Source organism: Alosa pseudoharengus, unplaced genomic scaffold (assembly GCF_046254945.1).
Source record: "Alosa pseudoharengus isolate Yale_2024_CS ecotype anadromous, Long Island Sound unplaced genomic scaffold, YU_APseudo_1.1 YU_APseudo_1.1_scf_7, whole genome shotgun sequence".
NCBI classification, from domain to species: Eukaryota; Metazoa; Chordata; class Actinopteri; order Clupeiformes; family Clupeidae; genus Alosa; species Alosa pseudoharengus.
In genome coordinates, this window is record NW_027468859.1 from 35,154,891 (window position 1) to 35,279,890 (window position 125,000).

General features: G+C 44.4%; 5 protein-coding genes and 1 long non-coding RNA gene across 7 annotated transcripts in view; 3 read left to right on the top strand and 3 right to left on the bottom strand.

Annotated features, from left to right (window-relative positions):
* The window catches only part of tab2 (TGF-beta activated kinase 1 (MAP3K7) binding protein 2), a 58,139-nt gene extending 44,757 nt beyond the window's left edge, over positions 1 to 13,382 (top strand). The window contains exons 4-8 of one of the 2 annotated variants that reach the window (XM_076273404.1): positions 768 to 928; positions 5,837 to 5,930; positions 8,072 to 8,152; positions 8,651 to 8,755; positions 10,647 to 13,382. In XM_076273404.1, the coding sequence (XP_076129519.1) occupies positions 768 to 928; positions 5,837 to 5,930; positions 8,072 to 8,152; positions 8,651 to 8,755; positions 10,647 to 10,786 (581 nt within the window). In that variant the 3' untranslated portion in view covers positions 10,787 to 13,382. The remainder of the gene's footprint in view (positions 1 to 767; positions 929 to 5,836; positions 5,931 to 8,071; positions 8,153 to 8,650; positions 8,756 to 10,646) is intronic. The other variant, XM_076273405.1, reaches the window with a different exon arrangement.
* Positions 13,383 to 13,720: 338 nt separating this feature from the next.
* Positions 13,721 to 22,457, bottom strand: LOC143109335 (uncharacterized). Its single transcript, XM_076271987.1, has 6 exons — positions 22,371 to 22,457; positions 19,949 to 20,982; positions 17,151 to 17,290; positions 16,636 to 16,870; positions 16,304 to 16,410; positions 13,721 to 15,285 (listed from the first exon to the last, which is right to left on the bottom strand). Exons 2-6 carry the CDS (start codon positions 20,356 to 20,358, stop codon positions 14,240 to 14,242), a joined length of 1,938 nt encoding a protein of 645 aa, XP_076128102.1. The 5' UTR covers positions 20,359 to 20,982; positions 22,371 to 22,457; the 3' UTR covers positions 13,721 to 14,239.
* Positions 22,458 to 31,593: 9,136 nt separating this feature from the next.
* scara5 (scavenger receptor class A, member 5 (putative)) lies at positions 31,594 to 82,917 on the bottom strand. The gene is made up of 9 exons (XM_076272318.1): positions 82,571 to 82,917; positions 79,532 to 79,644; positions 75,994 to 76,122; positions 52,029 to 52,706; positions 49,063 to 49,143; positions 48,288 to 48,395; positions 43,700 to 43,768; positions 37,375 to 37,563; positions 31,594 to 33,853 (listed from the first exon to the last, which is right to left on the bottom strand). Exons 2-9 carry the CDS (start codon positions 79,641 to 79,643, stop codon positions 33,720 to 33,722), a joined length of 1,500 nt encoding a protein of 499 aa, XP_076128433.1. The 5' UTR covers position 79,644; positions 82,571 to 82,917; the 3' UTR covers positions 31,594 to 33,719.
* An 808-nt stretch (positions 82,918 to 83,725) lies between these two features.
* LOC143109965 (sterile alpha motif domain-containing protein 12-like) lies at positions 83,726 to 90,110 on the top strand. Its single transcript, XM_076272766.1, has 4 exons — positions 83,726 to 83,800; positions 85,289 to 85,430; positions 85,780 to 85,917; positions 87,266 to 90,110. Exons 2-4 carry the CDS (start codon positions 85,310 to 85,312, stop codon positions 87,280 to 87,282), a joined length of 276 nt encoding a protein of 91 aa, XP_076128881.1. The 5' UTR covers positions 83,726 to 83,800; positions 85,289 to 85,309; the 3' UTR covers positions 87,283 to 90,110.
* A 9,706-nt stretch (positions 90,111 to 99,816) lies between these two features.
* LOC143110107 (uncharacterized) lies at positions 99,817 to 102,391 on the bottom strand. Its single transcript, XR_012984064.1, has 2 exons — positions 102,243 to 102,391; positions 99,817 to 100,760 (listed from the first exon to the last, which is right to left on the bottom strand). It is a non-coding gene; the product is annotated as an uncharacterized LOC143110107 (long non-coding RNA).
* An 11,263-nt stretch (positions 102,392 to 113,654) lies between these two features.
* LOC143109333 (exostosin-1) overlaps positions 113,655 to 125,000 on the top strand; it is a 246,452-nt gene continuing 235,106 nt past the window's right edge. Inside the window, exons 1-2 of the mRNA XM_076271986.1 lie at positions 113,655 to 114,824; positions 115,302 to 116,428. Coding sequence (XP_076128101.1) covers positions 115,452 to 116,428 — 977 coding nt within the window. The 5' untranslated portion in view covers positions 113,655 to 114,824; positions 115,302 to 115,451. The remainder of the gene's footprint in view (positions 114,825 to 115,301; positions 116,429 to 125,000) is intronic.

Genomic DNA, 125,000 nt, shown 5'->3' on the forward strand with positions numbered 1-125,000 from the left:
TGTAATACTGACTTGTGTGTGTGTGTGTGTGTGTGTGTGTGTGTGTGTTTGTGTGAGTGAGCTGATGAGTAAGTTGTGAGCTTAGTGGGTCAGAGGGGAGTGAGTGCCGTGATGGATTCCAGAGTGTCAGCGGTGAGGGGGGGCTAAGGATGCTGGATGAAGGACTTTAGGGGGCAAGACAGGCAAGAGAAAAGAGATAGAGAGGCAAGACAGGCAGTCTGAGGCACCCAAGGGTGACGTAAGGGCAGGGGAAGGCTCTTTAAGGAGAGGGGTCATTTCAAATGCGCTGGACTGGATTGAGAAATGGGATGGGGTTCCCAACTCTGCCGTGTGTGTGTGTGTGTGTGTGTGTGTGTGTGTGTGTGTGTGTGTGAATACTGGATAAGTAAATGTGAAACAAATACAGGCATACATTACATATATACAGTTACAGAATAATTGATCATTATTTCTAACACTTCTGATACTTGTTTACGGAGCGCATGATCATTCTCAATTCTCATTCTCAATTCTCAGTCATGCAGTCTTTTTTTTTTTCTTTTTTCAAAAATGCTTGTATAGAACAGTGAAGTAGCAGCCAACACCATTTGTCTTACAGTTCTTCTCAAATCACACCTGCCATTTTGTAAGCCTCCCTAACCAAACAACAGTCTTTTCAGCAAGCTCAACTTAAGTCCTAGTCAAACTCGTTGAGTCTTATTCAAAGCCTTAAACGTACAGTCCTCCTAAATCCCATAAACCCCCTGCTCTGCTCCGCTGTGCTCTAGCCCTGCTCGTCCACCAGAAGGCGCGGATGGAACGGCTGTGGCGCGAGCTGGAGCTGAAGAAGAAGAAGCTAGAGAAACTAAAAGACGAAGTCAACGAGATGGAGAATGACCTGACCAAGAGAAGACTCCAGAGATCCAATTCTGTCTCTCAAATTCCCTCGGTGAGTTACATTTTTCACTACCGTTTCAAAAGTTTGGGCTCACCAAGACAATTTCATGTTTTCCATGAAAACACACTTTCATCAAATTGCAAAATGAATAGAAAATATAGTCAAGACATTGACAAGGTTAAAAAATAATTATTTTTATTTGAAATAATAATTTTGTCCTTCAAACTTTGTCAAAAAATTCTCTATTTGCAGCAATTACAGCCTTGCAGACATTTGGCATTCTAGCTGTCAATTTGTTGAGGTACCATTTAATGAAGGTGCCAGTTAAAGACCTGTGAGGTAGTGATGTTACGGTTGATACCGAGGCTCCGAAGCGTGTGTCGAGAACGTCAAGCCATTCCGAGCAAAGCCCCGTATCGAGGCTTGAGTTGTATTGGTAATTTGACGTCAGACGTGACGTTCGAAGCCTCGTTTGGCTTCACTGCTTCGTAGCCTACTCGTGGGTAGTCAGTCGTTGGTTGGTTGTAGGCCTATATTTCATTCACTGCTCTGTTCATCAAAAATACTACCAGTTACCAAAGCACTTTCACTGCCCTCTGTTCTTCAAACACACTCAGTTACAAAAGCACTTTGCTCTCTTCTGTGTCATTTTACCCAATGTTAGCCTACAATTTAATATAGATTTTTTTTCTCTGAAAGAAGTCTGATTGTAGGATATGACACTGGTTTAGGCGTTAGACTAGAAATCGTGCGACCTGGGTCGCAAATCACCTTCTACTTCATTTGTTACAAAGAGAGAAAATATTTCACAAATATTGCATATTTGTGTCTGCAAAAAGTTGCTCTTTGGGACACTGGGCAAGGCATTAGGTTAGGGATCTCGCAACCTGGGTTCGATCCTTATCTCGTTTCATGAATTTTCACAGATCGCCAAGCTACTACTTTGTTAGGCTACAAAGAGAGGAAATATTTCAACATGGGAATCGCTTGTATTCCCCAATGCCTGTACTTATGAATGTATCACGCATTTGCGGACCAAATGGCGCTTTTTGTATTGCTTTTGTGTTAGGAATTTTTATGTGTTGTATTTTTATTGACCAGTAGGTGTCCTAGGGTGCATTCGAAAGCCTTCGAGAAATGAACCACTTTTCAATAGGGGTGTAAATATTAATCGATTCGTATCGATGCATCGATTATGCAGCAGGCGATTCAATGCATCGATTCGTCAGCAAGAGTATCGATTAATGTGTTTATTTTGCCGCCTGTTTGTTTGCCTATCTATTTTCAGCATCAGCTCCGACCTTTCTTTTTCTGTCTATGGCTCCGATGTAAGCGCACTACCTACTCCTAAGCTGCGGGTGTTTTTTTTTTATTTATTTGCAAAGACAGGAGGCTGTATAACGAAGGCTTTAGATACCTCCTACATTCCGAACTTTTGTTGATTTATTTGAAACTTCATAGATATCATGTAAAAATATTGAGTATTGAATCGTATCGAATCGTATCGTGGGGAATTCTGAAGTATCAAAAATAATCAAATAATTGCCTTAAGAAATCGATATTGTATCGAATCGTCATGAAGACTCCGATTTACACCCCTACTTTTCAACACATTTGGCTGGAAAGCTTCAAGATTTCAAGAAGCTTCCTCTTGCCATCACTACTGTGAGGCGTCTATTTCTCAAACTAGAGACAGTAATGTACTTGTCCTCTTGCTTACAGTAGTTGTGCACCGGGGACCACTTCTCTTTCTATTCCGTTTGTGCTGTTCTCTGAAGGGAGTAGTACACACTGTTGTAGGAAATCGTCAGTTTCTTGGCAATTTCTCGTCAATTTCTCACATGGAATAGCCTTCATTTCTCAGAACAAGAATAGACTGTATAAGTATATAGTATAAGTATTGTATAAGTACAGCCGTGGCCCACTGGTTAGCACTCTGGACTTGCAACCGGAGGGTTGCCGGTTCGAGCCCAGACCAGTGGGCTGCGGCTGAAGTGCCCTTGAGCAAGGCACCCTTACCCCTCACTGCTCCCCGAGCGCCGCCGTTGTAGCAGGCAGCTCACTGCGCCGGGATTAGTGTGTGCTTCACCTCACTGTGTGTTCACTGTGTGCTGTTTGTGTTTCACTAATTCACCGATTGGGTTAAATGCAGAGACCAAATTTCCCTCACGGGATCAAAAAAGTATATATACTTATAAGTGTATATACACTCTTTTGATCCCTGCATTTATCCCAATCCATGAATTAGTGAAACACACTCAGCACACAGTAAGGTGAAGCACACACTAATCCCGGCGCAGTAAGCTGCCTGCAACAACAGCGGCGCTCGGGGAGCAGTGAGGTGTTAGGTGCCTTGCTCAAGGGCACTTCAGCCGCGCCTACTGGTCGGCAACCCTCCGGTTATAAGTCCAAAGCGCTAACCAGTAGGCCACGGCTGCCTGTCAAGTTCCAGAAGAAAGTTCTCTTTTTCTGGCCATTTTGAGAGTATAATCGAACCCACAAATGCTGATGCTCCAGATACTCAACTAGCTCAAAGGAAGGCCAGTTGTATAGCTTCTCTAATCAGCACAACAGTTTTCAGCTGTGCTAACATAATTGCACAAGAGTTTTCTAATCCCCTAATTCTAATTAGCCTATTTCACAAGATAGAAAATCAACTTCCTGTGGAAGAGCACTGTCCCATAGACAGCAAAAGAAAAGTCCACAGGAAAGACAGAATCAGGAAGACGTTTTACCCTGCCAATTAAGGTATCATTAACATCAATGAGGCCGGACACCTGGACACTGAAATTGGTCTATTAGCCTTTTAACATTTACATGTATTCATTTAGCAGATGCTTTTATCCAAAGCAACTTACGTCAATTATATTAATGTACCCGGAGCAACTTGGTTCATGGCATTTGAGTAGGATGAGATTAAAATATTGTTATTATTATAATCGAAAGAACATTATGCAGGTTAGAAGAATTGATTTGGGTCATATCAGCACATTGCTAGATATGTATAACATCTAGATAGATGGACAGTTTGTTCAACATCTGCACATCCTAGATATGTTTCATGTGTATTGATATAGGTGTCATTTTACAGTTGTGTAATTTTGCCATGATGGCCATGTATTCATTGCAAGTATAGGCTATTAGAGTAACAATCATTAGGAGTCTCATGGAACATGGGGACAGATGACAGGGCATTGTGACATGTGTACCATGTGATCCTCTCATTGGCCAGATGTGGTGAGGGCCCTCTTTTGGAAGGAACTGTGAATGTGGTTTTGAGAGAGGCCAGATCTGATGATCACAATGCTCTCTCTCATTTTGAAATCCGCCCACAACTAGACAAAAACATCACTGACATTTGCTATTTTGTTTTGGAATCTAGACCACTGTTTGAAGCGCCACAATCCATCAGATTTAGGATTGGTGACAAATGGTCCATATTCTGTGCGATGCATCAATTGTCCCCACTCCTATATTTGAACATATTCGCCATGTTTTCCATAGTATATTGTATAGCTTTGTATTTGCATCTGCCGATGTGAGACAGTGTGTGTGTGATTACACAGATATGTGGTATCCAGATGCATTAGTGAAGGCCAGGGTTACTTTGACGTGATCTGGTTCGTAAGCGTCCATCTTTGGGCCCAGTCTCAGTGCACACACTACTTGGGGAACAGGGCCTGGCTTATTTATTTTCCAAAGGAAGCCCTGATTCTTCAGAGAGTCGTGTTATGAGAAAACAGAGCCTCTTCCCTTCCTTCGGCCGCACTTTCCCCCTCCTCCTGGCTCCCCCTGCCTTGTTTGCATTGCCGCTCGCAGCTGTGAGTTTGTTGAAATATTACCCCCCCCCCCCCCCCCCCCCTCCCTGAAATTGTGGGAGTGCTCTAGATTTCTGTTGGATCAGCTGTTTTTAGCTGCCCGCCCGTCTTGTTTTGTCAGCGGGAGGAAAACGAGCAGTTTTGAGGGCGAGCGGTGAGGTCTCCCTTTGAGCTGGGAAGACAGAGCGGGAAGGAGAGAGGGAGGGAGAGAGAGGGAGAGATGGAGAGATGGAGGGAGAGGGAGAGATGGAGGGAGAGGGAGAGAGAGAGAGGGAGGGAGAGAGAGGGAGAGATGGAGGGAGAGGGAGAGATGGAGCGAACGCAAGAGAAGACAGCTAAACAGAAGATAGGGCGTGTAACAGTTTGGCTGATGTATTGCGAGTCAGTTTGTTATGGATGAGCAAGGAAACATCATGGCTGCCAAAGCAGGCTTAGGACGGATACAGCAACAAGCTTCTTGCACGTTGATTCGTATTATTCTTTTCAGTTAGTAAGACCGAGACCGCTTTGGAGGGGCATAAATCCAGGAGCAGAGGAGTTGGAGTTTGCTTAGCCTCAGGGTAACTCACACCCTCCGAGTCCATTAAAACTGACCGGTTAGACTAACAGGCTGCTGCACCGCTGGTCTGTCTCTGACTGACTCCACGCACTCACAGAATGTGTCTAGAAGGTGTTCTGCTGCTGTATTCATTCACACATCATTCATCAAATGTGCTTGATGGTTTATGCCCCATTTCACTCAAGAGGATTCTGAAGCAGTCACATCCATCTTTTACCTCTTGCTTTTCTTTCTCTTCCAGTCTTTCATTCTCTCTGCATTTCTTTCTCAGATGTGGCCCTGTATCTCTCTCCCTCTCTCTCTCTCTTCTCTCCCTCTCTCTCCCCGTCTCTCTCCCTCTCTCTCTCCCTCTCTCTCCCCCCCTCTCCCCCTCTCTCTCCCCCTCTCTCTCTCTCTCTCTCTCTCCCCCTCTCCCCTCTCTCTCTCCCCCCCCCTCTCTCTCTCTCTCTCTCTCTCTCCACCCATCTCCCTCTCTCTCTCCCTCTCTCTCTCTCTTCTCTCTCTCTCCCCCCCTCTCTCTCCCTCTCTCTCTCTCTCTCTTTGCCCCTGACCCTCATGTTGTTGTCTGCTCCTCTCCTCCAGATTGAGGAAATGCAGCAGTTGCGGTGCAAGAACAGGATACTGCAGATTGACATTGACTGCCTAACCAAAGAGATCGATCTCCTTCAAACACGAGGTGAGCACTCACTCACTCCCCCCTGCCCACATCCCCGCGTGCCCGTGAGATGGACACGTGGTGCATGTACAGTATGCGTGCATTTACCCAGCAGCATGTTAAAGATGATCAGGGTTCCCGCGGGTCATGACATTTCTGGAATATCATGGAATTTTGATGAAGTCTATTCCAGACATGGAAAGTCAGGGACTTCTATCATATTTAGGGCAAAGTCATGGAATTGTACATTTGACTTAAGAGTGGGAACCCTGGATGATGTCACTCTGTTTATCCATGCCATGGCCTATTGAAGTTCTTTTGTATTGTTCTTTTGAAATATGATGGATTGACATGCAGAATTTACACAAAGTAACGATGCTTGTGGAGATACTCAGTGAATTTGAGTGTTCTGTAACTTGTCTGGAAGTCTCCACTGTTAAGCACTAGATTCTACTGCAGGACATAATTGTCTGTTTCGTTGTGCCATCAAATGCAAGGATCAGTAGATTTAGTAGCCCCTTGCCATCCCAATTTTTCAGAATGCATATTTGAAGTCTGTGGGTTCTCAGAAAATGCAAGGAGTTCTGATCTCCCGATCTTCTGTTTTGTCCCTCTTGCTTTATAATCCAATCCGGTACGGTTTCGGATTTGGATGACCCACTAGTATCATGACCATTTATATGGCTCTGATCATGTCTAGTGTCTTGCTTCCTGTTGGCAAAGTCCCAGAACTGTTGGCAAACATTTCAACTATCCACGGTATTAGTTCCTCACTGCCTGGTTTCAAATGGCGCAAATGGCCTGAGGTTGTGCTTCATGAATGTGAACTGGAGATAGTATTATATCCCGAGAGGTACGCGATGTCATAGAAGCAATAATGCACCTGAGGCCCATGATGTGGAGATAAGAGGTGTTACATATATTACCATTTATATGCTAATTATGTCCTCCTGTTAAGGGTTTGTATAAGGCAATTCCACGGAAAATGGACTTTTGTCACATCCATAACGCCAGTGAAATGCCTTGGCATTTGTATGATGTGCATGATAACATTCATTTTTTGTGCATTTTTTCTCATGTACATTCTTCAGCCAAAAATAGCAAATGCTCAAATTTCATGTAATCATTCACATCATACCATACCATCACATTTTATTGGCGTTATGGATGTAAACGTAATTTTCCCTGGAATTGCCCTTTCTACGAAACTGTGGTCCAGTCTCTGAATTATAGAAACCTGGAAAGCAGGCTCATCACCTTTAGCTCGTTTTATGTTCCGGGTATACGCCCACATAATAGTCATTGCCGTTTAGGCTGTGACAGGCCCAAGCAATATTTACATCAACAGTTCTTTTTTTCTAGACGATTTATAATTGAAAGACCAAAAGAGGAACTAACCCCCCCCCCCCCCCCCCCCCTGCTGTTGACTACCAGCAGTTTCCTGAATTGCATCCTGTCGCTGGTTGGTTTGCGAAGGGATTTATTGGGCCCCAGGTACCTCTGCGCGTGCGACCAGCATCTCGAATGTGTGAGCAGGCCAACACAGAGGAAGTGGACTGCGCTGCAGACGAGTGAAGCGCTTTTTTAGCGGGCCAAGACAGAGGAAGTGGAGTGAAGCGCTTTTTTATTGATGACTCGTGCACATCCTGTGAAGTCATCACCTGCCCCGTCCTGTCCTACATTTACACTTGATTCGTGTTTCGTGTCGTGTGTGTGTGTGTGTTTGTGTGTGTGTGTGTGTGTGTGTGTGTGTGTGTGTATGTGTGTGTGTGTTTCTGTTTGTGTGTGTTTGTGTGTGTGTAGATTTGCTGCATCTGTAAGAATTAGCAAGCCGAGTATGTGTCAGAGGTGACTGGGCAAAACTGTTTTTGTGAAGTGGGCGTGATAAAAACAGTGAATCCTAAATGTGTCAGAGGTGACAGTCAGTGCTTGACTGGGTCAGGTCTGTGAATATATGAATATATTTGCTGTGTCCGATAAAAAATTGCGGAATTGTGTTCCTTCATGACTATGCCAGCCTTCATGTGTGTGTATGTGTGTAAGGGGTGTCTTTATACGGTAAGCTCTGTGTCAGACGAATGTTTCACAGATGTGTCTGTATGAGTACATTGCCAGAAGGAGCTGTGTGTAATCTGGTCTCTTTTTGGTCATGTCGTTCGCAGGACCATACTTCAACCCCAGTGCAATTCAGAACTTCTATGACAGCCTTGAATGCTTCGGTCCGGTCCCTCCAAAACCCAAAGGTACTTTATCTGTTGGTCAGTTCTAGAAAAGGTGGCGTGTTCCCTGCATGGACGGTCTGACCCACTCACTGCAGCTTCTCCTCTGTCTTCCCATCTCTTCCTCCATTGTTTACATTCACACGTATTCATTTACATTTCATGTCAATTATATTCCAGGGGCCAGTCTCCCCAGAGCAACCCAGGGTTAAGTGCCTTGCTCAAGGGCACATCGTTGGAAGCCCGCGAATTGAACCCACAACCTTTCAGGCTACTGCATGCTAGCCCAGGTCCTTAGCCACTACGCCCCCACTGCCCATTGTAGAGCGCACTCTTCTAGTAGTGATGAGTGAACCTTGGGAATTAACAGTAGTAATGTAGGACTTTTAAATGCACGTCCTGTAGTCTAGCTGTATATAGGTGTACAGTATGAACTTTATAATTCCTTTATGCTGTCCATCCTTCTCTTCTCTCCTCTCCTCTGCCATTCATGCTATCGCTTCTTCTCTGGGACCCCCTCAGGGTCAGAGTACCCTGGCTCACTGGACAGGAGAGGACGAAAAATAAACGTCTCCTCCAAGTTAAAGATGGACGCCTCTGCTGCTCTTCCTCCTCCTGTCCCTCTGGGTTGGTTCATCTGTCTCTCTGTTGTCTGTCTGTCTCTCCGTTAAGTTTCTCTGCTAGATTTGGTCATCTGAACCTCCTCTGCCACCTTTTATTTCATTTCATTTATTCTGCTGGGTCATGTCTGTCCATCAACACAAACCTTTTCAGAGAGAATTCTATCATCATGTGTTTTTATTATTATTATTATTATTATTATTATTATTATTATTATATCCATATCCAAAATGGTATTGGGTACATGATGTATATTAATTTAAAGGAAAATGTACATATTTGATACACGGTGTAATCAGCTGGTGTTCATTGTTGTCTGTCCGGTGTGTCTCTGTACAAGAGGAAGTAATGCTGAACCACACAAGTGCATATTCCACCAAAATATATTTCCTCGGCTACAAAATGTCAGCAATGATGCAGGCTATCCATTTTGTTTCAGTATCTAGCTTGAAAGTTGCAAATGTGTTCCATTTGATGAATTTAAATAATTACATTTAATATGTATTACATGTTACACATTATTATGCCTGTTTGGATGTTTTTTATTATAGGCCTAAATACTGTAAATTCTCTAGAATATATGTGAGAGGGGCTATATTGATCTCGACAAAATTACATTGGCTTGTCATGGAATCAAAAAAAGCATTATTTTTCCAAGCTCAAAATCACATACCCCGATTAACAATATTACCGTCCAATTGAAGGGATGTGACTGGTGAATTTTTTAAACATGTCTGACAAGCTGCAATTATCTGTCAATTAATTTAATTGCTTTGAAAAACAGACTTTCCAAAGTTCCATTGGAAAAGCTCTCCAGACAAACACTGCCCAGAGCAGAAGCCACAGCTAGATTGCCATCTCACACTGATATTATCTGGCACTATTCAGCAGCTCTGCCCAGCTCTGCCCACTTAGTGTCTTGGCCCTTTTTTGTGCAAAAAAATTGCTCGTGCTGTATGTTGCCACTGTTTTGCCCTCAAACTACAGCCCTAAATTCTATTCAACGACAGGTTCACTATGTAGCGCAGAGAACGTGGGACAAGTTACAGTTAGGAACAAAATGATTCCTACCCCTGGCAAATATTGATTTAATGTTGATTTTTCTCTTGACCATTAGGTTCGTTCTGACCGAAAATGACACTGACACATGCCAACACGTTGTACGACAATCTGCTAGAAACATGAAATCAGAAAAAGAAGCCTTTATATCTTTTTTATAAAAAAAAATTGTCAGGGAATATGAATAATTTTGTTCCAAACTGTATGTGTGTCAGGTTGACAAAGCCTAATCCAATGGATGGCTGCCAACATTTATTCTCATGTCCTTTTTAGGCAATTAGTTGCTGCCTGTACCTGTTCGTGAGAGTAGACTGCTCGTGTGACCCACATGCTCCCTGTATATGAAGCGCCGTCTTGGCAACGCTTTATCTAGAATTTTCTATCACTCTGAGTTTCAGGAGCACTCGGCGTTGTTTTTCATTTTGGAGAGAGGATTATAAACGTATCGTGGGGAAACTATGCCTCTGATAGCTAATTTGATGTAAGGCCTGAGAGGGTAAGCCGCACAGCTGGTAGAGCTGCGGTGTGTTTGAACATGCTGATTTATGTGAGCGTGTGTAAATCTGTCTTCTGAATTAATTCTCTGTATGTAAATAACACGCCCTTTTCTGCCCCTCTCCCTCTCTCTCCGTCTTTCTCTCTGTCTTCCCATGTCTGTCATCACCCTTTCATTTTACCCCTACCCCTGCACCTTTCTCTTCGTTTTTGGCTCCCTCACTTTCTGCACACCATCTTTGTCTCTGCCTTTCTCTCTTTGTCTCTGTCTATCCTTCTCTCTGCATCCCTTCCTCTCTTCCTCTCCCCATATGGCCCCCTTTCCCTCGTTCCCCCTTCCCAGACTCCCCCAGTAAGAGTGTGAAGGCGGTAGCCGACTCGGAGGAGGACGAAGGCACCCAGTGGAGCTGCACGGCCTGCACCTTCCTCAACCACCCCGCCCTCCTCCGCTGTGAACAGTGCGAGTTCCCGCGCCACTTCTGAGCCACATCGGACGCCACACACCGACCGACGCCGACGCCCCCGCACAGCATCAACACACACACACACACACACACACACACTCCGCTACAGTGGGAGAATGGACGACTCCTCTTCCTTCATTCTTCTAGTCATATTGAGAAAACACGGACAGGGTTACCAGTTTTGTTTGTTGTTTTTGTTGTTGTTGTTGTTGTTGTTTTTGTTGTTGGTGTTGTTGTTGTTGTTGTTGTTGTTGTTGTTGTTTTTGTTGTTGGTGTTGTTGTTGTTGGTGTTGTTGTTGTTTTTGTTGTTGTTGTTGTTGTTGTTGTTGTTGTTGTTGTTGTTGTTCGTTGGTGTCCTGTTTTTTTTTTTTTTTTCTCCAAGGTTTGTCGAATGCTTAATCATTGAAGGCTTGACTGGATAGAGTTGTGTCTCTTAAACAAACCAAACAAACAAAAGAAGCAAAACAGTTTAAAAAAAAACACAAACGCAAGCCAGCAGCGCCGGCGGTACCTCTTCTTGGAGTGTGTGTGTATTTACGTGTGTGCCACACACACACACACACACACACACACACACACACACACACACACACCACTGCCCCACCCAGCTCCGAGGGACATTCCTCTGTCAAAGGGAGACCCTCCTTCCTCCCTTCTTCAGTATTATCAGAGTACTGTGCCTCGGAGTGAAAGCACACACACACACACACACACATACACACACACACACACACACACACATACACATAAACACTGCCCGTACGCACACACAGGGAAGGCTGTGTGGATGCCAGTGATTGGGGTTCTTCTCCTTAACGGCAGGGAGAGGAATCAGGATCTGGACTCGAGTGTGTGAGCATGATGGGGAATCTACACACACAGGCTCCTTCTGGGCCAGACTGATGGCCACATCTGGGTCGCTGTGTGCAGGGGCTGATGGGAAGATTAGGCGGAGTTTCTGCCACTGATTGGGGGTGAAAAAAGGAAGCAAACGATTCTCTGTTCTTCTCCTTTTTCTTTGAGAGTACTCCTCACCAAAACTGGCGCCTCTGCAAATTGTAGCGAAAAAACCAACCAAAAAAGAGAAAAAACTAAACTGCATGCTTTACATGTACAGTAAATGGAGGAGAAAACTATTCCCCTGAACTTATAACTGTACATAGTTTTAGAATGTGCTTTTAAACAATGAAAAAGATGCCTCCTTCTCACACTATGAATCTCTTATATTTCTTGTAAGTATAGCTCTATAGACTTACTATAGAATAACTTTTCCTCTTTTCTCCCCTCCCTCTCCCTCATTTCTTCTTGAACATGAATAAGCACGGTTTCCCCATTTTTGTAAGCTTTTGAACTTGATTTCTGTGAGGAGGGAAGCAGTGCCTATGGGAAGCGGATTTGATTTTTTTTTTCCAGGACGTGTTCATGAAGCTGTGGGCCGCTCGCCTCTCCTTACTGGCATACAAAGCTGCTGACGGTCCTACGTACGATCTGCGCATGCAGCGGAAGTCGGAAGATGGAATTATTTGTTTTCTTTTGTTGTTTTTTTTCCTCGTCTCTGAAGATGCAAGAGAACTTTGGACTGTTAACAAGGACAAAAACAAGCCCACAAAAAAGGATTGACTAACCATCTTATCTGACAACTGGAATGTAGGTTTAATATTTGGGGATTTTTACACCTCTGTGCCAAGAGAAGTGTGCATTTTTACCAATGCACCCATAAACATTTTATAGAAAAAGAAACTATATATTCTCCAGAGTAAAGTTTGAGGGCTTGGACTATTTTTTTGGGAGGGTGGGGGTTGGGGTGATGTTACCTGGGTGTATGTGCGCAGCTTGATCTAAAAAAGATGAGTGTTCAGCAAAGTGTCACGGTGGTGGTTAGATTGGGTTTACAAGTAAACTACGAAATCAATCGATTACAGTCAACCAAAGCTCCAGGATGCGGCTGTGCATCCGGCAGCCCCGTTGTTCAAGTGCCTAGCACCTGTGATCACCTACATGTGCCTAAAGCCAGAAGGACTTGACCTCGGCTAAGACTACACAAGCCTGAACAGACAGTGCCACAAGTGATTCTTTCCCCCTCCACCCAAAGTATGTTGGTCCTAACTATTGATTTGAGAATTCAGTGTTTACTGTTTTATTGATTTTTACCTTAATATTTGAAGTTTCTTTTTTTTTTTTTTTCCTCAGATTTGTGAAAAAAAAAATTCTCACGTGTTGCAATTTGCTGCCTCACCCTGCTGGATTTGAGTGCTTTGTGTCTGAGTAATCTAAGCAGTCACCAGTCAAACGTGTCATTTTTAAAAAGAGCTAAAGCAGAAACACCAAAAGGCGTTACATGGATGAAATTGGTGGAAGGGTAGAGAGTTAAACTGATACAATTTCTCTGAAGCACTTATGTGATACTTTGACCTGTTTTAAAAATAAAAAAGGAAATCCAGTATCTGCTTCAGCCATAGCCCATTGAGACGAGTCTGTTCATACGTGTTTTATTAATTAAAAGCAAAAAAGAGAGACTAATTTGGATATCTAAAAGTTGTTTTTGATTTTAGCTGGGAAAACTGTCTTTGTAACAGATAAGTTATTTGTAAAAATAAAAAAAATCTATTCTGAAATTCTGTATTATTTCCCACCTAATTTATGATTTTGCTTTGATTTTTCTCTAACAGCAATGAATGCAATATGAACCACCTGAAGTAGAGTGCAGTCTTTTGAAGAGCTAACCACTAGGTGGCAGAGGAGATGAGGGTAGATATTGAGGTTTCAGGTTCTACCGGTAACTTATCGTTGATGAGTAAGTAAGTACATATGTAGCATTTCCCTTATGACTTGGAAAATTCTTTCTTGGCATGACTGCAAAGAAGTTATCAAGGAAATAACATTTGGCATAATGAGGAACTGAGAACATGTTGTCCTTTTTCAAAAGTTGAAAAGAAAACAAGTGACGCAGAACAAAAAGTATTAGAGGTATATCTCAACACCTACATGTTTATTGTCAGTGAATTTCATATTCCACAACAATAATTTTATATTTGGGCTCATTCCCCACATCGGGGCTACAGAACTAAAAACAACAATGTTGTTGCTTTGACATGGCAGTTTGTTAATGCTTTTACATACATGACAGGGTTTGCTGCCCTTACTGCTCCTTTTCCCGAAGCAAGACAGGATCTTCACCCAGCCTTTACTAGGTTGGATCAAGAGTTAAATTTTTCACAGAGAGTAGTGCATGGCACATTCACAATGAAAACACATTCTGTGTGGACGGTCTACATAGAGAAAAAGAAACAAGTTTAAAAAAAGCAGGCTTTTGGAAATGAGAGTGAGTGAGTGAGTTCAAAAGTCAGTTGTCGGTAAGAGCACTTTCAGGGCAGTTTAGAAATTGTAAACAGCACATAGATAAACCTGAGAAAGGAACATCCGTCTGAGAGTCCATATGTGAAGGAGGGAAAGAAGTTTGACGAAAATAATCTCAGTAGCTGGGTCTGAATTTCTGGATCAGTCCCACTAGTGTGGTCGTGTCCTGGACGTCTGGGTTGTGGCTCATGACCTGGTCAACTGCGTTCTGTTGGAAATTGGTGCTCAGCTGTGCCCTGATCGCATTTCTCCTTTCACTGTTTGCACCTCCACTCACTGTTTGGGTGGGGTCAGACGAAGGCAGTGACCAAGTACCCCTGTTGGGCCTTTCGTGTTGTGGTTCCTCCCTGGACAGGCGCAAAAAAGGGCCGTGGCTGTGGGCCCGCATGCTGCTGTAGTGGCCGTGTGGAATCGCTTGATACGAACACTGACCGTGGCCGAAAGGCGAGCCCAGGTGAGCGTGAGCACCGCCTGTCCCTTGAGACTGAGGCATCATGGGAGTATAGTGGCACTCGGGCGCTTGAGGCTGCGCCTTCACGCAGCTGTAGCAGCACTCGGGCGCATGAACGCCCTGACCATTGTGAAAATGATCGTGGTGCTCAGGGGTCATCCTCGGGCCGCCGGATGAGTAGAAGTCTCCGCTGCCGTTACTGGAGCCGGCCACTCCGCTGCTGAAGGCCAGAGACCGCCCGCGCTGAGTGTCAAACTGCTGCTGATGATGATGATGATGATGATGATGATGGGGCAACTCCTGGATGGTCATCCTCGTCATGGAGTTGTCCAGAGAGCAGAAGCCGTGGTCACTGTCGGAGCTGAGACCGCCGTAGGCGGGCAGGGAGCTGCGCATGTGCGCCGGGCTTCCTCCACCTCGGGGGCTGTTGGACCGCAGCACCGGCGAGTTCCGGTCCTCCTGACCCATGCAAGGCACCGCACTGGGATAGTAGCCGGTGTGGGAGTAGGCGGCCAGCCCTGTGTCGCTGAGAGATGACGAGTAAGGGTGGAGGGTGGAGGTGGCGTTGATGGAGGCCCGGTGCAGTGCCTGCTCCTGCTCCATGGCTGACTTGCTCTTTGCTCTCAGCTCGTCTGCCACAGACAGCTGTGATTGGTCAGCGCGCTCTGGGTGGTAGTACTTGCACTTCACTCCATAAGTGCACTTCTTCCCTGGAGAAAGCAGACAGAATAGAGAGAGGGGGTTAAGAGGGAGAGGGTGTGCAGAGGGAGGAGAAGACATGGGACACTTGTTTATGCAACCTGAACTAGACGTGCACTCACAGCACACACAGCAGCACCAGATGTACCTTAGTATCTCTTCAGAAACTGTCAACAGTGAGGAGGTGCGTTTGTTTGAGCATACCCCCCCCCCCTTCACTCACTTCCTCTTCTAATGGACCATAAACACACTTAGCAAGGCAAACAAATTAGTCCTAAACTCGCAACCAGCACTGGCTCCCCCATTTTCTTCCTGTTTCCAGTCAGGACCCCCCCCCCCACCACCACCACCACCACCACCACCCCTACCTACATTGCACTTACACTAACACAGAAGGTACTTTATGCCTGACAATGGACAGATGTAAAATCAGCCGTGTGTTTGCTTTAAAGTTCAATTATCTACAGGCCTGATCAGACGTGGGGAGGGGTTGATTAGGAGTCAGGGGGCCTTTTTGTAGCGGCAGCCCCTGTGCCAGGTCCCAACGTTCTGGCAACGTCGAGACCCAAACAGATGCCCTGCCAAAAAAAAATCACAGGCCGCTCACTTGCTACACATCATCGCCAGCCGCAAATCCACCTCAGCTGTTTGGAGTGGAGCCGCGTTCAGCTGAGGAGCTCTGCGGTGAGCTTGGAGCATCTTTACCATCTCCACATTCCGCCTCCCCCTTTTAATGATATAGTATTATTTTGGATGATTTGATCTCTTAGTTGGAGAACAATGGAAGGCATTAAACTGGCCTTTTAAGAACAGGTAGTGATTGTCCGTCACTTTGTCATGTTACTTGTGAGTAGTTCAGAATGGCCTGATGGTTGATAAGTAGACTATTTACTAGGCCTACATGACACATCATAATCTCTGCTGTCCTCTGTATGGGCAGTTTTCAGGATAACCTCCTACTTGAGATTAATCTGTTAGTGTCCGATCTCTTATTCTCTCATCTGTTAGCCTACAAGATTTGCTGCTCACCATATGGACAAGGCTGTTGCTTGTTCTCAGGAACTGTTGGTCTTTTCCTTAAAAAGTTGTCAAGAGTTGGACCATTCCTTCCAAGGGGATCCTCAGGAGGCATGAACCTAAAATGAGGAGTGAAACTGTTACACTCCGGTTTCAGCACTGTAGATAGATGTAGTGTCTTCAGGCCCGGTGATGTGGGTTATATAACCTCACAATCTCCAAGACAATTGCTATTGCTATCAATGGATGTAGGCCATTAAATCATGGCCTACCAGTACCAATTAAATCATGGATAGCTAGCCGTCTTTCAAAAATGATTCAGTATGAAGTATTTCCGAACATACGTGTCATTTGCAAACGTGTACATCAACAAGCGATCCTCAATGAACTGCTTCCACTGTGGCTTTTCAATCTGCAGATCTCTGTAATTATCGTTGGACACAATGATGCCGTCTGATTCGTATGCCAGGTTGACAATGTAGCGGTCATCATAGCACACGATCCGCTTGCCATTCACACAGCGTGATGGCGTGAACACCAGGATCTTTTTCCGTTCCAGTTCAGTTAGGATATGTTGATCTGAAATTGTTAAGCACACATTAGTATGATCAGTCATTACAGTAGGCTACATGGAGAGAGAAACCACACTTCTGATTACAGTAACTTTGATACAGTCACAAACACACGGAATGCAAAAGTGAGGGGGTAGGCTAAAAATAAACTGGCAATCAATCCATTATTGTGGTTTTCACAGACTGAGCATTGGAACAAGTGATTATATAGTTCAAAACAACAGCCATATCCCCATCTAGTGGATAGTTAATTTCACGACATGACAGGGTGTTGTGGGTTGACATACTTGTAATAGGTGTCTCAGGTCGCGGCTGTTCCTTCCTCCACATCGGCACGAACACGGTAATGTCCCGCATGCCTCGATCCCAAAACCACTTCACGGCCAACTGCACTCCGCGGCATGAAAACACCTGTTTGTTTCCATGGCTGAAATAAAAGAACATTGTACTTCAACTTCATGATAATCTATGGTCCACGAATATGGCCATTTCACGGAACACCACAGTCAAGATAATATTCAGTTCCTTGTTTAAGCATGAAGAGTCAGTGCTATTATTGTTTCTTCGAAGTTGATTGTCATTCTGAGCAAATTATGCTATGCAAACATCCTTTTTAGGACCGTTGATGGCTTATTTATTGTAGGCTATTGACTGATTGCATATTGTTGGTTTTCTAATAAGCATTGGAAGTGAACTATAAGAATGACGTTTTACTGTAAAAACAAGATTATAGTAGCCTATTTGCTGACACTCAAAGCGGTGCTCTTTGGCTGAGGTTTTATATCGAGTGTAGGCTAGTATATAAAAATAACATTAACATCGTGCTATTACGTTTTATGCTAATTCTCTTGATTTTATACTAGGCCTACACAGACAATTATTTCATAAATGTATTGTGTGTGCGTGCATTTTTTTGTGTGTGTGTGTCATTGTTCAATGGTCTTCTCAGCTGGATGGTGAGAGTTTAATTTGCTTATGATCTATCGTAACCCAAATGCGGGGCTTTCCCTGCCCACCCTTCACCAACAGGATGTGGTTGTCAGTTTGCATGTGTAGCTTGCAATGCAGCACAACCTGTGATGGAACTCCGGCGTCAAACCAGTGCGACGGCCCCACAGATAAACAATACCAACTCTCGTCACGGGGATATAGAGGTAATTAGTAAAAGACAAATATTTGGAGAGAGTTGACTATGGAACCCTGGAGGTGTCACTGTAAGATATTTTTTGGTGTATATCCAGAAAACGTGCTAATTTTACCAAACCGTGCGCACGTTTTACTAAATAGTGGGCTCATTTGACTAAATTGTGCTCTCATTTTAGTTTTTGTAAAATGAGCTCACAATTTAGTATTATGTGCGCACGATTTAGTAAACTTTGCACACATTATAGTAACATTTGTGCACAATTTACTAAATTGAGCGCACAATCTAATGAAATGAAACCTCAATTTAGTAAAACAAGAGCACTATGTAGTAAAACGAGCACACAATATATGAAATTGTGCACACAATCTAGTAAAATGAGACCACAATTTACTAAAATGAGCGCACATTCTCTCAAAAAAAAAATATTGCAATGACACCTCCTGGGCTCCATAGTTGTCTGGTCAGTCACATGTTAATATTTCAGAAGGGACTTTTCTGGTGCTTCCCTTGTGGCACATGACACTCACACAGAGCCACTGAGATTTTCATTTAACAGGTGAACACGTCATGATGACGGGTCGTTTTACTGTGAGGTTGCACAATAATCTACCCTACAAATGATGCTTTCTTTCCATGACTACTCTTTAAAGTAGGCCTATATACAACAATATATCTTTGGTCAATGTGGAATGATCTCATGACAAGAGTAAACCCATGAATAGCCTGCTACAGTGATCCACATAGTGACCGGTAATGCTGTGGAGAATATGGTGGATGTCAAGATTTATTTACAGTACATGGACACAGCATTCGAATGCCTTAGCAGCCCATACTCAGGAAAAACACTGGGACTGAGGGAGAGAAACCGAGAGATGTCTACATCTGTTGCTGCATCGGTATATCTTTGCATGGGTTGGCAGTTGGGTTTGGTACTAAGGCCTTACAAATTCAAATGGGTTTAGAGCAGTGTCATGTCAGGTCATGGTAAAAGAGCAGTGCCCAAATCATGATTATGTGCTCTTTGTTGTAGTCTGCATGCCTTTACATGTCTCTGAGCACTTGCCACACTTTTCCCCCGAAAATGAACAAATAATTTCTGACTTTCACTTCACTTTGTTGTCTTAAAGAGGAACTGCTCTTATCTGACACCACTGAGTTTTGGTTCTTTGTGTGTTGGTATGGCAACCTCGCCTCTCACAACAAGCAGAGTAGCAGTGCTTGTTTCCCACTGAACTTGTAACTCACTCTGTGCTATGTTGACTTGTTGGTCTGTGCCTTTGCATGACAAGAGTAATTTGTACCATCTCTATCTCTCTGTCTCTCTGTCTCTCTCTCTCTTTTTCTCTTTCCACTGCTGCTACTGTGTGCTGTAAATAGGAGTTTCTCTAATTCTGTCATCTTGCTTGTGTCACTCAAATGAGGATCCTAATCCTGCCATCACTGCTAATTTTAAAGCGTGGGAACAGTCTGACCATGGTTACAGCTCCAGTGACCTCTCTGTGCGTCACTTAACCAGTGCTCTTGTCTTCTCTTCAGCATCAGCCCATCAACAGCACCAGCTATTGTACTTTTCACCTGCTTACAGCCCCTTAGTTTCCTCCCTGCTCTAGTTTCTCAGCCCATAATGTAGGGCACAGTGCTCTCTTGTTTCTTCTCGGCACCAACTAGACGAAGAATGGGGGGGGGGGGTGGGGGCTGAGTTTTGGTAGCTGAGGTGGTCACTAAGTGAAGGAGAGGTCACCCAACCTCTATAACTAACACCAGCACCTCTCTTGCCTTAAGCCATGAGTTTCTCAACTGACTTAATTTAAAATCCATTTCCCTTTAAAGTTGTCAAAGCAAATCCCTTCGACTGTAGTTTCGGTAGCTTCTCCGCAACTCAAAATGTATGTGTACATTTAGCCAGCTGATCTCTGTGTTTTGAACAGTAGCACTCACCTCATGGCCACGTTGCTTCCATCGATGACCACTGGCCTGAGGTTACTGACGTGGTTCCGGTCCACTGGCGTGGGGCTCCGTGCCGGTGACACCGTCCGAGGTGAGCTGCACCCTCTGGCCACCAACTGGGGGCTGCTGCTGGAAGCTCTGGAGGTCTTGCCGGTGCGGGCGGGCGGCGCGTCAGTGTGTCCGTTGGCGTGTCCGTTGGTGTGTCCGTTGGCGGTGGTGGCGCTATACGCTTGGCTGGTGCTGTTGCTCTTGGGGCATGTCTTGATGAGCTCCTCTAGGATGTCGTTGGTCTGGGCATCCTGGCGTAGGCTGTGCAGCACCCTCATGATGTCCGTGTGGGAGTAGCCCAGCTTTAGAAAGCGCTCCACCTTGATTTGCTGTCTGTCCGTGGCAGTCTGCATGGTCGTGTCTGTGTGTATGTGCGCGTGTGTGTGTGTGTTTTCTGTCTGTCTGTCTCTCTGTTTACCTAGCAGGATGTTTTGTCTCAGTCTCAGTCTCACACTCTGTGTGTGTGTGTGTGTGTGTGTGTGTGTGTGTGTGTGTGTGTGTGTGTGTGTGTGTGTGTATGTGTGTGCAGTGTACCTGAGTTAAGGTCACTCTACAGTGGTCCTGTAGTAGAGGGTCACTGGTCCATGTGTGTACTGAGTGGCAGCTCCTGCTCTGATGTGAACGTGGTTCCTATGACCGCAGCTTCTGCCTCCACTCAGTGTCTCTCTTTCTCTCTCTCACTCTTTCTCTGCCCCTCACTCACTCTCTCTCTCTCTCTCTCTCTCTCTCTCTCTCTCTCTCTCTCTCTCGCTGGGGAATCCTCTGGGTTGTCCGCACCCCTCCTCTAACTCATGACTGTTTCCATGACCGAGCTGTTAGTTTTGGAATAGTTGACGCGGAGGCCGGTGAGTCTGTGGTCTTGAGGGAGCGAGGGTGTGGTTTTCGGAGGGTGGGGGGGGGGGGGGGAGAGGGTGGTGGTGCTGCTTGTGGAGGTGGAGGAAGAGGAGGAGGGATGTTGTCAATATGGTCCTCAGTCACTGTAAACACAGGAAGCGCATGGCTGAAGTGACAGGGAGTTTTTTTTTGGGCTGTGGTGCACCGCGTCGATAGAGATCTGCACAGTGCACCACTGCATGGGGACTGCACACAGAGAAACACACCTATCTACGTCACGCCCTAGTTAGCAAAAAGCCCCCTCGCTCAGCCAAGGTGAGTTGTTTGCATGTGTGTTGAGTGTGTGTTGAGTGTGTGGGTTGTGGGTGGGTGTTAGACATGGAATGCTGTAAGTCACTCTAAAATGAAAAGCATGTATGATATTTGGCATACTCCCTATTTTGAACACTTGCGAAAGACATGCATTCACTTTCAATTACATCACAGAATTGAGGAAACGTCAGGGACTTCTTTCATAAAATTCTGGTTTGACCACTTACAGAAACCGAAGTTCAGCAAGGCCGGGCAGGTTAGCTAGCTACGAAGCTGTTTTTAATATCTTCCTTCAAGGTGTTTTTCTAACTGAGTCTTCCTTGTGGCTATATTTAGTGCTGCACAGAAATAACCTGCCACTTGTTATGGGCCTGCCCTGCTGGTTGACTTTAGCCTTCTAGCATTCTCGGGCAAGGTGTACACCCAGAGACAAGTGCTCAGTTAATCTAGTGTAAACCCCACCTTTAGTGAGTGTGGAGGGGGGGGGGGGGTTGCTTAATGTTTTCCTGTTTAGTTTCACACTCTGGAACTTATTCACCATATCCTCCTATAAAACAACATGACTGAACTTTGAGAAGGAACACTGCCCTTTATTTGTAGACATTATGCGTCACAGCAGATAATCGAGCGGTAGTTTTGGAATATGTATCGCCGCCAATCTTCCAGAGACACTTTTAGAACAGGTCAGGGCAAGCCACTGATTGGTCTGTGTGTACCCTGCACCTCACCACATCCTGTTCTTGCGGTGCGACCCTTTGCTTTTTGTTAACAGCGCATTCAGTGACCCCTCCACCCCCCACCTCAAGCCTCTGGTGGTGAGGTTCTCTGTCTGTCTGTCCTGTTTGACCTCTCTGTCTGACTGGCAGCTGTCATTCACTCTTTCCTGCGGCTCCTCATAAAATGGTTTTAAAGTTATAGAGGAATTCAAGTCTAAATCTCTCTCTGTGTGGTGCTTCTTCTCTCTCTCTCTCTCTCTCTCTGTGTGAGAGAGAGAGAGAGGTGTCTGCAAGAGTTTTTTGCCGTTGTACCCAAGCCTTGCTGAGTAAACTGAAACCCTGATCGTCAGAAACCCTGTGCCACAAACGTCTCGCACAACGTTCTACATAAAACACTCGTAAAAAAACAACAACCAGCCCAAACAGACCCCAAACCCAGCGGTTGTGTGAGTGTGTGTGTGTGTGTGTGTGTGTGTGTGTGTGTGTGTGCAGAGGGTACTCACAGTGGTGTGTATGCATGCAGATGCGCTTCCCGTGGCTGCCTGTGCAGGCTTGTCTGGCTGGTGAAGCCTCGTCCCTCTCTCTCTCACACACACACACACACTGAGCTCTCTTCAGCGCCACTCCACTGTTATCTCCCCAAACGAGGAAGTGGCTGCATTTTTCTTTTTTTTTCTTTTGAGCTCTACCGGCAAGGAAGCAATAAAGAGAAAGAAAGAAAGAAAGAATGAGGCAGTGGAGGGAGGGAGAAAGACAGAATGATCACTACATGCTACAGGAAGGATAGAAGCTGGTCTATGCAGAAGAACAGGGTCTTTTCTCCACTGAAACACTACTTCCTCGTGCAACTTGCGAATTTGCCCCAGGTGGTCTAGATTGGGGCTTGGGAGGACTGTACTTTCAATTTGGAGGAGTTGCTTGTCTACCCACCCACCCATTGCTGTTTGCCATGTTTAGCTCTTCTACATCATTACCACATTTTGATTCACTGCTGGGTCAGAGTCAACACCATGGAGAGCCTCTGGGTTGTGAAGATCTGACTGATTGAGAGTGGTGGTGGGGGGGGGGGGGTGCATGTCCCAGAGACCCTTGGTGCAGATTCCATTTCAAAATGCTTGCTGTTGGTTTGTGTAGTTAGTACGATGCCATACATGAAGAAAAAAATATATATTTTTGCCATGACGAGATTAAACATCTCCGTTGAGATTAAAGTCGACCTGATATTTCAACTTTATTCCTGAAATTTCAAGTTTAATGTCAACATGTCGACTCTCTCATCGTGGCAAAGTTTTTTTTGGCCCTAATACTCCATCATTCCGTTGAGTTTATATGCAAATCACGAATAAGTGTGTGTGTGTGTGTGTGTGTGTGTGTGTGATAGATAGATAGATAGAGAGACAGAGAGAGAGAGAGAGAGAGAGAGAGAGAGAGAGAGAGAGAGAGAGAGAGAGAGAGAGAGAGAGAGAGAGAGAGAGATTATATGTATGCATACTACATAACATGAATAACATTGTTACTGTGTCAGTTTGTGGAAAACCAGTAATGAACAGGGAAATGGCTCCGGCACAAAAGCAGATGGAGGCTATCATTACAGGAAGCAGGATCAGGGACAATCCCTGCCTCAATCCAGGAACAATAATCCTGACCTGACAAATAACCCTTTATGCAACTTTTAAAACAACAGCAGGAAAGGAACTAGGACATATGGGAGCGTTTGTTATGCTATAATATATGCTATATTTTATTTTGACCTTTATTTGATTGTATGTCACTGACAACTAACAAGTTGCTAGTTTATATTTAAATGTTTCAAATGTTAAAAGTGAATGGCCCTGTGCAATCACTTTGTCAAGTCAGATAATCTTGATTAGTTTTGTGTATGAGGTGCTTGACTCTTAGGTCCTCTCAAAAAGCCAAGACTTCAAACAACTAGCACTAGACAGCAGGAAGTCTTCTAGGCCTCATCCAGTTTTGCAGGTGCCATACACAGTTTTGGTTTCTCAAAATTGGAAATTTGAGACTTACAGTAATGATGCATTCCAAAGACATGTTGTGTAGCTTGCTTGGACATTATGGTATTGCAGATCTCTTCCTTTGCTATTGGTGCTACTGTAATTATATATAGTTGTCTTTCCTTGTTTTAAAACATTTTAAAAACCTGAAACAAATGCTTGTTTTAAAACATTTCAAAAACCTGAAACAAATGCTGTAGATGTGTGACATGCACACTTAAATTGGTAAACATGATCAGTAACTGCTGGTTCAGAATTGCCCTGAATTAGCCGTTCAGGAAGAGTTTTATAGTATTCATTTCAAGTTTAGCAGAATTACGTTTGAAGGTCTGATGTTTTACATTGTGCGTACAGTTCTCATATTTGTTCTAGATCTGTACTTCCTTGTGATTTAGTGTCCAAACCCCTTCTCTCAGTTCCTCAAATGTTTCCTTACGCAACACCAATGTGAATTGAAAACAACTGAAAAAATATGAAACAATCTTGTGAATCTTAAAGCACACTGCAATAAAAAAGGGACAGGCATGCATGAAACCGGAATGTAAAAGTGACATATGACCTCTCCACTCTCCCCCATACTAAGAATTGAATAATTTCATAATGTCGTGTTAATGTTATGACTTTGTTATGGTGTTGACACTGAAGGCTTGTGAAGGCTGTTTCATCTGTAGGCTGTGCAGTGTGTTTCTCTTCTCCTCTCTGCTGCATTTGACTCATCAGGTGCACTGTGGCAGATGACAGGAGGGGTTTCCCAATAGAGAAGTAACAAGTTTCCATTTAACAAGTCTGCAATGGAGAGACACAGTCAGTAAATTCAAATCGAAGAGGCTCTTTTTTCCCCCACTCGGCTCAAAACAAAACAGTGGCAGACACATAGTGGCAGTAATGCGATATAGTTTCAGCTCTTTGATCTCCACCATTCGCCGCTCGCCCCCTTAAACTTGCATGTACACCCTCATATTTTTGTTCCCACTTTCTTGTGATTTGATGTCGAGCAGAGATGAATTTACCGGCACTAGAGATGTGAGCAAAACAAGTGATGCTTTGAGCCTCTTTGGTATAGATGGCTCTGAAATGGTACTGCAAGTCTGCACTTGCAGGGTGGCTTGAGGTTCTTCCAGGTAAATTCAAGTGAACTGCCCATGCATTGTTTTCCCGAAATTGTGCTGCCATATTCGGCTGTGTATGAGCACACTCCAAATCCTGGCAAAGCCTTTTCAAGACGGTGTTATTAAAATGTTTTCACACCTTGTGAAGTTGGGTTTGTTATTGCTGTGGACAGAAAACAATACATACTGTAACTCACCCTGTGGCTCCTTTTGGAAACACACTGACAAACAACATTTTTAATTGGACATTAGGCTGTTGGCAGTTGGCATTTGTATTTTGTACAGCATTCATGTTTCAATGATTTCACTTTGTTTGTTTCTCTCTCTCTCTCTCTCTCTCTGTCTGTGTGTGTGCGTGTGTGTGTGTGCATGTGTGTGTGTGTGTGTGTGTGTGTGTGTGTTCATGTGTTTGTGCAGAAAGAGAGAGAGACAGAGAAAAACAAGAAGATGGATAGAAAAAAAAAATTGAAAGTAAAAAGGTTTGATAAATAACCTGTGAGGTTTTGTGAACTTCCTCTTTCAAGCCTTATCAACAGTTATCAGGAAATTGTGTTTGGTGTATGATGATTGCGCAGACAAGGCTCGCTGCCATAAAACAAGACTGTTTCCATTGCGTCCTCCAAAAACTATTTTCACCAAAACAACACATACAGGTGCATTGAGCTATGTGTGGTCTGGAAGGATGAGCACTGATTAAAATATGTCAGCATTTTTCAGTAAATGGAGCAAAACCAAAATCCAAATATTATGCAATATTAGAATAATTGCGTATTTGTGTGTAGTGAAGATGTGGGTCCATATGCTGTTAATAATATGGAAAGAGTTGTGGCAGTAATTAGAGTTATAGGACTATGTCAGTGAGTGTTCAGGATTTTGGCGGTGGCTAGAGTTAAGGGTCATGGCAGTGGTTGCTTGCCAGGGTGAAGCAGATTAAAAATTGATAAGGGTCATATAACAACAACCCATTACATTTATATAGCACCGAAAGAGCTTTACAGTGAAGAGGCAAGCTCACTGACCAACACCAGTATGGTTGCACTCAGTCTGAGGTTGGATCCTATAACTGAGACAGGCACATGTAAACCTTTTCAACACCAAATGGCAAAGCACTTGTCAGAGAGTGGACATGCATGTAGATGAAACTGGCTGTGATATATTCCGTGTCAAATCAGATAAGGTTGCACCGTCTCAGATTTTGTTCAAACCTTGTCTACATCATGAATGGGTCCCAAAACCAAAGCCTGTAAAATATTTCTGTTCAAATTGTATGTCTTCATATTATGTTCATCTTCAGTTTTACAGCCTGAAAAACACATTATCTGGGAAGCAATGTTTGGGCATTAATATCACGAAAAGTACTATTCATATTATATTAAATGAATGGGCATACAGTGTAGAGCAGAGCAGAGTAAAGTAAAGCAGAGTGTAAAGCAATCACGTGAAAAACTCAAGGGTGAAAAAATGTAGGAAAACATTGAAATGGAAAAAAAAAATATTTTATAGGTCTAAGTTCTGGGACCTGAACAGTATGTACAGTATACCAGTGGTTCTCAAACTTTTTGTCATTCCCCACTTTGGAGGTGGGGAAATTTCAAGCCCCACTTGACCCTATTAACCCGGCAAAATGGTAACGGTCAAATATCTTTTTTTTTTTTTTTTTTTTTTGCATTTTGGTTCCAAGTTACATTTCCCATCTCGGTCCGCTGGATTGGATGTTGGCCTGTTTATGACATAACAGTGTGGCTTGTCAATCTTCCTTGTCAAAAAGAAAGGCATAATTAAAGATAGGCACAACTTTTTATTTTATTATTTCCTCCTGTTCCTCGCGCCCCACCTGTCATGTCTCTATTTCCCACTAGTAGGAGCCCCCCCCCCCCACACACACACACTTTGAGAACCACTGCTGTAGACAAACTTTGAGCAAAAGCTGAGACAGTGCAGCAATCATTTTTTTTGGATCCTGTCTGATTTGACACGGAATGACCCAATAGAAAGCCTAACAAGTCCAGTGAGGCATAATTGTACAGTATTGCCCCAGTGCTCACCACTGGTACTGTTGTATAACAGTAATGAATTAAGTTCATCCTTAAATCAGTATTTGTGTTCCTACAACTTTCAGATACGTGTTTGGAACAATGCAGGTCAAGTTTTATATTATGTTCACTGGGGACTCCTGGTGGTCATTGAGGTAAAGTGCAGCTTTGACTGAAGTTTTGAAGAGATTTGGAACAGGTTTGTCTGGTTTACTAAATGTCAGTTGTCACATTTGTGAGTCATAGAACAGCCCTAGATCATAGAATTGGCTAAACATTAGAATCTATTTCATTACATCATATCTTATGCCAACAGCCAGACCAATGAATACCGTTCTCTGATCTGATGGACATTGTGTTGTTGGAGCTGCCGTCTTCCGGATGAGACATTAAACTGAGGTCCTGACCTACTGTGGTCACTAAAGATCCCATGGCACGTATTGCACAGAGAAGGGGATTCCCCGGTGAACTGGCTAAATTCCCAACCTGGCTCTTTCAATTCTTTAACTGATTCATTCATTCATTCATTCATTCATTGGTTATGGTTTGTGAGGTTCCCACTTCACTCTAAAGCGGTTTGGGCGCCTTGATAAAGCACTATATAAATGCAAATTGTTGTTGTTGTTGATGTGTCAGTTATATATGGCAGTTAAAGTTTATGTTACTAAGTATCTCCTTCTGGTTATACTGTAGCTGTCACTTTCTCTCGTCTCTCGTCAGACGTCTGCTTTCACTCAATATGGGTTAGCTGGGGATATGTATATATCAGTGTTTCCCACATAATTGAATTCTATTTGTGGTGGTAGGTTTGCAGAATTAACTTGAATGCAACAGTTTTTAGCAAATTAGCGCAGCGTGGTTATGATGCTAACCAGATTTAAGCACAATTTAGTTAGTACAACCTGGAAAATCATTGTGTGGTGGTCAATGTTGATATTGTGGTGGGCCGCCACAAATAAGTCAATGTATGGGAAACACTGTATATATATATATATATATATATATATATATATATATTGGTAGGCTATATATTATTCATATGGGTCTATTAGTACATATCATACTTCCACTGAATATGGGTCAGCACTGGGTCAGATTTGCTCAGGTATTAGTGATAATAACGACAAGCTCTATAAATCAGGGGTGACACTGCAGTGATATACGGGATACGCTAGCTGCACACTAGCAAATGAGGAACAAGTCAGGCACTTCTCTTATAGCAAATCAGTCCGTCTCATCCTGTGTAAATGACACAGAGCGCTCTGCATGCTCGCTATATGTAGTTACTATTTTAGGAAATCCAAAGGCGTTAACTTCATGAATACTGTGTCAAACAGCCACAGGAGATGCACATGCAGTAGTAGTAGTAGGCCTTTATTGTCACATACCTCACAAGTACCCACAGAGAGAAGATATTCTGCACCCTGGGATGTGGAGTGGACACTGAGGCATGTTGTGATCTATGTGGTCAGTAGAGGGCGCCAAAGCTGCACAACTAACCTTATGGCTTCACAATCTGGACCACAATCTCAAAGGTTCGCTCATAGTGAATTAAGAATCAAATTCTGGGATGCACAGTGGCCAACTTTATAAATCTCCCCACATCTGTGGTGTCTCAAGAGACCCGCCCACTCGACATGTTCTGCATTGGCAGGACTCCGCCCACTCGACATGTTCTGCATTGGCAGGACTCCGCCCACTCGACATGTTCTGCATTGGCAGGACGCAGTGATGGACAGGCGTGTCCGTATGTAATAAAAGAGCCATGATGCTCACAGACATGTGCTGTCTTCTCTTCCTCCTCTCCTTTTCTTCCTCCTCTCCCTCCTTCCCTCTCTCCTCTCCCTCTATCCTGGTGGTGCCACCAGACCCTGCAGGTTGAAGGGAAGCCCAGTACATCAGCACCATCAGGCTCCACCACCACGATATTTTATCTAGCGGTGTCCAAGTTGCCATGGTCGTTTTCAACACGTCTGATTGAGGGCATTAAGTAGTGCAATAATTTCAGTTAAGAAGGCCTAACCACAGGCCTGCTCTGGCCAAGTCAAATGATCAAGTTCCACCAATGCAAAGAGTTTCAATCAATTCTAATCAACATGAGGCAGCTGTCAGCCTGCAGTCCAAGATGAGAGTGCTCCGACAGGGGGTTTTCTCACAGGGTGTCGGACGTGTGTTTGCCTCCAATCCCACAGTGCACACTTTTATGTGGAAAAGATCCAAAAGCATTCATCCCCCAGGCTTGTCCACTGCCAGGTGTGGACTCTGTGTGGTCCCACTGTCCCACAGCTATCAAGACCAAAAGCAGCCCAGTGAAGCTGCTCTCAGGCCAGCCTGTTCCTCTTTCAGGACTTGGCTACAGCCCACGGCCCAGAGGTGAGACTGATCTCAAGAATTTACAGATTTGACACACATTTGGAGCGAAAGCCTCCATTTCATTCATTACTTACCGTCATGACTTTGGGCAGCTGTGCCTGTGTGTGTGCGTGTGTGTCTGTGTGTGTGTCTGTCTGTGTGTCTGTCTGTGTGTCTATGTGTCTCTCTCTGTGTGTGTGTGTGTGTGTGTGTGTGGCATGCATGCATGCATGAGCCTGTGGATGGTGCACATGTGTGCACAGAATGTGGTTGTGTTTTTGTGTGCATGTTAAATATTTGCGGGCTGGCACTCGTTTGTGTGTCTTTCTTAAATGATGTCAGCACAGTGAAGGCGTACTGATTAATGTCCGCTAGACCCTCTCTCCAGATGGTTCCAGTTACGGCAAACCACCCTGCAATGACACTGTGACATAATCCCATAGTAACTAACTAATAGTTGGGATGATTGTTACTAATAGTTGGGATGATTGTTACTAAGAGGGAGGAAGTGAATGAATAAGAGTGTTTGAGGGAGAGAGAGAGAGAAGAGAGGAGAGAGAGAGAGAGAGAATTGCAGACATTTAGCCTGACCACAGAAAGGGATGTTTCTCTCAATGTTTGTCTTGTTAACTCAGGCAGTTGTCACTGGCTCGTTGGTTGTTATAGGTAGTTTAGATTGAGAATAAACTCTTTGGTCAAGAAAGCCACGGCTGATCATAAAGGGAGTGCAGTGAAATGTCATCAGCTTTATTTATGTTTGAAGTTACCATGGCTGTGGTTGTCTTCATAGTACATTCCTACAACATGCGTCCACAGACAGGCTCAAGCAAGCCCATGTTTATCTGAAGGCACAGGCAACCAAAAATAAGTCATTCAGCTTCCATATCATACTAGATATATGTGTCTTGTAGCCAGTCAACACATGTTATTTCTGCCAACATCTGACATCTGGCTTGTGTAGCTGTTGCCACTGTGTTAGGTCTGCTGTAACAAAAGCAGCTACCTCCAACATGTAATTAGCAAATCCGTTAGTGCAATGACCACTCCGCATCATAAACACACACACACACACACATTATTGTCCTCTGGTGGCTTGTCTGTCTGCTGCTCATTTGACTGGAGAAAAACAAGTTCAGGGGATCCACCCCCAGACGTTACCCCAATTTCACACAAGTGCTCAGATAAGTGGAATCAATGCGGTCCACTGTGTCGCTTCCTAAAACATCAGACTCAAAATGCCCTTTGGATTTCAAACTGACTGGCCAGCGGAATTCAAGAGGAAAGGTTTTGAAGTTACTGCCAAAGACGAGACATTTTATCATTGTTTTTTTTTTCTTTTTTAAAGTCTGAAAAAATGTATCTGAATGTATCTAGCCATTGTACTCCCTTTCCTCTACAGTACAACTGTGTTATTATCACGCGAAAGGATAGAAGCTGGAGGACTGTTCCAGAAAGTCTTTCCTGCCCTCTGCTATAACAATTTACAAGAACTCCCCTTTGTACTGGGAGAGCAGAATCATATTCTAGAGACAACGCATAGTTTACAATCAATTGCACGGAGACATCATATCTTAAATGTGTTGTACTTTTGACTTGTGAGTATGCCTGTGATTTATGACATGTTACTATTATTAATTGCTGCTGTAACAGCATAATTTGCCTTTGGGGATGAATAAAGTAATCTATCAATCTAGAAAAAGAGACAACAGGGTGAGGATCTAACAGCCTGGTTGTTCTATCAGTAGTAGCCCACTTGCCGATTAGACCAGTATGTGGAAACACGCTGTATATTCACCATTGGTTTGCGCGCTGCTGGACTTAGTTTCCTGAGATCACCTGGAGAGGTTCTGCCTCCACTCCCAAAGGGCACGTGAGCTGCAGAGCCCTCGCTTTAGCGCCCTGATTGGAGACGACAGTCCGTGGGCTTTGATTCCCTTTGTTCTCCTCGCTTTTTTTGAGGCCTGCTGCACGTTCAGATGGTCAGTTGATTCTGTTGGAATCATTCCCATATCCGCTGGGCATGTGGGAACCATCACAGGTAATTGTTCTCCAGCTGTCAGCTGAGAGAGGCGGCATTTGAGGTCTGCTTCTTTTTATAGAGTTCTTTTTAGTTTCCTAATGTCTGTTTTATAAAGTACATCAGGGGTCTTTGGTTACCTTGCTTTCTGTTCGGCAGTGTCATGACACTCAGCTTCATCAACAAGTAATGGAGGCCTTATGTTTAAACAAAAAAAATCCTTTATTTTCTCCAACAATATATAACAACAAATCAAATCAAATACTGTAACTGGTATTGCCTCTGAGATTGAAGTAGCTTTACAGACACATAAAATATGCTTTTCTATGATGTTTATAGTTCATATACATTCATATACAAGTAAATATGTATTTTGTGTCTTTGCATCTGAAAAAGAAATACAACTGACAGCTTTGACAAACAAAAAAATAAAACCGGGAATAATGCTGGTAAACATTTCTTCGAGCTCTGGAAGGAGCGTCATTGTGGAGGAGACCTCCCTACAGGAGAACATCCAAGCCTCTCAGTGCTACTCATTGCAGAGCTGAGGCTGCTGCTTGACCACCAGAGCACGAGCTCATGTCTAATTCATACAGCACGACAGGCTCCACGCAGCCCCCCCCCCCCCCCCCTGCTAACGCTAACACTAGCTCAGTGGCTCAAGAGGCCTAGACCAGTGGGCCCTGGCTGTGTGTGCTTGGCGTGTGTACAGCATGATATTGGTCATAATGATGAACTAGGCGTCTATATAAAGAAATGGCAGCGTTTTAGAGAACCATTAGGCCCCTGGTGGAGTGGCCCATTTCCAAGGCGGGAAGTTGTACGATGGTCAGTTTGTGATGCAGTAACACATCTAAATACTGTAGGGAGGGTCAGTTCGGACTAGTGTGTGAGCTGTGGTGAAACCATTAAAAGCATGTCTGTGCTGCCAACAGCTAACTACAACAAAAGTTAAACAATATTGTAGATGTACATAAAATAAACTGCTCAAGTGCTATGGTATGTTACTTATGATGAAGTAAGACTACATAATGACACTGATCACACATATAAAACATAAATGCATTGTTGGAAAATGTAATAAGCAATGGCACTTTTCAGTCCAGCTGTAAATGATAGCAATCATGTCCTTGAGAAAGAGAGAGAGAGAGGAAGGGAGGGAGACAACATTAATACTGAGTAGAGATTCATTGTGTGTTGTCTTTGGCTGCTTTGAAATACTGTTTGATTAAGCTCCATTGCAGCGTTGAAATACTGGGCTTAAAGAATGCCCTTGAGGGATGTATGGTGCAGGCCACACAGACAATCTAGCTGTGGCTGTGGAGCATTAGTCACATTTGTGTTTGCAGTAATAAAACTACATTAGCTTTTAAATGGTATCTGTTACTCTGCCAGAGGCTTTATTCCACATAGTAGTGGTCGATTCAAGTACGGAAATTGCCTTGTCAGTCAAGAGTATTGGGGGGGGGGGGGGGGGGATGGGTGGTGAGATCCCAACTTCACGTAATTTATATAAAACCCCTGCTTTCATTACATCTTGTTACCAATTTAGTGTGTCAGTCTACCTTGGGCAGTAAATTGGTGCATTTGTGGTCAGACATGGGGGTTTCCAAACATAAACCAAGCCGAGGGAAGTGGCATGTTTGGCAAAGCTCGACAGTACGTGACCTGGTTTAGAGGAGGGCAGAGGCACCGGGAAAGCATTACGCTACCATTATAAAATTGTACATAAAAAGACCCATAAGTATCGTGATGTTAAAATTCACCAGTCAGAGAAATGCACGCACACACACACACACACACACACACACTCTCTCACAGACACACACACAAACACACACACACACACAGTTTAATCAGCTCTCTGAAGCTCACATCCATTAGACATGCACGGCCCTTGTTCCCACTCTCGCCTGCTTCCATCCCCAGCCGGGTCACCGCATGTTACTGCCCATTGTTTTGGTCGGATCTTCTTGGCAAGAGACTCAGGTTTTTTTGTTGTTTATTTTTTTTTGGTTGTGCCAGCCAATGGCGACACCAACTCTGTCCAAAGACAAGAGCCGACCCAGAGGCCCCCCCCCCAGCGGGGCCCATTGTCGAAGCATGCTTTTCTCAAAACTGTCAAATCGATTCACGCGGCGCGGACCAGGAAGTGCGGTGTCTTTGATGCGCCTCACCCAGGCGGTCAAGTCACGCTCCTGCCGCATAACAAGTCACGCTCCTGCCGCATCACAAGTTAGTTCATTTTGGCCTTTCCAAACACGTAGGAGGGGGAGCACGGCGAGGTGAGGGTGTGGGGGTGTGGGGGGTGGGGGGGTGGGGGTTGCTTTTAGGTGTTACATGTCACCCCCGCATCTTCCACATGGCCACAGTTGGTCCTGCCCCATCCGGAGAACTTGCACTGGTGAATGGTGTCCTCAGTGCCAACGCAGGCCACATCGTCCATCCAAATGAGACCGGTGCCTGCGGGACAGGGAGGGGAGAGCACAGCACAGGGTTAGAGAATGAGAGCCACCTTTCAGCAGCTTAAGCAGAGCGTACCGCACTCGACCACATGCTTTACATAATCATATCTCATTTTTCCACTTCCCGCCTGCCATCGCAATTTTACACGTCATGAAAGGGACATGATTAAAAAGAGGCTATTTATTTTAGTGATCTACTATAACACATATAACATTGTTGGTTGAATACCATACAAACACAACTGCGTTGGACATTATTCATCTCTTGTAACAGTAATAGGTAGGATTTTATTTTGATGCTGAAATACAGAGTGAATATGTGTGAGCATGTCACAGTGCCAGAGGAGTGGTTGAAAGGTTAAAAGTGTTTATTAGTGTGTCTCTCTCGTTTCTCCCCTGGAAAGCCCTAATATGAGTCAGATATCTGGCATAGACATGAAACACTTCAATGACTCCCCAAACAACCCTCTCTCTCTTTCTCTTGCACTCCCTTCTTTCCCTCTCTCCCAACCCTCTCTCTCTCTCTACCCTTGTCCTTCCTCTGACATTTGTGCAGGCACCATACAGGGCAGCCAAGTACCACCCAAGAGGACCTCTGGCAGAGGGGTTCCCACTGAAAGTGTCTTTACTGCCTTTATTAATTATCTAACACATTAGATTCTAACAAAACCACCCATCTCTCCATCTCTCTCTCTTCCTCTCTCTCTCTCTCACACACACACACACACACACACACACACACACACACACACACACACACACACAGACCTTGTTTTGAGCAAGGCCAGAAATGATTTCCAGGCACGACGAAACGATCCCAGCTCTTGACAGCTTAATGAATTGGTTGTGTTCGGTCCACTGTACAAAGCACTGTCCAAATCCTCTTTTAAGGTGCCACCATTCTTTTATGAGGCAGAATAAATCAGTGGTTTTACTTTGCCATCTTTTTATAACTCGTTATCTTTCGCAAGCATTCGAAGGATGTAAGCACTCTACTCTAAAGTTATGACTTGGGGTGTGAAGGTTGAAGCTGTCTTCTTAAAAATTCAATTTTCGTGCTTTTTGAGAGGCTGGTTAAGAGACTGGTTAGGAGGTTGCCTTTCATAAGGATTCAAAAGGAGGTCACTATACTCTCCCTCAGTCCAAGAGCACACATTTAGGTAAAGGGAAAGTTTCATTGGCTCTGATGGATTTTCCTTCTATGGATTTTCTAACGCCAGGGTTCCAAAGTTCAGTGACCTATATTAAAGAGTCACAGCTTAAGGCTGACAAATACAAAAAATGTCTAGGGGTCAAAACATGCCAGATATCATATAATGTACAGTATTGTTTTTTTTTTTAGAGTGTTTGTGTGTAGAACACTTTAGACTGTAATTCATCTCATAATGTGAACATTGCCAAAACACTCTCACAGCGTTCCAAAGTCCAAAGTGAAAACAACCCTATCAAGAGAGCACGTCAGAACATGAAGAGGACTTCATATCAATCCTGCGTATATGTACAAATATTCCCCATGGCTGATTACAAAACATCCTGAGAGGCCTTTCCAGGCTGTTAAGGCTTACTCATGCTCCACCAGGCGTCCATGTACAGTACGCAAGCATCTCTCACAAGCTAAGAGCTTAAAACGAATGTGTTGAAAACAACACAACTTGTGTTGTTTTCAACACATCTCTATGTCCAGATAGGGACAACAACGTTTGTGTTGTTTCCTTTTTTTATTTGTTACACAATATGTGTTGAAAATAACACAGCTTGCGTTGAAAACAACACAACTTGCATTGTTTTTAACACATCTCTGTGTCCAGATAGGGACAACACATTAGTTTTAGGAGTGTGAGAGCTTGCAGATGTGCAGCGGCGTTCAACCCCACCACCACCACCACCACCACCACCCAGTAGGGCTATTAGCGGTCCGCTGCGGGTCCAAGCGTCCACGCACAGATTTGAAGAAAGACCACAGAGAGCTGACCAGACCAGTCCCGAGGCCAACCCTCTGCACAAGTATGAGTCATCCCCGCGTGGAAGGAGGTCAAGTTGGAGAGCCGCGTGCCCTGGGGCTACTTTGGGGCTCCAATACGGGATCAACCGTGGATCTTTTGAGGAACACTCTGTTTTGCATGCTGCCTCATGCAAATGTGTTTTAAAGCACAATAAGTATGCAATGACTTTTAATATAGCAGTCCAACAGCTGCAGGATATTAATATATCCCATATTTTCTGTGACGAATACATTTTTTTCTTTTATAGACAACATGTTTACCAAAACCCATTCACAGGATTACGTGTTGCTTGTAATAACAATTTTTCAAAGATATTTGCGCATTATCATCCATGATTAATATCACAAATCACGGCGCACTGACACTCATGAGGACTGCATGTGTGGAGTTGAGGTCTGACTCAAAGCAGCTCGCGGACAAACATCTTCACAGCAGCGCGGAAAATGGCAGTGTCGGTGTCACGTGTTCAAAGCACAGATGTTTACTTGAGTCTGATACGAGATTAATGACATTTTCATTTTTTAAAAGTATGTTGATACATTTTCAGTTTTTCATATTTACTTCATATTTGTTGAGGCTCAAAACAATTGATGTGTTTTAGTGATGACATTGTTTTAAACAAAACACCATTCTTTAAACAAAACACCAATGGGCTTCATACGTGATTTCAGAGCAAAACAAATAACTGCTTATTTTAGCTCAGCTCTCTCAATACTAAACTCTCCCAAGAATTTGGTGGTCAGTTTAGCAAACTGCAAAGGACACTTTGACAGATACTATAATAAATCATTATATATAGTCTTTTCTAAACAAGACATAATGTAAAGAATTTCTGTAGCTGAAAGTAGGCTAAGTTATGGTGGTGGACAACCAGATTCATGTTACCATAGAGACTGTTTTGATGGCATCTGGCCTCCCTGGGCCATCCCTATAAACTCATATTCATCTCCAAAAGTGATCCAACACAGCGGGCTGTAAAATACCTCCTAAAAGCACAATGGAGAAAACAAATGGTCTCAAGCATGTCCAAGGTCCATAAATGCGGACTGATCACTCTATTGGATCTGACCTTTAGAGCTGGTCATTATGGGATGCAGATGGAGATGAAAGGACAGACCTGCCTCTCCTGGTTACATTACCACAGAACCAGGAGCAGTGTTGACATATTATTATTATTATTATTATTATTATTATTATTATTATTATTAAACATTATTATTTGTTCAGTAAACAGATACATATAGAACTGGTTTCCTTCTATTACTAGATACAGTAACTACTCCAGTTGATATGTGTCCATGCTCTCTGTAAGATGATGGAACTGTGTCAAACTGACCTCATCAGTTTATACTGACAGTGATAAATATTATGGGGGAAAAAAACTTGGAAGATCATTTGGGAGGACAACTCGAGAATACCAACGCAATCCCCCAGACAAACAACGCAAAGACAATATAAGTGATGAAATATGTCACTAACATGATGTATCAGGGAATCAGCATTTGAACAGACTCACCCTGGCCGAAGCGTCCGGTCTTGTGGACCTCTTTGGCTCCGCGGAAGCCCAGCATCCTGCACACCACGTCTCCGTCCTTCTTATCCCAGACGTCGTCGCACACGGTGCCCCAGCGTCGCTCGTGGAACACCTCCACCCGGCCCTCGTGAAGACCCGAGCCGTTCACCAGCCTGACCAGCGTCGCCTCCACTGCATCACACACACACATGCACACACACACACACACACACACACACACACACACACACACACACACATGCACACACACACGCACACACACACACACATGCACACACACACGCACACACACACACACACACACACACACAAAAACACACACACACACAAAAACACACACACACACACATGCACACACACACACACACACACACACACACACACACACATGCACACACACACGCACACACACACACAAAAACACACACACACAAAAAAGCACACACACACACACACACACAAATTAGTCAAGCTGTGAACACTTTCATCCAAGTGACTTATCGTGAAAGCCCATCCCGGGACCAATGTAGCAGTTGTGAAATAAGCATCCAAAGTTGTCCAGTTTGAGACGTCAGCTCATACCTCATAGGCCGAGTATGCGAGACGCTGAGCCTTTTACAAAGGCGTTTATAGCTTTGCTAATGTGTCCAAGTGAAAGAAGATTTCAAAGTTTGGATGGACTGGGCCTTTTCCCTAAAGAGCTTAAAAAGCATGGAGCTGGAGAGCTAAATGGGAAATAAATGTGTTGGAGTGGAAGCTAATTACTGGTAGAAGCTAAAAAGCATTTAGTGTCCGAGGAGCTGGATGGACTGTCCTATGGCAGGTGTCTTCTAATTACATCTGAACAAGTAACAGGTGACAGTAAAAATAAATAATCAGAGAAATTTCCCAACAGCAAGTACTGTGATGGGGTCATCACTGCAATCATTTCAAGATGTGCCTTTTACTCTGTGCCCTAAATGATAAATTATTTAATAAGTCCAATCTCTCTCTCACTCCCTTAGTTCATCTTGTGCTCTCTCTCTCTCTCCCTCTCTCTCTCTCTTCTCATTCCCGCAACACAGCATAAGTGAGCAACAACATGTGATATCTATTTAGTCAGGGAGTTGAGGCTTCCATCTTCCATGATCTACCTGCTTGCTGACGTCTTGGGGAGTTGTCTGTCAGAGATTAACATCCGTCATTGGCCCTCACGTGTGTCAGATAAGAGGGAGGTGTCAATAATGATGGCTACCTTTTAGCTGGACAGCACTCCCATCACTAGATGGCTTCGGTCCGTGCCATATGGCGATATTAATTCGCCGCTGTGATAGATGTAAATCTCCAAGACGGGCCTCGGAAGAGTGCAGGAACATCCTGCAAATGCATTGCAGATGCTGGCCCACGCTTGGCCTGAGGAAGGCGTCCAATCGGGAACTGATTAGAAACACATGTCCTAATACAGACAAACAGGGACGTTTCCAGCCTGCTCTCTCTCTCTCGCTCTCCCTCTCTCGCTCTCTCTCTCCCTCTCTCCCTCCCTCCCTTTCTTTCTCCCTCTCGTCAGAGTTTATCCCAGTTACAGCCTAGAGAAAGAAATTCTGTGCTGTGAAAAGGGGGCTCAGGAGTGGGTCTGGGTTGTTTGTGCATGTGTTCGTGTGTACGCGTGTGGGTTTGTGTGTACGCGCGTGCTTGTGCATGTCAATTAGTGTTTATGTCTACAATGTTAAGACTGTGAGTGTGGAAGTGCTTGTATGTTCCTGTGTGTGTGTGTGTTTGTGTGTGTGTGTGTGTGTGTGTGTGTGTGTGTGTGTGTGTGTGTGTGTGTGTGTGTGTGTGTGTGTGTGGGCATGTGTATGCATGCGTGTGTTTCATCATCTTGCACGGTCAAGGACAGGACCAAAATTGTACAGCTGACGGCTACAAGCCTCTGTGACTAACGGGTTGCATTTGTGCAGGGCTTAGACTGTTCGTGCAGAATCACTGACATGAAATATTTCCTTTAGGAAATTCGCCTTCACAAACTGCACATGGAATCAAGCCTGGCTGCTTTACCTATTTCTGAAGCATGTACAAGGTTACGGATATTATGGTTATGTGGATATTACCTTTAGCTGGGCTAAAAAAAAACAGGTCAACACAATGCACTGGGACATGCTAAAGAGCGTGCGGATGTGGTTTAGTGCTAGGCCTATACCCCAACGCTCACTAATGTTCTTTCCTGTGACCAGTCAAACAAATCAGCCATTTGATATGGATGTGAAAAACGACTTTAGAAAAAGAAGGGAAATGAGATTTTGTAAGTAAATACTTGACAAAGACCGACTGGCCAAGAACTTCACGTTCGGCTAATGTAACGGCTTAAAGCACAATGTACTCATATCCCACAAACCAGTTTATCAACTGCCAACCTAGCCTCCAAGGGAGGTTGTCATTCGTACAGCATCACGCTCCTAATGGACTACTTAACTCTTTCACTCTACCGACTACCTCCATTTTCTCTGCAAAACGATATGGTTTACATTAAGGCCGCATGGTTGAATGTCCATGTCAAAGAGCGGAGCACGGAGTGTGTTATGTGTCTCCTGGTATCTCTGGCCCCTGTGGGTCACTCCCACGGGGACCTGCGTGTGTGTGTGTGTGTGTGTGTGTGTGTGTGAGGTTTTGGCTCCTTAAGATGTATATCAGTGGCCTGGGCGTGCCAGTACTCCATTAGTGGACATCACAGGGGCCCAGGTGCGGCGCTACGTCCCTCTGCGTGCACGTATTAGTACTGGACCGCGTTCGCATCGGACGCATCTGGACTGTTACAAGGACGGCTTGAGCGGGGGAGTGCTGGCGTCACTGTCGTGTTTGTGTGGTCTGTCCCCCCCCCCCGCCTCATTCGTACTACGTACTGTTCCCACGGCAGCAAATCAAATGCAAACACACCTCCCCCTAACCCCATGTGGCCAAGGGCATGATGGGTAACACGGCCAGGAGGAAATGCCTCACGTCTACGGGAAGTCACTCTATACTCCCCTTGTCACGTACGCGTGTAATATCCAAATCCAGAGAGCACGTTCTGTGTTTCCTCAGAGGTGTCTGTATTAGCTTGGTTCACATGACGTTGTGCGGAGTGGATGTTGAGCAATCCGCCAGGACATCTAGTTGATGTTGATAATCTAGGACAAAGTGCTTTGCACTCACACACTGAGATTTAATGCGTCAACTCTTATCTAGACGTAGTGTTGCTGATAATATCAATAGTTAATAAGCACATCCAATGCACTAGTGAAGCTGACAGACGCACTTTGTCAAAAGGAGGTTTCTTACCAGGAGATGAATAGATCAAGAATATTGGAAGTCCTGAGCTTGTTGGAATGGTGAGTTAACCCTGTTTTTGTGGAGTGCTAACCCAAGAAAACATGTTTTTGCGGGTGAAGACCTCTTAAAGCCAGCAAATTCCTGCGTGCAACTTAACCGAATCCGACTAATTGTCCAGACAAAGTAATGAAAAGCAGAAATCGAAACATGTTCCAAAACCCCCAGTGATGTCACCTCTCCTGTTTCACAACTCCCAACGTGTGAGATTTCCTTAAGAGCGAGGGCCAACTCTCTTCCTCCCGTGGGAGACGGCTCGGTAAACCAGCGCTGTCAATACCTTGCAAAACACTCCCTCAACTCATCTCAAGGTTTGGCAGACAGATCGAGGTGAACTGGCCCACATTGCTCAGAGTCAGCAAAAGCAAGAGCGGTCCTAGTCCTAGAGGACCAAGAGTCCCCTGTGTTCCTGTTTGGGGTTCAAGTGTGAATACTAACAGCATGTGCATCTGTCTCAAAGGCAGACCAGTAAATGCACACCCACAGCTTACGGTAACACAGGCACTTTGGTAAACTGAAGCACATGACTGCACTGGGGACTCATGTCGAGCTGGTTGTACAACAGTCTTTCTCTTTTTTTTCCTGGAGAGATTTTTTTTTCATGACCCTTTGAAAGTGCTTTAACTCCAAACCAGACGTCCATCCCCTATTCCTCGCCTTCACACATGAGAGTGTGTGAGAACTGTGTGAGGAGTGTGTGAGATGGGGTGTGGAAACACACAGGTCAGGCCTCGTGCCCCACTCTGACCCCACGATTACACACTGGTTCAGATTGAAGGCAACGAGCCCTTGGGGAGAGACGTGTGGAGGTATCAGAGTTGGTGGGCATGTTTGTGGACACTACCCACAGAGACCTGCATGGACACGGCACCGCACATCTGACCACACTGTATGTGCCATCCCCCATGTCCGCCACACCAGTTGGGTGAGAGAGAGAGAGATAGGCATATTTGTCATGCCAATAAAGCACTTTTGAATAGAGAGAGAGAGAGAGAGAGAGAGATAGGCAGATTTGTCATGCCAATAAAGCACTTTTGAATAGAGAGAGAGAGCGAGAGAGAGAGAGAGAGAGAGAGAGATAGGCAGATTTGTCATGCCAATAAAGCACTTTTGAATAGAGAGAGAGAGGGAGGGAGAGAGAGAGAGAGAGGGAGAGAGAGGGAGGAAAAGAGAGAGGGAGAGAGAGAGAGAGATCCCTGTGTGATGTAATCAATGTCAGACTGAGACAAAGACAGAGACAATGATGAATGGACTAAGCAGACAGCAGTGGTGACAGAGCAAGCCGGCCTACATCAAGGCGGTTGGACCGCGAAATCCCTGCGTGGAATCCCACAAACCTCATTCGTTTACATGAACCTCTTCTTCACACTTATGGAACCAATTTCACATGAGAGAGAGAGAGATAGAGAGAGAGAGAGAGAGAGAGAGAGAGAGAGAAAACTCCACAGCAAAACAAAATAAAATGAAAAAAGGCCCCACCCTCCTCAATCCTCTTAATTGAGTGGGCCTCTAAGTCACAGCCCACGGCCTCTCTCCCCGTGTACCTAAGTAAAGGGCGAAATCCGTTTCAGATGTTTGGAGCTGTCACTTTGACAGAACCCCATTCCAACTCTCATCAGGCCCAAAATGAGCTCTAATGATGTCATCGAGAAAAAATAATATTTCCCGCTCGGGGGGAAAAAACTGCGGTTTTGGGTTTGTTTTCTTTCCTTGCCTGAGAGTACATTGTGGTTTTATTGAAATGGCGTACCTGCCAGAGGGTAGAGGAGGGTGGCACAGAACCCTTTGATTTCACAAAAGGAACACTAACTGCACAAACACTGAGCGGAGAGAGCTCAGGGATTGCATTTGCGGAAAGTGATGATCTCAAACTTTAATCAGTGTTCTATGCGACCACTAAGCCTTCCCCATTAGACGCTGAGAACTCTGAGAAAACCTCAAAGCTTCCAACATGGCCATTGCAGCACATGAATGAGGAGCTGTGCGAGACCGAGGCCAAAGCCGAGGCCGAGGACAGGGGAAAGGTGCCTGGTGCGCTGTCGAACCTGAAACGTGTGTTTGGAGTCGGTCATGTTTTTACAAAGGGCCTCGAGGCGCAGCTTTTACTTGGTCGTAAAGTCACTAGACTGAAATGTACAGGTGATTTGCCTCTTGTTTTGCTTTTGAAATTTACTGGGGTGCTGGACGGAACCACTCACATCGTGGCCAAGATGAACAAATTCCAAAATGCAATAGCTCATCCAGGAGGAAACTAATGGTGTTTTTTTACATGTAAATGTTTTGGAGGTATTCGTAGACACGACTCTGAAAGAACACATGACACAGCAGACTTATGAGTGTAGTGAGACCTACATTCAGAATTTTTAGCATCAGAATCAGCATTTGCATTCCATCCACTTTTTGGGAACTTTTAAAAGAAGAGACACATTATACAACAAGAACGGTTAGAGAACCTTCTCAGTTGATTTGTTTAACATTTTGTTCAGAACCTATAGACCCTTTCAATCTCTTCCTAGAGGGTTTCCACTTAAAAATTTTCAAAACCAACACAGCCACTTTGAAATGAAAATGAATCAAACTACTGCATAATGTTCTACAAAGGGCTAACATTAAAACTTGTATTCTCAAGTTGTGTTTGTCCACAAGTTACAATTACCTCAATGTTGTTAACTGTGCCACCGGAAATGCCCCAGGAACACACATCGATGAATATCATTCAATGTCATGTATGCTGTGGCATTCAAATGTACTTACAGTGGAGCTCTCACAAACATGCAGCATCGGCAGTGGTAGTGTAGTGGTTAAGGAGCTGGGACAATGTGATCCCTTGTAATATAGCTGACATATGTAAGTCACTTTGGTCAAGAAGTGTCTGCTAAATGTAATGTAATGTACTGTAATGGAATGTAATGATGAAATGGAATGTAATGATGAAATGGAATGTAATGATGTAATGGAATGGTACCTGTTCTCTCCCCTGCTCTGTCGCCTCGGTCTCCTTTGTCCCCCTTGGGCCCCCGCTCTCCCCTCTGACCTGTGAGGGAAGAAAAAACACCGTCAGCACGGTGGGCGACGACAGACGGCGGAGAACTGGCATGCACAATTGGACGGAACAACACGAGGACCAGCAGCACCACCCCACACACCTTGACATACCGCACCCTTGGGGACCAGCAGCACCACCCCACACACCTTGACATACCGCACCCTTGGGGACCAGCAGCACCCCCCCACACACCTTGACATACCGCACCCTTGGGGAGCAGCAGCAGCACCACACACCTTGACATACCGCACCCTTGGGGACCAGCAGCACCACCCCACACACCTTGACATACCGCACCCTTGGGGACCAGCAGCAGCACCTCCCCCACACACCTTGACATACCGCACCCTTGGGGACCAGCAGCAGCACCCCCCACACACCTTGACATACCGCACCCTTGGGGACCAGCAGCACCCCCCCACACACCTTGACATACCGCACCCTTGGGGAGCAGCAGCAGCACCTCCCACACACCTTGACATACCGCACCCTTGGGGACCTAGGGGAACGTAGGGGAAGGTGCAAGGGTGTGGGGTGGAGAATTAAAGGCCACCCTCTGTCAGTGGGGGTCTGTGGTTTTTAACCAGTTGCCAATGATGGTATAGCGACAGCAGAGAAACAGAGGTGGGTCTAATCACTGGCTTTACAGGGTATAATAGCTCTAAAATGAAGCCCTTCCTCTGGAGAGAACAAAGTGAGAGAGACCAGACTACTGTAGATCCTATTATTATGCATTAACCTACAGCTTTATATACCATTCATGCTCTCTAATCTGCAAGATGTGCAGACTTGAACCAGATTGGCCACACTCAAGAAAATAGTATTTTCCTGTTTAAACTGGTACTTCTGGTTTCAAAGCAGGACAATTCTATATATTCTGAGCACATTAGCAGAGTAAAGTTAGAAGTTGTGAAGCTTACTGTATATGTCTGAAATCTGATATTAATAACTATAGTGTGTTTCTCTGTCACAGCAGAGACTTGCAGACTTTTATGTTTATTTACTGTTGCTCAGCTTACTGTTTGAAGTGGGTCCTCCATCTGAATGCTGTTTAGTGCATTTTGCGAAGCAACATTCGCAAATGTCAGTTTCAATGCACTAATTCAAGACTTTACTGAAACTCTAGGGAATATGGTGTCTTAAGAAAGCACAGGCTTACAATAACTACTGTTACGCTCTTTTGCATATCCATGATGTCATTAAACAGAGTTCAGCTCATGAAATCCGATAGTGGCCTGTTCTACTTATTTGCCTGAAAGTCATCTCTACGTAAGACTTCCCACAGAATGGTCAGTGATCTTTATATAGCAGTGACCCAGCATAATAGTACGGTACATTAGCCTTGTAAACACAGCCTTAATGAAAATGTCTTGTTTATTGGAAATCCCCTTTACGTGAAGGTCATGGAGAATATAGTTCAGGGCTGGGGTGTCTGTGGGGTCCTACAATGTGAAAAGTGGGCCTGAACAAAACTGCGTTCATAGTTTTGTTGAACCTTTTATTTTTTAACTTCTCTCTGCACTGTGTCCTGTTTTTACTTACGTTTTACACAGCGGCCCAACTCCTTTGAAAACAGGCTTGTACATATTATGTATTTCAGATGTTATATTGAATCACTTGTCGACAGTGATGACTATCTTCTATTGTTTGTGGATGAGGTCATAGCTCATCCTTAATGGATGAGAGAATTCATAACTTTCTCATTTCTGGTAACTTGGCCTACAAGAAAAACTTCCATTGTGTTTGGCTGCAAAAAAAAAAAAAAAGAAGGTAAAAACCTTTCAAATAAAGGGTACATCTATTAATTCTGTGAAATGGCGTGTCTGGGTTTATTCTGAGGAATGCACACCACCACCCAGCCTGTGGGAACAGCAGCAGTAGCTCTGCCAGCCTGGACCACCTCCCAGCAGACCCACGCCCTGCCAGCCCACCTCCGTCACACCCTGACAGACAGCTCTAAACCACATCAGTGGCCTCCGCGCCACCTCCGAGGCCTTCACATCTGCTACTGTGCTAAGGCTGCAGTACATAAAGGGATTTCGCCCCTGTTGAGAAAACAAGGAAGTCATTATTGTGCGTTAGCGGTGTTTTACCGCGTCCTCCCTCTTCCAGAATCACAGGACAGTATCCAGGGACAGTGGCACCCAAACGTGACCACTAAATGGCGGTCTGGTCGGTTTCTTGGGCTGACCACATCCGCAGGCACAAAAGCGACTTGCACCAGCTGGCCATGGCGTCCAGGCTCTGAACCGAGAGCAGGAGCAGGGAGTGGACGAGCTATTCGGAGGTGCTAGTTACAAGCCTCTCAAGGTCTCAAGTTCCCCTCATTGGTCTCCCTAGCAACGCTCTCTCTCTCTCTTTTTTACAGCAGAGCAGCGTGTCTTTGATGTTTTTGTTGTCCTATTTGCTTAACCCCCCCCCCCCCCCCACCCCGCCCCAATCTCCATTTCAGTGTGTTTAGGGTCCAGGGCTGGACAACTGCGAGTCTGGGCAGTCTCTCCGTGCATATTATTGTTTTTGGCTCGGTGGAGTTTGGAGGGTTGGACGCGGGACAGTTGGGCCTAACCAAACAGATCCCCAACAGCTGCTTGTTTAGCAAACTCAAGGTCTGTGAAAACAGAATGGGTCTATTGTTGAGGGTCATGTCCTATAATGCTCCTATGTGTGTGTGTGTGTGTGTGTGTGTGTGTGTGTATGTGTGTGTGTGTGTGTGAGTAAGTGTGAGGGAGAGATATGGAGAGAGAGAGAGAGAGAGAAAAAGAGGAAGAAAGAAAGAAGGCAAGAAAGAGAGAACGAGAGTCTGGGGTATTGGGAGTATTGGATGACAAAAACTAGACTTGTGTTCCAATAAACACCCTGCCTGAATTCCCGAGCCTCCCATGTGCCGTTGGAATGGGGCTGTGTTGTTGTTGTTGTTGTGTGTGGGGTGGGCTTGAGGCTCAGGGGGTCAGCCAGAAGGATGGAGGTCTGTGGCCGGGAAGGGTCACTGTGAGTATGTCCAAAGAAGCAAAACAAACTAGGGCTATTGCACACCGGGGATGAGGCGCAAAATCACTGAGAAATCGTACGTTATGAGTCATCCAAGTCTGTTGAGGAAATGTCAGTTAACCTTTACAGTGCTGGTTGACAAACAGACTTTGTCAGCGATTTTTTCGAAGTGAATAAAATAGATGTTACACATTCACAGGGCCAATATCTGCATGCTATGTGTATGATACTCACAACTCACAAGTGAGTTAAATTCCTAACATGTGTAAAGGCCTTGGACATTAGTCACAGGGAGTCGGAGAATGGGAGAGAGGGAGAGAGAGAGGCAGTGATGGAGAGAGAGAGAGAGGGAGAGAGAGAGAGAGAGGGAGAGAGTGATAGAGAGAGCTATGAGAGGGAGAGAGAGAGGCAGTGATGGAGAGAGCTATGAGAGAGAGAGAGAGAGAGTGATGGAGAGAGCTATGACAGAGAAGGAGAGAGAGAGGCAGTGATGGAGAGAGCTATGAGAGGGAGAGAGAGAGAGATGGAGAGAGCTATGAGAGAGAGGGAGAGAGAGAGGCAGTGATGGAGAGAGCTATGAGAGGGAGAGAGAGAGAGAGTGATGGAGAGAGCTATGAGAGGGAGAGAGAGAGAGAGGCAGTGATGGAGAGAGCTATGAGAGAGAGAGGGAGAGAGAGAGTGATGGAGAGAGCTATGAGAGAGAGGGAGAGAGTGATGGAGAGAGCTATGAGAGAGAGGGAGAGAGAGATGGAGAGAGCTATGAGAGAGAGGGAGAGAGAGAGGCAGTGATGGAGAGAGCTATGAGAGGGAGAGAGAGAGAGAGTGATGGAGAGAGCTATGAGAGGGAGAGAGAGAGAGAGGCAGTGATGGAGAGAGCTATGAGAGAGAGAGGGAGAGAGAGAGTGATGGAGAGAGCTATGAGAGAGAGGGAGAGAGTGATGGAGAGAGCTGGGAGCGAGTTGATGTGGGCTGCAAAACAGAGAGCGTGGAGCAGAAGACAGCATGGTGGGAGGAAGAGATGGAGCGAGAGCGAGGGACTCCTGGACGCCATTTGTCTGTCAGACGGCGGGGTCCCCTGGCGTCTGGTCCGGCGGGGGGGGGGGGGGGGGGTGCTTCTAGTCGGTTCACTCACAGCGCGCCCACGACGGCTCCCGAATCGGAGAGGGGGCAGCTGCCTGGGACGCCTCTGGAGCTTCGGGTGAGCGACGGCCGCACACGGCTCGGGTGGCTCAGGGGCCGCGTCCCCCGGTGACAAAAGGGTTTGTCTTGGGTGTGTGTGTGTGTGTGTGTGTGTGTGTGTGTGTGTGTGTGTGTGTGTGTGTGTGTGTCTCTGTGTGTGTGTGTGTGTGTGTGTGTGTGTGTGTGTGTGTGTCTCTGTGTGTGTGTGTGTGTCTCTGTGTGTGTGTGTGTGTGTGTGTGTGTGTGTGTCTCTGTGTGTGTGTGTGTGTGTGTGTGTGTGTGTCTCTGTGTGTGTGTGTCTCTGTGTGTGTGTGTGTGGGGGGGGGTTAATCAGACGTACCTTTGGGCCCCTCCAGCCCCATATCTCCTTTCTGGCCGTCGACGCCGTCCAGGCCGCCGGCTCCCTTCAGCCCCCGGGGACCCTGGACGCCCTTTTCTCCCTCAACGCCTGACAAGAAACACACACACGCACGCCATGGGGATTTGCCTTCCAACAGCCCCTTTCTAACAAATGGCGAAGGGGAAGGAAATCTGGCATCAATTTACCACAATGAAAACATTTTCTACCTTATCAGGAATTTGGGAGTGGAGTACTGTTCTCATGCAAATGCACTGTCAGATGCCCCCCCCCCCCCCCCCACTCTGACCCCCCCCCCCCAAAACATGAAACAGTTGAGACAGTGGGAGTTTCTCTGCTTCCCAGCTTTGTCATCAGCAGATAAAACGCCCTCGCGGGATGCTATATACACGACAGGTCAAGTGTGCTAAAGTTAACCCATACATTTAGTGCACAGTGCCCATAAGCAGATGTGTGTGTGTGTGTGTCTGATCTACAGATCCTTATGGCAGGGCAGTGAGCGGTCAAGTGTAATAAAGGTGGGAGAGGCTCCTCGGGAGCAGAAGGCCCATGCAGTGTGAGTCAGTTATCTGGACCCTGCGTTGTACTGGGAGGCTAAGTGTTTGGATTATATGCACCACATGTAGCCTGTGCAGAATCAGTCATTGTAACAAATGAAAACATGGTATTGTGATGCTTGGATGCAAATGGACATCCATGGACGGAAAGGACAAGCATATATCAAATGGAATTAAAGTAAAGGGGAAAAAAAGCAAACCTCTTAGTCCACTCAGGCCAGGTGGACCGACTGGGCCCAGAGCGCCGTCGTCACCTTTATCTCCTTTTGGTCCTTTTGGGCCTGAGGACAGTGACAGGACAAGGAAGAGATCCATACCATACCATAACATCAGAACCATTTCAGTTTATTGTAAAAAAAAATGAAATGAAATGAAATGCTTAAGAAATGTTTCTATATGTCTGTACATCTAGATCTAGATGTGGACAAAAAGCAGAGACTTTTACATGTCTGCTTTCAATAGAATACAATAGAATCTTATAATAGTATTTCATGCCATTTCATGCCAAGTCATTTATAATAGAGCGTTGGATGAATGACTTAGCATTGGAAATTTGAAGGCACTCTGTCATGCAAAGCTAAAGTGTTCCTAGACCTCATTTGATCTTGGCAAAACATTTTAACAATGTTAGTCTCTTACATTTCCTGAGATATGTTGTTTTGAAGTGAGTCTGGGCAACATTTACTGAGAATGAGTCTGACTGTCAGCTTCAATCAAATCACTGTGAGACTCATCTCCCACACAGTCCGTTTACCTCAGCGTAGGATGCTCTATTCAAGTTTGATGCCGTTGACTCATTTTGCAACAAAGAACAAATGTTGATTCAGTACTCACAAGCAAGACAGGGGCCTGTTTTATGTGACAGCTAGTTTAGAAATAAATAAAAGAGGATAGTTTGTGAGTCAATCAAAGCTTATTGCATGGATGAAATGAACTGTGCAATGTAAACATCTGTGGCTATCCTGGAAGTGTGACGTGCGGGGTGCCTCGAGTTCTGGAACTGAGGCACAGCTCAGCTGACGCCTCCCTTAAAAGCGAATAAAATGTCTTTTCTCTGAGTTTTCTTTATGGGTGAATGTATTTTATAGCCTTCCCCACAGGGGAGTACATGTACATTCAGATGACTTCCCATAGCTAATAACCTGCTCTTAACGGGTCACCACTTCAAAGCTCCGAGACTTTGCGAAGCGCCCTTTAAAGTGGAGAGAGAGCTTGTTGCAGGTCCTGTCGGTGGAGTGCAGACCCATGTCCTGAGAACCGTGCGGTGTCCATTAAAGACTCGCGGAATGTACAGCAGGGCTGGGGTCAAGACTGAAGGTTGAGTGGAAAGAGTAGTCCATCTGGGGGGCCCAGAGCTTTAAGCAGCTGGGGTTAATTGGTGGTTTGTTTTAGTGGAATCAGGGGTTATGGTCTGACCCTCTCCTCTGGCCCCTAGGGTCATTCATTAATTACACTGGAACTTTTCTGAGAAAGAAAAATAATAAACAAACCCAGTTAGCCAGCTAAAACTGAGTGGGTCTTTCCCATGTATGCAAAAACTGGACCAATGACTTGTGTTTCAAGTACCAGCTCTTGCGGGCCTGTTAGAATTGGCAAGGGATCTTAAAAGTTAATACTATTTCCTTCCTTGAAGAGAGCGGTTTTTGTGAAATGAGGAAACACTGTCGTGTGTTCCCTTCTGATGTCAGGCCAGGAGCCAGCTAGTTGAGGTGGGAACGGAAGTTGGCAATACAGCCATGGCCTTTCCAGAACATTCTAGGCTTGTTGTTTTATTGTTTTCTATCAACGTAGGATCACATGAGCAAGGTTAATACTTCCTTGAGAGGATGTGGTAGATCTAATACTTTGATTTAGTTTCCTGGCTGATTTGCTACTGACTGGAAATCAGAAATAGACACAGGCTTTTGCTGCGCAACACTTCTAGGTACATATGTACTCTGTTACTGTAAAAGTTCCATGATCACAAGTTTCCAGCATTAAGCCCTCCAAATATGACACACACACACACACACACACACACGCACACACAAACACACACACACACACACACACACCCACACACACACACACACACACACACACACACACACACACACACACACACGCAAACAAACACACATCCATGTGAATAATTTAACATTTCAGTAATTGCACTCGTTTCTTTTTTTGCTTTGTTGGCTGGTGCCAGAAACACGAATGGAAACTAAACACAAGCAGCAAGGCGCTGAGACACGGAAAGACACAATGCCAGCCGGCCGCCGCCGCAGCGCACAGCGATCGCGAGTGTGAGGTGCACAGCTTTCCTGGCTCCACCGGCCCTTAATGACATACAAATGTGTGTTTCGCACTGGAACTAATGACAGAGGGCTCCGAGTTCTCAAAGGCGAGCTTCTCGAGGCTGCTCAAAACAATCGTTTCCAGGCCGGACTCAGCCTCATCCCACCCATATATAAAGCAGATATTGAATACGATGCATAATTAGACATGGCTCCTTTTATATCCTCTCTTACGTTTTTGCCCTAACCACAAGCTGGCTGCCAGCATTCTCATCATGACGTAACTCGCTATTTTGAAGACATTTTGTGTGCATGTGTCAGATTTTGTTACTTAAAATACATTTGTGGTACATAACTGTTGGGCCAATCAAATATTCCACTTAAAGTAAGTACTTTGTGTGCAATCTGTCGCTATGGTAAACTATTAAATCTGCATAGTATAGGTATTGTACTATAATGTATGCCTTGTTAGTTGTCATGGCTACATTGTTTATATGTATAGTAGAAGAGGGTCATGTAAATCTGTAATGCCATTTGTGTTATGTATCTTACAGCTATTACTGAATGCAGGCTCTTAAGTTTTATCACAAACTACTATAAAAGTATACTTTAATCTTTTGGTACGGTATGTCCTCAATACTAATTTCAAGTCTTAAATTGTTGAGAGTCACCGTAATGTGATATACAGATGTTTTATTTCTCTCAACCACAATTGGAAGGCACTATTTGCTTTCTCATCATCCTCATTTCCTAGTGCGCTTGAGTCCTGACGTTTCTGTTGGAGTTCTGGCAAATATCTGCAAATAACATTATTCAGGAGAAACAAGAGGTAGAGACTAGCTTGTTGATGATCACTGTCTACTGTGTGTTTGAGGCTCTCTGAGACATACCTTCTATGAACGTGATGTTCTTAAGAGCGACCGAGTGCTCCCAGTCCTTGAGCCTCAGGTCCTCCGTGATGACGTTGAGGATCTCCAGCTCGTTCCTCATCTGGTCCTCCAGATGCACCTGCATGACCTTCATGGTCAGCGTGTCGTGCGTCACGTTGCTGATCTGCACCTGCAGGTCCTGGATCTTGGTGCGGTGGACGCTGACCTCGCCGGAGAACGTGTGGTTCACGGCGCCCACCATCCAGCCGATGTCCTCCACGCGCTCCCGCAGCTGGTCCATGCGCAGCGACGTCTCGCGCAGCAGGGCGTCCTGGGCCTGCAGCGAGCTGGCGGCGTGGGCCAGCTGAGCGTCCACGCTTCCGCCGACGCTTCCGTTCCTCGGACCCGACGCGACATCCAGTCGGCGTCCGAGCCGCTCCACGGAGTCGTCCGTCTGGGCCGAGCGCTCCTGCAGGCTGCGGACGTCCCGCTCCAGGCCACGCACCGTGCGGCTCAGCTGCTCCAGCGCCTCCGAGTGGTTCTGGAAGAGGCCCTCCAGCTTCCAGATGTTCTCCAGCAGGTCGCCCTGCGAGGAGAGCTGGCCCAGGGACTCCTGGAGGTCTCGGGAGTGCTCGCCCAGCCTGGTCATGTTCTCCATCAGGGCCTCTTGCTTCTCCGAGGACACCTGAGACCTGGAGACTGGGGGGTGAGAGAGGAGAACGAGAAGCTTAACGGACCATTTCATCTGGGGGTCACACATTGGACCAGAACGTCCGTGTTCTGGCGAACGTAGTCTTTGAAAACACTCATTTGCTATTTTCTGTGCGTTCCAAATCAAGGGCTAATTACCACCATTAGAGTAAATTGATTGTTATACAAAACAAAAGCTCACAGCAGATGTGAAATGTTTAAGCATAAGCAGTGCCAATAGTATGATCATTGTTCCACATGTGAATAGTTTGTTTCTCTTGCTTGTTTGTTTGCTATCACTTTTACAGTTTATGTGTGCATTCACTAAAGGTTCAAATACATCAGGGCCTTCATGTCCTGTTCGACTATTATCCGTCCAGTCTTGTAAACCGAGTCTGCAGAGTTCAGAGTTAAGAATTTCAGGAAAAGGGTCAGAACAATATGACTGAAGTGTGTTCAACAACTGATGTCCCACATGAACTAACTAAAACAAATCCAATACTAAAGCTTAAAACAGAGAAGTATATGTAATCAGAGAGGAAAGGACACTCTGATCCACAGAGAATAGAATGTTAATATTTTTTATTTTTTTCTAATGTTTTTTTTTTTTGCTGTGTTTTCTTCTGCTATGTATGGTTATAATTAAATCCAGTGGTAAAATCACTTAACCAAACTTCTTCCAGTCTCACTGGGAGTTTGGTCTGGGTATACTTTACACATCTTTGTCATTCCTGAAGTTAAATAAAAGTGGAATAAGTGAAACAGGCTAAGTGAGGTAGGCCTCAGAGTGAAGTTATTCAAATGTGGCTTAAAAGTTAAGAAAAGCCTGGAAGATGTTTTGTTGCTCTGTCAAGGTTTATCCCACTATCTGTACTTGGTTTGTGAACAGCTGAGGATAACACAAAATCCCCCTTTCAGCCTGAGTAAGATAGAGAGGGGTGTAGGATTTATAGCCTACTCTGTTGGAACTGGAGTCGCTTGGTTATGGGACAAAATTGGCCCAAGAGATATTTTGAAACCAAATACTGCTCTGTCCCTACAATGACGCAATTGGATCTTATAATTTCAAGACCTTTTTGTCAGAACCTGTAATGTCTGAGAAAGAAAAACTGAATGAATGGAGTGGGATTGAAAATAGCCTGAGCCATATGTTCTAAACCATTCTCAGAGGCAGTAATTCCACCAGTATGTAAAGTCCATTTTGTTATTTTTTTTATTTTTTACTTTAATTCAGTATGCTGTCACAAAATAGGGAGAGTGAGGAAGCAGTTTTTCAAAAACTGAGGAAAAGTTCAGCCCTGTAACCGGAGGAGAAGTTAATTCCAAACAGAACTTGGCTCCTCCATCACACAGATAAGACAAATTGAAATTAATCAAGAAATCACGGCTCGAAAATCTTTGCCTGCATTTAATGTGGCTTTGAAAACTGGCAGCGTTTCGTGCCAAAACCAGCAGGGAAAAAAATCAAAGGGAAACAGATGGATTTATTCCCAGAAGAATAAATTAGTTCAAGGGGGTGGGGAGGGGGCTCTGGACGGAGGTGAAGGTCTGCACTCGCTTACTGTCCAATCAGTCTTCCTGGGAGAGTGGGGAGGGCCTCAGAGGAATCAACCAGGGCTGCACTGACAGACTTCTGCCATATCTACTGGCATAAACCACTGAAGCAGCATGTGTGTGTGTGTGCATGTGTGTGTGTGTGCATGTGTGTATGTGTATGTGTGTGTGTATGTGTGTATGTGTATGTGTGTGTGTGTGTGCATGTGTGTATGTGTATGTGTGTGTGTATGCGTGTGTGCATATGTGTGTGTGTGGGATGGGGGGTACTTAAGTCCTGCATACTCCATTCCCCCACATCCTCCTCAAATGATGTATGGTCATTTCTACAACCGTCAGACTGTGAGAGCGGCCACTCCTCGCCTCGTTTTTTTACGACAGGAGAGTGGGGCTCTGGAGCCGCTTAAAATCGGAACGACGTTCGAGTTTCGCCCGCGCAACCTTGGGTCGGCGTTTTAGAGGCCCGTAGTTTAGCGTACAGTAGGGGGTTGAAGCCGGGGTGGCGCAGATGACGTGTAGGAGGTGCTCAAGAGCATATCCATGTGTGTGTGGAGACAGCGTGTCAGATAAACATCTCTCATCAGCCGTCGCTCAGACGCTGCAAGCGGAGCAGATGGATGGACCGTGTGTGACACATTTCAGCGCTTTTGCACATTGCGTGGGTTTCTGATTCCCTGGATGAGGCCACATTGGAGGCAGTTTGCTCTCTCCTCCCTCAGCCAGTTTGGAGGATGTCACTGTGCTAACTGATCCCTGACACCAGGTGCAAGACAGCTGTGCTTGTGTGTGTGTGAGTTCATGGGTGTGCGTCTACATATTGCACTAGTGTATGTGTATCTGAGAGAAGGAAAGAGCGAGCTTGTGTGTGTGTGTGTGTGTGTGTGTGTGTGTGTGTGTGTGTGTGTGTGTGTGTGTGTGTGGCATAGTGGGTGAGTCTGTAAGAATGTAGGTTATACTCCTTTTTCTGTTACTCCATTCCACATCCCCAACTCATCAATATGGTCCTCATTATCTACCGTGTTTTTTCCTCACAATACACACAACTCTCATCTCTTTCTCTCTTACATTCAAATTCAAAAGAGGCTTTAGTAGCATGACCATAATACTGCATCCTATTGCCAATGCATTTTTTTTTTTTTTTTAAGTATATTTTTTTGGGCTTTCTATGCCTTTAACGAGAGGACAGTGGAGAATGACAGGAAGCAAGTGGGAGAGAGAGCAGGGGTGGGATCTGGAAAGGACCACGGGGCGGGAATCGAACCCGGGTCGCCGGCGTACGGTGCAGGTGCCCCAGCCACCCGCGCCACAGCTGGGGCCGTATTGCCAACGCATTTGAGTTGGGTTAAGTACATTTGGTACATCTCTATCTCTCTTTCTGTGTGTGTGTGTGTGTGTGTCTGCGTGTGTGTGTGGGTGTGTGATACATTTTTACAGGATGTATATTCCACACTCATTTGAGCCTTAACACAGTCAGGGGACCACCGTCACAGTCAGCCACACACACACACACACACCTTAACGCCACCTCCGCCCCAAACGTTTCATATAAACCCACCGGAGTGGACAGCGTTAACTGGCCCTTGCAGCTGAGCTGCTCTCTCTCTCTCTCTCTCTCAGGGCCCATGAAGCTGGGTGGAAGAATTCCCCTGTTGGGCTGGACGCATAGCTCTTTAGCTACGCCTTGACCCTCTCCAGGTTTTCCAGCCAGAGAGGTGCAGAGGGGTCGGGGGAGGAACGTTGGCGTTCTTGCTGACCCACGCATTGCATTGAGCCAGCTGATTACACACTTAAAAGCCCCCTGTCCTGCTGTAACTCTTGAGTCTAAGTCCACATACTCCTGAAGTTGCAGCTTGGCGCTGCGATAATGGGCCTGGCCCCCACACCGACCACCCCACTGACCTGGAAAAACCTGGGACAGTCAGTAATAGATGGCTGGCTCCCTGAGCGATAGCCTCAACGTCCTGTCTTTGGTCGTTGCCAACCTTGAGTTATGGCCAGTTTGGAGTTACTGCCAGTCAAAGCACTTTTCAGGTCGGATGGACGGATAGACATCACGGAGAGATAACTTCAGATCCAAATTTTATCTCATGGATTGACGTCTTCTCCGTTTAGTCTGGTACATCAGGCCTCATACTTTCCCATCACACCAGCCCTGGATACTGATCAGATAATGGGCTGATTGGACTGTTAGCTTTGTGGCATTCTCCCGCTCCACCCAAGCACTAATCAACTTGGCTTCTCTTGTCTGCCTCCAGCCTGGAGAAGATTACCAAACCTAGATGGCTGCCATGGAACTCTACAGCATCGTTTCATTCAGCACTGACAAGACCACTGTCCTTGCCCAAGTTCAGAATGGCTCAAACCACACCTAAAATAGTCTTGACTTGAGATAGAACACAATTTCACAAGCAAAATCGGATTTTGAAGAAATTACCTTCAGGCACAAGCAAGTCATTTGTCCACATTTTAAGCAGCATCTCCTTAACGATTTGTAACTATTTGTAATTGTTTTGTTCTGCTTTGTTTGTAATCTGTTGTGTGAACGTTCCAGCTCATCTGCTAGCTTTTTTTTTTTGTGTCTGCAAGTCATCAGAGCCAAACGGCAGCCATGCTTGTGATCCCAAAGCCAGAGGTCAACAGAAGTGGAGAACGCACCTGGGAGAGGAGGAGAGGGGAGGAGGAGAGGAGAGGAAAGGAGGAGAGAAGGAGTGGTGGTGGTGGAGGAGGGCCCCTTGGCAGGCCTACTCTGGGTTGTCTCCATACTGAGCGGAACAGGCAGAACTTCAAACCTGCTGACGCTCATTATGTTCTTGGAAGGAGCACTCCTTGTTTTTGTGCCCCGTCTGCCTCTCCGAATCCCCCTCCAGTATTTATTGTCTTTTCGTTCTTTGTGTGTCCTTTCCACTCGTTCATTTTCCCCCCTTATCTATCTCTGCTCTTTCTCTTTCCCTCTCTTATCACACACACGTCCTCATGTTACACTATTGCTTCATTGCGGTGCTTTCCAAGTTAAACAAGAAGAAGGATAGATATGGAGCACCCCAGCCCACCCCCGACCCTCTACATCGCCTCCCCACCCTCTCTTACTGTACTAAACCTAAACCTCACCCATCACAGTGGACTCAAATCTGATGATGACCTAGCTTTAATCGCTAGGTCATGTTTCAGAGGGGTTTATTTTATTGTTTTTTTCTTCTCTCTGTCTTCCCTTACATTCCTGTCATCATCCTGTCATCCTCAGCCACTTCCCATGTTTACAGACCTCCTTTCTGCCTTTCCTCTTCTCTATACTTATTTATCTTGTGGTGTGTCTTCATCTTCAGTGAATCCACATTTCTAATTGCACCCATCTGAACGGTAAATCCCCCTTTTTTGCTCTTCTCCTCTCCCCTTCTCTCCGCCCGTCTCTAACTCTCATCCAATGCTGACTCTAATAGCACCACGGCAAATCATGCCACGTTGTTTTGACAACGCTGCCGGATGCATTTTATGTCTCTCCCAGGCAGGCGTCCGCTCAACGGTTTGTGGCAGGGGACATTTTGCGGTCGAACATCTGAATCCATGTCATTCATTAGCATTGAACCCGGTACAGGACAGCAATACTCCCTGCGGTGGGTCTGTGTTTCTGTGATTAGCTCAGAGTGCTTTATGACTAAACCAGCGCACATTGCTGTACTTACACATCATCCTTTTTATGCCCTGCATTCTTTCTTTTTACAACTCGAAGATCACAGATGCAAGGTCTGCATCCAGGTAGAGTGATTTATTCTAGCGTTCTAATGGCATGTTGCCTCGTTGGTGCTTTTTTTACGGTCTCGAATGTTGTTCGTTCTTTATGAGAAGCTTTATTGCGCTGGGAAGCTGCCATTTCACACACACAATTGCTTAGTGCTGATTGCACCAACCGCAGATCTGTTCACCAGTCTCGTTATTGCAGCCATGGCAAGGCATTATTTAGGAGCAATGCTGAAGACATTTACTCAATGTACTCAAAGTCATGGCCATAAAGGAAACTCTATGAGTGGTTTGCACACTGAAAAAGGTGACTAGACAAAGTCTTTGCAATGGAGCAACTTATTTAATAAGGAGCTAGAGCAGACGTTTCAGCCATCCGGCTATTCTCAATGGCTGAAACGTCTGCTCAAGCTCCTTATTAAATAAGTTGCTCCATTGCAAAGACTTTGTCTAGTCACTGTGAGGGGAAAATGACAAAGATGGACCTTAACCTTTTTGATTTGATACTTGTGTTTCTGTAAGATTTCACACTTTTGAATGGACTCTCCTGTGTTTTATAATTGATACTTCTAATGCAGTGTGAATTCATTCTTTCTGTTTGACACTAATCTAGTTCTTAAAGTTCTTATTAGTCCTTATTATTTGATACTTCTGTTTCAATAACTAATGGTCCGATGGCAAATCATGTGTTGTATGACGTTAGAAATGTTCTTAATGTCCTTGATTCTTAAATAACCCATTGTATTGACCAAGTCATGTGTATGTGCAGAGAGGGTGTAATGATAAAATAATACAATGAGATTATGATACTGTGCGGGGTATAAATGTGTGTGTGAGAAACAACTGATTGTCTCTTGGGTGCACAGACTTTGTCTCTGTATCCTGATTGCCTGATGCTTATGAGACCTCTCTGCGCAGAGATTAATAAACTACTAACAAAAAAGACAAACCTTATTTCAGTTTTTACAGACCTTTAAGCAAAAAATTCTTCCACATCATCTTTTTCAGAGTGCGAACCACTCACACCCTCTTCCACACAGTATTGGTTTTAACATACCTGGACTAAAAAAAACTGTCATCTGAGCGCGACAATACAGCCCTACAAAGGCTAAGAGCAGTATCTGCACTACACAACCTGTTTTTCTCAGTTTTGCGTTTTTGCAGATACTGCTCTTTGGCTTTGTATGGCAGAATACTTCTTTGCATGAAGGAAACTGACGCATTTCCCAGAAGATATCCCTTAGAATCAGTCCATACTTCAATGAGCCAGAATATAAACATTTCCAGGTAAAAGATAACAAATACAGATATGCAATTTAAGCTATTGATTGTGTTTTTTTGTAACAATATATAGGTTGATAACTTGCACCATATGTTTGTTTATCCATAGTTTCCCTAAAAGTTTGCAAATACTTCAAATCTCAGGGAAAATGCCTTTCGGCTTAGAGTTTATACTGAGGTCAGCGGATAAGCAGATAAGATGATGAATGTAACGAGTTGAGCTTCAATATGAAACCAGAGAAAGTATATTTATCTGCTAGCTTATGGAACATTCTCAGGGATAAAGTCCGTGTATTTCACTCAGTGACTTTCTGACCACTACTGTTGTTTACACTGTGAGCATCTGAAAACGTGGAGAAATGTGAGGAATTTGGAGATAACAGATGGCAATATTTTGAAAGGCAACCATCATACCTTGCAGCACAACTGAATTGTCAGTTGCATTCTAGTAATCCTGCACTAGTTTCATACTTTCTCCCACTGGACCCGATTGACATGTTTTGATGTCTTAACTGTGTACACAACACAACAAAAAGTGTAGTTGGAAGGCATGAATACGAACACTCGTGTTGCCTTTGTATAAATATAAATCTGACACTCCAGTTAGTAAGCCTCATGATTTAGAGTAAAATGTGATTTTAATGGTGCATTAAATAATTTGACACGCATTCCCCAGCTGTGGATGACCATCAATTTAATATGGAATGACTTCAAGGCTAATGCTTTGTAGCCTAAATATTTCATACTAACATCTGCATAACTCAAGTTGATCTGTTCAAAACAATGTGTTATTGAGTAGAGAACCTTCCCCTGGTACACACACAGAACCCTTTGAGACAGATTCGTACCTCTTTGTTCCTACAGTATTTATTAATTCAGTAGTGGCTCTAATGCAAAATAATCTACAGTAAGCAAAAAACAAACACACTTTAGCCCACATGCTTAGCATTCTTGTTAGCACCTTGACTCAATAGCTGCAACTCAATGGAGCTCTGTGCACAGGGGTTTGAAGTCACTCCACTAAGGTAAAATAAGAGTTACATAAACGGTTGGGGCCAAAAATGGCTCCAAAAGGGAACAAATTAAGATGGCTGAGATTAAGCTCAGTTTCACGGTATCAAAGTCTGAGGATTTATGAAGGTCACCAATTTGGACTTTATGGATGGGACCTGGGTTCAAATGTAAGCTCTTCAGAGCATATTTCAATGAGTTGTGACGGGTAATAGAAACAGCTATAGAGCCAATATATACTCCCCTTCAGACATTAAAAAAGCGAATGTTGTAGGAAAGTAAAGGATACTCCAACACTGGGTGAGATTCAGCATCCATTTTTCATCCATGACAGTCATGGGTCCCTCTTCTCAAATTTGGCAGTGATTTGCCTGTCTAGGTCATCAATCAGGCTGATTTCTGTCAGTGCACGTGTCATTAAGAGAAAAAAGGGATTCGACTAAGTCAACGGATTTCTGTCCTATACACACGCCATTTGTCATTTACTGAAAAGGATCGGCTATTCCCTCTGACTCTAACACGGAGCAGATTTATTGAGTATCTTACACCTGAGGAATCCATAACGAAACAGTCCTCGTTCACCACAACCCTGTCTTTTCTCTCTATTTCCTAGCAACCTGCATGAAAACCCCTTCTCTCGTTCGCTTCCAGTGACTGTAAACACTCAGATTAGTTACAATCCAATTGCCGGTGAGAGTGGTTTTGACATTACTAAAAGAGCTTTCCCGCCAGAGAGTCAGACAAGACACCTATATCCACCTTGCCACAGACCATGACCGCGCACACAGGGCGTGTTGTATAACCGGACGTCTGCGAACGCTCAAGGCAAAGCATCTGTGTCTGTGTGTGTCCGTCTCTGTGGACAATGGCGTCCCAGGGGGTTCGACGTTATTGCCCGACCACGAACTCTGCACCCACGCAAAGAATGTGGAAAGCTCGTCATGGAGGGGGTTATCTGCCCATGATCCATCTGTTGACAATGAGGGGCATTGTCCCCTCAGGTTTTTCTTTTCTGGGCCGCGTCTCTAACAAACACGTCCCTTTAACACCGAAGGGACGCATGACCACTGACCAGGCTGTGCGGCCAAGCCCACACTGAGAATCAAAGGCGGCCACGGCCATGGCTTTTAATTGGGGCTGGCAGCAGCTAAGGAAAATATACAGGTACAAGGAGGCCCTGGCAGTTCAAACAGCTTTATGTGAACAGTTGCTCGTGTCAAATACGACAGTTACTAGGGTGGCCTACATTTCTGTGTCAACTCAAAAGCATGGAGACGAGGCTACTGCCAAAAGCAGGAACCAGCAGAGGCCTATTAGCGTAGGCCTGTCTGTACCGCGTAGGATGACTTCACACTTCTAAGAGACCATCATGCCTCGTTCTTCTCTTTTCTCTCTCTCACTCTCTCTCTCTCTCTGTCTCTCTTCAGTCAGATTCTGTCTGTCCTGCCTGTTCCTGCCTGAGAAGGTTCCTAAAACTCTCTCTTGTTCTTCCTGTATTGGTGTCAAGGCCTCATCACTGCTTCAAGAGTGTTGGGGCGCACAGGCCAACTGGCAGTGGTGGCCATCATGTGGAAAGGCTGCCGGCCTGATTTGTTGAAAAATGTGCTGGCATATGTGATACAGCCATCATCTGGACATCATTAGGCCCTGATGTAGACCCGCATGAGTCACATTCGACATTATACGCAATATGAACTTGGAGCCTACCAACTGTAAAAGAGGTGTGGGGCAAACCATCAGAGTACAGACCAGCTTGTTATCCTTAGGTGCTAATGTTATATTCTCTAGAACACAGACAGACACACACACACACACACACACACAGGCCCGGGGTGGGTAATCGGGAGAATCGGGAGAATTCCCGGTAGGCCGCTTCACTTTTGGGCCGGTCGGGGGAAAAAATATTGACATTTGTCACGTTAGTCTAACTTCTCTTAAAGTAGGCTACACGTTCCGCATTCTGTTCATGGCACCGTTGCCTCTGCATGGGTTGTAGCCTACCGTGAGAGGGAGTTCTCCCCTCCCAAAAAGATTTGGTTGGGTCCATATAGCCCGTCTTTTCCATAAAGTTTTCTCAGATACGGATAGCCGGGCCGGCCCTACAGTAGCCATAAGCGTCAGGAAGGATGGATGGTAGAAAGAGGCCAGGAGGGACTGAAACGGCCAGGTAGATGCTGCTAAATGTGCATAGCTTCTAGATTAGGCCTACAGACAAAAGTGGCACTGGTAAAGAGAAATGATTATTATTGGGCTAATATTGGACGTTTGTAGGGTTGTCAAGCTATTTGCAAGCAACATATTACATTTCTTAAAATATTAGCCTTTTGTATCCGATTCATAGACTTTGCAGTAGGGCCTATGCAAATATTAATAACAAAACTGAAGTTTGATCTGTGTAGGCCTATGCGGTAAAAATTGTAGCCTCTGAGCAGCAGATCAACCAGTCGACCACTGAAAATGATGAGCCCGAAATTAGTGATGAGGAGGCCATGACTACAGGGGCAAGTAGAGAGGATAAATTAAAGTTATTTAATGTAAGAAAGAGCAAAATATTTATGCTACATGATGAACTTATATGCCTTGTTTGCTTAGAAGAGGGTGTAGTAAAGGAGTAGGCTAAATCACCAAACAACAATATAGCCTACCCATGCAAAAAACATGTAGCCTAAACATTATTTCAATATGCCTTTTTGTGGAAGCGTGGGATAGGCTACATTTCAAAGGCTTTCTTTCTTTCTGTCTTTCTTTCTGTTTTTGTTAACTTGTGGAATATTTTTTGTTAACTTCTCAGTTGAAGTGAATTATTATATAACCTTTACACATTTGTTGAACCATGGTACTAATAAAAACTACAGGATAGTAAGAGCTGAAATGTTGCTTCATTTATCCAATTTCCACCACTATGGAAAACGTGGGCCGGTCTTGGGCCTGAAACTCCCGGGCTGAAAAGTATCCCCACTCCGGCCCTGCACACACACACACACACACACACACACACACACACACACACACACACACACACACACACACACACACACACACACACACACACCCCCACAAAGTGCAAGAAAGGGTAAAAAAGTTTGAATATCTTCTTCATAAGGACATCCTATCTCAAAGCCTGGGGAGTCAGTTACTTTACAGCTAGTATATGTAAGACTGGCTAGCTCTCGGCTAATGAGCTAAATGATGTGATATCGAGTTGTGTGCTGCTACAAGAAAACCATGCTTTGTTGGGGTGCATTCGTAAATTCAGTCTGGCACTGTGAAAATAGACTGTTGTTCTGTAGTTTGAAAAATCGGAGCCTTTCATTTCACCACAAATCAACAAATTATTCAACTGCCTTTATTTTGCACCATTTTTGAGTAGGAATGTATACCCATGGAAGCACCATTATTTTGCTGATATTTTTACTACAGTGACTCACTTTTACCCCTTAAGGTATAAAGTGGTATTATGAGAGAGATTAAAGTGGTTATTTTTTTATTCTATTTCTAATTTTAGCTAATTCCCAAATGTTTTAAACTCAAATTTGTAAATATAGCATACAGTATTTAATATGTCTGTGTCTTTAAAGTGGTTTGTTGTGAACTCATTCCATTAAGAAACCAAAAATACTGTACAGCTAAAGGTCTGTGCAAAGGTCTCTGTTAGCATGGTGTATGCTGAGTCATTGACCACAATACATGGTGAAATGAAAATACAAGGGTGAAAATGACAGAGAATAAATAGGCTTACAATAGCCTTTGACCAGGTGTAGCTGCAAGACTTTGGCTGGTCGAGTGTCAGTGATGTGACTGATGAGGTGTCAGCCCCAGCTAGACCCCAACTCTCCCCACAGCCTCGCATGTCACTGATTACACTTTAATAGGTGTTGGCCACGATGCAGGAAAACCCTTCTACATGCGAGCAGCAAGGGCTTGTGTTGAGCCCCTTCCAACCACAGCAACGGCACAGTGTTGGGACAGGCTAACTGATGCTGATGCTAATGGACTAACTCAATGTTGATAGTGTATAGTGTTTCCTGTTGGCCTGTGTGCAATCCTGCACTCTCCATGTCCCTGTCAAGGTCACTTTGACCTTGCACTCCCCTCTCTCCAACATACCATCAGCATCTCCACTGAGGATCTTCACATTCAATTACGGGTAAAGTCCCGCAACCCCCCCCCCCCCCCTGTGCTCTTGGATGCATAATGAAACATTCCTCCCTGTTTGTTTACCTCAAACATGCGCCACAGTTAAGCTTTCATTGGCGTCGACAACATGTGGCAAGGGGGTGTACAACAGCAAATGCAAACAAATGTGAAATCCTGACCGCCAGTTGTTATTGCTTCTAACAGCCAAATTTCCTCTCACTCAAACTAATTTGCACAAGTGGAACGCTACATTGAGCACAGGCCAAACCCAATTTAAGATTGGCCGATAATCTAACCACTCATCAACACCAAAAAGCTTTGTAGTACCATGACATTCCTCTGGTGACATAATGATGAAAGGGCAATAATGGTGAAAGGGCATTACTTCCCGAATTTTAAAATGTCCATGGCAACCTCTGAAAACAAAGATTAATTTACATTCCTGGTTGGTTGTCTGCTAAAATTGCTCAAAGTCAACTTACAGTATTCTGTTAGACGCCAATGGAGACAGAGGGGTCCTGGAATTTTCCAGGTGAAATGAGACCTAACAGTGAGTAAAGTAGATCTGTTTTCTTTGACATGGCTGAAAAAGAGTAGCCTTTTAATGCCCACTCTCCCAGTCTGGACAAGACAAAGGCTCACGTTAATTTCCTGTTCCTGGGATATAACCTTTATCCAACAACTTAGACGAATGCCTCCCTGGTACTATGGGATTGAATGCATAATTGCCGAGTCAGCCGCTGTCTGGCCAGTTTTTCTAGACAGCACAGGAAAGTCAGAGAGAGACATTTGGACACACACACACACACAAACACACACACACACACACACACACACTCAAATATTCAGAAGTGATCTCTATGGACTGACAGACAATGAGGAGAGCAGTGGCTCCAGAGTGGGCTTGCATGTGACTGTGTGTGTGTGTGTGTGTGTGTGTGTGTGTGTGTGTGTGTGTGTGTGTGTGATAGTGAGTGAGAGAGAGAAAGAGAGAGAGAGAGAGAGAGTGTGTGTAAGGGGGGGTGGAAATGTGGGATTTCAAAACACACGAGTGGTGCAACCTAGCTGCTGGAATGCCCATAAAGTGGGACATGCTTTGTTTGCCAGCACCACACTTTCTCTGAAGTTGAACGCATCAAAGCAGGTCTCCCACTGGTGAGGACGTTGCCGATGCGATGACCCTGCTCCATCTCAGCAGAAGAAGCCTTAAGCCCTCTGTAGTTTCTAAACACCATAGGATAAGACACCTGTTCCTCCATCTACATTCAGTCACTTTCTTTTCCTTAGAGAGTCAAACTTTCTGCAAGGGCCAAAACCAATTCAAATTAGAGCATTAATGAACCACTTGACATATTTGTTTTCCATGTGACAAAAGTCCAACTGTAACCACTTCAGACAGCCCCACATGCCATTTCACTTCGGAGATTAAAGGCTTAATTGTATCAATGTTGTACTCAGAGAGGTATTCGGGGCAAAAGTAGCCAGACAAGCCACATAAGCTTACAAAACAAGCAAAGAACCGGTGCTCATGGGTCTGTGGAGTTTAGAACCGGTGCTCATGGGTCTGTGGAGACTAGAACCGGTGCTCATGGGTCTGTGGAGACTAGAACCGGTGCTCATGGGTCTGTGGAGACTAGAACCGGTGCTCATGGGTCTGTGGAGATTAGAACCGGTGCTCATGGGTCTGTGGAGTTTAGAACCGGTGCTCATGGGTCTGTGGAGACTAAACATTCACCCCAAAAAAGAGACAGCGAAACCACTCTGACACATAGCGGTGGCCTTTTAATGTCGCTATCTATGGAATACTGTCTAGGCAACAAAAACAAATAAAAACCCCTTACGCACAGTTTATGCGAATTCACTTGTCTCCACCCTGTGGTTTTGTACACAACCCTGAGACAACAATCCATGTCACCACAGTGGGGACCATGGCTTATTGGTTGCTGTCTCCGCAGCGTGCCTCACTTTTTGGAGTGCTGTTTTCGCCCATGTAATCATCTCACCGAATGGAACGAGCAAAGCAAACAACTCAGACGGCCATTCGCGGCATCCCTTCAGAGCGAGCCGCATTGTTTCATGGCCGGAGTCCCGAATGCCGTCTCCGAGTGTGTTGTGTTTAATTAGCGTCCCTGCCACAAAAACAGGCATGCCAGTTGGCATGCCAATTACGCCATCGCCTTTTCAAATGGAGGACGCATGATTCAACTCCACCCTCTGGAGCTATTGGAAAAGGGACTCAAAGATGCTGTGTTCGCGCATTAGGAGACCCTTTCAGCTGCGCTGTAGTGCACTGGAAAAATTGACTTCTCCATTGTGCCTTCCCAGGAACAGAGATGTGAAGTGCTCTGAAAGGATTGCCCAAGAGCGCTAGCCTGTGTGTTCATAACGGCAGGTTTCTGGGAGGTCTTTGTGCTTCTCTTGGCATGCTTCGGAAGAGTAACTCTCAAAGTGGACGTTCTGGGAGAGCAACGGCATTCTGACCCTCTTGGGGATAACAGATGCCTGCAATGTTCCCTGTCGTTGCCACCTACTGGGCACTCACCATTGAGTCCTCGGATGAAAATGAACTTCTCACTCTGTTAATTGGAGATTCACACAGATTCATGAGGCTGGTTGCTATACCACAGCTCTACAGTACAAATGACCACTTTAATCCATCCGGAGTTTAGATGGTCATTAACATGCCATTTAATTGTGAGCACACAATGAAAATTGTGTGTGTGTGTGTGTCTGTCTATCTGTCTGTCTGTCTCTGTGTGTGTGTGTCTCTGTGTGTGTGTGTGTGTGTGTGTGTGTGTGTGTGTTTGTTAGTGTGTCCTAAGCCATCCGTGACTCTTGGTGGGTTTCATTGAGCTGGGGCAGCCCCACTGTTCTACGGCTAAAACATGTACACATCCTCTCTGTAATTAGTGGGCAGAAACAACAGGAGGTTGATGCAGCACAAAAATTAATTAGAGGGGGGGGGGGTGTTCTCACCGCAAAGAAAAGAGGCGCTGACCGACAGCCCTGTGGGGGGCTTCCTTCTCTGTTGCCCCGGCAACAATTGTTTACTAAATGTCATCCTGTTGAGGGGCACACTCAGGCCCCTGCTTATTGAACGCATACATCACGGAATGAGACGTAACTCTGACAGCGGAGGATAGAGTCGTTTTTTTTGTCTCTCTTAAAGTCGTGGAAAGGTCTCCAAGATGATGCTTATAAATAGCTACTTTGAACGCTGCATGAAGAAAATTATGTTTTTTATGCGGGTACAGGCTCATGTAGAAATCTAATGTGGCCCATGTGTTTAAAATTCATGAGAATTTTGATCACATATCATGTTATACTTCAAATACAGTTCCTTGAGGTCTCTAATGCTCTTCAGAAGGGATAACATCTGGTCAGTCAAATGTCAGATCATTGTTATTGTTTTAGAGCCTTGTCTGAACTTGAACTGACTAGCCTATGCTGTCAGGTTTTAATAATTTGAGCTGAGACAGTCAGCTTTTTTTGTAAGGGGGTCAAACTTAATGAAACCCTCCCCAAGTTGGCATGGACACATAGATGTCCATCTAATCTGACAGTATGGTGGTTGTGTTGGCCAGAGTAGAGGCTGCGTCAGGGCAGATTGTTGGGATGGTGCCCAGTTTGACTTCATAAGTCCTACTTGGCAAACCAAGCCAAACAGCTAGATCTCCCAGAACAAATCTACACAATCCTACAAGGCATAGGGCCTGCCATCGATTGAAGGTTCTATACCATTGTCAATGTTCACTGTCATTGGCTAGCCGAGGTAAATCTGAAATCCAAGAACCAATGGGGGATAGGATTAGCCATCACTCACCACTCAGAGTGAATGGGAAGGTGCTGCTTCTTGGGCCTGTAGTAAGTGCACTCCTGTTTGTGTTGGACAAATAAAGACCAGTTCTACTGAACAAAACCAGTCTGCTAAGTTTCCCACATTAAAAACATTAAAAAAAACCTTACTTAAATTACAAGCGGCAATAGGACTGCAAAAACAAATAAGCATGAATAACTATGGGGCATGGGCAAAAGAACTGTGTGTCTTCCAGCCATTGAGCAAGCCATAAACTTCCAAGTTCATTTTGTTGCATTTGAGCAATGCCTTAGAAAGGATCTGTCAACAGGGCAGCATTCATCATGGTCTCCTCAAGTTTAGGGACATTAAATGTAGATGCATTAACAAACTACAAAGGAACATTGTGCATGAAAAGACATGTGGACAGGAAGCCAGTGTATTGGGAAAGGAACAAAAAATATGAAGAACAGTTCCCACTTGAGATGAAATGTGTATCATGCATAAAAAAACAAAAATATTCTCCGGAAGAAAAAGAAAAAAAAGCTCCTTAGACAACAGTGCAATAATAGCTCCAGTGATGTCTGTGGAAATAAATGTAACAGTCAGTTTTCGAATGAAGTTACATAGAAATGTATTTCACCTGAACAGCCCTCATTGGGGCTCAATAGGCCCGGTCTAAAAACAATTTCCTCAACAGAACAATAATAAGCTGCCATACCAGTAGAAGTGGCACAGCCTTGATCCATACCAGTCTAGACGGGGACAGGAGACAGTCTGTGAGCTATTTGGACACCTGCAATCCCTTTTCCATGAAGGTGAATTGCGAGACCACAGAAAACAATCTGGTTTTGCCGTTACCTTGATCAGTGTCCAGGGCCGTGTGGTGGTGAGTGGTCTCTTTTGTCCGTCTCCACTACAGTGTTTTCTGTTCCCTGCCATTTCAAAGGAAGTCCTCAAAAACTGGATTTTCGATTTTCAGTCGAAAGCGCCGATATCTGCACATCGTTTGCCGCTGTAACACAATGACCCATAGGCGCCGGCTGGGGCCGGGCCAGGTGGCTTATGGGAATTTAGCAGTGGGGGAGAGAGCGCTCTAACGAGGAGGTCTTTCTTTGTGAGCACGAGAGGGGAGGAGGGAGAGAAATGCGCGGTTGTTTTCATGTTTGAACAGCCCAGCAGCGCGTCTTTGATGGACTGCTCCGCCACTTGGCCAGAGTTCCACCCAGCCGGCCAGCAGGACATCCTGAGGAACAAAGCCCATCGTCCGAACTTGACCACTTCAGGTTTTAGTTTTCCTAAAAGAAGCCAAATAGGCCTCACCCAAACATACCTGGAACCTGAACATCACCTTGCGCAACGCTGTCGGAGGAGATACATTAGAAGGGGATGGGGGGGGGGGATCTGATAACACTCAACTCAGCAAGATACTGTCTGCAAAATGTCTTCTAGTGTCGTGATTTTTATTGAAATATATCCTTTAGTTTATATTTAGTTTATATATCTTTTATGTAGTATCTTTATTCTGTGTAATATCACTGTTTTGTGAAACTGAATTCTGTAGTATGTTCAGTGTGGGAAAGGAAGACTGGTTTAAGGGAAAGAGCAGACCTGACAGAAAATGGCATAGATAAGGTTTGGTGCCAGGAAATGTAAGCAAAACCTAAAGAATGGCACAACCTAAAGAATGTAGGAATAACAGGATGAGGGCAAAGGTGGAGTACCATATATTACTTGGTCAGTTATCTGTAAACAGAGTGGGTTTTGTCTGGGATGACTTGAAGGGGTATAAAGGCTGGACAACAGCCAGATGATCACTGCTCACTGCTCACTTTGCTTAACTTTGCTTTCACTTACTTGCTTGCTTCACTAATGCTCCGGAGTGCATTAAAGCCATCATCTGCAGTATACATCCATGGTGTGCGGACTTCTTTTGAGTTTGTATTATTTAATTTGGATTTGACACCACACTAGTGTTAAACTGAGAGCTGTTGAAATGGTGTGACACTGAATACTCTGGGAAAGGCGTGTATTTTCAACCTTGACAAACAGGCAAACTCCTACAAGCCAATATGAACAAATACTGTCAATCTCAGCAGGATATGACATCAGCTGAGATTAAACAGTCTCTTAGAGGGGGTGTGGCTCTCATCAGTCCCTCTTGGCCTGAACAATAAACACGGAGGAGCAAAAAATAGATCCAAATACGACATAGGCCATTTCAACACCGAGTGGGCAAACATCTAGTATTGTGCCAATCCCATGCGGCGAGGCTCGGGGTAAATGTGTGTTGTGGGGTGCTGTCCAGATGTCAGACGTTTCAGCTAGCTCATTTCTCAGCCTCTGTCAGTGTGTTTGACACTGCTGCTATGAAAGCACGGAATAGCTCAAGACCGGCATCACACTCGAGAGCTGTTCTATAGCAGTCAAACCCTATAGTATAGATTATGGAAAAAGCACATTGTTTCCCCTGGTTAGTGTATATTTTTTTATCTTGCATTACATATTCTCAATTATCCGCTGCACTGTATTTCTACATAAGGAGACACTTTCCGACTCATAATGCTGGTGTCCGTGACGTAAGACATTGCTGACGCTGGTTTGCTGGCCTCAGTCTCTCCTTGAGAACACAAGGTAATGCGAGCTGTTGCTTTCAGTGTAGGTGACTTTCTACTGGCCTGGATTTCAATTCATTTGTGGGTTCTCTGCATGATGAAGCTGCTCATACTTTGCTCTACTTTACAGTTAGGTCTTTTGGACATTAAATTAAATAAATACAGAAAAACAAAAGAAAGGTTCCCTGCTTTATTATCAGCTGTACGTTGTGCATTAAACACTCCTGAAAGGGCTTTCTTAAAACATTTGCAGTTGGAAGAAAGCAGGCACATAAATGTTAAGACAATAACCTTACCAAGAATGTTCCAGTTGGAAATGACCATTGTGTGCTGTTTTACTCTGTTTGTCTGTCTTGAAAACAACAGCAAGACAAACTACAAAAACATCCTAAATATTCTAGCACACTTTAGGCCATCCAGCCATAAGAAATAAGGGGTGAAATAACATGTATAAACAGCTCTGCTAGAGTCTAAACAGCACATACCCCCCAGCTAGTCTCAATAGTCTCCAACCACTTAGGACATTTTCATACTTTTGAAATACAAATCGACTGTAAACAGGATGGCTGCATGAGCCCAGTGTGATTTTGAACCATGGTATCGATTACTATATATTCACGCTCAAAAACTTCTCCATCTCTTTAGCATGACATTTTGAAATCAAAACAGCACGACTGCTCCTTCCCGAGCAAAAGCCTCGGAATTAGACTGCCACGTCGAAAGGTCACGTCTACATGGACGTGTCATCTTACTGATAAACAACGTGAGCGCCATCAAATTCCCATACTTGGAAATGTTTGAACAATGTCATTTCCAACGTCTTTCCAACATTCTGCCTCCCATCACAGGCACCAGGCACATAGAGGTGTCCTTTGCCAAACAAGGCCATTACTTTCACTCGTAAACATGGGGTTCAAATGTGCCACATCTTTTTCCAGGCACACTGCACAGTTTATACAGAAGAGACAGAGGAGATCCCAGAGGTCATTAAAGCACATAAAAACACGCAAGCAGCGCTGAGAAGCACCTTAAACCGGTATGGCTTTCTAGCCAATCTTGCACGTAGGCCAGCTAAACTTTAGCTGAGAAGCAACCCCAGGAGGGAAGACTTTGAACTTGAATGAGAGCCACTTGGGGTCAGAGACTTCCGCCATCGCATGCTGGGACTGCTTTGGTGTTACAATGGTGCTTTCAGTGGCTGAAATCTCTTTCGCTACGATGCTTATCCGATTAAAGGTTATTGCAACTGGACGCTCAACTGCCCCACCACTCTTTCCCCGGCCTCTGTCTTTCACTTTGTTTTCTTTGTTGACACTGTTGTTGTAACATATGTGCACTCTTCCCACTTGCTACAGTATGGATCTCTGGCTTTCATGGCTGCGGATCAGTGCTGGGGCTTTAAAGAGGCCCTGTCTTTCACAGTGTGACAGATGTGGACACGATTTACAGTTCAGCTGTGCGGCAGCTGCGTTAGCGTGAGTGTGCCCACTCCAGTGACCGCACAGTGGCATGGTGGGATTGGAACCCACTTGCCCGATACTGGACACTCGCTCTCATGATGTCACAAAACAACAGGCTCTCTCATAGTGGAATCATCGGAGCTTCTCAAGCCATGCAAAACACACAACGTGGTGTTGAGCAGAGCGTCACTCTGGCACTGGATGGCCTGCAGTCTTTCAGGACTGGGTCCAAACACCAGCACATTCCCCCCACACAGCAAAGCTTTGTTCAATGTCTAGGAAATCATCAAAGCATGAAGACAGTGACGACTGACGAGTTTGCTTGATGTAAAACCAAGAGAGCAGACTTTCACTGACAAAAGATGTAGTCATACCCTGGATTCTCTTCCTAAAGGCTGTGAACTTATGAAGTACGCCATCTGCAAGACCTCTCTGCATGTTCTCCATCTATGAATGGATCTGACACTACAGGGGTCGGCAGAGTCTGCATAATGGGTGTACAATTTGATACTTGCATACAGATACGTGGAAAATTCCTCAGGTCCTCCAGGATCTAGACTCTCTGCCACCCCACCCACCATGCTCAGTGCCCCACGCAGACAGACTGACACATTTAACAAGACATTTTTATCCAAAGGTCTCAGAGTAGTTGGATAAGAAGGCATGTCTTAGCTGAGCTGCTGGCCTAATGCTCAGTGAAGCTCTCCAGGCTCCTTCCTGGACAGGGGCTTCGGTGGGCCCCGGGGTTGCAATGTCACATTCTAGGCTGAGCCCCGACCTAGTGGGCTCCTCTCCCAGAGTCTCCAGGTGCATGCTGGGAAGGGTCCGCAAGGGGGCCACCTCCCTCCGCACCGGGGACACATCTCGGGGTCACATGCGAGATCTCATAAATATTTAAGTGTGAACATAAAATGGAAAACAAATGTGGATTAAAAGGTGGTCTGGGTGTGCTTGTGTTCACGCTGGAAAGTTGGCAGCGGATTGAAAGCGTCGGGTTACAACTCTCTTACAGCTCTCGGATGATCTACACTTCTTTTGGGAAAGGCCATCTGAAAGCTGCACTTTGTTGATTCGCAAAATCATTCTACCACACAATAAATTGCTTAAGTGTCTCTTTTGACAGTTGGCGTAGTGACACATTTTTCTCTGTTTTTTTTTCTTCTTTCTCTCAAGACACAAAACTGTGTCAGCCCTTATATATTTACGCAGTGACTTTGCTTAAAGCTGGCCATTAAATCTGCCCGAGATAAGTGCCCCTTCATCCTTCCTTGGGTTGTAACTCTGCTTTTGAGACCCTGGAGAGCCTGTGGGAAATTAAAGAGGGATTAAAAAAAAAAAAAAAAGCTTAGTCGTCCAGATCCCCGCTGTTTGCAAACTCGAGAGAGCATTAAGTCACAGGAGTTGGTAGAACATCAAGCCTAAGGCCATGGCATCAAGATGAGTCAGCACAAGTCGATGTGACCTGCTCTAAACGGACAACAAATGTTGTTTAGTCCTCTCCAATAAATGTTATGTTTTCTGGACAGCTTGTCAAGGCTCAAATGCATATTTCAAACTCTAATGAAATGGACAATGAAAGTACACCGGTTGAATCTCACAATTCCAATCAAATTAGCAACACTTCAACTCTAAAGTGGCGACTATTAACGGCTAGTCCTGTCCGGAAAAGGCCATTTCTTCTGCATGTCCCTGTTTTGCAGTGCTCTTTGTAATAAGTGAGGTCCCATTCACAGGACACACAAAGTATGTCTCAGTACATGTGAGGCCCAGAGGATCCCTCTGCATGGCCGGCGGCTAAAGCTCTGGCATTCGCCCAACTGTGTCAAATCATGGGTGGATTTTAAAACACACACACATGTCCACACACACACACACACACACACACACACACACACACACACACACACACACAAAAGACTCTCTCTCTTTCAAACCTACACACACACACACACACACACACACACACACACAAAAACAGACTCCTCCACAAAAACTCCTTCTCTCTCTCCAGACTCCTTCTCTCTCTCTCTCTCTCTCTCTCTCTCTCTCTCTCTCTCTCTCTCTCTCTCTCTTTCAAACCTACACACACACACACACACACACACACACACATACACACACACACACAAAACAGACTCCTTTACAAAAACAGACTCCTTCTCTCTCTCTCGCTCTCTTTCAAACCTACACACACACACACACACACACACACAAACAGACTCATTCTCTGTCTTTCTCTCTCTCTCTCTCTTTAAAACCTACACACACACACACACACACACACACACACTCACACACAGATTTTTGCAAAGGATGAGAGCAACAGCTTTGACAGTCTTGATTAATGACAGTGGACATTCCCAAGACTACCCACTCCAGGATAGCCCCTCACTGATGCTTCAGCTACACATGGTCAAGATCTGGAGCGAGGAAATAGGAAGAGAAAGACACCAACCACGTCCGTCCACCCAAGTGGCCAGCCTATTCAGACAGGGAGGACAACACACTGATGGGACCACGACTTCTCTTCATTCTCGGACAATACGGCAGGAGGCCCCCGGGTGTGGCGCTATGGGTGTCCGCTGAAGCACGAAGGGGCGCCGTCGAGTCCTGGTCAGGTGGTTCAGTCCGCAGCATTGCCCACCAGTGAGGAGCAAACCCCCACGGGCCCTCACCAGAACGCTCCGTCAAAACGCCACGGTAATCCACTCCATCATTTACATGACAGGCGGAATACCGAGAGAAGTGCGGGGCTCCGTGATTTCAGCTGCGGGAAGGCTTCACAACCTCAGTGAGGTGTCTGTCAGTGGGAATTACCTGAGGAAAATGGATGTCTTTAAGGTCACAGGCGTGTGACGGCAGACTTGGGACGGGATGCCAGTGCAACTTTTTTTTTTGGAGATGACAGCCTGTCCATGATCAAAGTGCTTTCTCAGAAACCTTTTGTCCAACGGGACATTTTGTAGACTCTCTAGACACGTGCTTGTAGCTAGTGCATTCGACATGAAAACTCCAACAGACAACTGTACGGGGGGAAAACAAAAACGCCTAGTAGGAAGGCAAGCAAAAAATAAATGTTTTAATGTAGAAGTAAGCAAAGCGTTTTCCCATTTCCTCCCGTCCCAATCTGCTGGGAGGGCTGATGTCATTCACTGGACAGGGCTTGGGACCAGGAGAGTACGCATGAACGGCCAGATGGGCCAGAGATGAGGGCTCCAGACCCAGAAACCCAGATGCTCGCGCACATCCACAGCCAATCTGTGTGAAACTCCAGCAAAGCTAATGGACACTTTTAGTCGCACACAAACGCCACACCCTCAGTGTGATCAAACGTTAAGGAGAAGTTAGTGGACATTTGTCCAGAAGCCTGCAAATCATCATCACCACTGTTGTGGCCCAAATACTCATAGTATATGCCATGTTGTGTATTGTGCTGCTGTTACTCATAGTATATGCCATGTTGTGTATTGTGCTGCTGTGCTGTCTGCTATTGCTTTTGGGATGATGTCCTTCTAAAATAGGTGCACTACAGTAAACTGAACAATAAATACACTATATAATGTAGGCATAAAGGGAACCTTACAATTAACTACTGGCATGCTGTCATTTCAATCTGACCATCTGGAGGAGAACATTCAGGACATCTGCTTTGAGGACAATGGAGCAACAACAACACAAAAACTGACAGCCATATAAGGTCACCTTACCTGCTATGCAGAGGCCAAGAATGCTCAAGAGGACCAGGATGTACAATGACACGATGGCGTATTTGATGGCAGACAGGGAGTTGAGGTGGCCACAACAGCTATCTCCCTTTCTCCTCTTTGAAGAACAGGCTAAGGGGACACACACACACACAAAAAGAAAAACAATTTACCTTAGCAACCCCCTCGAGTGAGAAATGTTATATAAGACCTTGCCTGAGGAAATCATGACTAAGAATGGGCAGACTGACACCTCCTGAGGTGTGTGGATTACAGATGATCACTTCACAGCGCTGCTTGCTGTTATTTCACTTCATTCAGATGACGGTCAGGCTGTTTGGAGAGCTTGTCTTGTTCATGAGTCATGTTCCCATGGGGCCCTGTGAGTGTTTTGGTCAGTAAAACTATTTGTTTTATTGCTTTCAGGTGCAGAGTATTCTATGGCTAAAACCCTGGAGTAAACAAGCATGGCTTCAAAAAACAAAAACAAAAGCGAAGCGTAATTGAATGACCACTTTATATGAATACCATGACATGATGGCAAGAAGAAAGAATCACATGCAGATATGTTTAATCTTGATGATCTGTGTCTGCAGATGCTTTGTAATGCTTTTTAAACAAAATGCCTCAATAACAGGTCACGGAACACGGGACAAACAAACATTAGAGTGAGCGAGTGAATATAGTTTAGCTTAATGGAACTTAGATTTTCATCTTTGGGGGATGCAATAAAACGTGGCCCTCTCATCCATCCCATTTTAACTTTGTTTTTCGTTCGGCTCTTCTCTGGTGTCCTGTGCTCTACTCTGGTGGTGAATCACGCCCCTGTTGTCTTCCTACCCACAATGCCACTGTCTGCCATGTTTCAAACACCCCTGTTGTCTTCCTACCCATAATGCCACCGTCTGCCATGTTTCAAACTCTGCTGTTCTGTTATTGTACGTGTGCCGAGAAACAAGGAAAAAAAAAGAAAAAAAGAAAAGCTGCTGTTCAGGACACATTGTGTATGCCATTTATTAACACGGGCCCTAAACTGGAGCAGTCACACACACTCGGGGCTCTCCATCCGTCAGATCTCCCCCCACATAACCTCCACCTAATGGCTGCAATAAGTCATTAAAGTGCTTAGAGTGGCTTTCAGCGGGTCAAAGATGATCTCTGGTCTCGGACTGCCATCGCTGGAAGTTATGCTTGGGGATTTTTTTGGGGAGAAAGGGTGGGGCTGTTTTGGAAAGATGTGGCCCTGATGAGAGCAGAGGGATTACGTTTCATTTGGGGAGTTTATTGAGTGAATGTCAGCATCAGCAGAAAGCCAGGCATGCAAAAAACAAAACACACACACACAGTCCACAGATCTGATGTGAGATGAAAGCAGAACGTTTACGACTTTGGATGGGATAATAAGCCACACACATCTGATCCACATTGAGAGAAATGATCCAAGACCTTTTCTAATGGTCCAACACTGTTCCTCCTTTCAAAACCACTGGAGGTAGGTCTATGATAGACTGACGTGCAATACTTCACTGTTAGTAACAAAGCATGTAAAAAAGATCCAAGAAGTACATAGCTAGTTTCAACAGACATTTTCAATTGTTTATCTGAGGATAGATTTGCTTGGCATAGCATCCCCTTGTATCCCCTATCATACAGCAGGCCATGGAGGACTAATTAATCACCCTTTCATTCGTCCCATAAAAGGAGGGAGAGGGAGAGAAACAGAAGAGAGATACAGAGAGAGAGATACAGAGAGAGAGAGAGAGAGAGAGAAGGCAGCTCAATAAAGGACAAGCAGTCAACCTATTTTCCATAAACATACTTATGCCTTCTCGGCATCATGGTTTCAATTGTCCCAAGATGGGATGATGTCATGCCGGCAGAGACAGCGGCGCAGGCTCTTGTAGCTGCACACATGCTGGGACGCTGGACTCTAAACGCATAATAATATCCATGCAGAGGAGGGCTGAGGGAGGAGGAGGAGGTTTGCGAACAAAAAACACACACACTCCACCCCGAGTGATGAGATACACCTTTTTCTGTTGCCTAAGAAAAACACAGCTGCTTTGGTCACACATGCGTTAAGACTTAACTGTTTGGAGAGTGGTTAAGCAATTTAAAGGGCTCTGGCACCTTGAGGCTTACATCTCTGGCTCTGGGCGTAATGCACTGGGACTTTTCTTGGACATGGCACATTGCTCACAATTTGTGGAACAATTAACAGTATGTTTATGGTATGGAATTCTGGTAAAGCATAATGTATGAGCCAAAACCATTCCTTACAAGCTATATACTATATGTAAGCATACCGTGCTAGTATACTTACTCCCTGAAAGAAATCACATTGTAAATAGACAATGGCAGCCCTCTGTGAAAAGCCATACACATTAGGCTTGAATATCACTGTAGAGTCGGTATACAATGTTAACCCTTATGCATAAAACATTGGGTGCTAATTGTTTGCAGTTGTGTGTCAACTTGAATTAAGGGGGTCCACATTATTTGTGGGAGGATGTAAACAGCCACATAAAATGTACAATGAGGTCTGGGCATGGGAATGATTTACGCTCAAATGAACGTCATGTCTGTTGCTTGTTTCAAGTATCCAGGCAGTTTAGGTATATTTTATGACAATGTATATTGTATATGCTTTTGATATACTTCCAGAAACATTATGTAAAGTGTGACTCAGTGTTGTTGTTACTCTCAATGTCTCATACAAACAAAGATGAATAACTCATACACAGCTCAGCTAAACTTAATATAGGTGCTTTGCCTTAACTTGAGGTGCTTTATCTGCTGTACCCTACTCCATCAGTGCTCTATAGTTCCAAAGCTGGCTAACCATACTGTCCTGTCTTATATGTTGTGTTATGGCTTACAGTACATGTCACTATGCCTGCATGATGAAATTGCCCTTTGGCGATATATATATATATATATATATATATATATATATACACAGTATATATACTTTTTTGAATTGAATTGAACTGAATTGTGTCCAAAATGGAGAACAAGAAGCTCGGCAAAACACCTGTGCAAGCCAAAGCTCTCATCACTCCTTGTGTGAGGAATCAGGGCATGACCCCCCCCCCCCCCCCCCAGCCTCCAACTGACCCCCCAGCCTCCAACTGACACCCCAGCCTCCAACTGACCCCCCCCCAGCCTCCAACTGACACCCCAGCCTCCAACTGACCCCCCAGCCTCCAACTGAGCAGCTTTAGTCCAAGTGTCATATTCCCCCATATTTATTTCCTCAATTAGAACCTGACCCACGGTGAAACTGTGACTAACTTGGTGGAACCAGCCGTGTTTGCCCTCGTTGCCATGACGACACCACCCTGTGTCCAGCACCAACGGTGCCGTGTGGTATCCGAGACGCAAACCGAGGAGGGCTGATGTGGCGTAATTACTGGGAAAGTCGAGGAAGGCCACAGACAGAGGTAGACTATACTGGAGTAAAGTGGTACAGTAAACAGACCAGCCGCAGGTCTTTGGAAATGCCATCATAGTGAAAAAGAATCTCCAAATGTGGCCTTACACTCTTCACACAGGTTGAGTTTGGAGAGGTTCCGTCCATCGTAGGCCTCCTCGTAGAACGAGCCGTTGTCCCGGTCCTGATAGGTACTCAAGTACATGGCCTTGTTCTCCATCCTGCAACAGAAGCAGAGCAGTAGGCATGACATAATGCCATACATCAAAACCAGACAGTGTTAACGACTCTCTCCTCTTGTGGTCCTTTTTATAGAACAATAGACACTTTCAGAGATACATGGGCCAGAAGAGGGCTGACCACACCACTGGCACCTAGACAATTTACAACACGCTGCCAACGCGCAACATTCTATCCAAATGCAACATACTGACTCCAGGACTGCATTCTGCAGTCACGTTGACTGCCCGCTCCTTCCAATACATTTATAGTGATTATAATCAGTATCAGAGTGGCTGGCACCCCCTTGGCAACTCCTTATTATGAAGGAGACTTCCAACCCTTAATGCCTTTTAAACGTGGTAGCTGATTTTTTTTTCCACAGTCTGTTGTCCTGAACGACTTGGAGAAAGTAATTAAACATTAATCACTGCCAGAGACGTGAAGGGCTGAGGGAGGGAGGAGAGAGATGAAGAAAGAGCTGAAGAGAAAAAAGAACGGATGAATGTGATCCAGAATGAGACAGAAAAGAGTTTAAACGTTCCAATAAAAAGCTTTTGGCTGCGCCTTCACTGAACAGTGAAGGTCTCATATCGTTCTAACGGGGCCCTGAGCCTGTTTGGACATGTTTATAAAAAGGAGAATCCCGTCAAACTGTTTTTAACTGTGTTTAAACATTAGGACTCCTAAATGTCAGTATGGGCTGATCCATTTCTTTAGCCCTGCAATGAAAGAAAAAAAAACATATGGCTGTAAGTGAATAACTTTCTCTCTCCCACTAGGGAGTGGCAAAACACTGCAACAGCTGGACAACAAGCCTGGGGTTGATAAACTCCTATCACAACAAACACAAAACTGTATTACAGTATAAGTCACACAGTCAAATGCTATAAGTTAGAATTTAGTGGCAACTTCCAATGTTGTTGAAGCAAGACTGGTTTTACTCTTTCATCATCAAGAGTGTTGTTGAACACGGAGACCCAGATCCACGCATTGCTGCCGTCAAGTGCTACCATGAAGGCCACGGCCAAAGACCCTCCACAAACATTCCTGCCTCAACAGCTGTTGGGGCAAAGGACAGAGACAGAGAGGGAGAGGGAAGGAGAGGGAGATAGAGAAGAGGGAGGAGAGAGAGAGAAACCACACATTCCTTATCCATGTCCTTCCCACAGTTATGGTGGGTTAGTTGACAGTCTGCAGGTCATGCATGAGCAAGAAAGAGAGAGAAACAGAGAGAGAGGGAAAGAGGGAGAGAGAGGGAGATAGTGCCAGAAAGAGAGAGAGAGAGATGCTCTCTGGCTGAGAGCACAAGCCCTGCTGTGATAACACCACAGCATCATGCCTGCCACACAGCACTGCCTCGGGCCACTGAACGGCCTCCACCACATGAGACGGATCATCTCTCCTCTAAACAAGTGCAGCCTCTGAATGGGGCTATTTTGAGGGTTTCAAAGCATTTAGAGGAACAAAAGTTTGAGTGAAACCAGAGAAAAAAAAAGATGAAGCAATCAATGGGGCTCATGAAATAATGACACCCCACACCACACTGCCTTGTTACTGGGCACACATGTCGGGGTGAAATCAGTGAAAGCCGCAGCCTTACTTCAGTGGAGGGCTGCCATTAATAGCCCTCGCTCTGAACAAAACGTAAAGTACAGGACTGGACGAGGGACTGTTTAGCAAAGTCATTAAAAAGCGCTCAGTCTGGACTTTTTCATTACGCTGGTGGGGGAGTGAGGGAGGGAGGGTGCTGCATGTTGACATTTCAGCTCCAGCCTGACTCACACACTTGTGCTGCTAGGAGACGACCTGCGGGGTGATGACCACCCATCAGTGTTGGCCGAGAGGAGGACATGGAGAAAGAGCACCCTGTCTCAGCCTTATCTCGCTCGTTCAAATCTGTCCTCTTGACTCCGGTTCAAAAGGTCGCGCTCTTGCATCGCCTTATCGTGCGGCTATTTCTCACTGTTATGCCAAAATCACCTCACACGCAAAAACAAGTCCATCTATCCATTTTGTTGTTCCGGTGGTAGATGGAATCTCTGATTCAAGCTGACCGGTACCAGATAAGGTCTTTCAGGGTCAGCCCTATCGGAGCAGTGTCTTGAGCCCTGGACTTGTTGTCCACACTGCCCGGCTCTTGGTCTACCTGACGTTGTGCAAGTTCCTGCTGCTCTCTGCAGACCTGCAAGCCTGAATGTATGACTTGTGTCCAGCAGCCTTAATGAGGTTAAAGCACACTGGAGCGACAACAACCCTTGTAACCAGAACTTCAAAGCACAGCACTGGCATCTCATCAATCACTCTGAACACAACCCAGGGACTGGGCACTGGTGGGCTGGGGTGTGTGTGTGTGTGTGTGTGGGGGGGGGGGGTATTGTATAAGTGACGTCAGATCTGTGATCGGTGGCATTTACTGACCTCCACTAGGGATTATTAACATCCACTGAGTGCTATTAACATTTGCTAAGATGGACCTTGTCCAGGTCAACATCTGTTTGGAACCCGAGGGAGTTTAGGTATTATGTCTTAGTCAAAACATGCCACTTTTGAGAGAGGGAGATAGATGTACAGTCATCTATAACATTCCTTGCATGCACAACCACAATGCCATTTCACAACATTTGGAGAGAATTGTAAAGGTGTGTGTGTGTGTGTGCGTGTGTGGAGAGTTGGGACCTTATTCCCAGCAGGAAACTAGTCTGTCATGCAACAGTATTTTCCTCCTGACTGAACCACAGTGCAAAACGCACCAGGGTGTTACTCAACCTGTTGCTTTGCCACCTTCTGTCATGGCTAGTGATGTGCTCTGTCTGGAGAAGGTATCTAAGTGAACTTATTTTTTGTTTCAGCAAATCATACAAAGCAAAATAATACAAACTACAAAAGGAATAAATATCAAAAGGTGTTTTTAAAAATCTGACTTACCTATAGGTAGCTCAGTGTGAGTTTAATAATTTTGCATGAGAACAGCCAAGATGTTTATTTAAATGTATAGGTTCTATTCCTGTTTGTCACGTCTATTTTCCGATGACAGTCATTAGAAGATGTTTTTCCTGTCAACGATGTGGCTGGATGACAGAACGGAGACGATCCTGAAGTAAACAGATGAGAAGCCGGACAGAGGAAGGAGTAATGCACTGAAGACTGAGTGCGACTTCATAAGTTAATTCCGTACTTGCAAAGTGCAGTGGAAGCATGAATGCTGCAAGTGACGTTTATACACGCCGAGGCTGTCCCTAATTACTTATGTCCTTACCTCATTCTACAGTCTCCAGTTTCCCCGCGACTGCGCCCTGGGGCAGTGTCCACTTTTGAAAAACTTTTTGCATCCCACTGCATCAACACGCCCTCTTGTGGACAATTCGCTCTGAGGCAGGCGATAAATATGCCAACAGAATCACATTATTGCTAATTAAAACATGCGTAATAACGGTCAAGGAGTGTGTTGTATTTGTTTATATTTGCATGTGGCCAATAGGTACTGCTAAACTGCTCATCAAAATGGCAAGCATAGTAATTCAATTAAGATAGATAGATAGATAGATAGATAGATAGATAGATACTTTATTGATCCCTAGGGGAAATTCAAGGCAGTAGTGGAAAAATGAGCACAGCACTTCGGAAGCTGGAGATGTCCACATCTAATTCATGCAACAAAACATTCAGAGAATGATAATCAGGCATTTCTGCTGTCACAAAATGACTGTATGTCTTGTTTGCCAAAGGCTTAATGTGTGAGCTTGCTTAGACCAGTGCAGTTTTAAAAAAAATGTTTTGAAAGGCCTTGCTTTACAGTAGCCAAGTCAAGCTAAAATTTTACAAACTCATCAGTGAGCACATCATCATTCGTTAATTCAACCCTTTTGGTAATTCTTGAGAATGTAGGGTTTCTTACTGGGCTGGTTTATTCGGTTGTTTATTTCTGTTGGCTACTTGCCCGAAGCCTAACCCTCAATAACAGGCTATTACGACAGTGTATGATTAGCCTAACCAGTAAAACACCAGCTAAAGAAAATCTATGGGATAAGCAAACTAGGTGAGTCACTTACAGTATGACAAATAATTGCAGCGTTGCGTCAACGTGGTGCTCCTCCCTAGGTGTGCGCAGATGACCAGCGGAACGCGGGTGTGGCCTCACAGAATAGGTCGGGACAGGTAAGGATCCAGCCTTATCTTTGTTTAAAACTGTAGCCCACTCTAAAATTTGCTTCAAATTTACTTTACTGAATTGATAGGAATCGCGTAGTTTACTAGTGGGGAAAGGAGTAGAAAAGGTGAAATTAGGCTGACTTGACTTGACATGTGTTACTAATTTGTTCTGAAGAGGACATTTATAAACATCTACCAAAACCAAACGATATTCTTCTTCTGGCTGTTAACATAGCAGTCACGAGTGGTTTGTTGCATCCGTAGCGCATAGTTAAACAAGCATTAACGGCAGAATTCTACTTGCATGCCATACTTTCTTTCCATGGAATGCAATGCGTCCGTCCGTAGGCTATCCTCTTTCATGTTATTGCATTCTCCCTGTCCCTGATCCAGAGATGCAATCGAAGTAACGGTCACTTCTCAAAGCGTAAGCTGCCTCGTTAAGTGTGTTAACAGGGGTTGATATAAACTGTAATGACAGGTTGTGTCCATTTTTTTCTTCTGAGTGGAGGAGTGGGAATATTTTGGGTCTGTTGTCAACATTCGTCAAAAACTTCACACTGTGTAATTATCAAATGGGTCGCTAGGTGGTACGTTTGTATCGGTAGAACTATTGCATACATGTCAGTAGTTGTTGACCAAAATACTTCCTCCCATTATAAAGGCCATACCATATACCATATGTTTACTACCTTTTCCAAATGAATACAAATGGGTCCAATGTTCACACCTGTGTTTGATGAAGTATATAATTGGCTTGCAATACAAATGGGCACCATAAAATACACTATGATGGTTTGCCTTTACAATGAGGCATAACTGAAGCTTATGTCTACCTCACTGCACCGTTTTCATTATAGAGTTCCATGGCATGATTCTGTCACTCTGCCATGAATATTTAATGTTTTGAAAGTACCAACATTGTTTAAATGTGCAGCTTTTCTTTGATTAGACTGCTCACTGCTCCCCGAGCGCCGCTGTTGTCGCAGGCAGCTCACTGCGCTGGGATTAGTGTGTGCTTCACCTCACTGTGTGTTCACTGTGTGCTGAGTGTGTTTCACTAATTCACGGATTGGGATAAATGCAGAGACCAAATTTCCCTCACGGGATCAAAAGAGTGTATATACTTGATATAAACATATAAACATAATCACATGATTTTGATTATTATTATTTGATAAGTGATTTGATTAATATTATCACAGATTTGTTATGAATATCAGTGCTGTGCTCACAACTGAAGCTTTCCCATCTCCCATAACCATATTAAAGCCCAGCAGTGGCTTTTCATTAAATGTGCACTTGGAAACCTCACCAGACACCTGTTCATGTGGTTTAGCCTACTGACAGATTCTCATTCACACACACACACATGCACGCACAAATTCCACTTGATTTCACAAATTAATGCTATTATTGTCAAGGGTGGTTCATAATCATAATTGTAGTAATAATAATAATAACTCAAAATCACCCTCTCTTGTTTGCATTAAGGTCACTTCTCAGAAGTTCCTCATGGGCTCATCCAAAAGAGTGTCATACTGGACAGTGGAGGAAGTTTACAACTGGGTGAAGAAGCAGTATCGGGGTGAGCAGACCGCTTTGCAGCGGGCAGTGCTCAACCATGCCATCTCAGGTAGCATCATGCACTTCTGATCACTCACAGTGTGCCATATCACCAAATCAATAGGATGCTCCTTCCTTTGCTTTTCCACATTTTATCTCTAACATAGCTTAAGATATGTTTAAGTGGCAAACAATCGATCAACAACTGAGACAGCATATGTTTCCTGTACATTGATTTCTCTCTTCAGACTGCATTTTACTATTATTATTATTATTATTATGATTATTATGTTCCATGAGAAAATTTTTGAGTTTGTCAAGAATGCTGCTGAATGTCCCTGGGCTAGTGTGAGACCGGCTCACTGAGGTCTCTTGGGAGTTTATGTTCTGAGTCTCACCGCCTGCGACTCTCCTGGCAGGTCGGGCTCTTCTGAGGATGAGCGAGCACCAGCTGGACCGGCTGGGCATAGAACCGGAGTCGCAGCAGAAGATTCTACAGGATCTCCTGCTCCTCAGGGTCCAAGAGGAACTGGAGAACCTCAATGACATCTTCTCTGGTAAGGCACATCCAAATCCAGTCACTGCAACTGGTTGCAATTTCTAAAACGGATAGTTCCAGTCCTTGATTATGATTGGCTGAATCACGTTTGATGCTGTTAAACCAGCATCGTGTCATGCCTAACAACGCCCCTTAGCTGTTCTCAAATCAGTGTAACCTACAGTCTCTCAGGGCTTATTGCTTAAGTTTATCAGAGGAACTATCGTACCATTCTATGTTAAACAGAGTTAATTAAAACCTGGAATCCCTCCAAAATTATGTTTGGATCTGCTTTTATAATATGCAAAAATGACAATGGAAACTGAGATGGGAGGTATTAGGCTGGTTAATGTAAAACAAATAGAAAGAGAGAGACTTCTTGCAAGCCTTTACCTCCTAGTCACGGCATTATTATCAAGCTTCTTCAAGCATAGCCCTCACCCTCAATGGCTTTCAAATGTAGCCCTTCTATTTAGCTTGTACTCAACCTTCTCTTCAACACACACTGATATCTGTTTGTAAATAGAGAGGGAACAGTGTGTAGAATTGCCAGGCAAGGTATATGTAAGCCTGGCAATGTTTTTTATTATTACATACACCATCACAAAATATATGTGTTTATGAACATGTACGTACAAAAAATAAACATGGCTGTGTTTTGACACGGTGATGCATTATAACAGAATGGCATCACTGGGCATCTTTATGTGTTTGTTATTCAGCTTATACACAGAATGGGTTATTCAGGTCATACTGAATATATATAGCAACAGTCCTCAAGAGGCAGCTCATATTGAAAACTAGAGGTGTGGACAGACAGATCAATTATCATTTGCGGACTGTGTTGTTTGGTGACTGTTGTTTGTCCCTTTCGCTGCCCATGCAGGATTTAAGTGTTGTGGTGTTCAATGTTGTGAAATGGAAAATGGAGAGCCAGGGGCAGGTTATTGGTTGAGTCATAACTGAATCCCATCAGCCAGTCAGGCTGCCAGACAAACACCTTGACTCTCCACCTTCCTCGACCCGACCAGGCATGCCTGTCCTCCAAAACAAATTGCTATGCCAACCAAACAGAACACACTCTGATATTCCATTTTTATTGTTATAGGGGTGGCAGAAAAGCCCCACAAAAGAAAACAAAATAACATAAAGCAATTGTAAAGCAGGGCCGGTCCCAGACTCTGATTGCCCTTGCTGACTTAACACAGAAGCCCTTTAGTGGAGAGGCAGGGAAGTGTACAGTATAGTGACTGAGAACATGTGGAGGAAATTGGTAGGGTGCCAGACTCACTGTGTTGCGGGTGGCAGTTGTGGTGGATGAGGGTTGCGTGTGCAAACTGAAGAAGTGCTCTGTCTCTGCTCCACAGAATGTTTCTCATCATGACCAAACGCACTGTGGGGGGATGTGTGTGGACTACAGTATGTGTATGCGCTCGACATCTCTGCTGAAGATGGACTGGACATGGAGCATCCTTCCTCCTGTGCAGGGTGGTGGACCAGAACGGACAAAACTACACTGGTCATGGCACCGTTTTAGGCACCACCACAAAAGAAGCCTCATAAAGCCTCAAAAATGTGTAGGCTACTCCGTAATTATCAGACACATTAAAAGGAGCCATTCAAGTATCACCAAGTAATAATATTAGATTGGCCAAAAGAAGCCATTAAAGTATCACCAAGTAATAATATTAGATTGGCTAAATGAAGCAGTCCACGACAAAGAGATTTTATGTATCTAGCTAACACCAGGTATACAGATATTAAAAGGATTCACGCTTTCAAACCTTTTTTAAACCCAATCCATGTGAAATAGATCTGTGTAGATCAGCTGTAGATCATGTCAAAAGGTTTTTATAGTGAGAAGCCAAAAATGGGCCACTAAAGTATCAGCAAGTAATGATTAGATTGGCTAAATGAAGCAGTTGAATCCTGTGCATGCAGTACTGTAATTCAGGACAGTGGCATACCCTCAGAAGACCTGATGACAAAATCAAAATGTCTGCACTGGATCTCAGGTCTAAGTACCTAAGACCATCTCCTATGTAGGTCTATTTTCAAGGTCAGTCATTTAATTAATAGCACAATGTTACAGTTAAGCCAAAGTGATTTCCAGTTGGAAAATGGACAATAAACATATTTATGAATAAAGGAATAAGAATTAAAAACACTGCAAAGGAAATATATAAAGCGTATTAAAAATAAACTTATAAAATGAATAAAGGCATGAATAAAGACAAAATAACAAGGTCATATTAAAAACAAGGCATGAAAAGAACATACAGTATGGGTCTGGACCAGTAGTAGTCAAGAACGATCGGGAAGGAGATGCAGAAGCAAATAATAAATGGTAAAGTAAAATGTTATTAAAGACACTATTATTTCATTTGTTTGAAAATAGTTAGGCCTTCAGAGAAGGCCTTGAAGGCCCTGACAGTCCACCACTGGTCTGGACAATGTAGGAGCACACTCATTCACAGCATTATCAAACAACACTTACCGGTAAATCTTAAAATCTGTCTACAATCTCACTGGGAGCCACTAGTACAGCTAAAATAGGTGTAGTTTCATCTTGGTCTTAATTTGTAGTCTAGCTGCAACATTTTGGACCACTTGTAAGTGATGCTTGGTTAATGAATAGTGTCTTAAAATGGTCCAGTATAGTGTCTTAAATGGTCCAGTCTGGACGATATGAAAGTATGGACTTCCTTCTCTCAGTCTTTTAGGCAACAGAAATTCTGCACTGCTGCAATTATACATCATATAATGAGGCATGAACCACAGAATTGACCAGTTTATCAAATCTAATGCTCAAGTCAAAAAAGCACCCCAAGACTCTTTACCACAAGACTCTACAACAGGTGTTTGCATGTTTGGAGTTGACCAAATACGCTATGGTAATGCATACTAGCATTTACGCAATGCAATACAAGTTCATTTGTTTTCTCTAGAGAGTCTTCAATGTTATGGTTTAACCTAGCTGTTCATTTATGTTGTTCTTTATTTATTCAAATCGTTGTTTGTAGAATTGTCTAATCATAATCAGATTGACTCCTTCTTGTTTTGATAAATATATATAAAAAAAAAAAAAAGCCAAAGAAATGAAAAGATATGTGCATCGTAGCAGAGCAGGGCAAGTAGCACGCTGTACCAAATCAGTATGGAGAGAATCTGAGCCTAGTTCAAAGGAAAGCAGGGCATAAACAAAAAGAAATGCAAGCACTAAATCTGTTTATGTTTTAAATCCTTTCCGCTTGAAGCAATCCTCTCTCTGGCGGTGGGGTTTGGCCCATGATCCTGTCATGCTGGTTCTGCACAGCACCTCACCTCACGGAAACCTCACATTTCAGAAGCCCTCTCATGTTGATTAGGGCTACCTGGCCAACACACTTAAATAGGGAAGAAAACTCCACATTGTTTACATGTCAGAAAAGTATGAATAATGTAACCTCTACTGGAAAGTGAGGTCTGTGATGACGGTAATGTTTATTCATTAGATAGAGGATTCTGCATGTATTACGCTGCCAAGAGACCTGTTATTTGTACAGTGATGTGCCTGTGAAACAAATGGGGTTCTAATTTGGTTGACATGGAATGCGCAATGCAAAGCATTAATAGCAACACGCACAAAGTAATGCTAATTTAATAAGCTGGGCAGAACATTTTGCTAATTTACCACACAACACCACCACACACACACAGACGAGGAAGGTCTCTGTTCACGAATGTATTTAAACTGATACCCTTTCCATAAAACTTCTAAAAATCATTGATGACTCTCATTTAAAGTCAACATCCATCATGTTTCTCTCAATATGAAAGAAAACGTTTCAAATCACAAAACTGATTTCTGCATCAATGTGCCGTAAATAGACAGATATGGTATCACAGCCTGGTCCCACTGTGTGATTCTCATTGCTTAGTGGCTGTGTGCACTGCACGCTATGGAATCAAATTAGTGCCCATGGTGTGTAACCTGATGACCTTTGCAGACTCTCAGGGATGCAACAGGCCCATGTACAAGAGTATGAAATGTTACTAACCTTATGCATAGAAGTAGGCCTACTGTACATTTGATCTATGTAATATGTTTAATGTTCATGCATAACTATGTTTTGTATTTGTATATTAACAAGACTAATATTACAATTATAGTCAAACACAAATTATAGTAATTGCTTTATCCTAAATAAAATACAAATGTATTATACTGTTTCCTATTTGTAATGTCTCATGTTTAAATTAAATTAAGTTAACATTCGCAATATGGCTAAAGAAACTGTTATAATAGGTGACAGCAGATACGGTATAGAAGCACAATAACAACATCTCATGACCATACAGTATACATAGCATGTTTTCTATACATTTGGCATCGCTAAAAGCTCACAGCACACCTGTTCTCATAGCATCTTTTAGAACTCCACCTTCCACTAATAAGGCAATAGGGTATCCTAGTATAGCCACCCAAACCAGGCCAGGCGGCATAGGATGCTGTGTTACAGCCTCTGATTTTCTCAGAGCCACGCCTTGTCCTGCCAGCAAGAAACGCTGCACTGCACCGCTCCCTGCGTCCAGACTGTTGACGGTTTTTTTTTTCTTCTTTCTCACCCTCCAGCCCAGCTCCCCGTCCTCTGTGAGCGAGGAGAAGTAAGTGCTGAGCCCGTGGCTCTGGGGTCCCATGGGGGGGTTACACCAAATTAGGGCCGTTGATTAATATCCCTCCTCCGAGATGCGTGGCATTTGATTTCTGCCTTTCAGGGCCACAGTGCATCAGGAAAGGGAGAGGGGAAAGCGCTGACTCACATTTAATGTAAATATACCTCAGGGGGAGGCACTAAATCATAGCTGACAGAAGGAGGCCTGTGAATACTCCAAAGGTTAGCGGAGCCCTCCTTCAGCCCGACGACGGAAACGAAAGAAGGAAAAAAAAAGCACAGATAGAAACTAAATCTCGACATGGAGTGGTGCTGTGTTTAATAAAATGCGAGCGCTGGTTAACAGTTAATGATGGGTTATTCCACAGAGAGGATAAACAAAGTTAAGAGACCTTGCATTCAGCAATGATATGGGAAGTGGATCCCGGAGAGAGCACTTCACTTACATCACCGATAAAGCCCATATCTCTCAGAAGCAGAGCGACTTGCCGACCCCGGCTCCACCTCCCTGTTTTATGGTCCGTATTTGCTCAGGTTTCAGGTCTGTTTGTTTGCTTGTCAGGGTGCAGACACTACAGGGAGTCAGGGTTCACTTGGCTTGGCATGCAGGTTGATACAGAGACTGATTCATTAGACTAGCTTGTTGTTTCTAGTGGGAAGGGTGTTGTAAAAGGTCTGCCATAGCCATGAACTCAAATGTATTGATAATTTGTCATAAGTGATTATGCAAGCATGCAAGGATACAATGTCAAAGCTTGGGGATCTTTGGAGTAGCTTATTTAATAAAATAACTTACTGTAGCCAAATAGTGGGCTTAGCTTAAGCTGAGGAGCATGAATGCTTGATTCAGACACTCATTTTTTTTAGCCAGTTTATGTCAAGATAGCATGTTTTATGGACCCTTAAATTAATCCATCAGTCCAGTCAAGGGGTGTATTCATTATTTATTGACCCGAGGGCGGTCACTTCACTCTCAGTCCATTTCAGACGCTCCTATTTGGAATCTTAACATCCACATCAGTTTGAGGCAGATTGAGAAGTAGGATGTAATAGAACACGAGGAGATGTGGTCCTGATGAGAGAGAGGCAGTGGGCAGTGTCTGTCTGAGCAAAGATGCCCTGTTCCTCTGCATGACCACCTGTTTGATGTTCATGTGGATCCAAACAGAACAGAATGACCATACACTTTTATGATTCATTATCCATTGCCCATTGGTTCAAAAGTGTGGCTCAGACAGAGATATTTCAACCCTGTTAGTCGCTGAGATTGCACCAGAACAGCAGTCATTACCAGTTTCTCACTATATTTACAGGGAGCAGGAAGCTGTGAGAATTCTTTTTTCCTCTCTTTGGTTGACAAATGGTGTAATGGCTGTTGACAGTGTGCTCGTGCCACGCAGCCTTTCTCTCACAGTCTTCTCCACCAAACACACCGTTTCCCTGACTGATACCATCATGATGGAGAGGTGAAGATGTTGAGGCCATTTCAGGTTCTGGTTTAAGTTACGTGTTAAACGCTGGTGATTGCAGTAAACACAGATGGGATCACTGATATTCCAAACATCACATACGATCTTCATCTATAATAATTGATACTGTAAAAGTGTCAATTAGGAAGTATACTGTATATTTTGGGGGGACTATTTGCCTTTTATTGATAGAAGACAGTAAAGAGTGACAGGAAGTGGGAGAGAGAGATGGAGTGGGAGCAGGAAATGACCAGGGTCAGTGTAGGCACCTGGACCCCAGATGGCACGGACGCTGTAGCCAGATGCTCCACAGCGACCTCCGAAGTTTCAATTTGTGATGAAGCCATGTCAGTGGTGGTAATTGCTTTGCGTTCGCCTCTCTCTTCTTCTCACTGTCTGTGTTCTTTTAGGGGTCTTTGTGTTAATCAGATCTGATTGGTGGAGCTGGTCCTGGCCAAATGCATTAGTAGCCTGATGATATTAGTGCCTACATTGAACATTGAGTTACTCAGGGGGACACAGAGGCGGCAAGACAGTGCTGACAGGGTTCGTCCCGAAATAATGAAACAATCATCGGTCTCTCAGAAAGCAAGAAAACAAGGAGGAAAAAACTCTACATTGTGATTGTGTCATTCCCATTGAATCCTTTTCTGAGGTGGTGCTAGTGAGAAATTAGCTTCAGCATATCTGCACCACCCTCTCTATTAATTAATTGTGTTCTCTCTCTCTCTTTCTCTCTGCTTCTTATCTCTCTCTTTCCCCTGCCTACCTCTACCTTTGCTCTTTCTCCTTTTCTTTGCACTCTCTCCTAGTACTCCTCTCTTTCCTGCATTCTTCCTCTCCTCTCTCTCCCACCTCAGTCTCTCATCCTTTTGCCTCCTGACTGTCTCTGCCTTGTTTGCTGCGTTTGCATTCTACAAATGGCAGTAGACAGTGTGCATGGCCACACATGGGCAGACCTCTCTCTCTCTCTCACTCCCTCTCTCTCTCCCCCTCTCCCCCCTACTGCTGCCAGCCTGAGCATCCATCCACAGTGGGGGCCAGCTGCTGTTTGTCACTGTCTTGTAATTTATTCATAGCGGCGACTGGAAGAAAAGGGATCGATGCCTTTTCTGACAGAGAAATGAGTAAGCGGCAGGCCATGGGCCGCATCCATCTTTGGATTAGGGGAGAATAAACAGTGGAAACAGGCCCGGGAAGTGATACGGAGGGCTCCGGGTGGAGGCTGTGCCTGCCAAGGGCCCGTCTCTCCACTCCACTGTATTCTCCAGGCCCAGCGAGGGGAGACAGGATTAACTTCTTCACTTTGGCTGCATGACATTTTCGCTTGCGTCGTTTTTTCAAGTCAGTGAATGGCAAAAGGGATTAAAAAGTAAAAACGGTGGTTGTTTATTAGTATAATTAATAATTGTTATGTTTAATTAACCTGGTTGAATGAGTTTTGGGGTGCAGTGTGTGTTTTTTTTAATGCCTGAATTATCACAATGCTTTGTTCTGTGGATAAATTTGTTCATCCAAAAATGGTCATGAAAGAAGTGTGTGTGATCATGTGAATCCCTGAACCCAATTGGTGTGTTTATTCTACAGTGTATCTGCTTGTGTGTGTGCATGTTTCACATTTGTATTCCAACACCTGTACCCTCTCCAACATTAGCTTCCCATTATTTTGTCCCCTGAATTAATATGGCGGTATTATCAGAGGCGTTCTGTTACAGCCATCTATGATAATAACTCCTTGCACTCCATTTATGTCAAACACACACACACATAAAAATTCACAATCAGGCCTTTGTTGACTAAAATGCTCTGCTTCCCCTTGTGAATTCAGTGGCATCGCAAGGCTGTCCACCCTATCTGACCACAACGTGTCATTATGATTCTCTCTCTGGACCATTAACAGTCTGCTTTTTAACTTGTCTGTTGACTACTCAGGAGTTGTGAAAGTGGTGTGTGTGTGTGTGTGTGTGTGTGTGTGTATACGATTGTCTGTGTGTATGTCTGTGTGTGCGTGTGTGCATGTGTGTGTGTGTGCGTGTGTGTGTGTGTGTGTGTGTGTGTGTGTGTGTGTGTTCCAAGTCAATGTATTTATGATATTCAATATTTAATGTAACCATTTCTTATTGCACCAAGTCCTTATCTCAAAATCCGTTTTATATGCTTCTCTTTGTGTTTATTAGAATTCCAGGAATCTTTATTGGATTTAGGCAGCAGACATCCTGTGAACTGATTGAATTGCAGGAAGCAAATCAAGTTACCTCAGAAGACACTCGGAATGGGCTCCATATTCCCAACTGACATCAGCCCGATGGCTTTTTGCCTGTGATTAATGTGGAGTAATTGCCAAGTTGTCTGCATAGTCAGTCAAACCTTCGTTCCAGGTAAGGGGAAAAAGAAAGAGTGAGAATGAAAGAAAGAGAGTGTGTGTGAGAGAGCGAAAGAGAGAGAGTGTGTGATACACACACAAAACGTGTGTGAGAGCGAAAAAAGAGAGAAGGAGAGAACAGGAAGAAATTAATGATGTAAGGAAGCTATCAACTAAGGCTAGCGCCACAGCTTTTATTTGCACCACAAGCACAGGGAGATGCACCGGCGTCTGCACAATATCTCCAGGTTAAAGAGCCCCGGCCTGTTATTGAATAAATCCATTTGTCAAGACAAATGAGGCTACACAGCACTGGGACCGTGATGGGCAAGCTTCCAGCGAGGCCAAAAGACCATGTAGTTTATTACCGGGGTGAAGAAAATTAGTTTTCTCTGAAAACTCCGAGCGAGGGCAATTCATTTCCCTGACATCAATGGACCTTTGGCAGCTGATTTATCTTGGCTGTATTCAAACTGATTGTGGGAGAGAGAGCGTCTGCAGGTGGCCGTATACTCTCCCCGGCTGCTGGGGCTGGCAGGGGGGAGACGCTGGGGCCAGGAGCTGCTCAGTAGTGGTTGGGCCCTGTTTGGAGGTGCGTAGAAAAAATACTAGACTTTTTTTTTTTTTTATTCAAATGCAAAATAAAAAGCGACACGCCAAAGTAACAATGCGAAAATAGAGTTGATAGAGAAAATAGTGTGACCTCTCTAACTGCCATTTTAGATTTTATTTTCAAGGCTCCAGACAAACAGGAACACAAAGGACAATCATCTGAGTGGCTGCAGGGGGGATACGTTCAGATCCAAGTGCCCACAGGGACCCAGGTTTGAATAGGACTTGCTGTCTTATCCCGATCCCACCCCATCTGCCTGCTTCCTGTCACTCTTCACTGTCCCATCTGAATAAAGGCAAAAAAGCCCCAAAGATGCTTTAAAAAAGGACAAACATCTGGACTTTTTATTCTGGGAACAGCCTTTTTACTCACAGGCATGGTAGTGTAATACACGCTTTGTTGGGTAGGCATTTAATTTATACAGCCCTCAGTTTTCTCCTATATTGGAATCTGGAATTAAAACCTTCGATTGCGGAAACCACTGCCCATTCAAAGACCAATGTTACCTTGCTTAAGTAAATGTAACGGTACAAGCCCATCATTGGCTAATGAGGGGGTCAGTTTTCTCAAGGCTCTCATCCAACCCCCACGCTGTTCCGTCTCCCACCCATGTCGACGGTTCACAAATTATTCTCATTCCCCAACTAATTTCAGAATGCATGAGCGTAGCTACGGTCACGTGCCACTGCATAAACATTTTATGGGGGTTACTCACCACGGCACTTCATACGCCATCAATTTTGTACAGCAAGCTCCAGGGGGACGGCCTGGGTGTGAGATATTAATGGAGACAGGGTGACATGCACTCAGGTCTTATAGGTAATTGGTGTGCTGATCCCCCACGATGGCAGCGTCAGTATATCATGTTTTTCCTGCATGGAATATTCTAGCTTTGTGGGGGCCTGCTAAGGGCTTGGGGAGGTGTTTATGTACGCGTATGTTACGCCTGTTAAACAAAGCCGTCTGATTATATTATATATTATTATCACCGTTTCTCTCTCAGCTGAGATGAGTTTAGTAGGGGGCTTGGAGTCATGCTTTACGCTGAATAATCACTTAAAGGAGCAGTCTGTGATTCTCAGGTAAAGAGGCCAGTAGACCTCAGAAAGACCAGTAGAAAGTTGTGGATTCAATAACACACCATTAACCTCAATGTACCTTGCTCTGGTAAATAGCATATATTTTATTTTCTTTGTATTCAGTACTAGAGTTGATCTGGGGAGAATACAATTGGCATAATAAGTGGTTTTGGATAAAAGTGTCTGCTATATGAATAAACATAAACTTAAACATAAACATGGATTGTTGATATTTGTGGTCAACAGCCAGTCAAATTGCACCTGTCCCTTCTGTGCTTCTTAAATACTGTAACATGTCGATCATCTAAGACAGGGATTCCAAAACTGTGGTGGTACGCAAGCTTCCACTAAGGGGTACGCAAGATAAAAATAGAAATGTCAGAGGAGGTAGTTGCACACTTTGATTTTGTTATTTGTTCATGATCACGTAGGGCGGCTAATTAAACATGATGTCTGGAATGCATCAATAAAATGTGTGTCGTTTTTATGTGTTGGACGGTGGGGGTACGCGAGCCAAGTCAGGATGTACATGTAGGTGGTGATAGGCCACTGGTCTAGAATTATGTATGGCTGGGTCCGAGCCACTTTGTTCCTCTCATTAGACATTAGATTTGTGGACTGAATCTTTAACTTGGAGTTGTGTACATAGCTATTTGCTGCTGCTGCTGTATTATAAGGCATCTGTCCATAGATGAGTCTCAAGCTCATAGGCTGCATTGTCTGGGAATGCCGCTGGTCTCCAAACCCTCAGTCCTCCATATTAGACCAGGCCCCACATCTACCCCACCTGTTTCGCCCTTGGTCCATCAAGAGGAGCCTGCGTGCCGTCCCATTTCACTTTAGTGTTCTACCTGTCTGCCTGGGTGAAATGAAATCTTCTTTTCTTGTCTTCGTGTGACAGTGGATGCATCATGGTTTGACTGCAGCCCGCTATTTCAAAATGAAATAGCGTCAGGAGGGGTATTGAGAAGGCGCTGTTTTCTTTTGTTTGTTGTCAGTGTCACTGCTGACAGCTGGGTTGGGGCAGCTTGGTCACGGTGTGGTCATGCTGAAGCTATGCAGCTCTGAATTAAACCTGTTTCTTTTGGGCTTTATTGTGTTTTCAGGTGTAAAGTGGTGACTCCTCGGTATATAGGAGCTGCCACTCAGAGACTAAATCAAGTGTGTAATATCTCCATCAAAGAGTGATGCTGTCTGAGGGGCTGTGTAGCAATAGAGAAGACTGTCATCTTGACAAAGTAAAAAGTCAGATTTAGAAAGGCAGCTTTATCTCTGGCTGAAAGGAAAACATTACATTTAATAGAAATATTTATTAGAGCTGATTTGTGTTCTTGACATTTCAAATACTGATATCCTAAAAGATGAGATAGGGAGAAGATTCTACTCATACATATGTACTCATGTGCAAACAGCCCTTTCTAGTCCTGCTCTGTTCCTATGGTCGGATCAGATTCAGCATGGACAGACAAGAGTTTCAACAAATGTCTGTTCACAAGCTAGGATATAGATGGGTGATCATGTCAAACACTCAAATCTCATTTGAGGCCTTTCCCAGTTTCCGCCCAGTACTGAACCGTAATTAACCATTTACTGAAATGCCTGCTAAAAACGCCTATAGAATCCTATGGTATTCTAGACTAAATAACCTTATTTCCTAAGGGTTTTTGTAAAAAATACTAAGAATTGTCAACGTCTACCAAAACCTTAATATCTAAGCCTCTGTACACCTAGAAACATGAAATAAAAAGCATGCTGCGCTACGCAGCAACCAGCGGGAGAGTCAATGCTGCGCTATGCAGCAACAGGCGGGAGATAGAATGTTGCGTCGTGCAGCATCCAGCACGGATGGGTTAACTAACACAATCGCATAAAAAAACGTTTTTAACTTTTTAATAAATTTGCCATGAATCATGTAGAGTTGCTACCCTGGAACTCCAGAGTTCTCACGAGAGCACAATGGAATTGTCTCTGCGAGACACTCTGGCAAAGAGCAATGATGCACGTTACTTTTACCCCAACATGCTGGGGAACCAGCTAAATTGATGAAGACAGCGCTGCAACGTTGGAGGACAGTACACATTGGTTGTAGTGTTATCCGATTGCATCGAAGTCCGAAGTCATTCAGAGTAAACATGGTCTAGTGTTATCCAATTGCGTGCAGTGGGATTTTTAAATGCATGCTTGTGGCCGCCCCTCGAGTTGGGCCATTACATTGTTCTTTGCCATACCCTTAATCTTTCTAGATTATCAGGGTCTGGATTTTCCAGGCTATAGAGTTGCAGCAAATTGTCACAAATATATAGACCCCAGACCAGATATAATAGGAAACCACTCCTGATTCTTTAAGATGAAGTGCATGCCCAGCCTAGCCCCAGTCTTCACACTCATGGCTCCCTCCTCTAAATGGCCAAACAGGTAAAGAGGCCTGTTGGCCCATGACTCTCATTCAATTCACCACTGACAGCGAGGGGGTTGGGAGCCAGCCAGCCATGCAGGATGTAGCCTGTGTCCACTCTCTGCTGCCCAGAGAGGAAGCTGGACGGCCAGCTCAGTGGTCCCCCTGGCCAGGCCCTCGTGTATCAGTTCCTCCCCATACACAATTGGCCCTGTAAACGAGCCCTGAGCGGTGGAGCCATTCCCGCACCTCTAGTGCCCCAGACACCTGGTCAGGCTGCGGTCCAGGACGGGGCCTGGGGCTGGGAGACAGGGTTTCGTGGGGGAGCTCAACATTGTCTTGAACCATGTCCCAGAAAAGACTTGCTGCACGCCGGTTGGATGCCAGCAATTCATATTTTGGGATTCATTCGCCAGTGTTCATAATTCCCTATGAATGGGGGACACTGAGTGCTTGGAACTGAACAATCAAGCGGGACACATTGCTATTTGTTTGCATAGAGTGAAAACAATAACCATTGGTGCATTCATTGAGACTTATTGGTATTTTGTAAAACACCATATCTAACTGCATGGTGGCTTATGTGTGTGTGTGTGGGGGGGGGGGGGGGGGCACTACATATTATAACTAACTTTAACAATTTAACTTACTTTTCCATGTGAGGAAAACATGTTTTTCTGTTTACTTTTTCTCTTACTTTGATATATTTCCTTTGAGGTGGATGTTCCACACACGTTTTTGTGCTTTTTCTGCTTCGTGAGTCTCTGGCAAGAGTTGATTGTAAAATCAATGGTAAAAGATGATGACACTAGGACAAGGAGATGGGATGGGTGGGGGTTGTGGGTGCGGGGACGTGAACTTTGAGATTCAGTTTATCTGAACACCTGCAGTACGGCAATTTATTCAGAGCACACAAAGCCAAGATATAAAATAGATGCAATTAAAAACTTAGCTCTTTCTTGGCTCGCTCTCCCCCTATGTTTTACGACGCTCATATTTTTTAGGTTGACAAAATGCATGCCAGCGCAAAGATAAACTCATTGACATATTGACACTGTTCCTCCAAAGTAAGATAAAATCCAATGTTTCTGAGGTAGAGTCATATATCTCAATGAATGCAAAGATTTATGGAAAGCACAAGGGCAATTGCAGCACCGCAGTTCTTCTGTTGCATTGCTATTAAAGTAAAGACGGATCCCAACTAAGAGCTGGTGAGGATTAAGTGACTTATGCCGGACTTTGTTCTAAATCTCATCATTAATCACATTAAATCATTTTGCTACCCTATAACAGACGTGCAGAAGTATTGTGTGCATTATCACCGTGGAGCACATTACTTTGAAAATGAAGTGAAAAGCAGTGAGACTATTACAGTCTCATTCATTTATTAGCCAAATGAGTTCTCTGTTGAAATGACATAAAGATGTATCTGGCAATTGTAACCAAGCAAATGTTTCTCCCTTCTTCCAGATAAATGCAGAGAATGCAGATAAAGCCCATTTTGCTCACAATGGACCTGTTTTGTGTGAAGGCAGTTACATTGAGCTGATTTTAAGAGATTATGGTCCAGATGCCTTATTCTGGGAGTGGAGGTGTTTTCCCCAGTCTAGTAGTAGTAGTAGTAGTAGTAGTATACCTTTCTTTGAATTCTTGAATGGTTGTAAACAAAAATGTGGCAGGACTTTTCCTTTCTGAAGCCGGACATTTACAGCTCTGCATGCACCTACAGCAGCAGCAGCAGCAGCATCTTCAGTGAGGACTGGCTGGATGATTCGTCAGACATGGAGAGCACTGTAACAGCTGCTTTCACTCGTCCCTCCCCCCCCCCCCGCTCTTGGAGGAGTGTTTTATATAGAACTGAAAGATAGTTATCAACTCCTGATGAGGACACCTTACCCTCGAGAATGTGCTTGCCTGGAATGACCGCTGGTAGCCTACTTTTTTTAAAAACACACCTGTGCAGCTCTGAACTGTGTGACATCACAATGCATTCTCATAGACTTCCTCACCGTGTCCTTTTTCTTTCTCACCAAGGATTGAACGAGTGTCATTACTGCAGTCGAATGGTGTATCTTTTTTGAATGGCTCCCTGCTGTTCCTAGATGAAGGGCGACCATCTCTTTCTTCGATTTGGCACACTCACTTAATTTGTGCCTAATCCAATTTGGCGCGGTAGCGACCCTATGTGGAGCCGAACCCAGTTCACAATGCAAAATATAAATTCAGGACTCTGTTCAGTATGAGTTGACACTGCAGTCACTGTCTGCTGATTTGATGCTGCTTCATTTTCTGAAAGAAAAAAAAATCAATGAACATGCCCATTAGAAGTCTCACTGAATGTGACCCAGGGAAAATGGAGTAGGTGCATCACGGTCAACAGGGACACTGGCATCACAGATAAGAGACTAACGTGAAGGGCTGGGGGGGTGCATTAAATGGGACAGATGAAGATGTGGTACCACAAGAGAGTTGGGAAGATACCAAGCAATGTAATCCATCCAACTGATGTGTTTTTAGACTGCACTACAGTATATGCTTCTCGCTCCATATCATATAATGACCAAATCTAAAAATAGCAACAACACATCGTCCACCTCCCCGGCAAGCACAGCATGTGTGCTTGATTCCATCATTATCAGGAGGAGCCCGTAATCAAAAGTGACCGCTGTGAAAGTGGTCCTCCCGTCATCGCTTGAGTAGAGTGGGCGAGGCTTAATAGGAAAAGAGAATTTGACTGCCCCCTGCTCTAGTTGCTGCCCACCACTACCCCCCCCCCCCCCCCCCCCCCCGGTCTGACGAATGAAGGGTGAACTTCGACATTTTCGCGGGCGAAAGCTTAAGGGACGGCATGCAGGGTCCTTCGGTGTCCAGCGTGGCCGTGGCTCCGCGCTTTATCGATCGACCCAAATACGGAGCGCGTTCCTCAACATGGGGCCTCTCCTCTCCCGCTGGCATCGGCAGCAGCGACACGAGAAATCAATTTGCGCCGGAGTGGTAATGCAGTGGGGTACGGGAGCGCTACGGAGGCGTGAAGCAGCCTGATGTTCCGCAGAAGAGAGAGAGAGAGAGAGAGAGAGTGAGAGAGAAAAAGCCAGCTGCCTCAGCCTGTCGCATTCAAACACACACACACGCACACACATTCTCTCCCCTCTCCCCATGTGCTCTGATGGCAACCAACTGGGTAAAAACTTGAACAAATGACTTGCTCCATTCCTTCACTGTGTAGAGTGTTTTGTGTTTTTGTTCAGTTTGCATAATCAGAAAATAGTCAGAGTTGAGGGCCACTGTTAACTCTCCTAGGGCTCATTAGCTGAGGGAAAGCTACTGATTAATGTGTGCCCCTCAGAGCAGGCAGCTTTGGGGCGAAGCATCTAAAGACTGTAGGCTATTTACAAATGTACTAAATGTACAAATTTGTACTATGTACAAAACTATTAAATGAAGGCATTAAATGTGTGCACAGTGACAGTGCACATTCTCGAGCGGTTCTAGTAGTGTTACTACGGCGCCCTTAACAGCATTAGAGTACCATCTGGGCTTCTCAGCACTGGGGTCAGTCTTAGTGCATCTCCAGAGACGGAGGCTCATGAATCCCTGCTCTCTCTGTCTCTCTCTCTCTCTCTGCCACACCACCACGGCACCCCGACCTCATTCTCGCTATCATGCATGCAGCGCCTCCCCAGCTCACGGCGCTATCTCTGCCTCTCACCGCCGCCAGCTAAAACATTTAAGGTCTGCGCAGCGTTGCAGCTGGCGGAGCACAGCACTAACCTTTCTTTAGCATTCAGTCTTTTAAAAGACGCTTCCATCCAAATGGATCAAAAGCATCCCAGTGTGAGAGTTGTGTTGAAGTTGAACGTCTGACCTTAAGAGCTCACTTTGCGGCCATGCCGCTCCAGAGCGGAGATCCAGGAACTACAGTTTAGCCATAGCCAGCAGTAACTATCACATACTGTAAGCTAACAAAGCTGCCCAAACCTGTGTGTCTTCTTAGTAATCCTCACACAGCATGTTCCCTCTGCTAAATATAACTGCAGATAGGGAAGTACAGCAGACATTACAGTAGGCCTACACTTCAACTAACCACAATGCCAAAAGTGTTACTCGCATTATGTTATTTAGCTACAATTATAGTGTTAGTCTAACTATATGATCGATGAACAGGAGGAAATTAGTTTTTTGTGCCTATCTTTAATAATGCCTTTAGGAAGAATATAGATTCAAAACAAAATAGCCACACACAAACATAGGAGTCAGGTGGGGCAACTCTTAGGCACTTCGTAAAGATTGCTTCTCTAAAACGGTTACTATGTATATCTGGATGTCATAATAGAAAGGCATAGCAACAAGAAATATAATAGATTTATTCACATAATCATTCTTCCACAAGAAATATGTGAATGGTTACCAAGCAACACCGACACACAGCATCTCTAACTTTGTTTTGAACAATTCATATAGACCCTTTCAACAATAAAAACAAAAACAATGCTTGAACGTTCTATTTGGTTCCCAATCTACTTCCTCTGCATTAAGATAACATATGGAATGTTAAAACGGAAGCCTTGTGGGGCCAACTATGATGCTGATAATGGAACTCTCTTGAAAGGGTCTATAGAATGAAACACCACTGCAGGTGACAGTGCAGTCAAGTCAAGTCAAGTCAGTTTTATTTTTAAAGCACATTTAAACATGCACAGAGTGCAACCCAAAGCGCTCCACAAACAAGACACATAACAAGACAAAAGATGCCGGATGGAGCGGCGTAGTCGCCAGCGTGCCCATGACATCAAGACATGACAAATACATTTATGCAGTGACAGACAGTGCATTTTAAACGGAGTGTAAAACACTTCCTCTTTCTTGTTTGGATAAGCATGCATCATCATTTTCTGTAAGGCAGTGTTCCTTGCTGTTACTGGCATTTTGTGTCTTGATGTGAGGTCAGTCTGGGTGAGGCACGACACAATAGCCTGCTCACCCCGCCCAGAGAATGGGGGAGGATATTTAATATACGAAATGATAGTTACAGGGAACTGGGAACCATTCCAAAGCCATTCCCAGTTGGATGATTAGGCCTTCCCAGCAAATGACTCAAGAAAATGATCATAGTTTTTGAAGACATCCAGAGCTATCAAAAAGCTGGAGAGAGACAGTATTTATGTCTGAATGGCTCAGCAACATCAGTGATGGTCCAAAGATTTCCAAATAAAATATGCACTTGTGAAAGCTTGCGATATGTTTTGTGCGTTCTAATGCACTCCCTGATAGGGATCTTATGCTGGAATGTTAACGTTCCTAAGTAATAATAAATCATCTTTATACTGTATACTACCATAGACTGTAATACTACGGATCAGTTAAATGTTTGACATGGAAAGGAACAATAACCTTCCCTCTTCCCTCTACAGCAGGGGTGTCAAACATAAGGCCCGGGGCCCAGATCAGGCCCGCCAGCAGGTTTCATACGGCCCGGGGCCCAGATCAGGCCCGCCAGCAGGTTTCATACGGCCCGGGGCCCAGATCAGGCCCGCCAGCAGGTTTCATACGGCCCGGGCCCAGATCAGGCCTGCCAGCAGGTTTCATACGGCCCCCAAGATGTTTTGGGGAGGAAGGGAAAATTAGAAAAAAAAAGATTCACATCCAGTTGTCTTAAACAATGTGTAATAAGCAATATCTCTATTATAAATTGATTAAACCTAGCACTACAAACCATCCTCAGGAAGGAAGAAGCGGACAGTACATTATTTGCACTTGTTTGCTCATAAGTGATATCATCAAATAACACTCTGATATCCATGCAGAGAAATGATAATGACCATGACAATGACGGCCCCCAACGAGGACTCATTCCAACAAATCCGGCCCACTACCTAATATGAGTTTGACACCCCTGCTCTACAGTCTTATATGGTATACTACAATGTCACTTCAGTGTAATACTGTATTTGACATATCTGGAATACCTGTATATTACACAGAAAAGATCATGAAGTGGTTAGTCATGAAGATGGTGAGTTAAAAATGTCCCACTATCCTGGGAACACAAATCACAAAGATCCCACCAAAACACTCTGTTCACTTGCCAAGTCAGCATATGATGAACAGGACTTGGCTAGTGTCATTTATTGGTAATAGCTGAGGTGTTTCTTAGTATTTCGCATGTAGTTTCTCTGTACCTACCTTCATGTTACCTGTGGTAATTACCTGATAATATACCAAAATTTGCAGGACTGTAAGACTTGAGTAAGGTCACAGGCCGAAACGTTGTCTGTATTAAACTACTGGCATATGAGCTGCTAGAGTGTGCGGCCTCCCTTTGCAGGCTTGTGCAGAATTCAGAATTGAATTGAGAATGACTCCTAAATTCCAATTAAATTCTTGAATTTGAATTGAATTTGAATTAAGGTCAAAAACAGGATGTAGAATTACAATTCAAATTTGAATTAAAGGAAGTAGAATTGAAATTCAATGAAATTCGAATAAATTCATATACATAATTTAAGGGTAGTAAGGGAAATTCGAAGAAATTCATATACATAATTTAAGGGTAATTTAAGGGAAGCCTCACAGTATATGCCAGATATGATAGCATTAAGCACACAACTTGTAACTTAAAACAGTAACACATTATATTTCCACACTGTAAAACATAATAGTTTTACTTACTTAAAATGTTCTAGTAAGTAGATTTCAGGTTTTGTCTTTTGTTGAGATTACTTGCGTAAAATGAGTTACTTCATTTTGAGGTAGAAAAGTGAACAATCAAGTAAACTATACTTGAATTGCTGAAGTTTGTACTACACTGTAAAATTAGTTTATAATCTTACTTAACCTGTTACTTTTGAAAAGCATGCAAACTGTTTGTCCTTGCAATTCCCATTCCAGATTTGTCTGTAATGTCAAGTTGCTCACTTAGTGTAGTGCACTTACAGTACACATAATTGCTATTTCAACTAACTTGGTCATTACAATTACAAGTAAAGTATACTCTATGTTTATTAAACACAACAGGTGTATTGAAGTTGTGCTAACTAATGTCACAGTTCAGCTAACTGATATGACAAAAATGCATTTCCAGAATACTACAGACCCGGCCTACATATTGTTAAAGGGATCACATATTAATCTTTACTGAAATTCAATCTTAAGTTACAATAAGAAAGTGACAGCGACACTAAAGGCTATATATAGTGTTGTTGTGTAATTGATATGTGATTTATATTGATACATCACCCCATCAATGACTATCCAAAACAGACCAAACCTGTGATTAGAACTAGTGCTGACAGTTATAGACAGACACAGATCTGTATCTGGAAACCATACAAACAGGTACCCTGTCTCTGCTAAGTTACTGAAGTTATCTCTGCTAAGTTACTAAGGCTAAATGAGCTTGACTAGGATTTTTATGGGTGCTCTCCTTGCAACTTATGTTGCTACTAGAAGGGTGTTAGTGGCTGTCCATTAAATGGTACTCTCCTCTCTGGTCAGGATATTAATATCAACCCCAATGCCTTCACAACATAATGGATACACTGAAATGCAGAAATCAGGCCAAGTGACTCACTGTGAACATCAAAGATTGAGGTTTCCCTGACCCGCTGGACAAACCCAGGTGTGTGCCACATATTAGTGGCACATAGTGAGGTCTCAACTTCATTGTGCAGTACTTTCAGAGGGTAGTACCCAAAATACAAATGTAACATGTTGCTGATATTCTACCCACAGCATTAGAGTGTTTTGGATAGTTATCTACTTGATGGTGCGATGCATCCACATAAATTACACACCAACAGTATATATATATATATATATAACCGTTAGTGTCACTGTCACTTTATTGTAATTTAAGATTGAATTTCAGTAAGGATTAATATGTGATATCTTTACAAATATGTGGGCCAGGGAGGTGGCATTCTGGAAATGCACTGTGGGAAATGTAACATCAGTTAGCACACCTTGTGTTTAATACACAATATACTTTACTTGTGATGACCAAGTTAGGTTAAATAGGAATTCTCCTTAGTGTAAGTATACTACACAAAGTAGTTTGCACAACTTGGAATTCCTATTCCAGATTAGTCTGTAATTTCAAGGCAATTGGTTTGCATGTTTTTTTTAACTAAGGTTAACTAACAGGTTAAGTAAGGTTAACTAACTAACTAACTTCACAGTGTAGCAAAACTTAAGCAATTCAAGTATAGTTTACTTGATTTAAATGATCATGTTCCCTTACCCACCTTAACATTAAATTACTCCTTTTAGCCAAGTCATCTCCAAAATCAACATAATCAACAAAAGACAAAAACTGTGTTATACTAATTAAACATTTTAAGTAAGAATACAGTGTGTTATATTATTTCGGAACTGTAGCTATTCAGTTTTATAGTGCAAAGTAACTTTCCCAAAACTGAATGCATGTGAGATTCAACACATTCTTCCTGTTGTGTGACTGTAGAGTTGCTTTGAATTGCCATAAATTTAATTCCACTTCCTGTCATTCCAATTCCAATTCCAATTCAACTTCCTGTGGGGCGGAGCCAATTCAATTCAAATTCCAATTCGTGAATTGAATGGAGATCCATTGTAAAATTCGGAATTTTGCACAAGCCTGTCGCTTTGGTCATCACATTATGTATCCCGTGACCAGCACCTCAAGAAAACTCCTACCATCAGTGTGCGTTTGCTTTCCCCTTTCAAATATACCAAAATGTACAAATGCATATTTACTAGATAGATACTTAATAATTAGGGGACTGTAAAAGGCAAAACAAGAGTTTTCTCAGCTCTGCTCTGTTTAGATATGCTGGGTGAAACTGTGTTTCCATAGTCGGCTGCGCCTGAAATCTCCCATAAAATTTATGCGAAACAGCAACGGATCCATATGCAATTCCATGGACTTCCTCAACCATATTTCACCAAAAAAAGCTTTGGATCAGCGTTGCTGTATTTGTTGATATAACACATTGTGTCCTGGACGAGTACAATGGCAATATTTCTCTTTAATAGATGGAACCTCTCAACAAGCAACTCATCAGTCATCCCAATCTCTGTACCTGATGACACAGACAAAAACCAAACAAGCCCAGGCAAGACGGCCTGACGTAATAATACTCTCTGGAAAAAAAAAGAGAAGAAAAATCTGGCAACAACCATCCATCTGAACAAACCCTCGACAGGCAACTTTAGTGTGGGAAAGTAAAGAGTAAAGAGCTATGAGAGTCAAAGTAAACAGCCAGTCTGTAGAAGTATAAATGTGCATAAGATAAAATCTACTTGTGGTATCCATTAGGTGTTGTGTCCTAGCTGCACAATACAATTCATCCCCCCTCTCCAAAGCCCCTCCAGCCCAAATACTCGCGGTAAATATAGACATCTTGGATGACGCTGATCTGATGGCCTACCGAGGACAGGTGTTTGGCCAGCAGGACGCTGCATTTTTGAGGGGAGTCTTGTGGATGCACCTGCAGTCCCGGAGAGAGTCTGCATTCGCCGTCAGGAAGGAAGGAGTAGCTGAGAAGCAACAGGAGTGTGTGTGTGTGTGTGTGTGTGTGTGTGTGTGTGTGTGTGTGTGTGTGTGTGTGTGTGTGTGTGTGCACACGCGCGTGTGTGTGTGTGTGTGTGTGTGTGTGTTTGCGTGTGTGTGTGTGTGTGTTTGTGCGTGCGTGTGTGTGTTTGTGTGTGTGCGTGGGTGTGTGTGTGTGTATGTGTGTGCGTGTGTGTATGTCTGTGTGTGTGTGTATGTGTGTGTGCGTGCGTGTGTGCGTGCGTGTGTGTGCGTGTGTGTGCGTGTGTGTGTGTGTGTGTGTGTGCGTACGTGTGTGTGTGTGTGCACGCGCACCTGAGGGAAGTGCCAAGACAATGTGCCAAAGCTGCTCGCTCGCTCTCCACGATGGCTTATTAGAGCAACGCTGGCCGGATCTGTTGGATGGCTCATTAGAGCAACGCTGGCCGGATCTGGTGCTAGTTAGGGCCCTTGGCCTGAGCCCTGCAGGGCCTGGACTGCAGGGGCCGCGACAGGGGGAGGGAGCCAGGGCCAACCGCCACAGAGAGGAGCTGGAGAAGATGGAGGTGGGGGTCAAGGCAGGCAGCAGAGCCCAGGTCGCAGCCACAAGCTGCTGAGGTGAAAACAGAGAGAAAGAGAGAGAAAGCGAGAGAGAGAGAGAGAGAGAGAGAGGGAGGGTGGAGGGAGGGAGAAAGAGCGAGAGAAAGAAAAACTACTGAGAAACTAATTGCAGAATAAAAAAGGATTAGCTCATCGTTAAGTTGGTCTTGAAGCGAGCCTCTCACTCGATGCATTTTAATGCTCAGCCCTGAGGGCACAGTTAGCAGCCTTGCCCGGAGGGGAGGGTAAGGGAGAGGACTGGCAGTCGACTCGGCAGCATAAGGATTTTTCGTCCACTTTCTTCTCTCACTCCTCCTCCTCCTCCTCCTCTCCTTCTTCTAAGATCTCAGCAGACGTCTTATCCGGCGCTTTCGCCCACCGGCTCTGGCTTGATCTCATTCACACCACCACATTCAGGTGCTGCTGCTGCTGCTGGTGGTGGTGGTGGTGATAGTGTCGAGGATGGAGGTAGAGGATCAACTCTTCTCCACACCTACCTTGTCCTCATTAAGGCTGTCTCAAAGCTGGATCTTTGCGCACGCAACCCCCCCCCCCCCACACACACTTCATTCCGAGTCATTAATACACAGTGCACTGTGGGGAATGAGAGATAAGGCCTTATCCCCTTTCCTTCTACGCCGGCCGCATGCAAATCAGGGAAGTGACGGGAAACGAGCGGGAAATCTCGGCTCCACACGGAGGCTATTCCACGCGGTGTCATTTCACTAGTCCCCAATGAGTCATCTCCGCTGCTCTCGGCCTCGGCGTGGAGCCTATCATGCTGGCGGAGCTCGGGCAGACACCATGCCCTCAACACCTAATTAAGCTTCAGATAAGCCCAAAGAATGGCCAAGACAGTTAGATCACAATTAGGCCAACATTAATGGATTTCAGCCTCTTTCTTAGGTGGGTGTTAATGACTCCTGGTCAGCCAGGGTGGACTTTAACTGACGACTGAAATGTCCTCAGGACAGGAGACAAGACAAGCTCTACCTCTGTCCTTTACTGATGCTTCCCAAACAGCTTATTTTCAGCACATGCAAGTGTTGGTGATCCATAGCTAGAGAAACAACAAATGGTTTAACCCTTTAAACATGAGCATTATGTATGTGTCTATTATTTTACGGTTTATGACGTAAAATGGAAGTGTTGCCAGAAAATGCAGCAACAAATGGTCATCCAACCATCCAACACTGAAGGCCTTCATTTGTTAGTGTGCTGATGGGCTGCAGCAGTGTATTGGGGTTCAGGGCAGTAAAATGCGCAGTGTTGTCGTCTTAAGGCCAGGGCCAAGCACAGCCCCTGCCATCGCGTCTCCGTTTCACTCCATTGGTTTGACTAGTGCAGCCGGCCCGGTCCAGTCCTGTCCTGCCTACAGCGGCGGTTATTGATGGAGCGGTGGGCCCCGCTGGGCAGGCGCTCCTCTGGGCCTCTGAGGGATGCTGATGCACGCTCGATGTGATCACGGCTCCGCCGCTACGGAGGCGCCAGGGCGTGACAGCTCCCCCCAACCCCCCACTGGGGCGCTCGCTCGCTCCCTGGAGGTGGAAAACGGGGGAGGGGGGGGGGGGTGCACCTGAGATAGAACTTCATCTCTCCCTCTGGGACACTCTGACAGCTTCGCCTGAGGTCATGCGCTGGTCACCAAGCAACACTCTGGCGGGCGGTTACTATGACGGCCTGGAACATTGAACTGGGATGGCTGTTCATAGAATCGGAAGGATGGCAATGAGAAAAGAGTGAGAACATTGATGAGAGACAGTGTAGAGACAGACACAGACTGTGCTGACTACAGACATCGTAAAGGACAAAACCATGACAACTTTGACAGTTGGCTTACTCCATAAGCTTCTATTGTAGATTGATAATTAACAATTAAAGGTTGTATCAGCGATAGCGGGGATACGTCACTTCTGTTGATGTTTAAACAAAACAGAGAGCTAGCTCGCTACTCCCTCCCCCTCCCTCCCGTGCAATTAAAACTCTCCTAAACGTGCATCTCGTCAGTTATTGGTTGAAACACTTTATTTAGCTTTTGAGGGGTTGCCAACTCTTGTTGATAGCAATTGTTTTTGTGTACAGATCTCGGAGCCTAGGCTGCCTACAGAGACGCGTTTTTTTGACGGCCTGCTTATGAGGCAGACAGCTAGCGGATCGTTAGGAAAGATTAGATGAATGTGAACATTTATGTTTATGTGATCATTTATGTTATGGCCTTTTTTGGGCCTGAAATTGCTGATACAACCTTTAAGTCTACTTTATATTGGAATTATAATTAATAAAAGGACTCACCAATGTTTCCAAACTTAAATGTAGCTCCACCCCTCGGGACAACCCCTTGATCTACTTCATACATGACAGTTGGATCACTGACTTGATCATCGCTTAGAACACCTTTAAGCTGCCCTACACATATCTGCTTGGCGCATTATATTTGTTCATATCATACAGTATTTGTTATGAGAAGCGCACAGATACAGACACAGACACACACACACACCCACACACACACACGCACACACACACATACTCTGAGAGAGAGAGGGGCCAGTCTGGCTAAAACGAATGGCACTTGGACAGTCAACAGCTGTGGGTGAATAGCTGTACTGGGACCACTTTCCCCAAAAGTGTTGCAGCGCTAAGAGCATCATAAACAAGAGACTGAGTAGTTCCTTTCAAACAACACGCGCTCTTCCACAGACCCTGCTGCTGGGCTGAAATAAAGGAGATGTTTGAAACCTTGGCACCACTTGCTCGGTCCTCTAATGTACATTGTGGTGAATAACACTATGAGTCTGGTATAGACAGGTGGGGGAGTAATTCATGTAAAACCACAACTTTGTAAAGTGGGATGTCTGTCCATACTGATGCTGCCAATGTTATGGCTATTTTCTGGCTATTTTTTAAAATGCTCGAGTTAACTGAGTTGTGAGTTCTCGCTCTATCTCTCTCTCTCTCTCTCTCTCAATCACTCCATCTGTCCTTCTCACACACATGTACACACAGCACACACATTCGCACAAAAGAACAAACACATACACACACACACACACACACACACTTGCCGATCCGCAGAGACAGGCACAGTCACCTCAGCGCATCGCAGCCGAGCAGGCATGATGAGCCTAATGAAGCCAGGGGAGAGAGGAATGTGAGGTGAAAATGAGATTTTCACTTCAACAGACATAACATTTCACAGTACATATTCACACAGCCAGCCACACACACACACACACACACACACACACACACACACGCACACACACACACACACACTCTTGCCTCTCAATTACAGTGTGACAGCTGGTCAGCTGCCCGTGTCCATTTACATTTCGCCAATGATGTGATCCTGGGCTAAAAATGGTTACATTTCACTGTGAACTGTATAAGTATTAACTTCTTTTGCATGACCGCTAAAGCGAAGAGGTGTGACTGGGTTCACAAATACTTTAAACACAAAGTGCTCTGATTATCTGTGCCACGCATGGCCCCTTTGCTGCGCATATACATTCCAAAAGCCTGTGGCCACGTCCCCTACACAATGATCATCCGTGTTGTCACACGTGGACCCAGGAAGACATGTTGAATGCATGACAACATTTATTGTCTATCTTACAAGGCATCTCTTCTCTCTGTCTCTCAGTCTCTGTCTTTCTCATTTGATTGGGTTGTTTACAGGAAGTGAGCCCCCATGGACTAGATCCTGTCCTCCGTTCTTGGCTGTTGTCAGATATATGACTGGGATATGGAGTTAAAATACTACCAGGGTCAAAAGCTGTTTGAATAAATGACCCGAGGAAGACACAATCTTCAACCTGCACTATGGTATCTATAAATAATTTTACTGCACACACAACCATACATGCATGCAGGCATGTGCATGAGCACAGTCTCTCTCTCTCTTTCTCATACAGTACACACACACACACACACACACACACACAGACACACACACACAGCCACACACACACACACACACACACACACACATCTCAGTCTGTTATTTGTGTTATCTATTTGTAACATGTATTGTCCCATAGGCTATGTAAAAATGCATTGACAAGTATGGGAAAAAAAGGTTTCCTCTTGACACGTTTCTTGGATTTGTCTGTCTGTTATATTCGGGGCCACAAGGTGGCATCCTTTATCACGCGATAGAGGGGACAGCTAAACCACACATTCATGCAAATATTTATGTTCATTACAAAGATCTCCAAAATACAAAAAAAAAGAGAAGTATCGAGATATAAACAATTAGTACTCGTAGCCTAAAGTATATTGCTGATGAAATAAGGATGTGAACCCTTGCAAACCTATTTCTTACATATGATCTATGCAAAAAAGTAAGTTGACTTCTTGAAACAAACAAATAGACAATAACATTTAAGCATTTACGACAGCATGTCGAATAGGGGATTGGGTTTTCCCGTCAAGACAACCCCGTAGGCCTAATTGTAGGCTACTTAATTGTCGCCCTTTCTTCTGACAGTGGAACAATCCGTTGCCCTAGGAGTGCACCCTTTATGAACCTTCTGACAGCTGTTTTTCAAATGCCATTTTAAGACTTTTCGTCAGGTAGGCAAGGTCCTGTAAGGCAGCTGCAGTGGTGACAAACATGGCTGTTCTGTTATTATCAGAAGCAAACCACGTAGCCTACCAGGCAGGAGGCACCAAAACGTTAGTTTTCGTTGTTTTAAGTATGCGCGCTTTAAAATTTGTGAGTATGCTAGGTTGTAAGTATGTATGCATAACTCACATTGGATTTTTTTTTAAAAAGATCCAAGAGGCTCTTCCCTCTGCATACATAGCTAAACACATGGTTGTGATACTGTCACCAGTTCAAAGAAGACGTGGTCAGCGTCCCCTGTTAACTTGTGGCCGCAGGCTTTCTAACCCAAGTGTTCGATGCAGCCTACGCCTCCCTAAATGATCGACGCGCCCTTCACCCATTACCATCGCTCACCGAGCATCCTCTACCAATAACGGGGAGTGGAGGCGCAGCCTCGCGTTGTGGGAGGTTTCATCGCATGGTGCTCTGGCTCTGAATGGGAGTAAAGAGGGATGCTGCGCGGATTCACAAACTCATCTGGACCCGTATTCAGAACAGTCGGACTGTAAAGGAACATAGCCTGGTCTACCTGGATTAAACATCAACAGGCGTTCTTTAAGGTCCTTGCATTTTCTTGCATGTATGGGCATGTCAAGCGGACTTGCTGGTTGATCATGGATAGGACTGAAAGGCTGGAGACGGGTGTCGCTCAGGTGACATCAACACCGTTAACTTTCCCCTCAAGTACCTAATGGACGCAGGCGAACAAGTGGGACCATGAGGAACACGCCAAACGCGTTTAGGGGTTTATGCCACCGTGGCACTACAAGAACAGTTTCGCAGTTTTAAGATATAGATCAGGAATTTATTCTCTAATATGTTATGATGAAAATGCATATATGCGCCTTACAGACCGCTCTCTTAGAAGCGCCCGAGCTCCCAGTAATGGAGACGATCTCAGATTTCGCGGTAATGAAGTGACAGTGCCAAAAAACACTCAAGCCACAGTGCACGGAACTGATTGCACACACATCTAATGTTACGTCTAGGTATGCCTGTTGTTACAATAAATGTGAAATATAACGTTGTCAAGATATTCAGTGTTCACGTGTCATAACGACAGCGAACTGTTTCGTGGATAACGTAACATGTCTGAAAGTTTCATGAACATGGACGCACAAACAGATGACAACACATGGTGTGTGGCAAAGAGAATGGAAATGTTTGTCTTTCGGAACGACGTGGCCATTTGATGCATTCCTGATCAAGAAGGCGGTATTTTGGATAAAGCTCTTGGACATCATCTCAACGACATCGGAGGTAGTGCAAGCACTGCAGACAGTTCAAAGTATTCAACTGGATGTGGTATGGAACGGCAACATTCTGGTTTCTTTCGCGCAGATGAATGTCATGTCAATCAAGTGCTGTCATCAAAAGACATATAGTTATCACTGAAAGTGGATGACAAGCCTGTGCAATGGAGTACAAGCATACGGCAGTAAAACAGTAACACTTGATCAACAGAAAAGTAACTTTTATGCTTACCGACTGTACTGCTACTCTGACAAGGTAAAATGAATTCCAGATTTCGGAAGAAGAATTAGTTCAACCCTGTCATATGGATCTAGTTCATTTTCTTTGGAGTCTCCTCAAACGTCATTCACCGACGGATGCTCCCACAGGTGTTTCAGGAAAGGTACAGTAACCTGAGGGTAGCTGAAACCTAGTCAGTAATGCAAGCAGTAGACATAAAAGTGCTACAGGATGAATAATTAATGTTACTGACAACCCCTCATATTCAATGTCATATTCCATCCGGTTCACGATGGGGCTGTGTGTAAGTGCTGTTATATATAAAGGAGTGTTACCCCTGATTCACACAAATATTCGCATAGAAAATGAATTAGCATAGAAAAAACCTACATTATTAGCATAGAAAAAAACCCTACATTATTAGCATAGAAAAAACCTACATTATTCTGTTATTTCTATTTTATACTTCCTTGCTAGAGTGCACTTTAAATAAGTATTGACTGTACATACTAATGAACATTTTGTTATAAAGAGTATTCATGACTAATTTATGAATTCCATTTACTGTCAAATGTCTTTTATATGAAATTGGACACCAACGTCTCAAGAGCTGTGTGTGTGTGTGTGTTTCCCTCTGCAGTTGCTTTTCTGCATCCAGGGAGCCCTTATCTGAAAGCATGCGCCTCCTGGTATGAGTGCTTGTGCAGTGGGCTAGAAGAGGACCCAGCTCCCCTTCCTTCCTGCTTCTCCTTCCTTCCCATCACCACCACCGCCAGCCCCTCTTGCACACATGCAGGCCAAGAAGAGGTACCTGCTGGTGTCTCTGGGGGCCTGTCTTCTTCTGCTTGCCTACTTGTGGGGACTGCAGATCGGGGAGTTTCACCAGCCGAGCCACCAGCAGCTGTACGCGGTGGCCCACGGTGCCCACGGTGGGGGTTCCAGACTGCCCAGGCAGCGCTGGCCTGAGTGGGGCCACTCGCTGGGCACCTACCTGGATGGGGTGGAGCAGGAGGAGGACAGCAGCCCCGTGGTCATCCACCAGCACTCCTCCCCGCGCGAGCGACGGGAGATCCGCAACAACATCTACAAGAGCCGTCGCTGCCGCATGGACACCTGCTTCGACTTCGCCCGCTGCGAGAGGGGCTTCAAGGTGTACCTGTACCCGCCCGCCAATGGCGAGAAGATCTCCGAGAGCTACCAGAAGATCCTGACGGCCATCGAGGACTCCCGGTTCTACACCACAGATCCGCAGGAGGCATGCCTGTTTGTGCTGAGCATTGACACACTGGATAGGGACCAGCTCTCGGCTCAGTATGTCCACAACGTCAAGGCCAAAATCCAGAGCCTTCCTTTGTGGAACGAAGGAAGGAACCATCTCATTTTCAACCTGTACTCTGGCACCTGGCCTGACTACACAGAGGAGCTGGGCTTTGATATTGGCCAGGCGATGTTAGCCAAGGCCAGCATTGATATGGATAATTTCAGGCCACACTTTGATGTGTCCATTCCGCTTTTTTCAAAAGACCATGCCCAGAAAGGAGGGGACAAGGGTTATTTGACACTCAATAATGTTCCACCATCGAGGAAATATTTGCTTGTTTTTAAAGGGAAGAGGTATCTCACTGGTATTGGCTCTGAGACCAGAAATGCTCTCTACCACATTCACAATGGAGATGATATCATTTTATTGACTACCTGCAAGCATGGGAAAGACTGGGAGAAACATAAAGATGGCCGATGCGACAGGGACAACGAAGAATACTCAAAGTAAGAACCTTATTTTGCTTTCTGTTATGTTGGCTGAAGTTCTTGCTTGGTTGTTTTTTGTGTGTGTATTAAAATGTAGCCAGCTGCAGCCTTCGAATCACCATGATCATTGTTTGGCTCCAAGGTTGTTTTGTTTTGGTTGGTTGGTAATGGTGAACTTGAGACCTGCATAACTCTTCAGAAAGTGCAAAGATTTTTACATTTCAGTGGGCCTACATCTGCAGTAGCCTACACTTTCACTTTGAAAACAGCACATTATGCCTGAAGGCAATATGATGTTGCATTTGCCAGCTTATTTGCATACACAAGCTGCTGTTTGGAGGTTTTAATCATCGAGGTGAGAGATTCATGTAACTGTGTCACATACACCTACTTCTTACAAAGAGGCACATAGCAAGCTTCTGTGAAGCTTGAAAAGTTGAAAGATGCCCGTCTTCAAGAATACCACGGTTAGGAATCATCCTGGGAACACTTCTGAAGGCAACATGATCCTTTGGTTCCTTTGTTCAGACTGGGAGAAAGCTTTGCGCTTCAACACTACAGGCCACAAAGCTGCAAAAAGAGCAGGATTGGAAGCCTGCAAATAAAAGTAGTTTGTCAGCAGAAGTTCACAGAATGGAAGACTTTACTTGAAACGCTCCAGTCACTAGATCCTGGATGCTTCTATTCAGACACATACAGCAATGTTAGAATGTGATTATCAGACTGTCAAAGAAAATGCTTTGCGGCTGACTTAACATCAGTAACAGATAACTGCAATGGTTTGTGTATGGCAGATCTCTCTGGTGATGGCAGTTATTTTAGAGCCCTTGATGTTTCGATTTGAAGGGCAATAAAAGGCAGTCTCTGTTTTGAATTGGGATCTGCCTCGGTACTGGGTTGAGGATCATAACTCATTGTGACTGTAACTCTTTGCAGAAATCACATTCCTCCGCTATGATGACTTCCCTTTTTTCCGTGAGCGCACCAAACGGTAACTTGCATAATCCAGTAATCCTCAACGGAACCATGTGATGCCTCAAACTTGCCTCATTTAACCTGGGACCACATGGGAAGAGCCGGCCTCCATTGTGTAGCGCTGCTGCCATTTGTTCTGTGCCGCTGGGCTGCCCCCGACCCCCCTCTTGCTTGCGGCGCAGCCCTGTTTGTGGACACAAGACAGTGTCATCTCTGATAATGCCCAGTCCCAGGTTTTTTAACTGGCATTCCAGGCAGCCCTGTTTTTTCAGTCAAAGCCATTGTTTGCTGGCTGTGAAATCCCACAGGTGCTCCCTGTGAAATGATTGGATTGTTTCTGTAGGGGAATGTGTGTGGTGTGTGTGTGTGTGTGTGTGTGTGTGTGTGTGTGTGTGTGTGTGTTGTGTGTGCGTGTGTGTGTGGGTGTGTGTGTGTGTGTTGGGGGGGGGGGGGTGGGGGTGTCCTCTGTAAAGTGGAAAAAGCTTCAGGGGGTTTTGTAGTTGTGTTATAAGACTGTCTGAGTGTCTGGAAAAGGACTCCTTTGATACTCTGGTGATGGGGAACACCTATCACAGCTGAATGTCAGCCAGTGTTAGACCCCCCCTCCCCCCACCTACAGATCATTTGTCATACTCAACAATTCAGAGCAAACCTTTTTTTCACTCAGCTGCATAGACGAATGTGAGCGCACCTTACGGTATGGAATACATGAGTCCTTTTGTGTGGTTAGCGCGCAATTCAGATGAAAGGTTGGAACGATCCATCTGTCCGGTGCAGTGACAACATTTTTGTCGAAGCATCAGTGTGTAAGTGAAAGGTTCTGACCAAGAGAGGCTTGCAGTTCAAATAAATAGCGGGAGATTGTGAAGTAGCAGAACTAGTCGATAATTGGCCCTTAGTTAGATGAAGCTGAGGCTCTGAATACTGGTCGGGATCATATGCCTCATGCTATGCTGTGCTGGAGGTGTTACAGGCAGATTTGACTCATAGTGCTACCATCCCTCCTACAGACCATTATAACCTGTTCCTAGAGGGTTTCCAATTGAAACGCTCAAAACCAATGCAGTTAGTTAATTAAAAAAATTAAATGAATTGGAGTATTTTAGCGTAATACTCAACAAAATGTTGACTTTGTTTTTGTTTGTCTCCAAATTACCTACAGTGTTGTTTTCTGTGCCACGGAAATGGTCTTCGGATCGCACGTGTTTGTGTACGCAGTCTATACTATCCAGGTGAACAGGGGCCCAATACTGACAACGCATGTTATGTTCATGATGCATTGAATTGTTTTCATTTGTTTATCATCCTAAGAGGAGATTTTTATAACATAGCATTAAAAGGGCCAAAGATTCAGGTGCTTCCTGATTGGATATAATGTACATGAAAACATGCTTCTGAATGACAGAGGCCACAGATGTGTGGTCAGATGATCAGACGAACTGTGAACTGGCCCGGCCGAGTTTTTGTGCTTCCGTAGATCGAAAGTGTGCTGGTCATCTAGTTTGTCTTGGAAAATTGGGCACAAGATGAATTGAACTAATGGCAGAGATTTATGTGGACTGCCAGCTCGTGGCCTGCGAGAGATTTATGAGCTGTCGACATGCAGAGCAGTGTCTGTCCATGACTCACAGTATGTGGATTGGATTGTGGAAGTCGGAATAATTAAATTCGGCTTCCTGTACACTGTTGACTCCCCACTATAATCTGGACCAACTGTGGCAAAAGGCTTCCTGTGGCTCAGCTGAGGAAATTAATACATAACACCATTCCCTTTTTTGTTCGTGACATACAGGAAGTTAATCTATGAAATGTTGCACGAGATAATTGAGATGTGGAGAAGAGAGTGAGAGGGAGAGAGAGACCCACGGAGAGAATATCTGTCATGTAATTATAGTAAATCCCATTTTTAACAAGCAGACTTGCTGAGTATTCGCTGTTTAACTAGGCTCTGACATTGTCCTTGATGAAAAAGAGCATAAATATATCTACTTATGGATGTGTCTTATTCAGTATCCAATCAGATGTAGGTTCCTGTTATCTATGTTCAATCTGGCCAAACCTTCAGACAGATAATGTGAATTCTTACAGCTTGCTAAAGCTCCAGCAGTGGAGATGCATCACACCAATAGTGACTTCTAAAGACACATGGAGCAAGCCTGAAAGAGTTCTCTTCAGAAATGGTGATGAAATGAAGAGCACATTACATTTTCAGCTAAATGTCTGGTTTTCAACAACAGCTAAGTCACAGTGAGAGGACAAGAAAAGAAGCCTTTGTTGATACTTTCAGATGCCCCACTCTCAGCACTTGATATGAGAAGCTCAGTGTTTTGAACTCATGAAGTTACAATTTCATTGTTTAATTCTTGCAAAATTTAGGAAAAATGATTAGTACTTAAGGGGTTTTATAATTGTAGCAGATGTGTAGTGCAAAAATGAGTTTGAGTCAAACAGTGCTTTTAGCTATGAAATACTTTTACTTCAAGGAATGCCATCTTGATAAAGCACTGATGGTGACGGTGCATCTTGTTTTGGGGATTGGAACTTGTCAACTGCTCTGAGTCAGTTCACTAGTAACTATAATTACGTCCCTATCCATGGGCTTCAAATGAATAGTTCCACAAAGGTTGGCTTTTGGTAGTCACTAACTGATTTTCTCCAGATTTGTTTCCAGTGTATTTAACAAAGCTTTACCAGCTTATTCTTTGTTCTGGAAACATTGTGGATGCATTTTCCCCACAATTTAAAACAATAAAACACAGTATTGATTGAAGCCAGTTTTAGTGGTAGAGCAGAGTGATAAGGGTTACATTTTGTACAGAGATGAGTACAGCAATTCCTCTTTCATAGCTAGGGGGCGCTAGGAACTCTGATATTTGGCTCAGCCCCCTCACCTCTGGGAGATGAAAACCCAGCTTCAATATGCAACTCTGACATGAATTGCGTAGCTTTTGTGTGTGTGTGTGTGTGTGTGTGTGTGATTAGTTGGGTCAGATGCATTATGTAAAAGCCTTAGCTTGATGCTTTTAGAGGACACCTATCCAGGTATCATTTTCATAAACCACTATAACCCCTTGCACTCACAGCCAGTACCCTTTTGAGGTAGACATTCGTTTTGAAATATTATTAAAACATCACCTCATCAGTGAGATTGCACAACCGCGAGCATTGAAATCCGCTAGCCACAGTAATGACGTTTTAATTATAAATAGTCTGCACACCAATGCTCCACTATATAATCTGTGGGCGGTGGTAGTGTAGTGGTTAAGGAGCTGGGCTAGCGTGCAGTAGCCTGAAAGTTGTCGGTTCAATACCCGGCTTCCACCTTGAGCAAGGCACTTAACACCAAGTTGCTCCGGGGACAATGTGGTCCCTTGTAATATAGCTGACATATGTAAGTCACTTTGGTCAAGAAGTGTCTGCTAAATGTAAAGTAATATAGTTATTACTATAGTTTTGGCCCAGCACCCATAGTTCAGATTCCTTGGATGTGCGTACTTCCTGGACGCTTTTCATAGTAAAGACGTTACCACACTTGTTGTGGATGTACAGTGCAGTGAGTTTGAGAGCTGCCTGTGGGTGGCCTCCGACAGTCCTGGTGTCCATGATTGAGCTGTTCACACGGAGGTGAGCAAGCTAAGATCAATCACAAGACTCCTCTGTGTTGGATGTCAGTGTCATTTATTTATTGTTATTCTTTTTATGCATTTATTTATCCATTTTTAGAGACACTTCAGAAGGTATGCATGAGATCAGAATGAAATCTATCTGATGTGCCCCTCAGAATTCATTTATTCATTGTAATGCAGTGAAAAAGAATAGCACACAGTTGTGAAATCATTAAAGTTTATTTAGTAATTGCTCTGTTTATGCTCTGCTACAGTAAAGATATTGTGTATTGACCTTATTGTTGACTGAAGAACATTTCAGTGAAAGTACTGGCTTAGTTCAGTTATTATTTTTAAATAATAAAATGTTGTATCCGTGAGGATAATGCATTCTCCCTCTATTGGCTAGAGCAGTGGTTCTCAACCTTTTTTGAGCAAACGCCCCCTGACCTTACTTTGATCTTCAGGCCCCCCCCCCCCCCCCACACACACACACATACAATAAAAAAAAAAACTACACCCCTGGGTAGGCTATAGGCCACTCACACTCATGCTATATTGCTTAAATAAAAAAACGAGCCCATTTCTGTGCTGTTTTGGTTTCTTCTGGAATTATAAGAAAATGTCCCTATGAGCCTATTTTATTATTAAGCAGATTTAGCCCACTGTTAGAAGCAATAGGAGACTGGTTGGGTAAAAAAAAAACACTAATAGCAATATTATAAGACGCCACCAACCCGTTCTCACTTTGATTGACATTCCGGGCAAACAGGGTGTTGATGGTAGGACGCCTTGAATGCTGATCCCTCAGAGACTTGAAGTAGGCCGGATCTTTGGATGCTTTGTCGGGATGTTTTTGAATTAAATGTTCCTGTAACCGCGAGGGTTTCATGGACTCATTCGACAAAATGTGATCATAAATCCATATATATACTGTATGGAATAAATCCATAATTGATGTAATTTGCATTATACTGTCAGCACTTTTTCTTGCTATCCACCATGTTTGTTTGTGTTGTTTTATTAAAGATGAAGACGTCACAGTGAATTGTGTACATTTTTATTGGTTATTGAACTGTTAAGCCGCGAAGCGCCCCCCTAGGTTGTATGAACGCCCCCCAGGCCCCCGTTGAGAAACCCTAGGCTAGAGGTTGCCGAGTGATTAGGGATTGCAGAAGCATGGCCCGTGGTGACCGCAACCGGGTGGTCACACCTCTTCCATCACACCTCCATTGCATGCATGTGACGATCAAAAGTCAATTGCACCCTGGATGGTTAGGTCAGAATTCCAGATTTGGCACAGTCAGACTCTATTAGCTCAATGAATAGAAATGAGTAGAAGTGTGATTGGCACCATGTTGCACGTGCCTACCACAAGTCAGAGTTTTGGAATAACAGGAATCGTGAATGATCATAATAAGGTTAGTACTTCCATGCGCATCAAAGTTTGCTTTCTCGAAGACAATTTGAACTTCTCTGGACCGAGCAGAAGTTCTGGCTAATTGCAGTTTCCCAGGGAGCGCATTTCTGATGCACGCGTATTTAAAAATCAGCTGTGTGCTCCTACTGTGCCTAGACACCTCTGATGCTCTTTTGGAGAGTCTTTTCATTATCTCAGCGCTGTCTGAGAGAAAGAGAGAGAGAGAGAGGGTGGGGGGAGAGAGAGAGAGAGAGAGAAGGAGTCGCGGAGAGGCAAAGCAACACTCGACAGCGGAGGACCCACATCAAAGCCCATTAAAACCTTGCGCTTGTCCCACTCTTGAGGTGAGAGTGCCTCTCTGCTAAAGCCTTTACTTTACTGCACTGGAACAAAAAAGAGTGTGTGTGAGTGTGTGTGTGTGTGAGTGTGTGTGTGTGTGAGTGTGTGAGTGTGTGTGTGTGTGAGTGTGTGTGTGGGGGAGGGGGTCATGATGTCACAAATGCACCAGTCATCAAAGTCGTGTGCTGTGCCTCAGTCAGTGGTCGTGTGGAGCAGCAGAAGATTCTACACCTCTCCGGGGAAATGTTTACTCCACCCCCACCTCCTCCCTCATCCTCCAGCCGTGATCCTCGCGGCGGTGTGGGGCCACGGCTAACGCACGCGATCGATGCTGGAGGAGAGAGAGAGAGAGAGAGAGGCAGAGCGGAGGATGCTACTGTAGGGTTTGAGGCTCCCGGGTGTTTTGAGTGTCTTGTTCCCTCCAGGAAGCGCAGGGACCAGCATTTGAACACCCACCCACCCCCCCAACCACAGTCTCACACACACACACACACACACACACGCACACATACTCACACACGCACACATACTCACACACACACACACACACACACTCACACACACACACACTCACTCACTCACTCACTCACTCACTCACTTCACTCTCTCTCGCTATCCCCACAGACACGCTATTCCAGAGACGGCTGGGTCAATCATCTTTACAGCATGTTTTATGAAGAGTGACACTCCCATGAATAAAACTGCACTTTATTTGCCCTGTCAAATTTGATTCATCAAATCGCTGCAATGGAATGTTCAAGAGGGTGTCAGGGATCGTCGCATTTCCCTCCACTTAGTACATCGGATACACACTCGACTGATGTAAGTTTGCAGGTGGTGCACCAGTCTTCCGTCTGTTTGTTTAGGGTAGAGAGGGAGAAAAAAATCAATCTCTCAGGTGGACTTCCAAGTACATTCGCTGGGACTACCTTAAACCACATGCATGTTCAATATATTAAATGTAGAGTTTTATTGGGCATGTGTTCTACCAAACGTTACTGAGCACAGTAGCGAATAGCTGTACATCTGTTCCAACTGAAATACAAACAGTGGGGATTCATACTGTAAGTTTCGACTGCGCTCTTGCTCAGATGACTAATGAAAAACGCTGGTTATTGGAGAAGACCACAGACTTTTTCTATTGCTTAAGTGTGGCTGTTGGTTCCAGTTGCTGTTTGCCAGGGATTTGTTGTTATCCTGCCTTCATTGTGTCTGTGGCTCTCTGCAAATGAATCTTCCTTTATGGGTTTAATATGTCGTGATTTGTGATGAAGCAATTTAATCCAAGGGGATTTATTGCTGTTTGTTTCTAATTAAAAAATGGAATATTATAAATGATCCACAGGAAGTATTTGACAGAATTTTTTGTTGGTTTGTTTTGCTTAATCAGAAATGCTAAGCCCATGCCACTCTCCCCAGTGGCTGACTATTGCTTATGTTTTATTGTGAAGACAGACTAACTAATTTATATAATTTCCACTTCAGATTTACTTCCAAATAATAATTGAAATTATACATGAATAGTGACCCATAGGGAGTTTATGACAATTGATTTTTACTAGTTGGCAAGTTTTTCATAATAGTTGTCAACTTGCTGACTAGTCATTCCAGTGCAGTGCTGGTGCTAGCTAGTGTTAACTGTTGGCAGTGGGTGTGTCATATTTATATTGTTTTTTTAGCAGACATGTTCTTATTGTCCTTTAATAGAGCTGTACACACCTTGCATGTCACTGTGGAACAGTTCTGTGGGGAGGTACTTCCATACATAGGAATATCTAGCACTTTTGGCCTTTAGCCATTTTGTCCATGACTGGTTGACTCCAGCCTCCGTCCGGCATCGACTAGTGTTTTTAGTCACCCGTGAATGTGTCTGAATGATGTGAGAAAGTAATGACCTTTGTGACCTCCCGCCTACATGAGTTGGTCTGTGAAAGCTGTGCACATACCCACCAGATGATAATTCCCATAATAACTCCCATAATTCCCTTTAATCTGCTTTGAGTTACTGCATTATGGATGCATGTTAAAACATCTTTTAAAGGCGCTCTAAGCGATGCTGGGTAACGTCACCTCTGTTGGCGTTCAAACAAAACAGAAAGCTAGCTCGCTACTTCCTCCCCCTCCCCCAAGGTTTGCCCAAGTTGTTTTGTGGTTGTTTTTGCAGCCTGAGTTGTCCACAGAGATCACATTTTTTTACAGTGTATTCAGGACACAGGCAGCTAGCGGATGGTGAGGTGATGTTAGCTGTAAG

Excerpts from the sequence above, each read along its gene's own strand:
- LOC143109335 (XM_076271987.1), bottom strand. The coding sequence starts at position 20,358 with ATGCAGACTGCCACGGACAGACAGCAAATCAAGGTGGAGCGCTTTCTA. Across the intron at positions 16,871-17,150 it reads ACCTGAGACACCTATTACAA|ATCAACATATCCTAACTGAA; the intron begins GTATGTCAACCC and ends TAACAATTTCAG. Across the intron at positions 16,411-16,635 it reads TACACGTTTGCAAATGACAC|GTTCATGCCTCCTGAGGATC; the intron begins GTATGTTCGGAA and ends TCCTCATTTTAG.
- scara5 (XM_076272318.1), bottom strand. The coding sequence starts at position 79,643 with ATGGAGAACAAGGCCATGTACTTGAGTACCTATCAGGACCGGGACAAC. Across the intron at positions 48,396-49,062 it reads TGGCCTGAGTGGACTAAGAG|GCGTTGAGGGAGAAAAGGGC; the intron begins GTTTGCTTTTTT and ends GTTTCTTGTCAG. Across the intron at positions 37,564-43,699 it reads CAGAGCAGGGGAGAGAACAG|TGGAGGCGACGCTGGTCAGG; the intron begins GTACCATTCCAT and ends TGTGTGATGCAG.
- LOC143109965 (XM_076272766.1), top strand. The coding sequence starts at position 85,310 with ATGGGCTCATCCAAAAGAGTGTCATACTGGACAGTGGAGGAAGTTTAC. Across the intron at positions 85,431-85,779 it reads GCTCAACCATGCCATCTCAG|GTCGGGCTCTTCTGAGGATG; the intron begins GTAGCATCATGC and ends CTCTCCTGGCAG.